Source organism: Poecile atricapillus, chromosome 1 (assembly GCF_030490865.1).
Source record: "Poecile atricapillus isolate bPoeAtr1 chromosome 1, bPoeAtr1.hap1, whole genome shotgun sequence".
Lineage (NCBI taxonomy): Eukaryota > Metazoa > Chordata > Aves > Passeriformes > Paridae > Poecile > Poecile atricapillus.
The window spans coordinates 56896701-57040879 of record NC_081249.1 but is presented as its reverse complement, the minus strand read 5'-3'; the positions used below and the strand labels follow the sequence as shown (position 1 = coordinate 57040879).

At 36.8% G+C, this 144179-nt stretch overlaps 1 long non-coding RNA gene across 1 annotated transcript; it reads right to left on the bottom strand.

Annotated features, from left to right (window-relative positions):
• Nucleotides 1-37330: 37330 nt before the first annotated feature.
• On the bottom strand, nt 37331-118505 carry LOC131574692 (uncharacterized). Its single transcript, XR_009276564.1, has 3 exons — nt 118429-118505; nt 73717-73791; nt 37331-37655 (listed from the first exon to the last, which is right to left on the bottom strand). It is a non-coding gene; the product is annotated as an uncharacterized LOC131574692 (long non-coding RNA).
• Between the last annotated feature and the right edge of the window lie 25674 nt (nt 118506-144179).

The window sequence follows — 144179 nt, the reverse complement described above, 5'->3', positions numbered from 1 at the left end:
TTGACAGAACACTTAATCCTTCTGATACTCAGTCATATTTTCCTCACATCAAAAAGGTTTGCTCTTGTATGAAGGTGCATCTACACTGATGCATCTTGACATGTTTGGCAGATATTAAGGAAGAATAACAAGAAAAATTCTAGTAATATTTAGGAGGATCACCCATGGCATTCCAAAGATTTTATTTTAGCACATTTACTGTAAGGCTTAAAATAGTTATATAAATTGATATATAAAAATAAATAGAAAATATATCAAATATAAAATTGTATAGATGTTGGAAAACAAGGTAGTTCAAATTTTTTAGGCAACATCTGGGGGGTTTATGTGGACTCCTAATTAGTACTGTCATTGAGTTCTTCACAGCATCATGTAAAACTCATATTGAAAACAAAGCTGTGCTGAGAACAGTCTGGCTATGTTAAAACATTGATTAATCATGTATGCAATCTAATTTTTCTTATGATATATATTGTTTGCAGCCTAGTAAATTATTCAATATGGTGTACAAATAAACCCCTTGAACTGTGCTGCACACAATTCTGCTGAGGTGACCCCAGGTGTACATGACAGTGACACTTTTAGTCTTTCACTCAGCATCTGTGTAGATGAATATAAATATTTTTGAGGCAGAAGGAAATAAACTAAGAAAAAAATAACACCACATACTCCCTGACAAGTCCTGACAAGGATGCTAGTTCTGAAATTGTATCTCATCATATGATTTAAAAGAACTTACAAACAGTAGCATGATTGTCAGATCCTTCTATTCTGTCTTAACCATCTAAGTGTGTTGTAAATATATATCTATAAATAGGAAAAAAAAAAAAAAGAAAAAAGAAAAACACCTTGTTTGGCATTTCTTTGGCCTAATAATGTGAATTAAGAAAATATGCACCACTCATCATATAGCAAATCTATGGAAGTCACTGCTTAAGAACCTAGAGTCAGTGGAAGAAAAGGAATAAGTTGGTACAGATAAAATATTGCACAGTTCTGCTGTTAGAAAGTAATTGCCCACAGAAAATTAACCTATGTTCAGCAATACTTCAAGTAGCTGTCACCAAGGAACACTGAATACAACAGCTGATGATTTGAATTTGATCCAGTATAACAAGATTAAAGGGCAAGTGAAAAGTACTCCAGTTATGTATGAACCATCAGCTGCACAAATATAAGATGGGAAACAACTGGCCAAATGGGGATGATCTGGGAATTATAGCAGATTGCTCTCTGAGCATGAGTCAACTGTGTCATGTTGTTACAAAGAAAGCAAATATCAGGCTGCCGTGTACAAGCAGAGCATCCTCTGCAGAACACAGCCGGTAATCCTTGTGCTTACTCAGCACTGCTCCAGCCCTAGCTGGCGTGCAGTGGCCAGCAATGTGCCCAGCAAGGTGGCGGCAGCACAACTGGAGAGGCGGCTGTAGCATCTGAGCTGTAGTCCAGATGTATAGAAAACAATTTGTAACAGTAAGAACAGTGAAACTTTAGGATGGATTTCTTAAAGATCTTGTAAACACTCTGAAAGCATTTAAGATCAAGCTGAAGAGGTATCAATCAGGAATTATATACTGGTAGCTAATCTTACTTTGGACTGAGGGACAGGTTGGGTGGTCACTCAGAGCTTCTTTTATCAATATTTGCTATGACTAATCACTCCCTTAATGCCACCTTTCTTATACAGGCGAAGAAAATGGGTATATAATATCTCATTAGATTTGCAGCTAGACAAAAAATATGATTCTTTCTTCACAAGAGATTTAGCAAGGGTCTTGAGTGTAAAAGCTTTTATTTTATTGTGAATGAAAGCAAGCTTTATTCTTCCTTTCATCTAAAAAAAGTATGCTTTCCAAAATAAGGTCCATCATGAGGCAAAATTTCTTTTTCTCAAGTTGATTTAGTTCATTTTATTTTTTGTTTGTATATTCGTTTTTGTTTATTGCAAATTATTTTATCTCTGAAGAACAGAAATCTACTCATAAGTCTCTGTTATGCCTCTTAGTGAACACCAAAAAAAGTTCACTTTCACAAAAGTTTTAGATATTTCCTTTGATTAATCACAAAAAAACCCTATGTAAGTACAATCTTATAAGAAGGATTAGCAGAACTGATGGAAGTGTTTATCTCCTTCATGCAATTTAGCAATCAAAGGAAGAAGGACAAAGATCAAGGTGGGCTTTCTGACCAACTCTTACTTATAATTTGTCAGCCAGGCTTTGTGTCTGTAGTTGCTAAAACAGTAAAGTAAAAGCTTTATGGTTGGGGTTATTTTTGTTTATTTTCAGAAATATTATATTATTATGTTATGTTATATTTATTATGTATGTTCTGTTTTGTGCAGATATTATCACTCATTCTTTGACATTTTTTGCTAATGTGAAGTACCTGCAAGAGAATTATTTTTCATTTTTAAGTACATTAAAAATACTGTGAAAGTCAATTTTAAATTAACAATTCCAAAATGAAACTCAAGGAAGCAGAATCTCAAGATCCCATTTACTTATACCACATTCCCAAGCCCGCTGCATGTGTTAGAAAGGTGCAAATATTAGTCAGAGAGAATCAAGACTTTAAATCAAAATTGGGTGTCTTTCTAGAAGATCTATTGTCCCTCAAGCAGAAGATATGAACTCGATGCATGAAGTATAGGTTCAGATTTTATGGGCTGCTACACAGGTGTTTGGAATAGATAATCATAATGGTTCTTTCCATCCATATACTATGTGAATCTGAATTCACTTTAAGCATATTGGGAGGCAAAGAATAACTCAGCGAAAACAAATAATCTAAAAAGCAGTAACTACTGCAATGAAAAAGACACCTCAAAAACAATACCAAGAAATTCCTCTTATCTTTTACTGTCTTTAAGAAATTAAAAAAATAAAAAGTGCCACTTTTAATTTTCCCTATTTTCAATTCAACTCATAATCAAACACAACAATAAAAATATAAAAGTAAAACTCTATGACTTTTAAAGGTGACTTCCTGTTTTATAGTCCATATGTTATTATTGGCATGTTGGCTGACTTGGTAGTATTTCTGAGATAAAATAAATGCAAGATGGAAATTAGAAATTATGCTTTCTGGATAAAGGATATAGACTCAATAATAAAAGAACAAGAAACAAATTTGCTGGTGGTACATTAATCGAGAAATAATTTAGCAGTTTTTTCATGCTGCGTTTGTTCTACTGTGCTAATGGTCATGGTAAAAATTTGCTGTAGTTATTAAAGTAGTAGATATAAGTACAGACCACACAGGGAGCAGAAATACAGAGTAAGAAGGGGCCATTAAAGTCACAATGAGAAATATGACCTTATCTTTTAACAACAGAGGTGTTAACACAGCAGACTGCCTTCTCACCAGATTGCTGTTAAAAGACTTCATTTAAAATACTCCTCTGTTGGCATGCTTGGGAATGCCGCCCTTTAGCAACATGAGAGTGTAGCATATAGAACTAGAAAAGCATTTAATGGCTATCCCTGAATTGTTGGATTTGAGAGTGTTTTTAAGGTAATGGTTACAGTTTTAGCTCCTTCTCTCCCTATCAGAAATGCCCCTTCTGTCCTATATTTCATGTAAAGAAAACTTGCAAGTCAAACAAGAGCATTGCTTACTTTAAAAAACCTTGGGTACTTATTGAAGCACCTGCCAGCAGCCTATGAATATTTTGTTTTAACCCCTGCAATTGTAAGCAAATATATCACACAATTTGATCCCAAATTTAAGAAACTACAACTTAAAAATATGTTTTTGCTCAGCTGCATTCTAATGATTCACACTTGAAATAGTGAAACATTCAGATATTAAGAACCTTCTTGTAATTCATGAACAGAACTTATTAATTGACAATATATATTCTATTATTTGTAGAAATTTATTCTTAGGTCAAATAAGTGAACTTTGATTTTTGAGTTGACTCAGCTGAAGCTTTTTCCAACAGAAAAGGCTGGAATGTTTCCAAATCCTTTCTCATATTATTAATCAGTCTGAACTAATACTTTTTGAATTTCACCAGAATTGTGTATACTCCTCCAGACAGCTACAACTAGTGCCTTATACTTGCAAGGATTGTACTTACTATGCAGGGAGGTATTTCAAGTTACTTTTCCCCATTTTCATTTTCCAACTGCTCAAATGCCCTCAAGATCTATTACTAAACCGATTTTTATGAGAATCAGTACATAACTGACTAGTTTTAGCAATTAATAGGAAAAAATTAGAAGGAAAATAAAGAGATCAAGTTGATTAAAAAATTCCCTTATAAAAGTGTTTAACACAAATGTTTCAGTTTCTTTGACATATATGACTGAAAGTAAAAATAAGGTATTCAGTTTCAGTTCTTGTACCTAATAGGTCACATATATATGTTAATTGCACTTAAAATTTTAAAGCATATTGCTTTGGTCTAATGTTTTGAAGGGTTACATCAGTGCTTCCGAAACAAAACATTTAAGTCTTTTGAATACATAAAATGCCTTGAAATATTGACTTCTATTCTCACGAGGAATTATGATTATTCAAAATGTAGGAATTTCTGAATTGATAGCATTTTCTGTTTTCTTGTCAACTCTATTAATACCTAAGTAATGATCTTTTTACTTGGCAAATTGTTTATCATGAGAGTATCTAAGTGTTTTCTAACTAAAATAGATAAACTGTATATGTAAGGTAATATGCATGCACTAATTCTATGTGTTTGAAAAAAGATAGCTGTTTTGTCTTAAATTGTAACTCATTAAGTGTGTGGTTCAATAACCTAGGCAGGGAAATACGGCTTAAAACGTGCTAACATTTCTGTAAGTGGCCTGTTAGTGACTAAGTAAACTTCTCCTGCCCAGCTCATTAAGTATTAATCATTTTCTTTGTAAGGTGCACCCAGGGTCTACCTTTGAGGAGTGAATTATAGGAAAAGGCTCTGGAATGGCTTTTCATCTAATTTTCACACTAGATTCCATGAGTATGGGATAGTGATAACAAATGTCTTGTTAAGGTCAAGCACTTTTTCAAGGCTGTTTTTTGGCACAATCACCAAGTTGGAAATCTCCAGTCTTATTAGTGTAGGAATAATTTTCCTCAAAACTGACAGAACTACTGTGACTCTACTGTTTCAGAGAGCTCATGCAGACAAATACTGTGACACAGCATAAACCACAATCTTCCTGAATTGTGGATGTCAAAGGCAGAACTTGACAAGTGTGGCAAGTATCCCATGTGCCAACAGGGCATGGTGGTGGTGGTGGCAGAAATTCTCCCACAGCCCTGCAAGCCAACCTGTAGTGGTGCTGAATAGAAAGCTGCCATATGGTTATCACTTGGTGTCTGTGTCACACAGAATTTCTGAACTGAGCAGAGGATTCAGTCTCATATATTCCCATGTAATTGGGTTTTAAGCAGGGCAAAAGATTTTAGTCCCGAGAGCTTTGAAAGTTACACCTTGGCATATTTCATCCGAGGAAGCCATCACATCTCAAATTCACTTATAGATGAGATATGTGTTCAAGAGAGTGAGGAATGGAAAGACAAAGGAAGATGACTCAATGGTCTTAGAGGTCTTTTCCAACTTAAATGAAACTGTGATTCTATGATTCTTGGTAAAACTGCTTTTTTACAAAACCTCCCTCCAAAGATCAAAGACCTTCATGGATTTTCTGTTATTTTCACTAACATTCAGAATGGATGATGCATCAAAATCATGTAGAGAAAACTTCATAATGCTGTTTCTGTGTTCTTTTTTGTTTTTCTCAAAGTCATATCCATCACATATGACATTTTGTGTCATTGCTTAGTTGCATGAAGGCAAATCAAAAATCCAGAATAGAAGCTTCTTGAAGCAATGATCAATCACCCAAGATGTTTGGGTTTGGTATTCAGATAAATGTGGACACACAGGATGGCTAAAATAGCATAAGAAATTATTTTCTTGCATTATTTCTGTGCTCTGTGCGTTTCATGCATGATAAAATTTGGATTTTTTCCAAACCATTTACCCAGACCTACTTTCTAACTGTGTACTTTTAATACCCCCAAAATGAGTTTTTCTCATCTTCTCATGGAGAAATTTGAAACTACAGTGGAAAAGTGGACAACATTGTAAGCAGACAATCCAGTAATAGCGGATGAAAAACATCACTGTGTAAAACTCCCATGATTAAGCTGTTGTTTACAAATAAATTGTACTCTCAAAGTATGTTTACATTTATGTTATATAGGAACAGCTAGCAGAAACATTCCTGGAACAATTAACTTCACACCTTGTTAACTGACAAAACAGAGCGTTTTACTATTCAATGATTTCAACAGTAGAATTTCTTTCCTGCTGTTTTGCTTTTTAGGCCTTTCTCTTTTTTTTCCTCCTGATGCCAAACCCAAACATCTTTCCTAATGCTAATATAATAATTTATTTTTAGCATTGAACTCATTGAACTGGGACTGGTTAAAGTCTTTAGTAAAACTCAGAAAACACCCCTGCTATTGGACAGCAAATGAGGCATTGTACACTACTATTTCTTTACTGAGAAATTCCCTTTCCCTTTGATTGGAGTACTGCTGTGGATTGCCCCCACAGCCATCTCCTCTCCAGACTGCATCAGCCCTGTCCCCTGCCTTCTCCTGGCAGGACAAGTGCTCCATCCTGTCCCATAGCAGTAACCCTCCACTGAACTGGCTACAATTTATCAACATCTTTCTCCTCAAACATGCAGGAAAAAAAAAAATCATCTACATAAAACACAGTGCCATATATCAAATATTGCATTTGTGTATAACAGTTCCTTTCTGTAAGACTGGTTTAGTTTATGAACAAGTATAAGCCCATATGGGCAAATAAATATTTCAAAAATGATATCTTATGGAAGAAGTAGACATTCCCAGCAGGTTTAACAAGACCTCCAGAAAGAACCCAAAGTCTAGTCCAGGAAATTAGTTGTATTGACCCTGAAATTGTTCTCCTGGGACATCAATCAAGGAAATGAAGGTACAACAGATCACTGTCCCCTCTTCCTCATAAAGAAGAGCTGGTGCAGCTAAAAATTGATGTCAAAATAATTTAACCTATTAACCTTGTTAACTTTCCAGCAAAAAATGTGCTCATTTTCTACAATCCTGTGCATTTCTGTTTTCATTGGAATTAAAAGATGTTCATAGGCAAGGCATAATGAATAAGAATTTGATTTTCAAAAGAAGGATTTTAACATAAAGGAAACTGTGATTCCTAAATAAAGACAAGATGATTTCAGTTAATAATGTAGTGAATAGACTGAGACACACTCTTACTGATGATAAATTAGTTTATTCCTGAAAAAAAACCCCAAACTTTATTTCCTTTTTTCCCCAGCAATCTATTTTATTAGGTCTCCAAAACAAATACCCTTTGTATTGGAATTCTTCTTAAATTGGAATCTGAATAGAAAGGGAGAAGAACAATCCCAGAAGTCTGCTACTGAAAAATACTTTTGCAAAAAATCCCTATAGAAAACCTGGCCTAAATAATAATTTTAAATATGTGAAATATTAGATATACAAGTTAAAAGTTTTCCTGATTTAACATTCAGAGTTATATACAATCAGTATAGTAATTATTATGAAAAATATGATTATTTAGTTTTTATTGAAAGTAATTTCACTCCCAAGGTTAATGCTTAATGAATAATTAATTTAAGAAGAAGAAAATGCACAAAAAAGTACAGTAAAATATCACTTATAAAACAGAATTCAGGAAAAGAGAAATACCAATGAAATTTTCACTGACTTGTCTCAAAAGGAAAGAATATTAGGGTAAAATAAAATGCATTTCAAGCATTGATGGATTAAAGCAAAGTTTTATCTCAGGTGTTAGGATTGATTTTTTTTGTTTGTTTTTGGTGCTGCAAAGCCTTCATTCTCCAACAACATGGACATATGCACACAGCCTCTCTACTTTTTCTTTGCAACATCCCTCAATCTCTTTTCCTTGGGCTTTTTGTAGTCAAACCTTTCATGGCCATCTTGGGAGAAAAACTTTCAAACAGTCCTAAGAGTTAGATTTTCTGAGTTTGTTTTCTTCTCCAACTCACAAGGCTATAATTGTTATGTCCCAGTACACCTTATTCCTGTCCATCATAATAAAAGATAAGCTGCCACCAAGTACTTCACACCTAGTAATAAGCAGGAGCAAAGTATCTGGCCTTGTACGAGCAGGGCAGTCATTTTCAGGAGAAATTAGGAGTTTGCTAATGAAAATGACATATTGAAGAGACAACTAAATATTGAGGATCATGAATTATTAATCTATTGAGAAAGCAGGCGGAATATGTGGTCAGGTGATCCAGAAATGCTGTGCATGAGGCCAAAATAAATAAAAAAAACATTTATTTCTACTGTGTGGTTACTTAGGTACTGAACATCCATGTTGAGGAGCACAGTATTTTTACCAGTCAAACGGATTTTTCCATGAGAAGACCCATCACAACAGAAAAGATGAATCATATACCAAATCTGACTTACTGTGTTGATCAAGATGTGAATGACATCTGTCATACCCTGGAGGTGGCTCTCCCTGCTGACTATACATGGAGCGTAGACAATTAGCTTAGGTACACACCTAACTTAAAATGAGTAATGTTGTTAAGATTATTTCCTTACAGTTAATTCCATTAAAATGTTTGCCAATAAAGATGTCACATGACCAGACCGAATTCTAAATAATGGGCAAATGTACTGAAACTGCAAGTCAACTTCATTCCGTACAAACTCATAGAGCACAAATACTTCTCTTAAGACGATTAACTTTACTATATTCTGTCTTTTAATTGCTCTTCAGCCAAGTTTTGATTTCAGAGTACCTAGATTTTTGAGAAACACTAGGGCTTAGGTTTTGCTGGTGCTGTGTCACCTGCATAATGCTGGCACTTTGGCTCTTGTTAGTCATTACCTCTCCCAACAGCTTTACAGAGTAGCTGAACAGAGATAGAGCTTTAGGGGGATAGTAAAGCTTTGGACTCAGAGATGAAAAGAAGAGCAGTATAGGTCAGTCCTTAAAGTCTGAATTTGGTAATAGAAGAAATAAAAGAAGGTAATTTCACCCATAGCTTAAGAGTGTTATCTTTGTAGGATGTATGAATGTGACTGCCTCAGATTCTGAGTGCCAGTTGACAACTCTCAATTTATTTGTAATGATGCCTTGCAGTATGTAAAGAAAGTTGTATTGAAAAGGGGTCACTAAAGCTCCACTAAAAATAATTTCCTGTCTTTAAAATGAATGGTTTATAAACATTTAGGTTAAATTCAATGAATATATTAGGAAATAATGAGAATAGGCTGATAAGGACTATTTTTCAATCTAGGAAGTGAAAAAACTAAAATTCTTCTTTAAAATATAAAAAAGGGAAAAAAACCCATGCAGTAGGTGATTGGTGAGAATAAGGAGGCAGTCTGTCTTGTTTTGTGCAAAAGTTCGAGGAGTCAGCTAAAAGGTTATACTGAAAGACAATGAGATACCAAGCATGTGTAGGTGAATGCAAATGTATTTTCTGGCATTAGAATAATAGGTGATCTGTATTCTATATTTTTTTCAGGTAGAGGACAAAGTTTGACAAATGCACTTGACCACTTGTCAGTGATGAGAAGAATATTCTTAGGACATATTGGGACTTAAACACCACTTGTTAAAAGATATAATAGTTTTATTTAAAATTTAACTGACAACACACTTATAGAAGTATGAGGTAGAAGGAGGAATCTACTTTTCTGTTTCTGTAGATGATCTTCTACATGTTTTCGGTGTTTCTCAATGGTTCTAGGTAGTATCAGAAAAATATAATACTAAATTTTATATTAATATTCTCTTGATGCATACAGAAGGTGCTATGTTCATTGTAAAGGCACTGATGAGGACTCCAATCAACTGAACAAGCCTGCTGTGCTGTGCAGTTGTGATTTGGGATATCCTGAATTCACATGTCTTACTGTCCCTATTTTACTACTGTCCCCACCCCTTAGAAATGTCCCTGCCTCTCTGCATTGCAATCTACCCCAAACTGTAGACATGTTCACTAGTGGCTTTCCCTCATTCTCCCAGGACTAAAAGCCATTGTCCTTCCCAGCATGTACAGATGGTGTGGGACTTTGTGAACAAAATAAAAAAAGGGTACAAGTCGAGAAAAGTACAATTAAGACACAGAAGATATCTTCTACTTTTTAGGAATAGTGATAAAGGGGGTAATCACAGTGGTCAAAAAAACCTGCAAAATAGAGGAGTACAGACTGCATATATAGTGGCAGCAGAATTGCAATACTTCCTACTACAAGCTGGCTGGAAGTAAGATGAGCTTTTATGAATGAAAACAAAATGAAGTAATATTTCAGGTACCTCTGTAGACTCCAGCTATATTGGACTCAGGAATTCCTCTAATTTCTTGGTTCATTGGTATAGTCCCAGTCCAGCTACATCTTAGTTTCATATTGGAGATTTATGAATCAAGCTTCCCATATTTAATGTCATCCACTTATTTCTGTAAAATAAAAAACTGGGCAAGTGGGTTGGTTGTGAGTCATTAAACACTTTCAAAGATCGCTGGGATGTCCAGTAAGTAAACCCAAAGGCCTGTCTAGAAGGTTGAGCTTCTAGAAAAGAAGAAACTCCATATGGTGTTGGACTAATTAGAACTGTCTTGACTCCCTACTCTTTCCACCATCTGTCTCCTGAATGCTTGATTATGCCTTAAGGAAACATTACCCTCTGGATCACTTGTTAGTCTTAAGCATAACAGGCTCCTTATATCTTTCTTTTGGCCATCTGGCACTCTTCCCTATTCTCTTTGCAGGGTCTAAAGACAAATTCATCAATCCTTACCTTTTTCTGCCCAAGTAAGCTGCCCCATTATGAGAAGGTTCTCATGGAGATCTGTTAATTGCATTTCTGCAGTTCTGAAATAGGACCCAGTAAAGATTGATTTAGAGAAAGTATTTCCCAGTAATACCTGGAGATTATGGAGAACACTGACCTAATACCTAGCAATTGCTCAAAAGCACAGCTTCCAGTCATGCAACTTTACTACTTTACCCTAAAGGCTGAGCCCAAACACTTTCAGGGAGCTGTCAGTCATACTGGTATACATGAATACAACTGATCTGAAACAATTCATTCTAATGTAGTGCAGGAAGACACAGGGAAGTATGTGGTATTTTGCTACATCATTGCCTTGTTTTCATACAGAAACAAGGTAAGGAAAATGTAGTGGATAGACAATGTATTCTAGGTGCCCACCAAAGCTTCTCTATCACTCCACAGATGGAGAAAGGAGAGAAAATACAATGAAGAGTTCATAAGTTGATATAAGGACTGGGAGAGATCACTCACAGGCAAAACAAGCTAAAATTAGAATTGAATTTATTACTTAGAAAATCAGAGCAAGATAATGAGAAGTAAAATAAAACTTTCAAAACACCTTCCCCCCCACCCCTCCCTGCTTCTCAGCTCCACATCTTACTCCAGAGGTGCAGGGAAGCACAGAATGGGGTTTTGGTCGGTTCATCACCCACTGTTTCTCCTGTTTTTCAGGGAGAGGAGTCGTTCCACTGCTGCACTGTGAGGTCCCTCCCACAGGAGACAGTTTGCCATGCACTTCTGCAGTGTGAGTCCATTCCACAGGCAACAGTCCTCCCCAAACTGCTGCAGCATGGATGACTCTTCTAAGGTGCAATACTTCAAGGACAGGCTGCTCCAGTGTGGGCTTCTCTCTCCTCAGGTCTCCCATGAGGTCACAGCCTCCTTCCAGGCATCCACCTTCTCTGGCATGGGGCCCCTCAATGGGCTGCAGGTGGATTTCCTCATCCCCATGGTTCTCCATGGGCTGCAGGGGCACAGCTGTCTCACCACGGTCTGCACCACGGTCTGCAGAGGAATCCTAGCACCAGCACTTGGAGCACCTCTTTCCCCTCGTTCTTCACCGACTTTGATGTCTGCAGGGTTGTTCCTTTCACAAGTTCTCACTCTGCTCTTCCCTGGACACAATTACAACTCTGCAGCAACTCTTTGTCTTTTCTTCCTTCTTAAATCTGTTATCACGGAAGCATTATCCCCATTTCTAAGTGGACCAGCCTTGGCTAGTGGCACATCCATCTTGGGAGCTGCCAGGGATTGGTTCTGCTGGACATGGAGGAAGCTTCTGGCAGCTTCTCACAGAAGCCATCCCTGTAGCTCACTACCAAAGCTTGTCCATGCAAATCTAAAACAGACACCAAAATGAAATTCACGGAAATCAGAAAGATAAAAAAGAGCGTGGGGAAATGGGGAATGAGGACTGAAAGACAAATAACCCAAAAAGGAAAATTAAATTGAAATTATAAAATGGCAAAAACCAACTTCTCTTTGGTCCTGAAGTTATGAAGAAATTTTTCTAAAACAACCTTTGCACAGAAAAGTGCAATCTTCTTGAGCATTTAAATTTCATGAAAGAGAAATTCTCTCCAAAAAACTTATAGTAGAGTTCTGTCAACAAGTTCTTATACTTCTCTAGAAAAGCTGGAATTAAAAAATGGTGATTTACAGCTAGAAATCTCCATACTTTTAAAAGTAGACGGCATAATCATAAACAAGGCAAACATCTAATTCCTTTATTAAACTATGGCTCTGAGTAACTTAGTTTTTGGATGAATGATTAATTTCCAATAAATTGACTACAAGCAGTATGGATAAACCAACAGCAACATCAAAATATTTCCCATTCTGTTTAGGAGGACAACAGATGAGATATCTCAATACAAAAGTTTTATTAAATGATACAGTTGTATGACAAATAGAAGCAGACTTTGAATGAACACATTGATTTCAGAATGAATATGGTACATGAAAAATTTAAATAAGAAATGGAAATGAAACATGGAAGAAAATGAAGATAACTGGATCATAAGACCAAAAGAATTGGATAGAACATGTAACTAGCAAGGCAGTTCCAGAAATAAAAAACTATCTATAATTTCTTACACATTAAGTCTACTGAACAGAAAATCCTTAAAATCTGAGATGAACTGAAGAACTACTGGTAATAACCAGAGGACTTGAATAGTAACAAATTCAGCCCAAAGAAATAGACTATTACTTGAGTGATTTACAAGTGTGCTCTGAATGAAAAGTATATAAAAGAAAAAGATTGAATAAAAAAAATCTGCTATTGGTATGGAGAGTGACTGCTTTGCAGCATAGACACACAGCATTTGAGAAAAACAAAGGCTTATGTGGGAAATGCATAGCACTTTTATGAAGTGACAGTCACAGAGCCATTATTACCAAATACTTTAAGCCATGAAACTATTTTAATGAATAAAAATGGTAGAGCCCTCAAAGCCCAGAAGTAAAAAATGTATATTCAATGCAAGAGAAAGCTAGTGAACAAGAGAGCAGAAATAAAACCAAATGCAAATAAATAGGCACATTTTCTTCCTCCCTCCCCCCCTTTTCTTTCCTTTTTTTTTTTTTTTTGAGTTAGCACATTTTAAGATAAATCACATAAACAGAAAAATAGACTAATAAGCACCTGTAGTTGTAAAAGCAAAGACAATCACACACTATGGCATACAATATCAGATTTTATCCACATGGTGTAAGAAGTTCAGTAGATGAGAAATACTTATCTGTGACTTCAAGAAAAGATAAAAGCACACAAGCAACTAAAAAAACCCCTAAACATCAACAACTATCAAAAAATACACAAATTTCCACCCCTTCCTCTCCCCCCTGCCCAACGACTCACAACAGTTTTTGAAGTGTTGGTTCAGGAAAATAATTGTCCTTTTCAAGGAGATGTTGAGCAAAAGGACAGTACTGTACACAGATAAAACCGCATCTCCTATATTACAAAACCATAGAATTCTGTATCCTGGTGTCTCACAGACAGAAAAAGTGCTACTACAATACAGGAAGAAAAAAAAAAACAAACAAGGCAAAGCAAAACAAAACAAAACAAAAGCAACAAGACACTATCAAAAAGGAAGCATATATATATATATATATGGATATATCTATACTACTGACTAGTAGTGGCAAGTACACCTATAGGCATTGATAATATATAGACAGACTGAAACATAAAACCCATCTGCATTTTCTTCCATGTATTTTAAATCAAAGCAATGTTTCCTTTTATAAATGTGACCTTTAAATATTTGGAAATTTTCAGGATCCAAAGTTATGGAAAATAATAGGTGAGATTTTTAGAAGATAATGGTTTGAGAGGTAGTTTTTGCAAAGGATTTTTTAAGTGGTATTCTGCTTTCCTAATGGATGTGTCAAAGTAAAAGTGATTCCATAAAAATATTTTAGCTCCTAAGTATTCATCAAAACTAAGAAACTATAAATTTTATTTGCTACCTAAAATTACTTGCCCTCAAACCTTTATTTTCCTAGTCCTGTCCTTAGAAAGTTCTTACAATTTAAGATGAATGGAAACTGACCTCTGACATACATCTGTTTTTAAACATGGCAAGTTTGGATGCTGGTGCTATTGATAGCAAAAAGGAACCTCTGAGAAAATTGACTGAACAAGGCAGCATTTCAAGAGAATAAAGTATACGAGACAGCATTTTAGAATTTTAGCTGAATGAGTCTACAAATATGTCCTCCCTCATTTTCACTCAGCAGGATAAACAAAAACTGTAGATCACTACCAGCTGCACATTCAGTCAGGCTAGTAACAACTTTAAAAAGCACAGAAAGCACAAATGTATTTCATATGCAGGTCAGAAATTTCCTAAGGTAGAGCTGTAAAATGTCTAGCAGCTTTAATTTGGAGATACATACTTTTCAAATTTATTTCTGAAGAGCTCATTTTTTAGTATACTTTTTTCAGAAGCCCAAGTTTTGACTTTGTTATTTGAAATCTGAAGATAAAACAGCAAGAAAAAAACAGAAAGATGGAGACTGAGATAACAAGATTAGGACTGAAAATAGTACTCAAATCTGTCAAAGACAAAAATCCCACATATTATTTGTCTAAACAATGACTTTACAGTGTGAAAAATAAACCCGCAAAAGCAGTGAACCCATCAGTCCCAGTGATGACTACAATTAAAATAAAACCCCGCTATACTTGTGAGATTTGTTCATAACATGGTTGTGACCGATATTGTGGTTTCCTGCAAGATAGTAGGGGTTGTTTTTCCACTACCTCTCTGGGTTCTGGAGTCTTCGAGCCCTCCCTTCCCCTCCCCTCCCATTTCTTCTATGTTTGTAGGGTTTCCTACCACTGTGTCCTTATCCTAGAGTGACTTTATGATACTGGTATCCCCAATCGTCTGGTTTATGTTATATATTAAGTTCTGCACCTTTAAGACTGGCTCTGAGAGCAAGAGAGGGGGAAGAAGAAGCCGCAGTTTGTGTTAAAGAAAAACATCACTCCCCCACATCTCGCTCCTGGACTGTGGTGTCTGCAGCACGGACAGACAGCGGGACAGAGCTTCTCTCTGGCTTTTAGTTAGTTTTAGCTAGCTGAGGCAGAGGAGTTCCCTGGGCTTTTGTTTTTTTCCAATTTTCTTGGATCTGTGCAAGCCTGCTCTGGACTGAACACCCAGCCAAACCCCGGGAGCTCACGCCTGTGGCCCACCGGGGCCTGGGCCTCGGCACTTTCCAGCGCTGGAGGGACTGATAAGAAACTGAGCGAGCTGAGCTACACCACATGAAAAGGACTTTTCTTCCGGGATTTTCCATCCCATCGAACAGCGAGAAGTTTTATTATTTAATATTATTCAATTTCTGTTAAAGAAACATCTTTTTTCCACTTGTCTCTAAGGAATTTTTTTTTCTTCTTTTTTTTTCTTTTTTTTTTTTTTTTTTTTCCCGGACCAGTGGGGGGGGGGAGGGGTCATTTGAATTTTTTTTTTCCTTCCCTGGGGAAACCCCCATTTAGTTTTTCTCCCAAATTTACCCTAAACTAAGACAGTCCTAAACAAAACATTCAAAAATACCTTTATTCTGTCAAAGTCTCATATCTCATCTTAAGCAGCTCACTAAATTCTCAAAACCTCGATGTGTAAACCAGGCTCATAATTTTTCTTTTCTGTCTAAAACTTTTCCTTTGCTACCACCCTCAGTCATCCAGAAACATAAGTCTTCTTTGATACTCTCTCTCTCCTTCCACTACAGCTTTCATATCATAACCAAACCCTTTTGCAACTTGCTCCACATTTTCAAAAATCCCTGCATACATCTACCCACTTATATATTTTTGGGTTGCTTCTGAAATCTGTCATTCAAAGTAACTCCTCCACATCAAGTTTAAGAAAATACATTTTGCAGGGTTCCTCTAACAATATCTGTAGTTTTTTTAAGTATAAATACATTGTATGTATACATATATATGTATATACATGCTCAGATTATTATATCAATAGAATAGAAACAGTAATGAAAGAAGAACCGACAATCTGTTTCACATGAAAATATCATATCTAAATCACCTAAAAGATCTATGAAACTCTATGTTGGTTGTAAATTTGACCATACATCTACATCTTTTACCTGATCAATCCACATAATCTTTGAGCTTAGGTTTTTCTTTATTCTTCCACTATCATTTATGTTTGTATTCACTCTAATATACCCTTCTAGTACAGGGACTAAATCTTTTCCATAAAACATCTAAAAATTTTCAGCTGTTACAGGAAAAGATATAGCTGAACTTGAATCTCTACTTGTCCAAAATTCTCTCTAGTAAAAAGAAAGTAGTATAACAGAAAAGAATAGCACATCTACTCTCAAGCTAGTTCTTAAGGCAAAGTAGAATGAAGACCCTGGAAAGTTCCATGGAGCTGAGATGATTCATTGTGAATTGTTTGTTCATTTCTAATCTGCAATTGTTGAACCTTTTTCCACAGCAACAGAAAATTTTTTTTTCCTATTTTCTAAACTGTCTGCAGACTCTTATATCAAAGCGGTTTTCTAAACTACAACTTCATGGCTTTTTATTTTTGTCAACATTCAGTTGCCTTCAATTTTCTTCAAAAAATCACCTACTGTAACAGAAATGCAGAAGACATCTCAAGTGAATCAGCTAAATCAAACAGCAATTGTATCTCTAAATCCAATTCATATGGGACCACTAGCTACAACTTCAGAAGCATTCAGAGGTAAACAGAAATTAAACATCACCAAACAGTATAATTATTAATTTGAAAAATCCTTTCAAATGGCTGAAATCCTCTCTTCCTCTTAGAAGACATGAAATTAATAATAACAGCTGGTTTGGATACAGCCCTGTTGATATTTGTATGATGTCCCATTATTGTGAATGGGGTCTGGCTTCCTGCCAGATCCTGATGTGGCTGCAAGCTGTTTCAAGTACCAGCTAGTATGGAAGCTGTCAATCAAAATATGCTTCCTTTATCACCACTGTGGTATTTTATGAAATATCAGAATGAGATGCCACACTTGCATCTGCTCCAGCCTGAGATGCTGTGTATCACCCAGGTGCAGAGCCAGATCCTTTCGAGTGCTGTGCCCATGGGTATGCTAACATCAGGACCATCCTTCAGAGGATAACTTTCCACTGGGTAATTTGGAATCTTATCAAAAGCCCATTGAAGTCAAAGGAAATATTCCCATTGATCTCGGAGGGCTTTGATCAGGCCCATGGTGAGCATATACTTTAGCAGTCTTTTAGTGCTCTTGCAACATGCACAGCCAAATGAATACACTTAATCTTTTCAGTAAAAATATGAAAGTCACTACAGTTCAGCTGACCGGAGTCAGAAGTCAGAAGGGGACTTAGCATGTCAAATTTGTGACCTCAAAGCCTTTTCTAGCTGCCAAAGTTCAGCCTTTAAACAATCAGGAATATTCAAAATTGCCTTTGCCTTGTTGCTTTTAAAGTCTGTCCATTCCCAAGTTTCTGATGGTGAGGGCCCCACAACATTTAAGTTATTGCTGTGGCATAAAGCTTTGATACAAAGCCATTTTCTAGTGACCAGTTTGCACCTAAAACTCACCGACCCTAACGAAATGGATGTTTTTTGCTGAACACAGAGGCATGTTTCAAGGTGTGCCCATACCATGGCTAACCCTCCCTCGAGCTTTTATGCATATGATCAGTGTGTTTCACATGTGAAAATCAGGAATGAAAACTTCTCTGTTCAAGAGTTTTTATGCGTGGGCCTTCCCACCGACACTGTTTCAAACCCAATTGTTTGACTAGAAAGGGATTTAAATATCACCCACTTTCCCTCAAAATGTTAATTTAATTTTAGTTATTGGATTAATGTGAAGAATGGGCATAGTCAGTCCTTTCCTGGCCATGGTTTAGAGAGGATATACTATTCATCTCCTGGGTATTCCAAGGTGGTTTCCCTCCAAGCAATGTTGTTCAATTGATGAAAGCCTCTGTCCCTCGAAAGTATTTCAGGGAACTTGTATCTCAGATGCTGATCTCTGTGAATCTCTTTTCAAATGGCGTGTGTGGGAAGTTATGGATTTGGCAGTAAGGTGTAAGGAAAATACTGCAGCAGATGTCACTGTTGTGGTTTTTTATTGTGTTTACCTTTGGACTTGCCTCAGCTCCTTCTCTTTTAAAGCTACACTCTTTGGGAAAGTTCCCTTGCATTGAAGTGCAACAAAGGTTAGAATTAGGTGACCCATTAAAAACCCAGAAGAGATGTACGGTCTCCTAACGAATGTGTTTAACATTGCTTTTATAACCAGGATTATTTCAGAATTGCACTGATATCAGACTTCTCTGAAAACAGAAGTGGGAATTCATGCCTCTAGCTGGAGTAGACTTTAATCTTTTTTTAATGAAGTGACCTAGTAAGGAAAATCTAAATGAATACTAGCGACTTGCTGGCAAGATACAATAGCACTGACTCTCCTACTGAAGTATTTTGCAAGGTAATACCCACAGGCTCAGCAATTTAGTGATATTGCTGGGGTATCTAATGTGGAAATAAACTCATATATTTATGCCTATGCTTCTGACAGGAAATTTTAAAATTATCTTTCAAGATTGCATCTCTATAACTAACTACTGACTACACACTTAGAAACTGAAAAATGTGTCCTGGCATTCAGAACAAGAGCCAGTGCTGTTGAACACAACTTCCAGACCCATGTCAGCAGCACATTATATTTGAATAATAATTAAGTATGTAGGAATGCATACACTAAGGTCAGTGTTACAGACTTGTCATAAATATAGAGAAAGCTCTGAGGCAAAGTAACTGGTGGGTATTTGTCTTATCAGAAGCAAAGCAATAATTTCCATAGCAGATCATTACTCACATAAGGTAGTTAATCACAGACACAGCTCCCTACAATTTTTGAATTTCTTCTAATAGACTTGTATTCAAACAGAGGTAGTTGAAACATTTCAAAAGTATCATAGTGACTTGAAAGAGACACTCCAGAAAGAGTTCTATTGCATTGGGCCTTTAAGTTTCCTAAAGTAATGAATGTGCATCACCCAGGGAGTGCTCAGACCCAGCCATGAAGCCTTACAGGGTAACTTTGACTACAACATAGTACTTGAAAATGTGTCTAGAGCTCTTAATTCACACTGCTGAGAAGGACTACTGTCCTGTAGTCTTTTACCTGTAAACTTATAGTTGTATCTCTGTGTAGTGAACTTCATAGAGCTCATTGTTTGGGTAGTAACACTCCAAAGATTTCTGACTAGTGAAAGTTTTGACAAGGGCTGAGTTTAGGAGGATTTTTATTTGTTTTCTGTTTTTTTTTTTAAAGACTATAGGTACAGGAAGAAAAAAAAGTCCTTAAAAGAATCCTGTGATTTGGTGAAAAAGTTTTAACACTATCTGTTAAGGTGGAAAAGAGCTTTCATTGGTTCTGCTTTCAAAGACTGTTGTCTACTTATTTATTTATTTATTTATTTATTTATTTATTTATTTATTTAGACCAGATATTTTGTCTCCAGTTTAATTCCTGTAAGGTTTAATTTTTGGGATTTGGTTTTAATTTGGGGTTTTACACCCAGATCAGCAGCTGTGACATTTTAGAGGCTTCTACACAAATTTGAACCATTAGAATATTTGGAAATCTGTGACAGAATCAGAAGTCTGGCATAAAGCAGTGGAGTACTATCTACTGGTTCTTTACCATGGAAACAGAGGGATAGACAGCTGTGTCAATGTTGCCATGGTGAATAAGGTGAGATTAGCTTGTGGCTGGCAAACAAGAACAGGCATGTTCCAGACTGGTAATGTTATACTCACTTACCTGAAGGAGTATGATTGTTTTATATGGAAAAGAATTGGTCCTTGTAGCAGTAGGAGCACATTTGTACAAAACCAGTCTCTCATTGTGCACCACTGGAAATTTCTGCAGATAAAATTTCCGAGTATTCCAGTGCCACAGACTGATCTTTGCAGTTCATGGGTTTGGGTCCAGGTGAGCTTTGAGGCTTTTGTCACTTTTTTTGGGGGGAGGGTGTGTATGGATGCTGTGGCAATAGAACCAATTTAACCAAGATGCACTGAATCTGATGTAGGAATTCACTATCCACTTTGCCATCAACATTTCATTTGCGATCCTTGTATTGAATTTGTAGTAAGAAATTGCATCTTTTCAGCTCTGGTGATCATTTAGAACAGAACCCCATCTTTTCCTGGTGCTGCTTCTGTAAAGAGAGTTACAAACAGTCAGGCATGCTTCCATAAAAATCCCTTTGTTCCAGCGCAGAAAACTTTATTCCATATAGATGGACTTCTGGCACTTTGCTACAGATGATGAGACATAGCAGTGTATTCATTAGTCACGGAATCTAACACAAAATCACAAAACAAAATAGAAATCATTTTATCCCCCAAGTGGTCAAAGAGTGTTAGACTGTGTTATTTATCTGTCTATCTGGGATTGTATCATTCTTTACTGCTGCAGCTCAGTGACTTTGTGAGAGGAGGATATTTGTCTTTAAAAGTTCTGGTAACGGATCGTATGTTGGAGTACAAGGGCATCCTAGGGGAGAGAGAATCAGTGTGGAGGATTTCTCTTTTCTTAAGGAAAAATGCTACATCTTATCTAGAAAACTGGCAGCTAATTCTGCTATCAAACATCTGCAACCATTTACAGCTTTACCTCTTTATTTCCTCATATTAATACATTCAATATCAATGAATAATAAGAAGACAATGAAGTACCACAATTAAATCCAGGGTTAAAGTGGCAGCAATGACATCTTCCCTTCACTGTAGGAAAGCAATTGAAAAAAGACACAGCTGTCAGCAGTCCTAAGGTTAAGTCACTGATTTGAATGCCTAAACTATGCATTTAGGTGCTTAATCTTAGAATGTTGTTCTATTCTATGTATTTAACAAACGTACATTTAATAAAGCATCTCTGACCTTTTGCAGTTTCAAGTTCTGAAAAAATTATTCTCATACATTAACACCTCTATCTAAAAAATATAGAAATTCTCCAACATTTTTAAGGTGATGAAAAATATGAATTATCTGAACAGTAGTTCTATGAATAATTGCACTGCATAAGTCCATTAAAATATAAAAATTATGTCCTTTTAAAGCTGAACATTGTGAAAGACCATGCAGTTTAATAATCTCTTGAACTAATATAATTTAGTCTGGGCATTGAATTTGTATTTTGAGCTGAGAAATATAGGTTTCTGAAAATCAACAGATCTACGAATGTGTATCAGGGTTCTTGAATGTTTTTCTTTTTTGTCACCACAGATGGTGCAGTTGATCTCACTGGAACTTTGATTTAAATATCTGCATTTGATACATTCAATATTGAATCCAGGCTCTCATTTGCGTCACATAAAAGTAAGACTATTTTTAATGATGGATATAAAGTTTCTTCTTAAATAAAAAGAGAAAATGAGAAACTAACCATTGCAAGTGGTAACAGCACTGGTAACAACTGATTAATCTATTTCCCCATACCAGAAAGGTCTCCATACTTTCTGATTTGCATCCAAGATTCAGACAGAAAATGATGAAATTTCATGTTAAATTGTATCAGACTAGCACTGAAAACAGAAGTTGACGTGTTACGATAAAAAAAAAAAACCAACAACAAAAAAATCTATATATATTTCAGAGCACTCAAAATTAGACATTTTACAAAAGTGATTTTTGCTGAGGGAAGTAAGTCTACAGTGCTAACACAAGATAATGTAAGCAGATGTATTAAAACTCTCTATGTTATCTAAATCTACTACATTCCTCTTTGGCTACCACCTTGGGGCACAGTTAGATTTGCTTTTTCTTGACTTTAATGTGATCTTAATGAATTAGTGCTTCCTCTCCTCCTCGTCTCATTTCTGCTCCAGAACTGAACTCAGGTCAGCCCCATGGCCATTTTTGCCAGCCTCACTGAGTGAGTGGTACACCACCAGTGATGAATGGTAAGCTATGAAGAAGGGTTTGAAAAAAAAACCTAGGCCAGTCTTGCCTCTAGGATGTCTGGAAATGAAGATCCTGGTGTTGATTTTCATCTCTGATAGGTTCGGGACATTACACTACTTTTTCCAGATTATGTTCTGAGTACATTACATATCTTCAGAGCACAGAAAACCTTTTGAAAACTTATTAATGATTCCAAATAAGTTCTGGGGAAAGAAATACCAATATGGGAAATTAAAGCCTTTTATTAAACATTAAAATAGAATTATTTCAACTACAAGCCTATGATGAGGTTAAAAATAGAAGCCTGAAACAAAAAGGGAACCATTACAGGCTTTTTTTAAAAAAACTGAATGAAGACAGAATTTCTTGCAAGTAATATGAAATGAATTAAACATTTCTGAACATTGTGGGGATTTTTATTTTAAATAGGTTATTATTCATGCAGCTTTTTTTTTGTTCTGTTGGTGTTATATCTGTCCACATACAGCCTTCAGCAATGTTAATGCTATACCTAAATAGCTTAGTACATGTCTTTAGGAGTTCATATGTCAAACTCCCTATAAAATCACAAGTAGCAATATTATGTCATTTGGCCTGCCCAGTGTTCAAAGATTTGGTGTCTGAATCCTTTGAAACCACTTCAGAGTGCCACTGAGGGCACAAACACTTTTGAGTATCCTGGACTTGGGTTAATAGCTGATTTTTTTCTTCAGTTCTTCCAGAAGTCTGTAGTGCACCTCCAAAATACTACAGATTTGGAGATCAACACTGGTGAAGTATTTCCCTTGATTGTCTTTGAGTTTTTCTGTAGAATACTATCTTTCCTCATGAGCTGAGCTTAGTCAGATGTCTACATACACTGTAGTATCTGCAGAGATTTTCACATCAATAGGTTAAGCTTTTGCTTTCCATCTGAGAAAAAATCTCACTTTAGAGAAGAGGTGTAAATCCACTTCTTTAAATTGCATGGGCTCTGGAGCTGACAAGCATGTCCATCGATATCCATGCCTTGAATGACATGTTGAATATCAATGTGGAGTATTTCAGACAGACAGAAGTCCTGCCCCTGAGAGACCCCTGTCGTGTTCCATACAACACCGCGATTTAGACACCCAGCACTTCAGTGTGCTCTGCCAAACTTGATCATCTGTGTCTGCAAAAGCACTTTCTGACTTAGTCACACAGACCACCAAGTTATCCTCACTTTTGTATTTATATTCCACCCTCACTAAACAAATTTATCATAGATATTCAGAAAGGCAGAGGAGGAATTCACTATCAAATGTCTTGCCTACAATTAAAATTTCATATATGAAACTACAGAAAAACATACACAATAACTGATTTACTAATGGCTGAAATACATTCCTCCTTCCCCTTTTCTAGTGAAATGTCAAGTTCTATGGTGTAAAACATGTAAGTTATGAAAATGGGTGCATAACATAGAAGTAGAAAGGTGAAAAGAGAATGAAAGTTAATACTTTAATAACAGCTTTATCTACATATTTTCCTTTTTTATCTCCATCTTTCTCAAGCAGCTCTGATGCTGTTTTTCACAATTTCTTGTGTATTTCACATTTTAAAACATCTGAATGAAAGAGATCTGTGGTTTGATGTCCCAATTGACTACAGTTTAATTCCACTTGATTCCTGGTATCAGTTTATATAGTGACATTTAACATACTCTCTAATCATTTGAAGCCTTGTACATGTGTACTTGCCAAGATGTTGACCCATTAATCCAAATATTGACTGCAAAAATAGTGACTTTATATGTTGTATTATCAACTGGAGACCTATATACCAGTAATTTTGAGCTTGGCTACAAGAAGGCAAAATTCAAACCTGAATATGTCACACCTTTAAGGATAACACAAACATTTTATCCTTAAAATTATGTACCAAATTTGACTTTCCAAAATCATAGAAGATGTTAAGTAAATAAATCTTCAATTTTCAAGGGAAATTATTTATTAATTATTGATGGAAGACTTGGACAGATCAATTTGCTGAAATTGTCTACAGTTCAAGGATAATTTCCATTTAAAGTCTGTTTACTTTAAAACTAAAACTGAGTCCTTGACGTCCTGCCCTGTAAGTCCCTGGAAATCTACCTTATTATTACAGGGCTGTTGCTTCCTGGTAAGGACGTTTCAGAGCTATGATGATTAGATGGGACTTGAGAAATCTAGGCTCAATTTTCAGCTATTCATATGTCTTCTCCGATATATGTAGGTCTTCATTTTCCCTATCTAACTTTAAAGTTAGAAGATTTTATCTGAATTTTCTATATAGATTCTCCTAATGGTTGACATATCCTGTCCTAATACTATAGGAATTGTCCTCTGGAAGTGCTTCTTTTCCTTTCTGTAGTAAAATGATTTATAAAGATTGATTTTATGAAAGCTTTAAATTTAGGAATATGAACACATTCCTCAAAATATATTATTTACTCAGGAAATCTTGGTTCTAACCTAGGCAAGACAACTAAACTTTTTGAATCTAAGACTATATGAGAAGGGTAAATATAGTATTTTTGTGAGCTGGTTTTCAATATATAAATGTTTTCCTTCTAGTTATGTCTAATTTTCTTATTTATCATTTATATTTATGCATATCATATATATGGGGGTTATTTGCATGTGTATTCCTTTTGTTTATAATATTTATATTACTGGTAATTGTTTGTATTAATTTTTGCTCAAAACCATCTGTCTGTCAGTATCCATCTGCCATCTCTAGAATCTTAGATTTCAAGATTTTGGATTTTTCATCTATTTCTTCCTGACCCATTACAAGTACTCTTGCACTTCCTACAGTGTCTAGGAATTCTAGTTCTGAAAGAGTGGTCCACTTAAAAAAATGGTCTACAATCAAAGAATAAAAAATAATACTTGCTCCAAAATGGTGGGATAACAAGTACAGATACACAGATGGCACAGTACAGGGAGGCAATGGGAAAGTTTGCCAGCATGATAGGTACTAAATTGCAATGATATTTTTCATGTTTTTGTAGGCAAAATAATAAAATAAAATAAAATAAAATAAAATAAAATAAAATAAAATAAAATAAAATAAAATAAAATAAAATAAAATAAAATAAAATAAAATAAAATAAAATAAAATAAAATAAAATAAAATAAAATAAAATAATAAAATAAAATAAAATAATAAAATAAAATAAAATAAAATAAAATAAAATAAAATAAAATAAAATAAAATAAAATAAAATAAAATAAAATAAAATAAAATAAAATAAAATAATAAAATAAAATAAATACTAATACTAATACTAATAATACTACTACTACTAATAATAATAATAATTAATAATACAGGAAACTCCTATCACTGAGAGGCATGTCTCAGGACAAGGAAAAGAACCAAAAAAGATGCTTACTCAATGATATAGTGAGCTGGCGAGTGAACTTCAGATAAATCATAGGAGTTACATTTTAGAAAATGGAAAAGGTCCTGGAAAGCTTCTAAAATTGAAACAAGTCACTTAATTTGTGTCATAAAGGAGGCTATGAAAATAACGCAGAGCTGAGCAGTAAGATTATCAAAGCAATGAGACAGGAAAATGGTATTTGCAGCAAAATTTCAAGTGGCTGTGAGTAGGGCAAGCCAACAGGGACTGCAGTCAGAGAGGTGGAAAGTACAGTCATAAGAGAGAAGCAAAGGTAATTTGAAATTCTTTGGACATTTAAATATGGTTTCATTACACAGAACAAACTGCATTTGCTGAAGTAGCAGACACGTGTAAACAGGTAAGATAAGCTTCTGGAAAATCTACATTATTGGTCAAATTTAAACATTATTAATAGAAGAAAACAATTAGGCAGCAAAAATCCTACTCTCTATGCAGGAGTTTGTTGCAGAAGTAAATAGTGAGATACACTGCCCATGCACATCCGTGGCAGCCTGATGACCATTCCTTGATTCTGATTATTTTATGGGCAAACCAGATGAAAGTGTCAGTCTGAATTTCTTAGGCTATTTTAACTGTCCCAGTGTCTTCGGTAATTCATAAGATTTTCCATTCCTGCCATGCATTATTTAAATTTGTGAGTCATTTTGAGTTAAAGACAGAAACTGAATAAGAGACTTGGTAAAAAATACAGCTTTACTGTACTTACCTGACATGTCTCCTCTTCCTTGCTACATTTATTTATGATAGAGAACATGTGAAAATTATTTCTGTAGGTCTTAGATTCACTTATTCATGGACCCTTTGTCTGCATTCAATTTCCTTCCTGAATAGCAGAATATGCAAAGGTCAGAGTTCAGAGATAGTTTACAATAATTACATGTAGAAATGTTCATTAACAAAAATGTAACAGCTACCCTCACTACATTCTAACTAGCATCTCATAATCCTAAAAATATTTTTTGCACTGAAATTTATATGGACTCCTAATTAAAAACATTGTCAAATCTGCTGTAAATGTATTGGACTGAGAAATAGATGTCGTTTTTTAGCTTTAGTACACAATAAATCAGAATCATATAGGTGTTTAAAAGCAGAGGACAAGGTTAAGGATTTGACTCTATTGACTCCATCCTCAGGAAAAGGAGAATCTGAGCTATGTCACGGAATCACGAAACTGGTGAAGTTGGAAGGGACTTCAAGATCATCCTTTCCATCTCCCTGATCAAGTAGGGCCACCTATACTTGGTTACACAGGACCATGTCCAGACAGATTTTGAATATTTCCAAGGATGAAGATTCTACATCATCCTTGGGCAACCCGGCCACTGCTCAGTCACCTTCACACTGAAAAAATGTTTTCTGATGTTTAGACTGAATCACCTGTTTTTCAGTTTGTGCCCATTTCCTTTGTTCCTGTCACTGGACACAACAGGAAACAACCTTCTTCTACTCTGGTTTCAGCCACATTTTTATGTTAGTAAAATCTTCAATGAGACCTCTCCTCTGCAGGCTGAACAGTTTTGGCTTTCTCAGCCTTTCCTTGTATGAGAGGTGTTCTAGTCCCTTAACCATTTTAACAACCCTTCTTTGGAGTCTCAACATGTCTCTTTTGTTCTGAGCAATACAAAGCTGGACAGAGAACTCCAGGTGTGGTTTTACCAAGTGCTGATTTTGGGGGACGGATTACATCCCTTGATCTGAAGGCATCATTCCTAATGCAGCCCAGGATACCAATATTCTTGTGAGTGTCAAAGACACCATTTTGGTTCATGGTGCCCAGCTTGATCCCTAGGTCCTTGCTTGCCAAGCTGCTTCCCAGTTGGATGGCCCTAGCTTGTACTGGTGTATGGAGTTCCCCTCCAGGTGCAGGACCTGGCACATCTCCTTGTTAAACTGATCGCTGGCAGGTAGCAATCCTGTCTAGTCACTAGCTTTCCATCCTTCCCCCTTTCCAAAATTTTCATTTACCTTGATGGTGGGGACAAACCCTGATTCCTGCTATTCTGCAGATGGCATGTGAAGATTTTCAAGCTGCTGAGTCTCTGTGACAATCTTTTTCCTTTTCTTCTTCTCTGATGCTCATTTCTGCTCTTAATTCCTCTACTTGCGGGAACAGCTCCTCCATAGTGGCAAGCCTTCCCCACAGGATAGACGAGCATCTCTTGTGGAATTCCTTCCATCCTTAAACTAGTAGTGCTGATTCTCCTGCCTGAGACTTACTTTGTGTTGAAGCCTCTACCCTTGCAGGGACAGCTGCTCTAACACCTACAGAGGAATGTGCCCTACAATGTTACCAACATGTGTGAGACTGATACAGCAACAGAATTTCATATGAGGTCCCCTTTCACGCCCCCTACTTTTATCCTTATGCTCAAACTGCAGCGTGTGTTGGCCTTCTCTGTTAGCTAATGTTAGCACATTAAATCTATATATTCCCAACCTCAGGTCAACAAAAGATACAACTGTTCCAAGCATAATTCAGAACATAATTTTATGTTCTTGAAACATTCAAAAAAACCTTGCTGCTTAGCTTTGCATAGGCCTCTTTCTGTTTCTTTTACTATTACTAGACCTTGTATAAGAAAAGAAGCTGTTCTTCATTACTCTGTGTCTTAAAGTCCAGTGAGAAGCTCGATTACTTTGACGCTTGGAACTAGTATAAGAGTGAGTTTTCACACCAATATATCATTAGCAGGAAATGTGTGAATCCCTTCATTTCAGACTTTTCTTAAGCCTATTTAAAGAAACCTCAAAGAAGTCTTGTCTCTTCCTAGTGAATCCTCAGTCTCTGCTGTGCCAAGTATTCAGTCACCTGGGTGACCACAGGTCCTGGTTTCCCCTGGTCCCTGAGCCCTTTGCTATACAAAAGGTCAGCAGTTCACAGGCTTTTGTTGATGCTGAGGACCGAAAAATAAAACAACACACTTTTGAGACAATATTAGTATAGGAGGTAATATAAAGGCTTGTCTTTATTGGAGACATCCAAGGGACAGATATGGAAAATGCCCTCCCCTACACGGGGTGAATACACTTTTACATGTTTATAAAATTAGTATAATTGACAAAAATCCCCAATTAGAGACATAAGTGTAATTTTCCTCAGTTCAACCCCTTTCTAAATCCTCCCCCCTCAGACAGGAACAAAACTTTGTTTATGAAAATGTGTCTTGAAGACTTGGTTTTAACCTTGTCTCCCAGGAAGAACCAAAATAGCATAGGGGCCTTGAAGCCCCAGCTTGGAGCCCCAGCTTGGAGCCTCTGCAGTGTGTTTTGTCTTTCTGCCTATCAGGGTAGGGAAAAGTACTGGGGCTAGAATATATTTATGAAGGAAATATAAAAGCAAAAATCATTCTGGCGTCATTGTCTCCAACCACCCAGAGCTCAACCTGCAGCTGGTTCAGTATCTGCACTGAAAGACCTTCTTGTCTTCAACACAGTTGCAATTGGTTCAGCTTCCACTTTTGCTTTACAAACTAATCTAACAAATCCTATGATTCACTAGAGAAAGAGATGGGCTACCCTCAAGACTTATGGTCATTCTCATGTGGGATTTACTATAGCACAAAACCTCACTAGTGCAGGAGATTAACTTAATTGCTGTCATGAAATGCCTTCATCACACCAGGGAAAGGTGTAGTAATAAAATTGATATCTTCCTCTTGAATGTATAATAATGGTTGTTACAGTATCTTATCTAATCCTTATCAAACCTGAACAAAACTCTTGGTCTTGTAATTTTATTTCTTGTTGTTTTACTGATAAGAATAGTATGAGATCTCCACTTTCCCTCAAGTGCAGAAACTGAATCAAGACAAAGTTAAAAACTAGACTTCGGCTGTGGTACATGGTGGGAGATGAAATTTAAGCCAACAGAGATTGAAATACTAATAGCTTGTAGGGAGAGATTATGTGATGAATGAGACAAACTCCTAATAATTTGTTGGTTTTTTTTTTTCTCCACTAAAGGGACACTTTGTAGCATGTGGATGCATAATAAAAGCATACGTATACTAATTTACATTAAAGAAAGTGTATATACTTTTGTGTATGTGCATGAATATGTATGCATGCTTGTTTATATTTCATATACATAAAAATAACATAATTATTTAAATGAATTCTTTGTATATTTACAAATTTGTGTCTTTAAATTTATGTTATAGGCTAATGTGTATTTTTATGATATATAATGTAAAAATATCATCATGTCTTTTGGATATGTATTTATATAATTTTTATTTATGTATAAAGTTTAGTTTGATAGCACTGATGAATTTGAGCATGGTCTTACTGGCCTATAGATTATGTAATGTAGAAACAGCAGAACTGCTCTTGAAAGGCTTATGATCTCAATATTCAAGGCAGGTAAAGAGAAATGGTAGCAAGCTAATAAGAATTTTTAAAGGAAAAAAAAAAAAAGTGAGAGTGTACAGTGTGTCCTTATTTACTTTTCACATGGTAACCTCACCGCCCTCTCTCCTTTGTCTTGCTGCCTTGCCAAGTCTGCTGCAGAGTCTTGATTTATGACAAGTTCTCTCCTGTTTTATTACTGGCCATGGAGAAACACTGCCTCTCTTTGAACACTGTGTGCTTTAAAAAAGTCAAAAATAAGCAACTTACTATATTTGCCCAACACAAAGTTCCCAGCACTTCCTACACTTTAAGAGTGGGAGAATGTCAATTGTGCCCCTTACAATACTCCTATATACAACTGCAGTTTCTTACACCTATGTGCTCAGTCACACAGGATTATTATTCTGCACAAATGAATGGTAAGCCTACAGATCACATGATTCCAGTGTGTTTTGCTATAAAATAGATTTATTAAATACAGACTATCCTCTTCTTTTCATTACTAGTCATTTAGCCTGTGAAGCAGTCCTTGAAAGGGAAGAGAAAACATATGACAACTAGTAATTTGCAAGAGCTGGATCTGCTTCAGTGAACAATAGCATTACCTGAGATAGTCTCGAGGTCCAATAGTGAGCTCATAGGTCAGACAATACCAGACCTTCTTCAAATAACAGAATGGCTTCTCTAAGGCACTTTGTATTTCTGCAAAAAATTCTGTGTGTCATCTTGCTCAAATAAGTACAGAGAAGGCAGGAAATACAGAGAAAGAGAAACCTGTGGAAAAATACAATGGAAGGAAATCATTTTAATCTCTCTGGACCTAACTAATTATGAAGAGAAAAAGACTGATGCTTCCATTTTAAGTAAATCATTAGTAATTTTCTGCACTAAGAGAAATAGCTGAGTTCACAGAGATCTTATAAAGATTTAAGATCATAAGTGACTAAGTGCAAAGTAAGACATAGTGGGAAATACTCCTAAAAGGCAAATGCAGTGACAAAAACTCCCTATTGCTTTTAATAGATAATAAATGGGACTAGTCTGAGTTAACTTTTCATGTGTACATTTCAGGGAAATGGCAAGGATTTTTTTCAGAAGACTTGGGTAGGGAGGGATATTAATGAGAACAATGATAGTTTAAATTATTCTGCAAGATATGACAGGGATATAATGAAATACTACAAAGAGTTATGACTTCACCATGCAGATATTGTGTGTACGTAACACAAAAGGTTAGGGGTCCTTTAAGGTTAAAATTAAGAAAAAATGAAGCAGAAAGATCTGACATGTGGCTCTTATAATGAAGATGCACCTGATATACCTTTAATGAATCTAGATTCCTTTATTAATACAGTAAGTACATTTAGTAGAAATACGATGATAAGAAATGCAGTCATTGTTAATACATTAATCCTAGAGAAAACGTAAACAGCACTAAATGGAAGTATATGTCTACCTACAAAGACAGGTGGATTGAAATCTAATTAATTTCTTTTATACTTCAAGCGTTTCTTGAAAATATCTGAAAGCTAACATGAGTACTTCTGAAAATTCTTCTAAAAATACTTATTGAAAATACATTTAAAATGTTAGCACTCTTTGTGCTACTTATAATATTTCTGTGGACTGTTTCTTGCAAGTTTTTTTCTCTTTAGTCAAGACATAGAAAAACTCTATATATTTTATGAACTTTGTCACCAGAGCACTAACTGTGTGTTTGCATGACAAAATGTTGTAACAATTTGCAGGTCAAATTTAATCACTGAGAAAAAAATCGTATTAAATATATTTCAATTCCTTAAAATATTTTGGGATGCCTGAAGAAGAAAAATAAAATTAAAAAAAGAAAAATTTGCCATATATGTTATGTGTAAGAATTTTTTTTTTTTTTTTTTTTTTGCATAGCTATGTTACTCAGCATGCAGATAAATGTCCCATCTCTCTAGCACAGAACATTTAACAAGTATTTCCGTGTCCAGATGGAAAGGACAGGATTTCAGGTTTATTTTCCACCTTGTTGCCTATAATTTTGTAGGCCCTGATTCAAACATGCACATAAATTTATCTTTAAACATCTGCCTTCATCACATTAAGAACATGTTTAAGTCTTCTCTCGAAAAGGGATGCCTCTCAGAAAAGAGATCTAGAGTGATACTTTTCTCTGCTTCTGACACTGAATTGAGTCAATGGGTATTTCAAACTGCAATTTAGAAAAAAAACTTTCTTATTTTCAAATTAGCTTGCTACATCTTTCTCTCTCTTTTTTTAAGGAATGAAAGGCATTCATGAGACTTGCAATTGTATGTCAATGTTTCTCTCTCTATTCTCCTTGTTTTCTGTTGTTCTAATGCTGTCTGATGTTCTCACACAGAGTTTGAATATTATTGATTCCCTTAAATTTTAAAACATGAAGTTGAGTTCAGTGATAACAGCTGATTTTCTTCCTCATGTTATATACTAATAATACCTCTGTTGCTTTTTTTTGCAATTCTTGGAGTCATCACACCTCCTCTTTTTGTAAGCAGCAAAAGTGGTGCTACTGTCAGACCAATTGTAATTGCTAAAGTGTTTAATAAAGTAGGAGTGCACAGGACTGTTCTAGTCTACCTAAACCAATGGCAGGACTGCAGCTTTGAATTACATTGAATAAATTCAGCACTAGAAGTCCAGCTATCTACAATCTCTAAAGAAGTCTTTGGTTCTAAGATTGACCTGATTTTAGAAGCACAAAATTTAGGCAAATTTTATACAGCATAAAATTTTAGAAACATTAAGAAGAATAAGAATAAAGGTCACATCAGTTAGTAAAGGGAAATATATGCAGTTTTAAATAAGGTGAAAAAAGAAGAACCTTGGGAGGTATCCATGAGCCTTACCTCTGTGATAGGGAAGTGCCACTAAATTGAAGATGCAGGTGTTTGACTGATGGACTGTTAGATGGGTAACAAAATGACTGGAGGGTCATGTCCAAAGAGTTATCATGAATGGCTCAGCATCCAAGTGGAGATCAGTAATGTATCTCTCAAAGGTCCTACTGGGACCAATACTGTTCCTGTCTTCATCAGCGACATGGACCTGGGATTGAGTGCACTCCCAGCAAGTCTGCAGATGATGGGAAGTTGAGTGGGGCAGCTGATCTGCGTGAGGGAGGGGGTGCCATCCAGGCAGGCCCCGACGTGATGGAGGAGTGGCTCCACGTAAATATCATGAGGTTCAACAGGCCAAGCAAAAGGTCAAAAGTCTTGCACCTGGGTTGAGACTGCCCTGTAACAGACTGGGGCATAAATGAATTTAGAGCATCCCTGTAAGGAAAAACTTGGAGATAATGGTGGGTGAAAAACTGAACATAAACTTTCCCTGTGGCCAGAAAGTGAACTATATTGCATGTTTCATAAAAAAAGGTGTGGTCAGCAGGTTGAGGGAGGTGATTCTCCCCTCTCTGCTCTACTGTTGTGAGAACCCACCTGCAGCAATGCATTGAGCTTGGGGGTTCCCAACAAAAGATATAGACATATTGGAGCAGAAGAGGATGATGAAAATGGTCAGAATGCTGTAGCATCTCTCCCATGAAAATAGGTTGAGACATTCAACCTAGAGAAAAGAAAGCTCTAGGGACACCCTGTTGTAGCCCTTCAATATGTAAAGGGGAACTCTAAGAAGGAGGAGGAGCTTCTATCAGAGCCTGTGACAAAAGAAGAGGCAGCATTTTTAAATGAAAGAAGGTAAGGTTAGACAAAAGAAAGCACAAATTTTTTGTGGTGTGGGTGGTGAAAAAGTACAACAGGTTGTCCAGAGAAGTTGTGGATGTCCCATGACTGCATGTGTTCAAGGTAAGATTAGGGTAGAGGAGGTTTTGTGTAATCTCACTGCTCTTTGTCACAGGCAGAGTGGGAGTTTCAGACAGTTTGTTAAAGGTGGCCTCCAATTGAGTCATGAGGTGCAGAAAGGATCCTCTTGTTTTGTAATGTCCTTTTCAGAGAGGAGCCTAGGTGTGGCTGGTTTGAATCTTAGCCCCAGACTTTGTCAGGGATTTATGGCTAAAGGAATATGCATATGTAATTGGACCTTTATACAACTTTGTCTCTCAGGATGAAGGATGGAAATATTCTTATATAAATGAAATTATTTATTTAAATTTATTAGAATAATGGTTAGAGAAAAATACCTTAATCAGAGTTATTTACTACATAGTATGGATATACTTACTTATACAGTGCACTATTTTGGAAGCAATATTGAAGCAATTATATTAAAGCAACTATATTGAAGCAATATTAAAGCTAGCAAAAGAATTATTGAGTAGAGATTGATGTTACTTACTTATACCAACCACCATAGTCAGATTTCTTTCTTTCAGCCTCAAGAAGTAACCTTGAGGGACTTCCTCATGCAAGGGACAGATCTTCACACACCTTAGGGAGGTACACTAGAAGTCCTCATTGTGCAAAAATGAGAGTGACCTTTTAGAGTATAAAGTGATTTACTGTCATATATATGTATTTTTTGGATTATGTGCTGTCAGGTTTATTCAACAAAATATGCTTTGTGCTAAAAAAAGTGTTAGCAGTTCTGCTCAGCACTTTTGACTCTTTATTAGGGTCCCATTCTTGCTGGTCCCAGCCTCATTCAGGGTCTCCTTGTCTTGCATATCCTCATGGTGGATCTGATAGTTTGGTCAAGCTGGTCTCAGCATTCTTTAGCACTAAATCAGAGCCTGCTTGCTCAATCTTATCACTGATCAGAAGACCCTTCTTGCTCCCCCCAAACAGGAGGCTCTCCTTACTCAAGCCACCATCGATAGCAGTGTTGGACACCTGCTGTATCCCCTCTTATGCAGAGTGCCATGCTACACTCTTGAACGAGTTGATTTAGTGCCAGATGTTCCTGTCCATGGCAGAGGAGTTGGACTAGCTGATTTCTAAGAAGTCAGACTCTTAGCAGTTCTATTCTTATTTCTGATCTTGAATGCGAGTCGAAAGCTAAATGTGTTACTCTGAACTAATCTCTTAATCCTTATTGACACAGAACAACTTGAATCTTGGCAGGACTAGCAATATCACAGGTTTTCAGAAGCTCTGCATGCATCAGTGCTAACCTTCAAGGTTCTAATTCCTCTTCTTTCGTACTCTTTAAGACATATTTCGTAGTGAAATGTCATCTGAAAATCATCTGCTAGATAGTAACTCACCTGTATGAAATCATAATGCATTAAAATAAAAGTAATCCAAGCCCTCTAACACTGTAAAATAGGTAAAACTCATGATAATTAACTACAGTGGTAGGGTAAGGATATGAACTTTGTTTCAGGATAGTCAGGATGAGCCTGATTAAATGATAAAGGGCCCACAGAAATGGAACTCTAATCCCCATTTTAAAAATCACACTTCAACACTTACTCACTTATTTACTTGCATTATCAATAATCTGCCTTAGTGTTTTATCACTCTTCTGCATTCCCTTTCAGATTGATTACTTTGAATTAAAATCTCACCAGGCATCATAATGCCTAATAGAGCAACATGCTCCACCAACAGAGAGTGAAGATGATGTCACTCCAAAGCCAGGCTCTCCACTACACAGTCTCTGCAGCTGGCAGTCTCAGACTGCTCAGGTGAGCTACAGATCTGCATGGAGCTTTCCTTCTAATTGAAGCATGACTTATAATATTTGAAGTCTTCTGATTTTCTGGAAAGTTTAGTCTGAGACTTGGCAGTGATCCAATATGACTTTCTAAAGTACAATGTGTGAAAATCAAATGATCACACTAAGATTACATTCCTAGGCTTCTTCAAACAGTGCTGATCCTGCACTAATGTTGACATATTTGCTATTTCTTAAGAGGTTTGGTTTTGAACGGTTCTTTTCCTTGCATAAGCTGGTAAAAATATCTATACCAGCCCCCCAAATGCTAGTTCTTTCAAAGGAGGGAATTGGATGGCTGCATTTTTTTTTTTTTTTTCTCCAGTAAACTGGATACACAAGTTTTTTCATGAGACCTGAGCAACAGGACTTCAGTTCTGCAAAAACACAGATCATTAAGACCTACCCAGAAAGTTTTTGCTCTTTACAACCCATTGTTTCTTGCACCTAGGAAGCACTATCGGGATTTATACTGTTTGAAAGAAATACAATTTGATGAAATATTTTGATGAAATAATTTGATCACTGATTGTGCATTACATATCATTTTATAAATCATTTAGGAATGGTTAGTAAACACTCAGAGGTTATGCATATGTACACATAATGAAATTCATCTTCTGCCATTTGCCTATTTTATATAAATACAAATTAATCCTTTAATTAATGCCCTTCACTGTTTTATTTGAACATCTTTTTGTATACTGAATAAAAACAGAAGGCTTCGTCAATTTGCTGAGATACTGATATTTCTGAGGTCAAAATCCTGGTAGACTAATGTATTTTAAGAGCCATTTGGTACTGGTTCATTAAAGAAAAAATAAAATTTCCACTTACAAAATGAATTTTGCAATTCAGAGCTATTTGTCTTTTGGATGATCTAATTAAAATTGCTCTTCATTTAAAACATTCTTAATAATTTCTTAACCACCCCAAGTGCAAAGTACCAATAAACATGACCACAGGCACCAAGTTTTTCTGATCAAAATCATCAGGTCAAATGCACCTGATAACATGCTGGCTTATGTCAGCAACTGAGTATGCAGTAACAGTTTAACTATTCATTTCTACAAAATCAGGCTTATGTGCATGGTCTGCTTCCTAAAACTGACCTGTAGAAATCCAGATGGGCTATCTTAGTCCACAACTAGGGATTTCTACAGTTTGAGTTTTAGGGAATCTTCTTTAAGCAAAGGGTATAATGTCAAATGTCAATTATCAACCTTTTTTTGATGTTTCAGGATTTATTTCATATCCTAGAGTTTACTTACTACAATTATCAACACATAAACTTTATTTTATTTGGCAATATTTTTTTTGCTTTAATTTCATCCAGAAGGTATAATTTAACCATTAATTCTGCATTTAAGAGATTTCTATTTGAATTTAAAGTAGATTTAAATCATAGTTAGAATAAAATTGGCAGAACAAATTCATGTCTAGCCAGGATGTTGTAAAGGAGTATTCTTTATTTTAGATCAGCCTATAATGAATTCATTCAAGCCATAATGATAAAAACCTAGCTAGTGGCAGCTAAAACAAATGTAAAACTTAGACTTTATTAAAATAGTGTAGCCTTAAAACAACGCATATTTGGATACAGGATTATGTTCATGTTCATATACAGATAAATACATATGCACTACAGAACTAAATATTTAACTGAATGGTATAAATTAATTTCCTCTGTATCTTTACTGCCTCATCTGTTCTTCTCCTGATGTCCCATCAAACCCAAGTTTTGCATTCCTAATCCTTAAATTGCTTCAAATGGATTCCTTTGTTGTTGTTCTTGTTGTTAAATCAAATTGCCATAAAAATGTTTCCTCCTTCTCCTTACAGATTTGGCATTTCTTCTCTGAAGCAATTGGGCTGGAGGCCAAAGCTGTAGAAGAATCAGTCCTGGATCAGTAACAAGTTTTTATATACAAACACACTGTGATTTTAAAGTTTATTACCACATTTCTCTACAGAGCTAGAAATGGGAGCTTGCTTTCTTGGAAATTATAGATTCCCATTTTCCCACTGGGGTGCCCAATCCCTCATCTAAATTCTGAAAAGACAAAGGAAAACAGATGTTTAAAGCCATTATGTCTTCTTTATGAACAAAAATGTGCTTCATGACATAATTTTCTTTAAAACAACATTTATCATTGTTTACCCCCGAAATGTGGACATTTGTCTTCAACACATAAATATTTTTATTCAAAATCTCATAGTGAAACCCCATAATATTCATGTTCTACAGCCTCTGTATCTTTATAGACTACAATGTCTTGTTAGATTTAGATACAATTTTCTCCTTTTGTTGATAGAATTGCAGATTTCAGAATAGTTTCTACTGTAACACAATCTGACTAGATATTTTTTTCCCACAAAACAGGAAACCAGAATAATACTGCTTAAATAAAGCTTCTATAAGGCATGAGTAGCAAATTTCATGGTGGGGAAAAAAGACAGATTTAGTTTTTTCATTGGAATATTTTGACTCTAGACGTGACACTTGGGACAGAATACTTTTTTTTTTTTTTTTTTTTTTTTTGGCAGAAAACTGAGCCTTTTTTTTATTGTTGTTTTGTAATAAATTTAAGTCAGAATTAATTCAGTATTCCAGTAGGGATGTCAGTGGTAACCCAGAAAGCATTTTAACCAGCCCTCATCATTAATCAGATCTTTTTGTTTTAACTGGAGATTTCAGTAGTGACCATGCCCTTGGGAAATGAGAGAGAACTTCAACTTTCATAAGCCTGACAAAGGACAGGTAAGTTTTCCAGAGTTCATTATGGTGTTTTATGGGTTTATGACATTTAAATTTTCATTTTATTTTGCTATGAAAAAGATTATTTTGTAAGGAAAACATATGTATGTTTATGTTGTTATAAAACAGACAGGATTTGCAGTATAGTTGACTTAATGTTGGTACAGAAAATAGACACTTGGTTTTTCATAACTTTCTCAGCCAAGCTATACTACTTTACAATACATTAACATAGTTTTTCATGTTCAATATCCTTGTGGGGGAGGCTGAATGAAAAGAAGGAAAAATTGCCCATTCTTAATAATATTAGCATTTAAGTCGTCCCACTAGACATTAAAATTTGCACCTCATTAAAGCAAAGATTGTGCTTGAAGGACAGATTACATGGAAGCAGGAACAGCAGAAGCAATGAACATGTTATTGAAGTAAATGGGGTAAGACGGCTGAATTTTGCTCTTTAGAGTCTGATTTTTGTAAAATGTTTCTTTGCATCTAACAAAGAAAGAAAAATCTTTAAAAGGGGAGCCTAAGTCCACATTAAAAGAACAGTATTTACATTTCTTTTTCAAGCATTGGTGGTTTTGAGTGATGGCTTCCAGAATGGTTTAATTAACAGAACATCAGTATTTTGATTAGTAGTTTGAGGGTTCTATCTTAGTTCAGAGATTAATAAAACAAAGAAGGTATAGTTGACATTTGACTAAAGCAACTTCAATTCCCTTTAGTAATTAATCTAAATGCTTTTATGGAGACTTCCTCTAAAAAACCTCACAGTAGTACCTTATATTTTCACATTTCCTTCACAGCTGTGGGTAGTTAACACCTGAAAGCCTGATCCTTTCTAGTGAGAGTTTTGACCATAAATCAAGCATAGGGGAAAATAGGTTACATCTGAGGGGGTTTTTAGTACATCTGATTTTCTTGACTAAGCTTAGACATCTGGGATGCCCTATGATATCCTAGACATTTGTGTGAAGCTATAAACCAGAATCAAACCTTGTCTTCATGTAGTGGCCTAAAATGCCAACCGAGAGTATTGTTGAGTTTTTATTAATGTCTGTTATTAACTCTCCACACTGGTAAGAATTTATGTTGATGCCTGAGGTAGGTGTGGACTGATAGTCAGATGAGTAGTGCTTATTTAAGGCAAAGTCTAAAATAATATGTGGACTTGCTGTGCATATCTGTGCCCATATAGGATTGTCTTCTCCTTCTTCCATTCATTTAGTAAATACAGACTTCACTCAAGTGATTTTGATGGCTAATACATCGTCCCTTTTATAAATTATGCATCAGTTCTTTCACTAAAATGGCCTGAGCTTTTGACTCCTTGCTAACTGTAGTATTAATTTATTTAGCTGCTGCGCCCTTGTTACAGGAAGGGAATAGGCAAGTGGAGAACCAGCTGGCATATTGTCTTCCTGTTCCAAACAGTCAGAGTACAGATAAATACTTAGCAGTTAATACTTCTAACCCTGAGATATGGTTCAAGGCCAAGTTTTCATGCACTAATTGTGCTGTTTCAGAAAAGCTTACCTCCTGGAAGCCATTTTCTGTTCACTGGAGTGGCTAAATAAACACAGTCTGTATGATTTGGCTCCCCAGACTAAATTATCTTTTTTGGATGCTTTGACTACTCGACCAATCCAGCTTTTTTAAAAGAAAATAAACATGACATTACGGACTGTGTTCAGGCTAAGAAAAGAGTACACTTTAGAATGCAATTCTCAGGAAATCAAAATTGAAAGCAGGCTTGGTCCAGTATAATTTTTTTATCTGGTGATGCCTATTTGAGAAAAACTTCTGTTTACAGACTCTCCTCTCAGCAGCACCACTGGAAGGGGTTTGATACTGGGAAAAAAGACACCAAAAGAAGAAATGGGTTTAATTTATTTTCACTGAGGGATTGCGTACTTTTTCAGGGTTTTTTCTGACCTCACAGTGAGTAGATAGAGAGGATCAATACAGATCTTCTAATCTGAAGAACTGGGAATATAAAAGTTTTCTTCAAGTCTTTATTTTTGACTAATCTCTTTTAGCTCATGTGCTTTATCAGGTTATTGTATTCTTATTATGACTATATAATAATGGTAAATTTGTGTTATATCAAGCAGAGTGCTCCTAGGAGGGCTTCCCTAGAAGTACTTCCTAATTCCCAGGATGGGCTGATATATGGCCAGACATTTATTCTGCCTTACAGATGACCATATTTAAGTTATCTAGCTATATTTCCACTAGGCAATAATGGGAGGCTGGTACTGGGCAAGGGATTTTTGCAGTGTGGATGAGTAGACCTTGAGGAAAATTCTACTTGCTGGTCTACTCTGTTTTTTTTTTTTCACATTGGAATTATTTCCCACTAGTTCAGAACCAGCCCTAAAAATACCATAAAGAATATTTGAGTAGCTCTTATATCCTTTGAATCTATGGTGCAGTTCAGTTTACAAAGGAGCATAGGAGCAGCCAATATAACAATTTGATACAAGATAGATACAAGTGCTCTGAAAATATGCTTACCCTTACTATATTATGTTTTTTCAATTGCATTTTAAATTACAAGCGTTCAAATCATCTTTCATTACAGTAAAATGATTCAATAAATTGATGTTACTTTAATTATATAGCACATATTTCACATGAAGAACATAATGCGTGGAACTCTCATGTTTTCTTTCATGATGTTTTTGGTAAACTAGAAATTAATTTAGAAGTTGTCAAATAAGAATGCATAAATTCTGAATTCATATGCTTTTATTCTGTAGAAAATTATGTCAGAACTTCATTTTAACTTTCTAGTATGTGACCCTTGGATAACTGAAAAAAAAACATTCCCTCTGGGCTGGAATTAATAATGGAAAAAATGTGAAAACAAGCATTTTCTTTGAAGACATTCAATATGATTAGAGCCAAGAAGTTATCTCACTTATTAGAACACATGACACATACTCAGATTCCCTCATTTCTAGAAATAAATATCCTGGTAAAGAAGACATCCAAGTCACCTGCATGGCTAAACTTAAGTGCTTCCTTTGCTTTTGCCTGAAATCATAGCCATGTTTAAATTTTGTGAGAGCAATGAACTCCCTTCTCAAGGCCTGAATTGAAGTGACTGAACTCCCTGTAGTTATATAAAATCTATCTGGTACTAACACAGATCAGACAACAGAAGAAAATGTATTATGAAAGGCATTCTTAGTGTACTATACTCATTGGCTTTATAGTGACTGATCTTGCTAAATCAATATTCACTACTGTGGGCAATCCTCTGCCATTTCTATGGCCATGTCTTTGGACCAAATCCTACCTTCATTTTTATATGTGTGGCAATGCAAGGACAACAGATCTACACACAAATGGACAAAAGAGGAATTTTATCCAGTAGGACCGAGTGAATGACTATTGTTTGACATCTTTTTAGCAGTGTTCTACTGATTACCTTTATGACGAAGAAGAAAAGAAAGAAGATTTTGGGCCACGGCCAGGACCAGGTTTTATTTCCTGTAGTAATTCCAATAGTTAATATTTTTATCAGACAGGAAATGGGGTAACAGAAGCAGCATTAAAGGCAGTTGCTGCACAGAATTTGCAAAGGAAAAAGAAACTCTAAATAGCAAATATAATGAAACTAACAAGAGCAAAAATTTAATCTTTCAAAGAAACCCTAGCTGCAATAATCAGAGTGAACTCAGTTTCCAAACAGACAGTCTCTGCAGGAAGAAAGAAATCTCCCAATAACAGTTTTATTTAAAGAAATTGTACAAGAAGGCAGGATTCCCATCCCGATGCTTCTAAAACATGTTGTTTGCTCCTCAGACTCAAAAAGAAAAGCAGCTTTATACCCCTTAATGAGTTGCAGGGTTACTATTGTATTTTTTTTTGTCCTTATTTCCATGTGGGAGAAGTTAATGTTATCCCTAAACTTCTGATCTGTGTATTTTCAAGTGTTTTGCTCATTGAGTCAATGGAAATCTTCAGCACACAAGAAATATGAGATTAGGCTCACTGGTTGGCTATTTTACTCCTCAACTCAGCCTATATCACTCTTTTAAACTTGGTTGGGCCACAAGTTAGTTTTTGAAAACGAATGGTTATTGGAAAATAAGATGCCTTCACAAGATATCATTGAGCACTTTGTTCTTTTAACACATTTTTAAATGGTTGTTGTATCTTTTTAGAATGATCTGCCTTGGAATTATGAGGGGAAACAATCCTTCCCCACAGCTGATAGTCATATAGGTGGCCCTTTCATGAATTTTTATTTGACATATTTTCCATTTTTCAATCATATTATTACTGTGTAAGGAAAAAGGCTTTTACAGCACAGAGAAAAGTTTCAATGACAAGTACAAAAGACTAACAAGAGGCAAAAATCCTTCATATAACAATCCAAAGAAAGCCCTCATAGCATAATGTCCACAGTGATGTCAGCTTCAAAACATGCTCCATTCTGATGAGAGGAAGAAGCCAATTAGACAAGTTATCCCAAAGCAATGTCAAAAGCCTACAAATTACAGTAGCTATAAAAGCCAATCCCAACAGACTTCTACAGACATGTAAATTAATGCCATTGAAAAGCAATGTAATCAGGTCTCATTTATCATAATAATATCTTCTGATATTATAATATCTGCTGAGACCTGATAGCAATCTATGTACATCATAGGCAGTTCATTTAAAGAGATAACAACTGCTACTCGAGCAGCTCTGAACACAGCTGTTTTAATTGCCCCAAAAGTAAGTAGGGAAACTGAAATTCAAAAAGTGACCTATTGCAGTATTTGCTTGGGCTAAACTAGAATCAACTGCACTCATTTCCAAGGTGTGTGGAATAGACTAAAGAGCAAGAAACTTTGCTTTTCCAAAATTACAACAGGTTTTAAATCTCTCCAGAATCTAACTTAATACAGGAAACACCTGAAAGCTCAGAGATATTGTGCTTCAAATATTTTTGAGACCAGAGGTAATAAATTAAAGATTACTCTCCTTCTCTATGCTAAAATCATTACTTCCGACTGCAATCAATGATAATGCTCTTTCTGTACCATTCAGGATAGATAAAGAAGTAATGGCTGAGATTTTTGGGTCTAATGATATTTATGATCTGGGGCTCTCTAAGGGTGAAGCAATATTATGTCATTCCAACACTATTTCAAAATAACTGTTGAAAGAAAAGCCTAAACTATCTGAATGAATTCAAAAAGACTGAGTTGTCACAATCTTTACTGTGTTTTTCTGCTAATTCCCTACTTCCCTGTGTATAAGTTTCAAAACAAACACTGTCTTACTGCAAGTGTCTGTCAGTGAAGAGAGGAGACCAAAGCAGAGGAGAAATAAGAATGACTCATTTTAACCAGTAGAATTTGCTTCCTTATTGGTAAACAAAGCAAAAGCAATTTCATCTTCCCCTTTAAAGAATTCAGTAACTATGTTTTCTTACCAAGCGGTTGGATCTTTACGTTTTTCTTCTGTGAAAATTGTTGGTAGCAAAGATATGTGGTTTAACTCTGAGGGATCTGTCAGATAAGCAATCACTGTAGTTTGTCCCTGTTTCTTACAAAGATTTCCACACAGCAACCATAGCTACCTGTGCCTAAGCCTCTGTTTGCTTAGTGGCATGTTAAACCAAACCCATTTCACTGATGACCAAGCACAAACACTGGATCAGAGAATGAAATGGTGTGCCAGGGCAGAGAGTAGCTAGGAGGACAAGTGGAGGCAATGCCAATGTTAGCAAACATGGATTTGCCAGAACCATTTTGAGAGCACTGGTCAAAATGATAAGCCATAAATTATTCCAAGCATATACATATATATGAATGTATGTATGTATGCATGCATGCATATGTATAGGCATATATGTGTATATATATGTATGCATATATATATATATGCATCTTAAGGTAAGATCTCATAATAGCTATGAGAGACAGAGAGGTGTTAACCATGTTTTATATAAACTTAAGAAATTGACAATTTGGTTTTTGAAACTTGTATTCTGCAAATACAGGAAATTAAAAATATCTGTAAATATTTCTTTTAGAGACAGTTAAGATATTTGGGATTCACCTTATGATGCTGCTTTAAAACAAACGTGTTTGAAACATCTTTTCCAAAACATTGTTTGGTCTGTTTCAATTCAGTGCCTGTTGGTGCAAGGTAAACCAAGGTCAAACTGGTGTTTTCAACTTTTCTTATTCCAAATCCAAACTTGCCTTGCAGATTTGATTTTGAAAATCTTATTTTACTCTGGTTTTCTCGGGATTATCTGATTGGAGCTTTAAGCCTTGGCACAAGTATGCTTTGAAAGCAGTGAAGAGACAGAACATATGCTTCCAAAAATACCTTAGGAAAAGACAGAACATGTTAAGAGGCCATAATTACTCAGAGCCAGAAATCTTTGCCTCTGGGGAAAATAGGCTTCCTGAATCTCATTCTGTGACAAATATTGACAAGCTCTGTGCCACACTGTGTTTTTCTGACATAATTTTGCCTAGAGAGTAGAACAGAGTAACACCAAATCAAGGGAAGACTGGATAATGTTGCCGTTCAGGAAGGAAAATCTTTCATTAAGGTCCTGATAAATGAGGGTAAAGTGCAATGTGCACCATCTCATAGATAGTTTAGTCAGCCTCTGTCAGTGCACCTGGTTCTCTCTTCCACCCCTCTTAATCATTTTTCATTAAAAAAAAAAGCAGAACCACTACAGATGCAAACTGTGTGCGATGAGCCTGGGACAAGGCTTCCTGTACCCTCCTCTTGGCCTGTCCCTCATCATCCTTGCACACTCTCTCCTGGCTCACATGCTTGGTTAGTCTCCTTGAAATGCAACCTGCTGGTCAGGGATCGTGTCTGGTGCATGCAGAGAGAAAGGAAACATAACACAGGGGGTGAGGAGGAGAGGGCAAAGGGCCATCAGCTGTGGGGAAGGGCATGATCTTGCTTATTGGTAAACAAACTGGGAGAACACACTGGGATCAGAAGACTTCTGAAAGAAACCCTCTTTTCCCATTGGAAGCTATGAATATTTGTCCCTTTATAATTCAAATATTTTAGCAGTGCTGGACAAAAGTTCTGCATTTCTGAAGACTCGTATTTTTAGGCTATATAAATTGGCTAGTGATGTTTTATTAATTGAACCAACTACCCCAAGACATAAAATGTAACTTCAGACAAGTCAATCTTTCTGAGTCTGTATTTCTTTGTTTGTTTTCTCTAGTCAGATTGCAAATTCTACATGTACCCATATGTACACATACCTGGGTACCTCAAATTTTTAGAGAGCAGTTCTTACTGACATTTCTACAAACTAGCCAAATAACTCCTGACAAGCTTAATCAAAGAATCAATCATAGAATCATATAATAGTCTGGGTTGGAAGGGACCTTTAAAGGTCATGTCATCCAGCCCTCCTGCAGTGAACATGGACAAATTCATGTTTCGTCTATTAAGCTGCCAAGAGGTCCAAGAATTGGAGATTTCTGGTTATATTTTACTTTAGTCATCAGAGATGGCCTTGGTTTTAGCTTCCCTGTTCACAGGTACAAGCATAATCTCATTCCATGTAAGTGAGGATCACCAAGTCAAAAAGACCTTTTTCACTTACCTGTAGATCTGGCAATATAAAACCTTGCTAAAATTTACTACCTCTATCAGTCTATATTTTTGGCATTGTGTCAGCTGTAAGTCACCTTGATATGGGTGAATTAAACAATTTTCTTTAATCTGGAACTTTGCATTTTGTTTGTTGGGGGCAATCTCTTGAGTTTTCATTAAAGCCCAACAGTTTTGATGGTTTTTTTTTTCCTCTAAGTATACTAAAATCTTATTCAGTAATAGTGTATTTATGCACCATATAAGATAAATTACTATTTCTTTATTAATAAAGAAATAAAAGCACATCTTACACAAGTTGGAAGAACTTCACTCTTGAGTCAGAGATATAAGTACTCAGTAAGGTGAGATACAAAATATCTTTAAATATTTTGTTATATTTGGCTGAAAATCCATCTGATACTGGTGCCTGCCTTAAGCTCAGAGATGCAATTTCTTCTATTTCTGTCTGATATGAAAATGACTGCATGTAGACTGAATTTTCTGGTGTTTATGTGTGTATATGCACTTGTGAGTAAGACAGAGACTGTCAGGGAAGAAATTTAATGTCATGGTGTTTATATGTATATATTTTTTTGTATAGGTGCTTTCAGATATACAGCACTAGCACAATTCTGATTCAAAATATGAGGAATATTGTCTCACATTGACAACTTTCCATTTTTCTCAATCTGTGCCTCCCTATATAAGACAGATGGTTTGATATTTTGTAGTGAGATAGTAAGCATTCCCTCGTCCCAAGCCAAATCTGCCATCGGCAAATTCATTCCTGCTGTAAATTATAACTCAGTTGTCAAATTAAGAATGTGACGTTATATGAGACCTTGTAGCACCAAGCAATAATTTACTCATCCCTATGATTTTATGCTACTAATTTTTGTTGTGTCCTTCAGACAGATGCCTTTCCCATGCTGTGAGGTTAAGAGACACCCTTCTGTCTGCTCCCATTTCTTCTTTGTCGCTAAGTTTATTTACTCCTCCCTGGATTTATCTGTTCTCTAGGAATGTTTTCTCAGCCCCACCAAGAATAACATCTTTCTGCCCTTGGACTTAAGAAGAACCACTGAATTTCTACTTTGCAAGAAACAGAAGAGAAATACATGATGATGATGGATACTAAGGTATCCAAATGGTTCTAATATACCATTCTTTACCTTTCAAACACTTTCTCTTTTTGGTATGCATAATAACAAGGAATGTCTCTTTTCTAACAACAGCTATTAAACTAAAAGAATATCACAAGAAGACACCATGTAAAGTAAAATGATAAATTCTGAGCAAATAAACTGCTCAACCAATCAGAAACTATTTTTGAGTGTTAAAGCTGGAATCTTCTCTGTCTTTAGTAATAGTACATAAGTATAAATGAAGCTTTACAAAATAGTAAAAACCTCTGATGAAATAATATTTTCTAAGACAACAAGACAAGAATTATTAGTTATGGTTCCTAATAAAAAGGTTTTAAGAATTGAATTATGGGATGTAAAATATACAATTAACAGCAGTATTTCTATTATGTGCTCTTCAGAAATTAAAATACCTCCCACGGATATCTCAATTTTTTATGCAGTGGGATGGGTCTAGCCAGGACTTACCAATACAAGAGACGTGTAAAAAGGGTACATGGTTCTCACACTCATACCCATCTAGCAACCAGCATTACCTGACAAGCAAATTTAAATGATTTTATTATAACAGAATACAAGAAAATCTAGTTGAAATTTTATTTCTTCTATGGTCTTTCATCCTTCATCATCTTTTCACCACAAAAATTCTATTCCCCTACCAAATGGTTGTTGTCAGAAGACAGCCCTGTCTTGTGAGGCTGTTCATATGAGTCCCATGCCCAAAAGGCAGTGTGGGTAAGGTGCACCAATGAATAGTTCTTTGTCCTACTGTGATAAACCCATACTCAAAAGACTGCACTCTCAAGCACCCATATGCTATAGCACATGGAATACTATTCCTCAGTTACATACTGTAAAATCTCCCCACTTACAAAGCATGATAGGCCCACACATTGCTTAAAATATTTTGAAATGATTACATATCTTAAGACTCATGAGAGCCTCAGGGAACTCCAACATGGAGCGTGATGTAGCCTGCACAGTCTGCACATGGCCAGCTTGCTCCAAAGTGGGCTAATGTCAGCCAATGTGAATAAACTGTTACCCTAAGAAAACTGCCTCCAAAGTCATAGGTCAATGCCTATCTTTCTTTTTTGGGTAACACAGACATAGCTCGTGTAGTGACACAGCTGTGTTGTAGAAGTGCTTCCTGTCCCACAACAAAGATCCAAATTAAGGGAAAGAGTCTTCCAATGCAAACAACCTCTCCCACAGCTTTCACTCTCAAATCGCTCCTGTTCCAAACATCATATCCTCATTCCCAGTCCAATCTCCTGTTTTTCCAATCCTTCTTCCCCAAACCAGTAAGTTTTCTTTGTTTTACCTCAGCACTAAATTTTAGCGCAGGTGTGGTGCTTCTTTTTCACTGTGCCAGATGAATCAAGACACATAAAACTAGGAAAAAACCCAAACATGGATGTAGCATGAGTTTTAGCACCTCAGGAGCTGAGGGAGAGGATGTCTGCTTCAGTCAGGAATGTCCAGGATGTCTGGATTCAGTAGGAAGATTGCTCTTTCTCTGTAGCCTTGACTTTTCACATTGTTTGGAAACATCTGTGACAGGCTTTGTTTTTGTGTGGAGCACAGTGCCTTCATAAGGTGAGTGTATGGTAGAGACAGTATTAGGAATACACTTGGTCTGGAGACGCCAGAATCAAAGGTGAGTCTGAGTGGTAACTGACCCCTGAAGCATCCACTTCTTTCCAGTGTTTTAACACTAAATGCTTAAATGAAACAAGAGATAAAGCAAGATCAAAAGCACAGGCACAGCACTGAGTGCAGTACTGCAATATTCTCCTCATAGGTGAAGTAGCAGGATGGCAATTACATGGTGACTGAGTTTTCAAAATCCTTTACATTCTTTCTTTGCTTTATTTTAGTTTTGGACTCAACAAAACTTCTGGTGATTTCATAGGACTTTCTGTTCATCCTCAATTTAACCCATTGATTTTCAAGGGAACTACAATAAATATGTTTATTTTTAATTAAATTAAAATCTCTGCTATGCAAATAGAAATGATTCTACCTTGAAAGTTATTTTTTTGTTGCTTTTATGACAACTAGGCAAATAAAATTTTGAAATAAACAAAGAAAATAAAGTTTTAAAAAAGAAAGGGGTAAAACCAACCAACTGGAAAACCAAGCCTGCACTCTCCACAAAAAAACAAAACAAAACCAAAGAAAAAACCAAAAAACCTACAAAAACAACAAAAAACCCAAAAACAAACAAAAAATCAACAAAGTAATAAAAATCACCACCAAAACAACCCAACACAACAGCAGTACAAGAGTACCAGCCAGCTGAGAACTCAAATTTCATTAAGAATCAAATAGAACTGGCATGTTGGAAGTTTTGGATCCTAAATATGCCTAAGTCTATTTAAGAAGAAAAATAAAATAAATAATAATAAATTTAATAATTCATCCAGCGATAGTCCTGGTGTACTTAATTCAAAGCAACATTTATCAGTTGTCTCTTATATAAAAGTGCTACATTTAGCTTGCAGTGATTCAAATGAAATATTTCTCTTTTTATTTGTAATATTAGAGTCACTCTTCTATTATTAGATAAGATAGACTTCTTTTTTAGTGAAATTAAATTAGAATTTTTTACTTTATGCCATTTGAAATAAATACTAAACAAAAACTTCTTGCCTGAAGTGTGTTTTTCACATTCTGGAAGACGGACAAAGGAAGGTGAATAGGCCTTAAATCCATGGGCATGAAAAGCAAACTGCGGTGTCAGAGATCTAAATCAGACCAGCACATGCAGTTTGGGGTCTGAATTAGACATGGATAATGCATGGAGTTTATTGAAACAGAATAGACAAAGCCAGGTAAGGTGAAGGATGGACAAAACTGACTACAGACTTTGAGTGTCCTCACTAAGCTTAAGCACACTCACAGGGTAGACTGGATGACCACTTAAAAGTTTTCTGTCTTCCCACTGACATCTGAGGAAGCCTAGATGACCTCAGACTCAACTTTACTTTTTAATAGCTAGGTAAGTAATATAAATTACATTTTATTTTAAGTAAATTGTCCGCATTACTTCTGCTTTCAAGAATGCAAACATTTAATCATGTTTGGAAGAGGAACTGCTTGTATTGACTTCAATAGGACATTTTAGAAGTTCAAATTTTATTTGCGTTCCAAAGTCAGGCGTGGAAAGAGCTACACATAAAAACACAGCATGGAAAGCATAATTTTGTTTTCCAACTTTCTTTTCATGTTGACAATAAGTAGCAGATGTCATGTGCTGATTATGATTTACAAAGGCTGGCAGAGCGAGTGTAGATTGAAGTTGTACAAAATGGACTCTATCCTGCCTCATTTTAGTGTATTATCTCCCATTACATGAAGTTATCTTTCTAAAGTAAATGCTGACATTGTCCATATGTGTAAAAGGATGTGTTGGAAGTCATTTTTCCATTTTCTGTTTGCCTTTTTGTAGGTGTTTCTAACTTCAGGGAAGCAACCTGCACCATCCACATTTGTTAGAGGAACATCAAACTGAACAGCCCTTGGCTTCTGAAGTACAAACTGTTTGGCTCTGGCTTTAGCAAAGAATATAAAATTGGATGTTGATTCCTAAGTAGCTCAAAAGTACTTATAACTGTGATAAGCTCTGCCACTTGTGCTGAAGTGTAATAATAAAGAGCAAACAAACCTAAAGACCTTGGTGTCTGCCGGAGGTAGATGCAATCCATCAAACATCTACTCCTGATAAGACTTTTCTGAAATACTGATGCATCCGTGATAACAAATGGAGATGTAATAGTTCCATTTTCCTCCAAGATAGAAAAGGCTACACTTTCCTCCCTCTTTTAAATGTCACAGCCTCGTGGCACATTATTTTCTCTGTGCATAGATGGTGTCCTGTCTCATTTGCTGCATCTAATCCTCTGAAAAGCTCATGTGATTTTCAGCTTTGTCCAAGCATTTTCTGAAAGTATCTAATTTTGTCTTGATGAAAATGTAATTTCTTAGTTCACTAACACAACCATTCACTTTAGCCATTCCTTCTCTAATTTCAAAAATTACGTCTTTTTCTGATCTCATTATTAGTACACTTGTCATTCAAAATGAGAGGAGGAGGGAAAGAATTGGAATTATGACTCCCTGATGAATTCCATCTGTGCTTATGGAAATCAGTAATGTGATGTTCGCTTTAAAGTGTCATCACAACAAAAATAGAAGCCAATTCAAGAGCAATAAAATACCCAAGTTTGGAAGATAAACTTCATGAAACTGAAGCATATATTTTTCTTATTATCAGCAAGTACTAAAGTTACAACTAAGAACCACAGGCACAACAAAAGCAAGGTAAAGAGGAAGGAAGTGCGGAAGTGCGGAAGGAAGTGCGGAAGGGAGGGGAGGGGAGGGGAGGGGAGGGGAGGGGAGGGGAGGGGAGGGGAGGGGAGGGGAGGGGAGGGGAGGGGAGGGGAGGGGAGGGGAGGGGAGGGGAGGGGAGGGGAGGGGAGGGGAGGGGAGGGGAGGGGAGGGGAGGGGAGGGGAGGGGAGGGGAGGGGAGGGGAGGGGAGGGGAGGGAGCTAAAAGAAGCAAACATGCTCCCAAATGCATCAGCAGACACATTCCTATTTGTTGTTTCTTTTGCACAACTGCATATGATTTTCACTGTCAGTTAAACCACTTTCAAATTATTACATGATTTATAGATCACGTCTCTGCCATGAAATAATATTTTTCATGGCATACAATGCAGCTAGCTCGCCAAACAATAAGAATTTACACCATAGTAAGTCATACCAAGACAGATAAATTTTAATTATGCTATTATTTATTTGCTATCAGATTTTTTTTTTTTTTTCTGACCAAGGGGAATTCAGAAAACCTATCTGTCTTTCCCACGTCTTCTGAATTGTGAAAACCTCAATCCATCTGCATAGAAGGTCTAAGTTCTTACCATGGTATTTGAAGACCAAAAGCAAAGTCTTACAATAACCAACCCATTTGATATCCTCCAGTGAGGAAAAAACTCTGTTTTCTACAGTAAATTAATTTCCTGAAATGAAAGGGATTTTTATTTTATTTCTAGCTTTCCTATGTTATGGTCTCACTCAAAGAGTCAAACATACATATATGCACATTAAAAAGTAGGCATTTAGCAACAAACAATGTAACACTTATGTCCAATGTGAATATGCCTACAGCCTTGATCATAGATTTTGTCTATACCATTTTCTCTTTGAATTGATATTTTCAAATCCTTAAATTTAAAAACTAACTTAAAGAAAACCCCAAAAATTGCTGGAGGTTCTGTTCTCAGTGCTGTGGGAATTGAGATCCAGCAAAGAAGAATAGTTGTTTTAATCTTCTACATAGGAAAAGTATCAAGTCAATGGTGATTCCAGCCTTCTGATAATGAATGTACAAGTACATGGAGATAATACCTGCAGCAAAGCAAGGTTGTGTGGAGCTGCAGAGATCCCTTCTGACCCCAGTTCAACAATAAATTCTAAGTAAATAATACTGTTGGCCACAGCTCTTTAGACACATACACCATAGAGTTTTATTGTCTAACCCTGGGAAAAAAATAGAGCTATTATCTAAATAGAAGTGGTTTATACTAAGCAGTGGAAGAAGCATAGCCAATTGCACAGTAACAATGAAAAATATCACTGCTATGAGGCTTATGGTAACATGTGACCTAAATTGCTATTATCTTCTAATTTAACATGTGTGACATCAGTCTCTATCTTTTGCTTTTGCCATGGTCCTATTCACTTTTGTGATGATGTACTATGGACCCATTTCTATATGAATTTTATTATGGAGAGACATATTAATCTGTAGGAAAGTCTATTTTAAAAATATGGATAATTAGGTTACAAGTAGAATGAAGATTTTATGAAGAGCTGTTTGCCTCTCCTTGACAATGTTGCTATGAAGATCTGTATTCAATGACCTCTGACCATTACCAGTTAGGACAGACAGTTGCATTATGTGTAAATATGGTTGAGCACAACTTTGTTAGGTTCCTGTAATGCAAAAGACTCACGAATACAAGCAATAGTGGTGGCTTCTGCCTTTGGAAGTTTGCTGCTGCCCAAGTCAAAATTAGCTTTCACCATCTCAAGACATATACTGCAAAAGTATATTTGCCTGGTGAATAAACCTGTCTGTGTTCACAGTTTGAAAACCAGGTTTTACAATTGAGGAAGCTTTTGGAAGAGGCAGATGGGGTCACAAAAAAGGAAACAAATATATGTTATATGTTGTATGTATTATATTTGTGTATATCCCTGTGCTACCAGTATATTATGACAATGAAGTTAAAAGAATGTTATGTAGTTGCTTGATTTTCTGCCTTACCTTCAGCACAGGCAGAGAAAATAGATGCAGTTTTGTTTACAGGCACCTACTTGAACTCCATGAGATTGCAGTCACTAAGCTTCTCCGGTTTTGGAATGACTTCTCTTTTTTGTTATGTAAATAACTGCAAGGTATATATATATCAAATAAGTTGCTTTTGCAATCTCTCAGGTACACCAAATACCGAGTGTATCTCTGCAAACTTCTGTTTTCTTACACTAATGAGAAAAGCCAGTGTGTTGTGTAACATATAAAATACCAATAAAAGCCTTATGCTGTTGGACTAGGGAATGAGCACTGCAGGGAGACTTAACTCGAACTGCCTTAATCTGTTGGTAATGTTTAAAAACAGTATTCTCTCCAATTTGACAGCCTAACCACAGGAGAGGAAAAAAAAGTTATTGCTCTTCCATACAGAAATCTTCATCTGGGAAAAAAAAAGCCAACAAGACACTGTTGTTTGTGAGCATGGTTCTTTTACTATATAGTAACTTTCTTCTGGTTAGAAGTCACTTCTTCAGAGAAAGAGAAAAACCCAGGCATCTGGATTGTCTCTCTGGCATAAAATCATAGAATTCTTCTATGAACCACTCATAGAATCTGAATGCTTCTATGAACCATTCACAGAATCATAGAATGGCATAAAATCATAGAAAGGCAAGGGAATAAAAAAGCCAGGCACAAATACAAAGACTTGAACCATTCCTTGTAAAATGATGAGCAAAGTACTTAAACCTGTACTTGACATTTAGCAGTGTTTGAGTGTCATTGATTGTAATTAGTGCATGTGCATATTTAACGAGCTCATATTTCAAAGATATTCCTAAATAAGAATATTTTCATCTAATGTTTGTTGCTACAGACCTAAAGACTGAAGCATATGAATGAAGCAAGGTTTTCAGAAAGAGATAATACCTGATACAACTGAGAAAATCTGTCTTTTGATAGAGAATTCTCGTGAGCTTTGGAAAAAACTCTGTAGTATTATCTGCTTTGTCTGACTGTATCAATTGTTTTTATAAGAGATATAATTTTCCTACAAACCATTCTGCAATGGGACTTCAGAGTTTCATTCTAATGTGAAAAGGGGCTCTGTACAAAAACATTCATACTCCAGAAATCTCTATTTCATGTGTACACAATCATTTCTACCAAGAGAATGTTTATCCTTCAAGAGCAAGTACATTTGGAGCTCCTATTTTTGTTTTTTCTCTGATATTGTTAAAAGAACACTGCACTTTGTAAAGATGAGGGTTTAACTGTGTACATTTTACTAAGGTTTTGGTGAGGTTCAACAGCAGTGTTAGTAGTTCTGAAGCTTCAAAGCATCAATGGCAGTGTAAGATGGGTTCTCCGCCCCCTTATACACTGAGTTAAATGGCTCATTGCATCTCCTTTATGACTGCAAGTCCCCTTTTGAGATTTTTTTATTTTATTTTTTTAAATCACATCCAGTAGGAGGTTGGTATTTTACACAGCTGGAGTAATCTGTGCTTTCTACACCTGAGATTTTCCTTCTCCCCTAACAAAACTATACTCACTAAATGTACAAAATTTCATAGAGAGTGAGCTCAAAAACCTCATGTATGATCTAGTGTTTGTCTAATGTTTCTAATTCCAGACATATGCTAGCAAATTAATGACAGAAAAACTTATCTAAAATTAAAATAATATTAATGTAATGAATATAAATCCAAATTTGGATAGTGTATAGTAGCACTCTAACTCCATCAGTCATAACTCAGAAAAGGAAATAGTGAATGATTTGCTGTTGCCACAGGAAACCAAAATCTCAACCAGCAATTAATTATAGGTATAGTAGTGACTGGCACAGAAAGCTAGGTTGTACATTTATTTTTTCCAATATTTTGTCAATTGGACTTTTTGTTTGCATAACCATGGGATGGCATGAAGCCAGTTCATTGTAAACTTGGACAGAATCCTTTGGTTGGGTTGTTTCCAGTTCTACAAAAGGTGAACTGAAGAATGTTCAGTTTCACAAAGCTGCACATATTTTGGTGTTGCAGACAAACTCAATGTTCTTAGCTAAAGCATGGTTCCGAGTCCCTGTACTGTGCCTGCACAGGTGAATAAGAGGGACAGAGAGCCATCACCATGCACAAAGGCAAGAGACTTGTACAACGTCGAGGCTCATGCTTCTCGTTGAATGCTCATTCTGGAGAGAAAGCTGGTTTCAGGGAAACACTGCAGAGCCTGGGAGGAAGTTGACAATTCAGTGGTGCAGCTAATTAGTGGTGTAATTCTTGGGTTTGTTTCACAGAATCATAGAATGATAGAACTGGATTAGAAAGGACCTTAAAGATAATCTGGTTCCATGCCTCCTGCCATGGAGGAGCCTTTAACACTTCTCTAGATGAGGCATCCACAATTTCTCTGGGTAACTGTCCTTACCACCCTGACAGTAAAAAAAAGATTCCTCACATTTAATCTAAACATACCATCTTTTAGTTTAAGATCAATCTCTCTTCTTCCATTACTACAGGCCCTTGTAAAAAGCCCCTGTTAGCTCTCCTGAAGCCCCATTAGGGACTGGAAGGTTGCTAGAGGTTCTCTCGTGAGCCTTCTTCAGGCTGGACAATTCCACCTCTCACAGGGAGAGGTGATCCAGCTCTCTGTATTGCATTTGCATGTCAAGGCTTAGGTAGAGAGTGGGATACAGGGGTGGTTTCTGTAAGAAGCTGCCAGAAGCTTCCCGTGTCTGACAAAGCCAAAGCCAACTGACTCCAGGATGGTTCCACTACTTGCCAAGGCTGAGCCAATTAGAAATTATACTAATGTCTCTGTGATAGAATATGTAAGAAGGAAAAAAATGTTATTGCACAGATGTAATTGTGTCCAGAGAAGAGCAGAGTGAGAATATGTGAGATGAGCAGCCCTACAGACTCAAAAGTCAGTGGTGAAGGAGGGGCAGAAGATGCTATAGCCATCTAAATATTGAATTGTATAGGCTGAATGGGATTTACAGGGTTTTCAGCCCAACCTCCTGGTCAAAACAAACCTGGTCAAAAATGTCTGGCTGAGTCTTCTGTATACTGCGGTGTGGAGATGGAAGGTTGTCTAAGCAGCCTGCCACATGCTGATACACATGGCAAAAAGAAAAAAAATAATAAATCAATTAAGTTTAATAAATATCAATTAAGTTTAATAAATAATGATTTCTTGTGTTCTGATGTGTGTCCATTGCCCCTTATCCTTCCACTATTCACCTCAGAGAAAAGTCAGGCTCCAGTTTCTTTACATTTGCTTCCAGTTGCCTGTGAAGAGAACAAGACCTGCCCTAAGTGGTCTCTTCTTAAGGCTGAACAGATTTAGCTCTCTCAGCTTCTCTTAATATCTTATGTGCTTTAGCCAGCTGACCTTGGAGTTCCTTCAGCAGAATTACACAGTATATGATGGCTTTTCTTCTGTTGGGAGTTCTAAAACTGGGCACAGTACTTCCAGATGTGTCTTCAGAATTGCTGAAAAGAGGGAAGGAATCTATTTCCTTTACAAAACTGGTGATCCCAACATGTGCTGTTGAGTGAGATCATTCCATCCAAAATGCAAATCAGAAATGGATCCTCAAACACATCTGAAAAACCAAACTTTGTTTCCCATCACAGTTTCTGGGCATGTTGAGAGAGACCACTATATTAGTTAGACTAGATCCATCTGTGGATGCAGTATTTACCACAGCACATCCTGGAGTATCTATAGGTCAACAACACTGGTTACAGAGCAGTACTGTCAGAAACTCAGCACAGTACCTGTTTGCATATTTTCATTTCACTGCAGTCATACAGCACTTCATGGATATTGAATGGGTTTCACCGACAGAAATTCCATGCATATGCTGTGCCCCTTGCAGAGCAGCATGGATCCCACAGAGCGCACATAGTATTGGAAACACACCTGCTTATACTGAGACTGCCCCACTATGAAACATTCTGATTCAAAATACAATGGAATCAGCAAGCCCAGGCTTGTGCTTTTTCAAGGGATGATTCAGTTGACACCTACAAATGATATTTAACTGTGTGGGAAAAGCCAAATATGTTCACAAGTACTTGCAGGACCAGCATAGCAAATAAAGGCTGATAGTGGAAACTTTGGGAATAAAGGCTCAGAATTATAGCAGAGGCATCAAGGGTACAAAACAACACCCAAATGGTCACTGAAAGACTTTTCAGCTTTGTGAACAGGTAGAATCAGTTTTAGAGAATAAAAAATAGGAGAAGGAGCCTGTACACAACAAAAGACAGTCTATACAAAGTAAAAATGCAAAGTAGGTAATGGCAAGATCGAAAAGACTGTCATAGGAATTCATGAGTAAGTATGATAAAAACAACACTGCTTATTTGCAGCTGGTCCTTCTCCCAAACGAAGAACAACTCAGCTCTTACAGTTGCTCTTCACTATATTTTGCTTCTGTGACTGAAAAATCTCACATGAAATGTTAGGCTTTATTTTGCCATTGCATTAAGCATGGTAGCATTTGAAAAAACAATTTGTGTTCACACTCTTTATCGTGTGTGCATGTGGTTATTTTTGCTCCAGCCTTCATGGAAAGGTGGCTGATACCTCAGCATGAGTCAAAGTCAGCTCCTGTGGCAAGTATCTGCACACACATGGTCTGCAACATACTGGAACATTCCACTGTGTGCCGCATGAAAGTGCACAGTAATAAGAAATGGTGATAATTAGAGTAGTGAGCTGGTGAAAAGACATCTGTCAATACAGCAACAACACTTTTGTTGATCTTATGTTCACAAGGAAGTCTGACCAGTCCGTTGCCACAAAGACATTTGGTATTGGTAAGCCACCTGTAAAATACACTTGGACAGGGGAAATGAAGAAAGAAGGAAAAGTGAGTTTAAATTTTTACTGAGGTGGTCTAACCTTGTTCCTTCAGAAAGCCTATGGAAAAAAAACGAACAGCTGGTACATTAAACCACCCTGCAAACAACAAACTTGGTTTCTAAAATGCAACTGAAGAAAAAATGGAGGTTCAAGAAAGTGATTAAAAATCCGAATGTCTTTAGATATAAGAAATTGGTCATTATTGGTTTTTTTTTAAACAGAGGGACCTCGATAGAGTGGCTGTTCTATATATTATATTTATATTTATATATATATTTATATATATGATAAAATACATGGAAGAGATCACTTCTTAACTGTGCTTGAGCACCTCCTGAAATTAAATCCTGAAAGTGAAGTGTCTGCATGTCTGGCTTGTTAGGTGCACAAAGAAAATACCAAACACACTGAAAAGCAAGCCCTGATCAAAGGACACTGGCCTTAAATGTCTCTGTTGAAAAAAAAGGGTCTTATTTAAACGAAATTTAGAGAAAAATCATAACCCAGGCTTTGATTTGCTTTTCCTTAGTGGAGGACCGCTTTCCTTTCTGACTGCAGGAGTTTAGGATAACCAGCTTCCCTTTCTTTTACACAAGTCATTGTGAAGACTACCTTAAATCTCCTTTTAGATACAGACATAAATCTATTAGACCACCTTTCTCAAAGGGTAAATGGTAAGAACTTAGATAACAGCTTTTTATTTGCAAATCTTCATTTTAAGTTGTTTTCAGATTTCTGAAATCTTTTTGTTTACTCAGAACATTCTTGCCTTCTGCCTCCCATTACTTTTAAACGGTAGTTGTCTGAAGCTTTCCTTAGTGCTTATTCATGACTGCACTGGCTTTCAACTTTCTCTTGATATTTAAATGGCTAAACTGTGAGTTTATAATGTATGATTTAGATTTAGAATTTTTCTTTCTTAAATTGAGAATAAAGATTAAAGGAGAGCACAGCTGCAGGAAGCATTGAAACCCTGACTACTTTGTCATTTTGAAATCACCCTCCAATTGCCACACATATATATATAATAAAATCTGATTCTATGCTGTCACATTTATTGTTCAACTGAATTTCTTACATAATTCTCATTACTGATGTCATTACTGAGTAGCAGAATCACAGTAATCTGTAACTAACATGATAAACTCTCTCAAGAACAATAAATAAAAATAATGATAACCATTCTGTAAGTAAGAAAGAAAAACTGATAGGAATAGCGGTAGCTAAAAATGAGCCATGAGGGGGGAGTGCTACGGGCTGGTATTCATATTTATTTTCTTTCATAAAGCTCCCACATGCATTAGGCACTTAAAGGTGAGAATGCTCAAGATATGTGAGATGCAAATAGATTGGCGGAGGGTAGGAATATTTACAGTGCCTTCCTCGCGTATTTTAATTTCCTTCTTCCCAACCTATCCTTACAGATAGGTAGATGTTATTACTGATTCTAGTTTGGAGAGCTCTGTGATGGAAGAGTCAGGATTACCCTCATTCGTTGTTAAGCAACAGTTGTTAAGCAACAGTACATAATAAAGCTGCTCTGCTGCAGAAGCGTGGTGTACCAGACATACTGTCTGTTATTAAATGGCTCCTTAATATTGGAATGAGCATCAGGCTTGATTTTATGTTCTGCTGGATTGATATAATACTAGTGAATTCATACATGTTATAGCATTGAACTACACTGACAGGCGATTGAAATACCAAAGTTATAGAATGGTAAAATATACTGGGTAAAAAAAAAAAGGCAAACAATGTCTTCATAGACATATAATTCCATGGTTTTTTGAAGGTTTTTAGTTTCTTCCCAAAATAAATTAATATTTCCCATTAGTCAGATTTTCTAAAACTCCAATTTTTTTTTAATATATTGTGTGACTCCTCCAAATCCAGTTTCTGGCTAGGAAACAAGGAAAAATCAAATTAATAATTTTGAAATACATATTTAATAAAAATGAATCTTATCCAAGCAGATGGAACATAGTATAGCATTTTTTAAGTGGTTTTTTTTTTTAGTCTCCAGCGTCTAGCCACTTTTCTCCCACTCTGGGAATTCTGGCTAATGATAGGCTATTACGGAGAAAATTCAGTAAACACTCTGTATTGATTCACACTGCATATAAATAAGCCATTTCAATCCATAAATCAACTTATTATAAATGATTTTGCATGTACCATGCAGGATATTTTAGAACAACCTACTTAATACTGTTTGGGTTGTTCAAGATTAAAATTAAAACAATAAACTTCACTCTGGATGTGTCGTCACTACCAAAGCCCTGGGTCATTTACTTTAACAATGCCAACTTTCTCTCACTATCCCATTCAACTGAATTAGGAAAGGAAGCACAACACAAGAGCGCACCTCATGGCATTCCATTATCTTGAAGGAGAGTACAATCAGCTTCCTGAAATTAAGCGCAGTCTTGCCCATCTCACTCTCCTACCTTTTTTTTTGTGGGAACTGTATCTGGAATGGGGAGAGGGAAATTTTGACATCTCAGAAAAACATCTTGAAATGGAGCCTTTAGAAAGGGAATAGTGTATGTGGGGAAAGACAAGTAAAAGGAGCTCAAGCAGTGCTTGACTCTGCCCCCTTTAGGTGTAGTGAGAATTTGATGTTGACGTTTGGGAATGAAAGTGGGTTTCAGCCCATTTTCTTCACTTTTCTGACTGAGAGAAGAAAAGAAGATAAGGACCCTTTGTCTCCAAGACTGTCCATGCAGTGACACTAATGTATACTGTCTTCTCACTTGCCAGTGCTCTGCAGTCTCCTCTGCAGCAGCTGTATATGAAGCCTGAAGTTGGAACTCTGAAAAGAATAACTAGCTCTGCATTTGTTATTTTTCTAATCAATTAGAGAAGGGGGTATATAGATTGCTAAATATCCTGTCAACTCAACATAGCTTTGAAAGAAAAAAACCTCCGTTTCCAAAAACATTTTCTGTTATAAATTGTTTCCATTAACAATAGCAGACTGTCCATCCTATAGTCATTCCCTCTGTCTCTCCCTGTAGATCCAGAAAGGAGTCCTTACTCAGCTGATATTTCATTCTTATTCATACAACACTTCTGCTGACTCTGAACTGATCAAGGGAGGAAACCTGAGTCAGGAATTGGCTGCAAATTAGGGAAGATGAGGCAGCTACTTCCTAGTTTAATGGCTAAAAGCACAACAATAAATCTCTATGTTTCCCTATTTAGAGAGCTAATCAGAACATTTACACAGCTGGTGCTAGCTTTGTGTGGTGGGTTGTTTCATTTGTTTATTTGCTTGTTTTGTTTTATTTTGCATTTAGCTGTAATGAAAAAGGTGCACATATGCATATTTGACTTAAATACTTCACAAAACGCTGGGGGTTGCAAATGGGCCTATCAAGAGCCTCTGTTGCATTAAACCTGTGGCATCTAGCAACAAACTTTAAAGTCAAACATTATTGTGGTGTTACAGTTCTCTGCCTTATTCTGGAGCTGGACATGAGAATGGCATAAGAGCTTGGTGAACAGGATCTCTTCACCAGCCAAAACCCTTTCAAGACAGAGGGACAGTACAACTGTCACACTGGATTAGGATCAAGGTCTGTCTAGTTCAGTGGTCAGAACCAAAAGGAGGTCAGCAACCAACAGATGTGAGAAAACATAGCCATGATATCCTTTTGGATATCAAATTGGCAGATAAACTGTTACAGGGTAAGAGAGTTTTAGGTCAGTTCTGATTCACACGAGGTTGTCTCTGTTACTTCAGCTCAGCTAAGGGTTTGAACAAGCAAATGGATATTTGCAAACACGTCAGCAATATCATGTGACAAGAAAAGGCAGACAGGGAAAAAAACAAAACCTACCCTACAAGCAAGAATTATTAATGCTGATGGGAAAAGTTAAAGAAAAAGCACTATCTGATTAAAAAAAAAAAAAATCAAACCAAATGCCAGTTTGTTTAAATGTCAACTAATTGTCTTATCAGTCAACCCAGATCTATATATTTTCTTTTAAACTGACATAATACAGTACACATTGTTAACAAAACAAACAAAAACCAGACAAACAAAACCCCCTCAAACCCAAATGAAAAAAACCACCACCCAAATTCATTTATGTGTGATTACTGGAGGTTCCGTTCAGCATTTTTTATCATCAGTGACTGCATCATACAACTTCACAGAATCTGTAGCTATGATAATAGAGATTCTTCTTCATTTTGCAGCTCTCCTGAGACCACTACTCCTCAATCTTCCTTCTACTTCTACAGTCCAGCAATAAAAACAACCTCAAGAAAGGTGGAAAAGACAGATCCTTCTCATAATTATGACAATTAGTTAAGCCACACACTTCTACTGTAGTATCTGTGAGATTGATCTGCCAAAAAGGATACACACACACAAACTCACACAGGCAATCTCAAGCACACAAATTAGCAATGCAGATAAATCTGTGCCATCAAGGTGAACTATCAGTGGAAGCTCTTACATGAAACTCTGAAAATGTCTCCTACTGTGCTAATCTCATTTATTCCACACGGTTTTTTCAACTCTAGAAATAATCATGCCAAAAAGACTGACTGGGATAGGACCAGGAATGACCTCATTAGCATTTAGTGCCATCACCGTGAAATGGAGAAGATAATCAGAAACAGAGTGAAGAAAGATAAAAGAAATGAAGTATAAAAAGAAAAAAAAAATATTTTTTTTTTAGTATTGTACTATTGGAGTTTGATGGATCCCTGTTGTCAAATGCATGTAATTTGTAAAGATCAATGGTTTTAGTTAAACTGCAGTCCATGGTTTCCCATCATCTAATTCATCTACACAGCATATGCTTTTTTCCTTTTTTAGAGAAAAGAGCATAAGGTCATTCTCAAGATTTTTTATTGATGTTTTTTTTTTTTTCCTGTACAGCTTAAATGAACTGTAAAACTCAAATACTTAATGGGTATTTTAGCCAATATTCTTTGTCTGCAAGGTGAAATATGCCTGATAATGATTGGAAAGATCTTGTTTCACTACTTCCCATAAAGAAGAAGCACTTATCAGGAGCTTCTATTGAAAGCACTGCATACTCCACCAAAACACTAATTACAAGTGATGCCATAGAGCTGCATGCATTTCTCCAATGCCTTCTCTCTTCTCACCTACACATAAAATACACACTCTCACACATCAGAGCTCACAACCTCTGTCCTTGCAGCTCTAAAGTACTTAGGCTATCACACAGTACCTCAGGGTCCCAGTGACTCTTCCTTCTCCCTTGCACCTTGTGCTGATGGACAGTTAAGTTTAGGATGCCCACCAACCTTAATTTTCCTAGTACTTCCCTTCTCCCAATCCCTGTTTATGACCAAGACCATTATCTATCTAACCACTGACTTTGAAGACTGCCATTAGCAGATCTTCTGCTCTTGCTGGTGAAGTACTTTCTTACCTCTGAGGGTCAAACAGTTACCAGTTTCAGATGGTTTGGATGAGGCACAAAGAGAACATATAGGTGATTTTAGAGGAACTAAGAATTCCAGGACAGCTTCAAATATAGTCACTTAATTCCCCTTGATAGTAGGATTGACCATGTGTTTTCACAGCCCAAAAGTGAGATTTTATTTTGTAATTCATTTCTATTTTAATAGAAAAAAAGTTGGGATAATAATGTATACCAATTTCTATCCTAATCATCAATGTCCAATGACTTACGAGTTTATTACACAGCAGCACTCATTCCTGTTATACTTTTCAAAGGACTTGAAATGTTTTGTCTTTCATTTTATGAATACATGAGACTTTTAAAAATATCTTACAGCATTTGAACAAAGTAGACTCTGAAATCAAGTATCATGTATCATGATTACACTTACATGTATAAAACATCCTTTTATACAACCTTGAAGAAGCAAAAGAAAACTATCAGCTGGCTGCTTTGTTAGTTAGAAGATATGAAATTTGCTTTTCCTTTCAATTTTAATCAAGAATGACAAAGTCTTTAGTGAATTCTTCTTACAAATGACGGTTTGGTGAGCCTTAGGGAACACCCCACTTTAGATGTGTTTTCATCCAATGAAAATTAATTGACCCATATTCCTAAGAAGCTCTTGCTTTACATTAGAATGCACATTCTCTGCAAAAACTAAATTTTGCATAATATGCCCCTTTTATCTTCATATCATACAGACATTTGCTTGGCTGAATCCTTAGTTTCTTTCACTTTCAGTGATTACTTTATTTCCAGCAAGTGCCGGATTCTGTTGAATCATTTTCTTTCTTGTAATTAAAAAAGAAAAAAAAAATAATTAAATTATTTATCTCTGAATGTTTAATTTCTATTGAAAACTGAATATGGCTTCTATGTATTTTCATCACATTTTTGGTCATGTAATTAATATTCTCCTGTGACCCTCTGGCAAACAGGAGTAATTCAAAGGGAACTACTTCTTAACTAGTGCCATCTTTGATCTTTGACTTTCAAGTTTCAATTTTTTCTTTACTTAGCTCTGTGGATTGATCTGGCTTTTACTTGTCAGAAATTACTATTGCAAATACGGATTCCAGGAATATCTGCATGCCAAGATTTGCAAAATTCTTCTACCTTCCTGTTTTAAGAGAGAAAGTACTTCCTTCATGCTATCTTTTCTGGTATAGTCCTTCTTTTTACATTTTATTTTAAACCACAATTTTCAGTACTTTCTTTAACAGATCTGCTCCCTTAGAGCATCATCTGCTACCAGTCGTTCTTCTTTTTCGAACTGACACAGCACAGCTAGAGTTAGTCTGTCTTCACACATTTCTACTAATTTGAAATATCATCATTTAACTCTCAGTACAATTGATTCTCCATTCCTCTTCAGAACATAGTTCAAATCCTGAGCTGATACTGGTGGAAAAAAAACTCACCTTATTGCTTTAGTTATCTCAACATTTTAATGCCTTTAATTTAAACTTAAGTAAAGCTTCATAATACATATGAAAAATATTATTTTTTAAAAAGCTTTGGATATATATATAAACAGGTCTTACTTCCAAGAAAAATAGTTTAAAAAAATTTGGAGTAGATCCAAAGTCTTGCACACTGACCATGACTCATCACATTAGAAAAATGCATTTAAAATTGACTTGCAATGGGTATATATTTTGCACTAATGCCGCAGAGCAGAACATCATAATGCACTACAACTTGCACCAGCTCCCTAGGGCTACAGCTTCAATAAATTGGCTGGTATCTACACAGTCAATATTTCTTAGTAAGTTCCTGAACAAAGGGATTAGTAAGACTTCTATCCAGCATACCCACAGTTGTGTTTTAATTCCACATCACTATTTGCAAGAGTAGCAGTTTTAGTCCTGGCGGATTGGCCAAATTCCGATTGAGGATTTGCATTTTGCATACCTATTTTGCCCCTGCAGTTCAATTTGATATGTTTTGGCTCATCACTTCCTGCCTTAATACGTTGTAGCCTGATGCCAAGTATTGTTAAACAGCTGCTGTACTTCCCCTGAGAGGATTTCAGTAATGTGTGACAAATTTTCTACAGATACGTCGAAATAAAAGGTGCTGCATTGGATGGTATACAATGTCTGAAGAACTCAAATGGGACTTTCATATCCCTGGTGCCTCTTTTTCCTGGCTTTCTAAGGAAGAAAAAAGGGAATTATCTACATATTGAGATAAGATGGATCTGAGGGACCTAGGTATCAAGGGAAATCCTTGCATAACATAGGAAAGAAAAAAATTATAGATTGTACCTACTGTAACGCAAAGAGCTAAAGAACTCTAAATAAATAAATAAATACCTGTAATGATTTCTTCCTTTCCATTCCCATAAATAAATTTGTTAAGTTGATTAATTTCATGTTTCCTATGGCTTACTAAGAATTATGACAGGTAGACAGAAACTGAGATCTAACTTCAGTTTTGTCCAAAGGTACAAAAATAATGCCTTATCTTTGAATATTTTGTTACTGCATCAAAAATATTTTGTTTCAACATCAATATGTAATTAACAGTCATTGTTATTATTTAATATCTTTAATTTTATTTACATATTCTCAGTGCAACTTCTCTCACTACATAGTAGAAGCAGCACAACTCAAAAACCAGTAGATAATGCAAATGTGATTGAAGTAGTAGTCAAATTAAACTAATGGCATATCCCCATTTCATGACACTCTTCTATTTCTTCCTTAGAGAGAGAAAACAGCGCATGCCGCTATCTAAAAAGGTGGACAAAATGACTACAAGATGTATCACCAGAGAAGAGCCATACATATGTTTTCAACAGTGCTTGTAAAATGTTATCTCATGAGTTTTAGTCTCTTAAATTTGAATATCTAAACAAGGATCTTGTAAGTCTTTGCAGGTTACATAGTGGAAGGTATTTATTTGAGCACGAACTTAAGGTGAAGCAAGAGTATCAGAAGAAAGGGAAAGCTCTTCATCTGCAGCTCATGACCACTTCTTTGTAGGACAGCAGCATAGATGTTGTCCTCAGAACTGTACATATACGCACCAATGAAGTCAGTGGAAATTAAGCCAGAGATTAATGCTGTAGGTATGCTCAACAGCTGCCTTAAGTATTGCCCCACAGTATTAGAAAGAAGGTTTTGCCTGCTGGTTTCATTACTGCTGAGGCAGGGATAAAATGACAAGCAATAGGTGTATCAGAGTGGCAAGGGCTTCAAACAGAGCTCTTTCTCTCCTAACTGGGCACTAACCTCTTCTGCCATCTTCTGACAGAAGGTTTGAGTAATCTTCTTTTTGTTCCCCAGGGCAACTTCCAGTCAGTCTGGTAGTAAGCATCTCTATATATCCTTTCTCTATCTTGCTTTTACAGTCACACATGCAACACTGCACATTTACATTGCAGAATGCAGCCATAAACTCTGCACGTCAGCAGACCTATTCAGGATTTAACAATCTGTCTGAGGAGAGAATATGCCCCATTATCAATATCCTGTTGACCACTGGCAGCCTCTTAATCAGAAATATAGAATAATGAGAAATATCTCTGTTATTTTTAAGCTAAAAAAAAACAAAAACAAAGACAGATTGATTGTATGTGATATACAAGCAGAAAATATTAGAAATTAATATTGAAGACAAAAGATAACAGGATTTAAGCCCTAAATTACTTTGAAAAATTAATGAATTAAAATGTTATGCACTTTAAAAACTTTTGGAAAAAATATGTTTAAGACTTTGTTAATTGGATGTCTTGAAAATACATTTATTTTCTACAAAGACAGACTTTACACTGTGCAAAATTAAACAATGGAAATGAGATCAAAAATGTCTTTGAATACATGGGATTATAAATCTTTATAAAATGCCCTTAACCTTGAAAATAATGCACGAAAAAAAAAATATTAGAACTGCATTAAAGATGTTTAAAATTATATAGGCAACATTTATTGAATCCTAGGGATTATTAGCGTTCTGGCTGTAAACAAAGTTTTCTGGCTAGATGTCGTGTGTGACAGAAATTCTGGTATGGTCATGGCAATTTCACCATCTCTGTTCTGTTTGTTCTCATCTAAGGCCATATGTTTATCAGTGTACACGTTTTATATTCACATCTGCTGCTGCCATCTCCCTTTTGTCCCTATTTCTCACCAAGCCACGAAAAGCATCACAAACAAGAACAAAGGACCTCCTGCTAATGCCGAGTCCAGGCCAGTAATAAGCTAACTCTGTTTGCTTTGTCTCCAATGCTGTTTCTGCCTTCCTGAGAGTTTCTGTGCACTTAAATTTTATACAAAGAAAGACCCATTAGTGTCTGCCTCTGTTAGAAAATTTCAGATTTAGAAATTTGAATAAGTCTTAGCTTTCCTAAGATCCCTTAGCTTTAATTGGTATTCCATAAGCCAACAAGGTGATTTTCTTATAAGGAGACAGTGAAGTAAAATAGTAGTGTTCCATAATGGACATGCATTTCTTTGATCCTAAAGTCTAGTGAACATTGAAACATCTCATTTTCATTTTCCTCTTTTCTGAGAGTGTAATTGGTATTAGACTGAGGGTACAGAAGAACATGTTATCCTGTAGAAAACCTTCATGGCAATAAACAATATTTTAAATTAGGAAGTTCTATTGATTAACCAAAGCAACATACTCCAATCCTCATGTAACAATTGAAATCTATTTTCCAAAATAATACATCTTCTCTGTGTCTACTTATAGGGAATGTCATGAGTCTTGAGGAAATGAAGGTTCATTGAAGGGCTCCTATTAATTCAGTCTGATTACCATTGCATCTTATAATCAGCCTCATATTTTAGTATGAATAACATGCAATTTCAGAGACTGTGAAACAGCATTTGGTTTGTACATCTTTATCAACATAAATCCAAGCTGCAAGTTACTTATTAAATAGTATAATTTGGTTTAAATGCATCTTATAAAATGTGAATTTCTCAATTCTGCATCCTAGCTAATTTGACTTTCAGACAAACTATCATTTGGAGAATTTGTAAATGCTGGTAACATGGAGGGACTCTTGTTGTGTTCTGAATCAGCTACCATAAATGGTCTGTGAACTACGAACAGTGGATGCTGCTGCTCCTATTCTCCATCTCTTCTTACACATATAACTAGAGTGCTTTAATGTACATCTTCTGTCGGATAATATGTTAAAACTACCGTGCATCTTTAAGAGGCTGTTAGACACTGATTTCCCATAGACTGCAATCAGCTCTTTGAAATTGTAGTGTTTGTGACAGAATAAACTCCATTAACTTGTTTTATTAGTACTGTACGCAGTCAGGAGAAGCAATGCTGCAGAACATGATGAAATGACTAGCAGTTTTCATCAGTGCACAGCAGAATGTTTTCTCCTTACACAGAATATATAATTATTGCTCACATAAACAGGTAGATTTATTTTTTCATCTTTCTAAGGTAATATTGGTAAATATAAGACTCTTATTCACAGGAGAAATAAAAAATAAATTAAGCTTTCCCCTACCCCCACTCTGTTCAATTTGTTACTATGCTGCTTCTGTAATTTTTGTCTATGTTTCAGAGAATGACCTACCAAATAAAAAAACAATTCTAATTCAATTGGTTACTATAATGACAGAACAGTTCAACAAAGCCAAAGGAGTCTGAGAAAGGAAAGATTTACTGACCAGCTGATTCCCAGAGGCACATTAGTCAAATTTTGACAGATTGTACACAAGGTAAGCTGCCAAACTGAGTAAATGAAAGCAGAACAAATCCAGAAGGAGAAAGTATAGCTTGCTTTATGTAAGTAAATATAAGTCAGCCATCACAGAATCCCTATATATTTCAGAAGCAGGTAGGTACTCTATACTGCAGATGGCACAGCTGCCAGTGCTTATGTGAAGAGAAAGGTATTATATTCCAGAATAGCTCTTACAGCATTGCATTAGCCAATTCAGAAATATAAACAACTTTTTCTCTTCTCCTTTGCCTCCATTTTCTGCTGGTTTTTTCTTTTCCCATTTAAGATGAAAGTCAGATTCTGAGCTGACTAGCTGCATGGGACTCCCAGTATAAACGTCAAGCATTTTAGCCTAACAAATTATAGGAAACACGAAGCTGAGCAATCACAAAGGAAATGATTGAAAGGAAGAGTCAGTACAGATGTAGAATAATGAGACGCAAGAAAAAAAAAATTGAAATAAAATCCAGACTATTTTTTGACAGCAAAATAATGAGTTTATAATTTGCAGATTGAATATAACTAAGTAGAAAAGTACTTTTCATAACAGTGATTTGTAGAGTCACCCTTCTGCTGGATAAGTATTCCTTTTGCATTAGAGTAATGTCTGTTCTTGCTATTATAGTTAAGGGACTGTCAGCCTTTTCGTTACATAAACATCTATATTCGGGAGCTTGTAATTTGTTTATAAAACTCCTCAGCATGCTAAAACTTGAAGTAAGATTTTAATTTAGAAGTAGTTTCTAGAATGTATTCTAAAAAGATACTAAAAATCTCAGATATAACAAAAATATCTCCCACAAACAAAAAAATTAAAATCCTAAAACCTAAACCAAACAAAAAACCAAAACAAAATACCCCAAAACCAAACCAAACAAGAAAAGCCCCAACAACAACAACAAAAAAAACAAACCCACAGAATCCCCCACAAGCATTATGCATAACCAGAAGGTACTTATTTGAAATTTGAGTAGATGTTTCAGGCTGTGGATCTATAATATGCAAATGCATATATTCATGCCAGTATTCTGAAGGTCAGAATGGAGCCTAAGTTAAACCCACAAAGGTCAGAAATTAAGTGTTATGGCTCAAACTCTATTCTAAAAGGACAAGAGCATCTATTTCAGTAGGCCCAATAATGTTCACAAGGTAAAGAGCCTCACTCACCAGGCATAAACTCTGAAAAGCATTTGAAAATTATGCTTTCAAAGCCAAACTGCTGAAAGAGAACCTCCTGATGCAAAATTATGTTTTTGTAATTCTGGTATCATGGAAAGAAGCACAACATATTTGATGTTGGGCTATGTTAGCATTTAATAATTATACCTCTGAGAAAATGAACCTCTAACTTGAAAAGACCAAAATATTTCAGGTGAACAAACTTGTCCTTTACACATGAATTTTTCTGCCTTCTTTTCATAACCAACGTCTTGTTTTGTCTTTGTCTGCAAAATATAAAAAAGTTGCCATCTACTTAAATTTTCCTTTAGCTCTTCAGAAGTGCATCAGTGCACTTTGCACCACTGCTAAACATCTCATTTTCCTCTTGCTGCTGTTGCCAAAACATGACCCCTCACTTGTTGCTACTATTTTGAATGCTCATAGTTCCATGACAAAATTTCCTTTTCATCATCTTCAATCCAACAGGGTCTTCAAATGTATTTTTTGAAACAGCATAAACCATACTGAGCATCTCTTTCAAATAACCCATTGCTGACAATTTTCCCAGTAATAGAGACAATTTAGAGAAGACTGACGCTGATATTGAATGCCTCAGGAGACACATAAATAACTTATTAGTAAGAAACACTAGGAGTCTTTAAAAAGGAAATAATGGTTTCTCCATCTAAAAGAGCTACCCCCCTCCCCCCCTTGAATGAAACCATAAATCTTTAAGTCTGAGCAAATTCCCAGAGGAATGACAGATCCAGGTGGAAACCTTTCTTTTTGAAAAGTCTGAATAGGAGCAAAAACAGATTAAAAATCAAGCTACTGGTACCTCCCACTAAAAGTCAGCATTGGTCCTTTTGCTGTACTTGATTTAAACCCTCTGACCGTGGTGCAATGGAGACTGCCTTATCTCCATTTGTGCTCATTACTGAGCAATTTAATATAAAGGATTGTACTGTGTATGTTTTCCTTTTCTCTTGTGGTTCTCTGGTCTCAAACGTGCTCTCAGGCCACACTTAAAGGATCTACAAGGATCATGTCTCTTGATTTTGCTACTGCTATTTTGCACTATTCTCTTCTGGACATCATTCCACTTTGTCCCTCCTGGAACAGCAGGATCAGTGGTATTGGCTTAGCTTGAAGGATTGTTACAAAAGAGGCTGACATACTATAAAGCACCCTGCCAAGAAAAATTCCTCTTCATCTCTGAGATCTTCCTGTGTAAATCTGGACATCATTCAGCTCCCAGGCAGCACCACATCCTTGATGACACCTATTTCAGTTCTACCAACCTTTCCACACAGATCTTCCCAGAGAAGGCAGAAGGTCTTGTGTTTTGCCAAGGGGTGAAAGCTCTTTCTCTGGCTTGTTCATCCTGCCTTTGGGCTGCCTCTTCTAAAAACTTTCCTGCACGGAATTTGACAGTCCCTAAGGTGACTGTTAAAGTTTTCTTTACCAGGTGCAGCAAAGGTGACCTGAGATGACAAGAAATGGAGAACTGCAGAATACTGTATGTTGGAATGGACATTTGTGGTTTTCTGATAATGTCAGGTTACTCAGGGCTACGTGCAGCTGAGTTTTGAGGGTCTGCAAGAGTGGAGATTCTTTAGACTCTCTGGGCATCCAGTTTCAGTCTCTGTCCTCATTGTGGAAAGCTTTTCCTTTACATTCAGGGAAACTCAGAAGCAAGTTTTGTCTGTTGTGCCTTTTTCTTTTGTTAGGCACTTCTGTGAAGAGTACAGCTGCTCTGCTGAAAGATCACCCTGCAACATTCCTATCTATATTCTACCATGAGAGCCTTGGAAAAAACAATTAGATCGCCACTCACTCTTCTACATGATGAACAAACAGCTCCCTCAGTTCCACATGAAATATATGCTTCAGCCCCTTAAACACTCCAATATTTTAGTTGTCCTCTGTTGGACTCACTGCAGTTTGTAATTTTTTTTCTTTTACTGAAAATACTGGTTTATGTATACTTGTACAATGTGGTTAAGTGTCTTGGATATCCTAACTCTGATTTGAGGAGTACAGTGCAGAGGTATCTGGGACACTGGAAGGCATTGGCCCTGGACCAGCTTTTTTTCTCTTGGATCATCTGTCTCACTATCTGTGGTACAAATCACATTTCAATCAGCAGCTAATAATGACTGCCATAAACAATGAGCAATAGAGAAGGTATTCACATTGTGAAAGGAATAAGGTGACTGCTTGCTGACCTCTGTGTGAAACATTTTAAGGCCAAATGTCAGATTACATGGTAGCTGACAGGACTGATAATTCCCTTAATAATACACACAGTGGAATGTTCCTGGTGACTTGTGTATGAGAAATATATTGAATTTCATCCAGTTTCCAGAAAGTGTCAGCAAACATATTTTGCTCAGTTTCTATTTCCCACATACCATACCCTGTTGCATTTACAGAATTAAAAAATACATTTATAATTAATCTTTTTAGCTAGTGTTTTGAGAAGCTCTACCAAAAAAATCACAGCTGTTTGCAGAGAAATTTTTTGCTTAATTCCCCATGTTAAAATTCACTAGCCATACTGAGGTTTTCATGCTATTAAATGGATGACTGAATGTTTTGCTATCACTAGCTGATGCCTTGATGATATGATGTTTCATTTCCTACGAAGTATACACAAGAATCTCTCAGCCACAGGTCCTGACTGACCACAGGTGTCACATGAATGCACAGACATAGTAACAGAGTTAATAGAGCTGAGTGTGTTTGCAGAGTAATTTCTGAAACTACATGGATGGAATAGAAGGATCTTGACTGATCTTTTTTCCGAAAGTCTATCTTTATTAAATGGTAAACCATTTCCTGTTGTAACAGCTGAAACTGAAAGATACTCTGTAGCCATTCTATAGACAGCACTACACTATGACCAATTCAGTGAAATTTAGAACTTAACTGTTCAAGCTAGTCACATGACACCTTGGCAACCAGCTCTTCTTGTAGAGAGGTACTTCAATTCAGCGGCCATCATCTGCAAGAGAAGAAATCATTCTCTTTAAAATTAAGGATTAAAATAAATAGAATAACACATAGTGTTCTAAATGAAACATTCAGCATTGGCACAGGCACTGTTATGTGGCCGATCGCCTCTAAATAAAAAACTAACTAGGTTTACTTTAAAGGCTTAAAATTGAGATGCTAAATTTCTACAGTGTTGAGAAAATGTCTTATATTCCTCAAATAAACTCAAATAAAATGTCAGTGCTAGCAGTTTCAGAAAGATTAGTTTTGATATGATCAAGAATATACAAGTACATGATCACTTCATCCACTGTTTGAGTTTAGTTCAAAAATGAATAATCAAATTGTGAAAAATAAAGAAAGAAGTATTTCAGAAGTACACTGTAAAACCAAGTTCCAGGTCAGTGGTAGAACTTAGGGGTCTGCCCATGGAAGTGGAGCTGGAACTAGATGATCCTTAAAGTCCCTTCCAACCCAATCCATTCTATGGTTCTATGATTCTAATTTAATTTGCTAAAAATGACTGAATGAAACCTTTGCAAAACTTTTAATATTACCCCATAATAATGGATGAACACAAATACGAAATCAGTGTAATGACCTCCAAAGCGTGGTTGGTTATGCTATTGTAAATATCTTTTGTTTACAGAGGTATTGATTACACTGCCAAAATAAATTGACTTGCATAAATACAATCTGGGAAACAAGAATTTAAATTTCTAGTCTAGATTTCAGCTGATGAATATGGATAAAAGCTCATTGATTGCATCTAATTCTCATCAGCTAAGGCTTTGACCCTCCATATTCACTGCAGTGAAGATATAATTTCCTATTCCAAAAAAACAACAACAAAAAAAAAGACCCTGCCACAGATTCCAACTGTTCCTTGTATGTTAAATCAAAATCAAGGTCAAATACACAACTTGAAATACATTCATAGTATTGCAGATAAAATCATGAAGACTAATTTGAAATTATGATTAATTTTAATTGATTTTTGATTCCACAGTTTCAGTCCACATCTACAAAACAGACAATGTTACTTAGTATAGTACTTCTGTGTCCAAGGAATTTACCCCCTATTAATCAAATACTTAAGATTGTTGTTCCTTTGTCTAGTGAATAATATCTTCTTCATTGACTAATCCAATTATATTCAATAGGCTGAAGTTAGCCACCTGAAATAAAAATGGAAGGAATGGACTCATTACTTGAGTCAACGATTTTGAGTCCTATGTAATACTAATGCAGCTTAATTGCAGACAAATACAGCTGTTGTTATTTGTTTGATGATGACTCATGCAGCTGTGAATAACAAAGTTTTTTTTTTACTAAACAACAATTTTGACCCACCATGGGTAGTAAAAATATCTAACCATTTTTATAGATATTTTGAACTATAGGTATGATAGGAATGTTTCTGAATTTGAAATATCCTAGTAAAAGCTTTTATTCATATATTCAGCTTAAAAATTTGGTAAAGCTTAGTCTGAAATAAGAAAATTAAATTCACCATATAGAGGCATGCCTCCTGTGACATTTGTAGCAAATACTACATTTCTTTATAGTTCAAAAGAAAACTCTTAAAGAAAAACTACCTCTTCATGCAGTTTGAAAACCTGGGTTTTTTCCTTTAAAGAAACTACCAGACTTCGTCTGGTCTGATTACGATTCAATGTGTTTCCTAGAAACAGTTAAATGGCATTTTTAATAAGGTCCAGAGGCAAATGTGGAGTTGGGCATTTTATGTAAATCTAAGGCATTATTAAGATATCTCAAATGTAATAAGGAGATAACTAATCCTGTTGCAGACACCTGAATTTTTATGGGATTGGTTGTTGAATGTTCAGTGCTCTCCTAACACCATGTCTAACTCTTTTCCCCCTATATTTGAAAGATACTTTTTGTATCCAAGTTCCCTATTATTCTCTTTTGTACCTAAGCCCTTCTGGCATCACTTAATTTGTTAGACATACTCAGAGTTTGCCTAACATAGCAACAGCATCGATCAGCTTCATCCAGGCAGTTTCATATAGCCAGGGAACATCAAGTCTTTCAGAGTAATGCTCAAAGATTGTACCACTTGTTTAATGCGTGAAAGACCGGCATTTCAACCCCCTTTAGCCAGAAACAGTTCAAACCTACTCTGCCAGCCTAGAATAAAGGACATAGTTGTTTGAAGAGATTGGATTGAAGTGGTGGAATGTCCTTGTTGCTTCTGCTGCCTCAAGAGACTACAAACTTTGTGTCAGGAATACTGCATGCACAGAAGTGGGGGGGAAATAAAAAAAAAAAAAAAAATGAAAAAACCCCGTATTTTGGCTTCCCCTCCACTAAGGACTGCACTGTGGGATAATTAGATAAAATATACAAAAAGTGTTAACGCAGTCAACAGTTTCCTCAATATCAAGCAGTTCTGACATCAAAGGAAAAGTGGTCTCTAGTTAACACTTTCTATTCAATAAATAATATATTTTCTTCTACATGATTCCACAGCATCAAGGCAGAGAGAAGAAGAACTGCCCTAGAATCTCGGGGCAGAATCATGCTCATACAGTGCATGAGAAACCCATGAATCATCCAAAGCTGTATGAAGGGGAGTGTGGCAGGAAAGGTAAGTGAAGTATCCTTCAGTTTTATGATGGTACAAAGTTCTAAATTGAGAATTTATCTCTACTGGAACACATGGGCACTCAGGAAAGATACAAACCAGTCAAAAAGCAACTGTGGGGAAGGGACGAAGGCTAGAATGAATGATAAAACAGCTAAAATCGCATGTTCTGTAGTGAAAGACTGAGCATGCTTAGAGAATATAATGGGAGACCTGATAATAGTTTTTAAATAGGAGAAAAGCCAAAAAATAAAAAAAAAAAAAGTTTCAATTAGAGCTAGGGAGATATAGGTTAGACTTTAGGAAAAAGATTTTGAAATGCCAGGACAGTTTCATAGTGAAACACACCACCTAGGAATCTGTAGGAAAATTTTCAATGAGCAGATCACACGAAAATTTTAGGTATAGCTAATCTCGCTTGTGAGGAAGGAAGGTGAACAAAATGACTTAATGATCTTCATTCCGGATCAGTTTATATAATTTTTATTAGAAGTGTTTCAATTTTGTTTGGGACTGAGTTAAAGATGACTGAGACTTTTTTCTAATAAATGAACAGAGGCCTTGGATTAGACTCAAATAGGAATATGACTGTATGCAAATCATGCAACCAATATTTGAAAAATTTTGCTATTTCTAGCACAGTGTTTTTGCTACTGGCGTTCATAGTTATAGAAAAAGTAAGAAGTTTAACTACTTTCTTTACTCTTTTATAAAATTTCCCTGTGCATTGAAGAGAAATATTCACACCTTTTCTAAAATATCCACAGTAGAGGTTAAAATTGTAGTAGAGGTTAATATTCACAACTATTTTCTGCACCAAACCTGCAGAGATGTTTAATTTTCTCTGTTGCTACCACCATCAAATAAAGCAAACAAATTATATTCATGAAAAGGCAAACAAAATAAATGAGTCAGGTAATTATAAAAAGAACACTGACCTATTAAAAATTGGTCTGATCTTCAAGAATTCCCAGCATAGCAGCAGTAATATTATTAAAAATAGTAGAATCATTAGAATTTGCATACATGAGTAAGAATGTACTTAATTACAAACTGCATTCTGTAAATTATTTAGAAGCTGTAAATCAAAGCAACAAAGAAGAAAGATTTAGGGATTAAGGGTTCTGAAGAATTTTCTAATGCAAATGTTCTTAAAAACAACAGATTTGAGAAGTTGTGAGATGTTTCCATGACAAAATTATTTAAAAGAACAAATAAAGTTCAGAAATACTAATTTCTGACATATAGGCATCTACTTTAGGTAGTGGAAAATTATCTCACCTTGATCAGAATGGAGTTTTACATGTAGAAGTAGATGTGTCTAAATACTGTGTCACTTGAAGGCAAAATACCATATGCAAATTAGGAACTCAACTAGCAAACTGCAGGTGTAATAAATTTCATGGATTGTGTAGTTTTCATGCAGATTTTTTTTTTCAGCTGCTGTCAGCACTGTGGTTTAAAGGCTTGTGCAAAGCAGTCCCTGCTCTGCTGTACTGAGTCAGCACCCCAGGAGTTCTGTCTCACTGCTAACCCAAACGGGCTGGGGGAGCTCCCTACCTCTCTGGAGCCCTGCACCGGGGCTGGGGGGCACAGAGCAGCTGGAAGAAGAACGAGTAAAGGCAGAAAGAAAAAGACCAGAGAAGATGTAAGGGTTTGAGAGGTGAGGAAAGGAAGGTGTCAGAGAAAGATGAAAGACGAGTCTCTGATTCAGCTGGACAACTTCGCTTCACTGCAGAGGAGATACTAAGCATTTTATATAGCATTCATTTACCATGTCCAAAACAAAGTACAGAGGATATCTGGAAAAAAATCTCAAAATCAGCACTTGAGAATGTAACTGGAAGGACAACTAAGAAACAGCTATTAAACAAAAAAACCAAAAAAAAAAAACCCAAAAAACAAAAAACCAAACACCCCACACAACACCACAAAACCAAAATCTATAAAATTTGTTTGTTTGTTTTAAGCAGGGAAAGGCAATTCCCTAGTGGAAGGAGAATCTATCAATTTTCTTAATAATCTGAAGGAACAAGAAAGTAATCTTTATTATTCATTGCTTCAATTTTTTTTCCTGGTGTTCAAGATTTTTGCAGGGCAGTCCATGAAGACTTTAAGCTTGAAGTGTATTTAAGTTCTTCATTGTCTAACTGCTGCACCCAAAAATGCCACATAGCATTGCTTGACCTCATAGACACTTACAGCTCACATCTATCCCTAAGACAACTGCCCAAATACTCACTCTGCTCAGATTGGACTGCTCAGATTAAAATGTGATTAATATCTTAGAGTAGAGGCTGTAGACATTTACTTAAAAATAAGTAAATGGAAAAAATTGCCTTTTGTTGCTGTGGAAAAGATGCGACAAATAATGAGATTGTTGTTATTTAGTAATGAATATTTTCACTATTTCTCAATACTGTTCTTTGATAAGTCTGTACACACACTACATTTCTGAAGGAAATTTCACAGCCTAGTACTATTATGTTTCTATTATTTATTATTGTTACCAGCGGTAAAACAAGATGTTCAGATTCCACTTTACTTGCAAAATTTTCAGACCTGATCTTACAAGACAGGTACACAGAACAATAACATTTCGGTGAAGCCAGGGAAAATATTCATGTAGCATTTTCACTGGGTTTTTTGGTTCTCTTGATATAGAGCATACACAGCCTCGAGGGTGCTCTTGATTGTTATCTCTGCAGCTGAGTGATTTTTGGAGGTCTTGCTGAATACAAGGGTCACAACCTAGAGTCCATTCTTATCTGTTTTAATAAAAAATGACAATGAACTGTGAAATTCTCCACTGTCCCCTCAAGCAAAATGAAGGTGAATGTCACTCCTGTCTGTACAGCCAAGTCTAATTGCAGTATTAGGGTCCAGAGCATGAAAATTCACTCCATCAAGGACTTTAACAAAGTCTGTGGAAGCACTGCAGTTCAGTTTGCACATCCCCAGGTTTACTAAGTTTTATCAAAACATCCAAGGAGTTTTTTGTTCTTTCAGTGTGGATTGCGCATACAGCTCGACTCCATAAGAGATCATTCAAACAGTGATTTATTTCTGCATAACAAAAGTTCTTTTTGTTCACCTCTCAGGAAAGCACAGACACCACACAGATTATCTGATATAGCGAAAGATGGGACTGAGTGCATCTTTAACAATTTTACAAGCAATAGAAATCTGGAAGAGTGGTTAACACAGCAGGCAGTTTTTCTGTCTTTCTGAGTGGTCTTTCAAAGATACCTTAATAGGCTGGAGGAACAGCAAGCAGGAACTTCATGAAATTTGACAAGGAGAAAAGACAAGTCATACTCCTGGGGAAGAATAACCTGACAGTGGAAGATACCTGAAAATAGTGTATAGATTTAGCTACCCACCCTTCCCATCATGTGACATTTGTGGTCAAATACCTTCTATATGACAGTTGCACTAATTCTTCATCAATCAGAAGTTCCTTCTTCATTCAGCTGAAGTGTATGATCAGTCCTTGAAATCAGTACCAGAATTATGAATATCCTCTTTTTGTAGGGAAGCCTGTATCTATTCATACTGAGTTTCTGCATGAGCTCTTAGGCACACTCCATCTTGAGTTGTTGCCTCTTCTAGTGGTGGTTAATGGGTGGCAAGGTTTCATCTCCATGATCGTCCCAGCTGAGAATCCCATGCTGCTGATCTAGTCTCAGCTAAAGCTCACATTGAGTAACAGCCTGCCATTAGTAAGGGCTTTGACTCACAGAGCCATTTGGGTTCAGAAATGCTTCAAACACTGAGGATAGTCTAAGATTGCATATGCTGTTTAAAAATCTAAAAGTAGAGATTAACCTCAGAAAAGCAAGCATGTAAGGACATGACTGTGAGTAGACAAGAAGGGGTTTAGTATTCACTTGGGAGCTAGAGTAAGGGGACAGAGAAAGCTGTAGAGCTCCAGATATCACTACAAAGCCTGGTTTCTTTCTTTTCTGTCCTGTATAGGTATAACTTCTCCTTCCCTGCTCTTCTGGTTCCAGGTCCTATATATCAGTAAGGCATGGCTGGCTTCAGCTGGAAGGGTGCATGAATCAAAGGGTTCAAAAACCTTTTTTCATCGTCTCTCTTCATACATATTAACACTCTTCTCATATATATGTGAACAGGACCTAATATGCAGGTCTTCTCTGGTGATCGAAAATCAAGGGAGGCACACTATAACCATAATGTATGTGTGTTTATTTGTTTATTAATAAAGCCATTAAAAATGTTCGAAATCTATGCAAGCAGATTAAGTCAGCTTTAATTAGGTGCAGTGAAAAATGTTTCATTATAAAAATGGACATGTTAAGAATGTGTTTCATGGGACATGAACAATAATATTTTCCTTTTGATATAAAAAGCTCAGGGTATGTGGAAAGAAAGAGAATTTTTCAGCTTGAGATAATAATTTTTACTTGAAACTTTTTTTTTTTTTCAAAAAATTCATTAATGTATTCAACATTATATTGACTGACTCAGTTCCAAACACTAAGAATGCTTTGCTTGTCCAGATCTTCACCTTCCTGTAAAGATGAAACCTCTAAAATAAAGAATTTAAATACAGGAATATTGGGGGGAAAGAATATACAGTTTCTCTCTAGCTCTGCTCAGTCTGAATTGCTAATCCAAGAGAGGAAAATTAAATCCAAAAAGCATTTTAAAAAAAATTAATTGAGCCTGTTGTTGAGCAGAAAGAAAATCAAGTACCAGCACATCGTTACTGGAGAAATTGTGTGCTACAAGCAAATGAAAACAGAGAAACCTTAATAAAGGTTCTTGAAAAATGGGCAACAAAGACTTTACACTTCTTCTGCCTGATGATTCTTTAATGGCTGCAATCCTGCAGGATCACAACCAGGAAATAGAAAAGACTGTCAGTCTTTTGTCGAACAATTACTGTGTAAGTGGTTAAAGAGATAAGATTATAGTAAGCGGGGACATTGTAATCCATTACTTATAAGACTAATTTGGTCCTTATTTTCTGGGAATTTGATTCCACAGCAAAAGAATAGCTTGCTTTTTTCCTGAAAATTTAAGAACCAGACAAACTAGCAAGCAAAACTTCACCATCCATTATGGTATGTATGAAGGTTCATTGGTGTCACACCCGTCTTCTCTTCTTGATATCATATTATTCCCTACATTTCTATTATGCTTATTAATAAACTTTGATACAACCTTGCAAAAATCCAGATACTTGGGGATGTTCAGATGGAACTCTTTTAAGCCTAGTGTCGAAGTAGTGATTAAATGTAAACGACAAATTTTGGAAAAGTATTTATCAAAGGGCTTTTGAAAATATGAGTTTCAATAAGAGAAGTAAAAGAATGCTTTTATTTGATAACTAATTTTTTTTTTTTTAAACATTTTAAACATTTGGATAAAAACCCCATTAAAGGGAAAGGAGGAGAGTCACTTTGCACAAAGTTCAGGTCAATAAGAAAGAACTTATGTGCCTAAATCCTGCAGCACTATTGAAAGAGAGGCTTTTCTGGCTCCTCCAGAGGCAATTGAGAGCAATAGAAAATTGATCCATTTTATTTAACTTTGGACTCGTGACACTGTCTTAAGTCCTTAGCTGGGATGAATTGCCTTTCAGACATGTTTTTCTCTCAATGAATGTGAAGAGAATCTAGTCAGACATGTCAGCTTTGGTCCTTCAGGTAAGGTGTCTGAGAGAAGGTGGGATTATTAGACCTGGAATGCATTAGTAATTTTATGAAGTGCTGTTAAAGAATAATGAGTGAGGTTGAGTGCTGGACCCAAACTGTTTTACCGTGAGCTGAGGTAGCACCCAGTACTTGGTCTGTTTTGGGCTGCTCCAACTAGCTGGAGTGGACCAGCATTAAAAGTGTGGATTACAAAGCAGCTGGTGCTAACTTGTCTCAGAGACAATGGTCACCTCCTGGCTCTGTTTAATTCAGTATAAGGACTAAAACTCAGTGTCTACGAGTTTAACTGCTGTCAGATTTGGAAGTAAACTTTTTTTAATTACCTCTGAATCTGTCTGTTCATCTTATTTGAAAGTCCAGGGAGCCAGAGAAAACTGAGAGAAGGTTTTCAATTTATTGTCTTATTTCAGTATCTGATGTTGGTAACTGGTAATACCTGATGGTCACATCAGATCTTGCAGATCTTGAAGGAATCTGAATATTAGATTTTATCTGAGATGTTACGTATGGTTTAACTGCTGTAGCATAAAGCACAATAGCAGATTTCAGACTGAAATCAAGGCAAGTGCTTGAGCATCTGTTTAAAGTCAGTTTAAATTTAGGGCAGGGATGTCCCCACAGCCGCAACAGCAACTTAAATGTACCTTAAATTTCAGTGCTCCATTTTATGCGAGCCATAGCTGAAACACATAGAATTCAGCAAATCGAAGAGACAAGAACAGAATGCAGAAATCCCTGGCCTGTGTCTTAGTCAAGGCTATGTATTTCCTGAGGTATGGTTTTGTGACAGGTGTAAAAGAGGCACATTATTTTCATTTACAAGAGGCTGTAATCAGAGGACACTACAAATAGCCAAATGTGGTATTTACACAGAGTGTTTCCATTTGTTGCAGTCACTGTCCAACTATCCTATCTGTATTTCATAATGGGAAAAAAAAAAAAAAAAGAGAGAGGAGAGGAGAGGAGAGGAGAGGAGAGGAGAGGAGAGGAGAGGAGAGGAGAGGAGAGGAGAGGAGAGGAGAGGAGAGGAGAGGAGAGGAGAGGAGAGGAGAGGAGAGGAGAGGAGAGGAGAGGAGAGGAGAGGAGAGGAGAGGAGAGGAGAGGAGAGGAGAGGAGAGGAGAGGAGAGGAGAGGAGAGGAGAGGAGAGGAGAGGAGAGGAGAGGAGAGGAGAGGAGAGGAGAGGAGAGGAGAGGAGAGGAGAGGAGAGGAGAGGAGAGGAGAGGAGAGGAGAGGAGAGGAGAGGAGAGGAGAGGAGAGGAGAGGAGAGGAGAGGAGAGGAGAGGAGAGGAGAGGAGAGGAGAGGAGAGGAGAGGAGAGGAGAGGAGAGGAGAGGAGAGGAGAGGAGAGGAGAGGAGAGGAGAGGAGAGGAGAGGAGAGGAGAGGAGAGGAGAGGAGAGGAGAGGAGAGGAGAGGAGAGGAAAGGAGAGGAAAGGAGAGGAAAGGAGAGGAAAGGAGAGGAAAGGAGAGGAAAGGAGAGGAAAGGAGAGGAAAGGAGAAAAGAAAAATAATACTATCAGATAGTCAGGTACAGAAGGGTTCTCATGTTCTGTTCAAAAATTGTAGAGTAGCTTCTACAGCCCAGAGGAAGGGAGCTGGGAACAGTAGGAAGTTTAGTGGTAACTGTGCAGTGTTCAGCAGGGGTTTCTTCCAGATGAAAGCATATGCGATGTAGGTAATATTTAATGTTGTTCTTATGTGTTTAAAACAGAAACTATCACCTGGGCATAGATCTTTTATTATCAGTCAAATTCTTTTGACAATTTTCAATTACATTTCTGTATTTTTATTATATGTTAATGGACTATATTAATTAAAGCAGGCTGCAGTGCACTAATAACGATTAATTCAGCCCTGGATGCCTTAAAGTGAGATTTTATGAGGGCTGAAATTCTCCACGGACCTCTAATTTACATTTACAACACAGGGAACTGTACTTCTGGACTCTTCTACTTGGCATTCTCCTCCAAGTCAACACAGTAGCGTGAGACCGGGATAGGAGAGGTGATGACAGACTAGGGTGAAGAATTACAATGTTCTGAAGTGTTAAGAGAGGCAGTAGCTTTCATTGGTCTCAGTGGATTAACACATGTAACCCCACCTGGTAATATATACAGTTTTTAGAAAGCAGAGCACAAAATCTAATAGAATGTGCAATCAGTTATTGGTGAAGAGCATTAGCTAGATAATAAACACACTCCAAATGTACCTACTCCCCCTGGGAAATAGCCTCTCTTCTTGTTAGTCCTTTTGTCATTCACGAGTAATACGTATTTAACAGAAATCTTGGAACAGGAAATGAAAAACTGAAGATGATAAATCTGTTCCACTTAGACAATAATCATATAACACTGTGGCCAGTTAGTTTAATTTATAGACACCATTCCCCCTGGAAATCTTAGGTAGAGAAATTAAAAAAAAAAAAAGGCAGGGGAGGGAGATGGGGAGTGAAAAGATAAAAATTGGTACAAGGCATTTCTTACCCACTGGAGCACTTAAATGGAAGAAAAATACTAATTAAGATTTCACTGCTTCAAAAGAGTATTTACAGTAGTTGGATGGGAGCTTTTCTAGGGTTCACCCTCAGTTCCTAGAAGCTGTGTGCTGAAGCCCGTATATGACTTGCTCATATTTAACCTGTCATGTCTTTCTCTCTCTCTATTGGCTTTTTTTGGTTTAATTTTTTATTTTTTTATTCCTTCTGAAGAAAAAAAGTCCTTTGGACACCTGTGGCCTCAAGAGATTACAAATCCATAAACATTTTTCTCTGTTGCAGCCTTCCAACCTGTGGCAATAATTATGATGTCTGACACGTATTTGTGTGACTCTTAAAATAGAATTAAAACTACCCTCCTTATCTGTGAACACAGCGCTTACATTCATACTGCTTGGATAATATTCTTCTCTTTGTACCAGGTACCATTACGTATCATGCTTAAACGTCCTTCAAATCCTCCAGTAATTATTAAGGTCTAAGCTCTGGTGTCGTTACAAAAATTTATTATATAGCTCAGAGTGAAGAATTCATTATTTGCTTTTAATGGCAAAGAACCTGGGTATGGAATATAATTATCAGTTGTCTAAGGATTTTTGTTCTTTTTTATGACTAATACTTATAAACAACTTAGACCAGTAGTAATGCCTAATTTTGTGTGAGATCTAGAAATGGATTACCTTAGAAAAGGTAAAAGGGAAGTATTTTGACCTGCGCTAACCTCTTAGCAATTTGTAACACCTCATAGGCATAAAGATTATAAAATATGCACTGAATTGATGTAGCCAAAATTAATTAGCCCACTTTAAAAAAAAAAATCAAACAAACAAGCATCAAAAAGACATAACACACAATCAAAAAATGCCAAACCAGTAACTGGTGAGATGCAAAATGTTTTTCCTCTCTTTTTTTGGAAAGAATATTTTTGTTAACAGCTTGTAAATCATGTTTTCAACCTGTTTGTGTCATCTTTGGAATGGTGATCCTAGATACCAACAAGCAAATAATGCTTATGCAAACCAGTCTGTCTACAAAAATTTCCACACATTTCTTTGATTTTGTATAATTGGCTAAAAATAAATTAGATTCAAGAACTGGATTCACAGGCAGTGATTTTTTCCAGGAGATCTAATGAAATTTGAATTATATATATAAAAAATGCGGTTATGGATTTGAGACTTAATATAAAAATAATACTTTTAATGTACTCTAGGTGTATCTAGGTATGTGATGACAGTCTTGCTCTCTTTCGAAGACTGTAACCCTATATTTTAAACAAAATTCGTCCACAACTGAAAGGTTCATATATCCTCATAAAATCCATGGACACTCCAGAAAAATTTGACAGCAAAAAAAAAAAAACTTTGCAGTTTCATTCAGTAAAGTATGGCATACTCTTGTGTGTGTCTTAAAGCTTCCCTGCTGAAATCAGTAAATAGTAAGGTCCAGACCTGGCTGAGAATATAAATCAAGTAATTTGTCATAAGTCTCTTAATTACTAGCCAATATAACAATTAAAGAGAAAGATTTATGGAAATGCAAAACTAGGTCTACACCATATAATTAGCATATACAGATATTTTATTTTGTCATTTCTGTAGTTTATGGGAAGCTTTATAGCCATATTTTATACTTTAGCTGGCTTCTTCTCAGCTTAATGGCAAAACTGCTTGATACTTACAAACCAGATGCCATTTTCTTAATTCAGGTCACCACAGAACTATTTAACAGCAAGTCTCAGATTTTACTCTTCCTCACAACTTTTTTTTTTTCTTTTTTTCTTTCTCCTTTGTATTTATTTGGTTTTCCCCCTTGAAAAAAGGCTTCTGCACTAGAAAAATAAAGCCTTTATGCTTTTCAAACACTTACTGAAAAAAAAAAATGCAATCTACTGATGTATAATATGGAAACAAAAGATATTACGGCTACTATAATTCACAAGCCAAACTTTCTGAACAAGGCGGATCCACAATAAAGTCAGGATGGCTTTAAGGTCAATGCACCAATTTGCACAACTGAAATTATACAGACATAAGGAAGCATTCCTTTTTTAACGATAAAATTGCTTGGGTAGAGTGAGATCTACTGAGAGATTTATGCAGAACCATATCTCTAGCAAGATGAAAAGAGCATGCTGTCCTCAGAATCAAAGCCAAGGAAAAAGAAGAAAAAATAAGCAGCAGAAAGGACAAAACACCCCATCACTCATGAAAATACTATGTCCTGAAAGGAATTTCCAGACCTTTCAGCAAGATCTGTAATACATAAATACATATATATTCTGAATGATAACCTTTTTTTTATTATTTAAATCAAGTCCTACTTTTTTATTTAAAAAAAAAAAATAAAAAGTCTACATTTAGTCTTCTCAAAGACACAGTGTGCCAGCACCCCATAACTGATAATCAAGCAATATATTACTCTAGAGATACAAATTCTTACTTCAAGCTTATTTTAATTGAGCACACTCATTTGGCATGGTAATTTGAGACCAAAAGTCCACAAAAGCTAGTACAGAACTTAACCAGAGACCTGGATAAAGCACTGGTTTTCACAGTGATGGGGCCGGAGATTACTTTTTGGAGAAAAGAGAAGCAGAAGAGCAAAGGAGTAAGATAAAACAGCACCTCACAAAAATATTCATAATATTTTGATGTGTTGATGTGTTTTACAGATCTATACTGCACCTTCCCTTGTATTTTATTTTCTAGTCCTTACTTTTTTTCCCCCTCCACCTGGTATTTTTGACAGTATATACAAGAAATGAATTTTTGAAAGAATGATCTTCCTTTATGCTTGCATTTTAGTGGTCACAATAAAATCTGCAAGGTGCTTGATGACATCTCTAAATTAGATGACTTGAGCTTCAAAATCTCTGATTTGCATCATCAGTGTACTTGGAAGCACAAAAAACGCAGGTACAAATTTAGAGAAGTGAAAAGACAGGACTCAGCTTTTTGCAAGAAATGTCAGAGAGAATAAATGTATAATTCCTTTTTATGTGACACACAACAGTACACAGTGCTGCCACATTTTAAAGTATTGTCCCCTGAAAATACATCTTCTCATAACCTCTGTGGGAAATAAACCACACAGAAACAGATAAGTTATGGAGAGAGTTTCCTGAACTAAAATCCTCTTTGCGTTATGTGCTTAAGTGTATAATTAACACTTTTGTCAAACAAGGCCTTTTTAGATCCTTGTTAGATGTTCCTGGGGTTTGTTTGGTTTGGTTTCCTGCAGATTATGTACATCAAAATTCATACCTGAATAAGGAGATAAATACAGTAATTAATAGGTGAAATTCAGCTTGTGGTTGCAGGTTGGCAGAACCCTTTCTGCACCAGTTAAACCCTAGGTTAGTGCAATGACAGAAGACACTAACATCATGTCTCTTTAGGACTTGTCACATGCCTGTTCAGAATGGCAAGGATGCCTATCTATCACAAGTATGCATGGAAAATGGCAATAGGTGTGATAATAAGATCAGTACTTCTTCAGACATAGGCACATCAAAAAGTAAACTGCTTTCCAGGCAGTTGCTGAGACCAGGAATTTTGGATGCTGCATTTAAACAGTGTGGTTGTCAGATAAGTGCATGATGCCATCTGAAAGAAAATCATTTGTAGAACCTGTGAGAGGAGTTTCTCCACACATGTAACTGGCATGTATACACAGACACGTGCATAACCAGTAATATACATATGCAAGCAGTATTTTAAATTTCTGAAGCCCCAAATCATGGCTGTGCATTCCAGCCCTGTCTGTGGAACTACTTACCTCTAACACTTCTGACAGAAGTGCCCTATTTTGGATTTCAGGTGATGATAGGAGTTTCAGTGTTTTTTAAAGACTCCTTCATACCAAACTTGATCTATAGTTTTCTACTGACTTCTAATATGGATTAATTGCCAGTCTACTCTTCATGGCATCAGGGGACTGTGGAGACAGTAAAATCACACATAAATCCCTGTGACCGGAAGGGAAAGGATGGAAGGAACAGAGTGCCATACTATCCTGAGAATAGCCAGAAGAGCTGAATTAGAATAAGGAAGGAGGATGGTAGTCATTGTTTCCCCTCTGAACCAAAGATTCAGCTACGTCTCCTTTTATTTAGGAACAATGACCCACTTAGTTTATATAGTGAAACCTGGAAGGTGCTGAGTGGCTCCAGATTTTTTTTCTTTTGTTTTGGCCACCAATTTAATCTTGCTTTCTGTTCCTACAGTTAAAATATTTTGTGCCTGACTTAATAAAAAAATTTAAAAAAAAAGAAAAAAAAAAAGAAAAAAAATTCATATGTGAAAACAAAAAGGCAAGAAATTTGCATTGATAGTATGTCTCCAATGACTAAAACTTCTCAGCATTGTAACAATCTGAACCAGCTGTCTGCAGATTATTAGCATATCCTTCTATACAGCTGTCTAGAAACAATTTGGCCATTTTAGAAAAAGCCATATTTACTCTGAAAATGTTCCTTTAAACAAGATTTTCCTAATATTGATCATGCTGGAGTGCTCAATAGAGCTTTTAACATAAGAGATATCAGTGGTCTTTCTATAACATTGAATTTTTACTTAGTCTTCTCATGTATGTCTATCTTGCCTGATGAGGACTTGTGCTGGTTATTCCCTGGACAGTGCAAAATCAGACATATATGTACACATGCAGTTTCATACCTCTGAGTATATTTCCTTGGTTCTCTCACAGCAAATACTATGATAGCAAATAGATATGGCTAAAAATACCATAGCTGTTAATAAGTACAACCTTCTGACACTAATATTTTGACTCTAACTGGATGTTAAATGACAAAAACCTGTTAAAATCTGAGAAATTGTTGTTATTTTTCCCTCTAGCAACTCAAAGTAAAATGGAGTGATGTTTACAGATTGAAAGAAGAGTATTATGACAACTTGGGACTATGACCTGAGATTGGAATGCATTCTTTTATATCCACATAGTAATTTTAATTCAGTTGAAGCTGCAAAAATAAAAAAAAATCAAAACATCTTGTTATTATTTCAATTTTTATGAGTGTCATTTCTTTCCAGTTTGGATTCGGGCTTGGCCTGGTATGAGACTTCTTTTTGTATGATCTACACTTCGGCAGAAAAGGCTTATGTCATGGTTTAGGAATGGTCCTCCCAAATTTAGTTCTCCCACTCAGACTCCTCAAACCACAGCAATGGAGCTTGCTCCCCTTCCCCACTCTTGTGCGCCCCTCCCCCATACCTGACCCCACTTGGATGGCCAGAGAGGAGAATTGGAGGCACAAAAAGACAGAGATCATGGGTTGAAATAAGAGCAATTTATCGGAAACAGCAATGAGATAAGAAAACACATAGCAATGGTATTAATAGCAAAAGTGTACAAAAGAGCAGGTGGTTTACATGCAAAATGCCCACCTAGCCCAATCCTGCCACAACATGACAGCAGGACATTTTTTTCTGGACTGGAATCCATATTCTTGTCAGAAGCCAGAGTCCCTTCCTCCCTCTCCTGACAATGGCTTAAGGTATATAAAATAATAGTTGGATCTTGGCCACAGCCCCTCCCATCTATTGCAAAATCTTAACCTTGTCCTTGGCCTAAATCAGGATGGTACTCTTTGAGGTAAACAAATGTACTATGTGCAGGGTTCAGTTCTGTGTGTTTAATGCTGGTAATTAGCTAGGGCTTAATGAAACATTAAGATGGTGAAAGGCCTTTTGCTCTTGCTGCATTAGCAGAAACATCTATCCAGGATGTTCTTTTCATAGATGCTATAGGAATGCCACAGGCCACCATGTCCTGCAACTGCCACAAATCTATAGTAATCAGGAGGGTATTGTATAAAACACATTATCAAAAAAACAAGTAAGCATTAATCATTAGAGGATCTCAAATGCTCAAATGATGGCAAGGTGGCAAGGTGCTCAATGTGGCAAGGAATGCTTAAGAATTTCAGTTTTGTGCGAAAATGTAGACAATTCCGTCATTTCCTCTGATTTGAAAATAACAGCTTTTTCTCTTGAAGAGATACCATTTCTGATGATGTCAAAATCCTAGTTTCCAAGGAACTCGCTGAGGCTCAAGTACTCTCTTGTCCCTAATGCTAGTCATTCTTGGGCACAATTAAGCTTCTCAGGCAGAGCACTTCGCACACTCAGTGCTAAGATTGCAAATGTAGTGCACATACAGAGCATAAGAGGACTTAATTCTGTAGCATTAAAATTTGTCACATCCCATGGGTATGAATTAACTTCTGAAAAAGGAGAAAGACATATTTTCTTTTCCTATTATTCTATCATCTTAGCCCCTTAAAGATGCTGTTGAAAGGAAAATTGAAAGCCTTCAGCAAAGATGAAGAAATGTATCCTTAAAATGCATCACGAAGAAAAGAATCCTTAACAATAACACAAATATTATACTACCAGATTTTTCTCAAGATGCAGGTGGGTGGAATGGGTCACTGTGCAATTTTGTGCATGCATACATATGTATATATATAAATGTGTATGTACATATACATATGTATATATGTGAATTTGTATATACGTGAATTTGAATATGAACAGCATAATTTTTTTGAATGGGAGCTGACATTGATGGAGATTAGTGAGATCTAGCTTTACAGACATATAAGCTTTAAAAGATTTTTTTAAATCTATATTATACTAAGCAATAGGCAAAGAAGATAATTCCTTCACTTTAAATAATATATTTCTACCTGTTTTACTTGGCTTGTACCATTGTCTTGTTAAAAGAATAGTGACATATCACCTAACTCCTGTTCTGCTGCTTCAGTCTAATGAGTCTGAGCAGATCTCATGAATTCAGAGGATAAATGAAGCTCTAAAATGAAGCTCTCAGTTCTTTTTTTTTACATTTGTAAGACTAAATTGAGTTCATGACCTTTCCCCTTCTAACCCCCAATGTAATTTAAACCCATTTATTCTCTTTCCTATATATATTTCCACTTGCAGTAGATTTTCTAGAAAATGGGATATTGTCCTGGGTTCTACACGATGACATGCATGTGTCTTCATATGGAGGCAGACACACAGCTTAAATGAACTTAATGAATGTTCATGGCTGAGATTTCCAAGTCATAGTCTGAGAAATCTTGGAAACTTTTATCTTCATACTAAAGTTCCACTTCTTAAAAATGTTCTTTCTCCCCCTCTTTTCCCCTTTGCCCTTCCATGTCCCTTCCTTTCTCACACTTCTCCTTCCTTTTATTTTTAATTTTATTTTCCTTTTTTAATTTTTAAAATTTCTTTCAGTCTTGCCAATGCAACCTTTATTTTGACTCTTTAATATTTGGAAATTGGCACTGGCAATTTCTTGCTATCACTCAACTGCAATGACTCTGTTAAGAGCAATGGTCAAGACTGATGGAGACAATAGTTGGAGCTTCTCAGCTAAGGTGCTACAGTATCAGGAAGCTTGAGGGATCAAAATAAAGGCTATCCAACCTAATGAGATAAAAGCCATTGCTACCTGTCAGGAAGCAAAGGGAAAATGTGTCTATCAGGGATCGTCTAGGTCTGTTTGCAAATCAGAGTCCCAGAGGTTGGACTAATTATGGTCTACTATAGTTAAGGTACAAGGCTAATCAGTGCTTCCAAAATGAAGGATGACAATACAGTATTCCCTAAAGACTGCTGTTGCAACTACATGATTATTCGTTACAGAGTGAAAGGATATGGGAACTATATTTGACTGTAAAAAGATGAGGATATGCTCTTCATTATGGGAGGTTTTTCTTACATATTTGCTATGTTAGAACACGTTCTATCATAGAATCATTAAAATTCATTGGTAGAAACCTCTAAGGTCATCAAGTTCCTCCATTACCCAGCACTGCCATGTTCACCACAAAACTGTGTTCTCAAGTGCCACACTCACACGTTTTGAGCACTTCTAGGGATGGTGGCTCCACCACTTCCATGGGCAGCCTGTTCCAATGTTTGACAACCTTTTCAATGAAAAAATGTTTCCTAGTATCCAATATAAACCTGCCCTGGTGCAGCTTGAGGCCATTTCCTCTCCTCCTGCCACTGGTTGCCTGGGAAAACAAACCAACCCTGGCCTGCTACACCCTCCTTTCAGGCAGTTTGAGAGAACAATAAGGACCACCCCTGAACCTCTTTTACCAAGGCTAAACACACCCAGGTCCTTCAGCTGCTCTTCATAAGAGTTATGGTCCAGACCCTCCACCAGCTTTGTCACCCTTCTCTAGACGTTCTCTAGCACCTCAGTGTTTTTGTTGCAGTGAGGGGCCCAAAACCCAACACAGGATTTGAGGTGTGGACTCACCAGTGCTGAGAGACTTCCACAGGACCACATTGGAGCCTTTCTTGATTTATTGCACAAGGAACTAGAATGCATTTTTCCGCTCACTGAGAATCTTTATCAGAGACCCAGGTCCTAATGTACCTGTTGACTCATACAGGAGTGTGTGACCTCACTGGACAGGGGGAAAGTGACAAAGCAGAGGTTCAAAGATGGCACAAGCAAATGCTTCTCTCTTCAATACAGGCCTTGGAAAACCCCATCTTCATCTAGAGGTGACTTGGAGGTTTTATATTAAAGACATCTTATTTTTATGAAGGAAAATTGTCTGGAATGCTAGCTATTTTCTGATTATATTCAAGTCCCATATAATGTTATTTTTCAAAAGACAAATATAAGCATGTAGCTGTAGTAAAAGAGAAAATCAAATGTTAGACCATCCAGCTATTTTGAGTTCCTATTCCATATGAAAGGCGTAAGCGATCCAAAAGAAAATGTGTGGAAACCAGAATGCCCAAATGAGATATCAGGAATTTCAGAGACATTGATTCCAGTAAATGTTTTTAAATGAACCTCTAATGAATGTCCAGTGAATTTTTAACTGTTTTGATTTTTTTTTTTCATGGTGAAAGAATATCAGAAGGTGGATGTCATGGTTTTAAAGCAGTAACTAAAAAATTAGAAAACTTACTTATTTCTTGCTGTGAGATATGGATTAGAACAAGAGCAAAACAGGCTTAAAACTTAAAAGGAATAAAGAAAGTTAACATAACTACAAGAATAAGAAAACCAGAATAAACTCCCCAGAAAACCCTTTTTCCCCCACTACTCAACCATTCTTTTGTTTACATGACAACATAGAGACAAAAAAACTTTAGTTTTAAAACAGTCCCAATTCTTGCTATAGTCTTTTCATCACTCTTTGTAGAGAAACAGAAGTCTTCTTCTGCTAATCTATGGAGTTGCTCACAAGAAAACTATTTCTGTTATAGCTTTCTATTTTCCTGATGCCAGCTGCCCAGAAATCTGTCATCAGTTCACTCCTCCCATTTCACATCACTCCGAGGTGTGTTATGAGTCTAATGAGTCTAGGGATGTAATTTTTAAGGATGAGTTATTCAAAAGCAAAAGTTCTCTTTTTCTGTCTCTCTGAGCCTCCCTGGAAACAGAAGTTTTCTCTTTGCTTCAAACAGCTCCAAATCTTCAACTATTACTTCTCCTCACTCTGTTCCAGCACCTCACTGTATCGCAATTACTCCATCTTTTGCTCAAAATCCACACTTTGAACACTCCATTCCTCACAATATACTCTGTCATGAATTAAAGGAGTTTTTTCAGAACACTATTGTCCATCTCCATAGCTTTAACAGAAAAATATTTCACCTTATGAAAGCATCTCCTTATGCTCTCTTCCCTGTCTAAAACTTAACTCTTTTCTTCACTGTCTTTGATGGTTTTATGATGTCTTCTTCATGTTGATTATCCCTCTCTCTCTCTCTTCCCCTCTCTCTGGGAAAAAGGAGTAATTTGTAAGTCTCATCCAGGTAGTAAAAGAGTTAAAGTCTTGGAAAAGCTGCAGATGTTCATGGGGTCAGGTTTCAGTTCAGTGGCAGAAACTACAAACCAAGCCAGGCCGGCCGGCTCCGTTTCTCTCCCCCCTCCCCGCCCTCTGCGGCCTTGTCCGGCCTGGAGGGGGCAGGGGGAGGAGGCCGAGACAGAGCCTTGTTACCTCTTCAGAAGCCGGAAACCAAAGGGAGCAAGAGAACTCTGACTTTACATCTTAAGGTGGGGTTCACAAGTTGATCTCACTTTTCAATGGTCAAAACCGCCGCCAGTTCTCAGAAATGACCGATAATTGGTCAGGAGAAAAGACTCCCATCAGCCTCCAGCAGCTTCAACTTCCTTAGCGCCCAAAGCTTTCTTAAAGGTAAAGTCACCACAAGACAGTGGAGAAAACATTATTTTTCAACTTTTGGGCATTCAATAACACTTTATGCAAAAACTCTATGAATTCTAGAGATATTTAAATCACCTTCAGGCATTAAAAGGAACTGGTCTTCCTGCTTCTGAATAAACAATCATGTCACAAAACCTTATGTAATTGCTCTAATATGTTACTCGTGTAAAGGAAGGCTTCTTATCCCCTTACTGCATATCCTCCACTACTAGATAAGATATTCCATAAATATTAGAAAGGATAGATTTCAATGTTTCTTAAAAGAAAAAGCAGGAAAAGAAAAAGAAAAAAGAAATTGCCATGCAGCCAAATCCTCAGGCAAGATACCCATGAGATCTGAAAATTTCCCTCCCTCCCCTGCTTACACTGCTTAATACTAGAAAATTTTTATATATATATATATTTTTTTTTTTTTTTTTTTTTTTTTTTGGTGAGGGCTAAGTATTCCCTTAGGGACTGTAAAAGCCCAATATCATGTTCTGGACTTTCATCCATGAGCCTTGGAAATTTAAAATCTTTGTGAGGTATCTACTGCATCAGCTGTTCTGCATCACAAGAGATATATCTGTCCAGCTGGAGCAGATGACTTCTGGAGGTCCCTTCCAAACTCAATCATTTTGTGACATGCAAACACCAACATGTGATTCTCTGAGAAACCCTCCAGACTGACATTCATATCACTGGTCCACCTTTCTATATTTTCTTCCCATCTCATTTTCTGTAGAACTAAGCTCTAAAAAGACAAAACTTGGCTGAATTTTAAATCTCTAACATTCCAGTTTAACAAAAATGTGATCAGATTATAAAAATCATCCTCTCATTTTCATTCTCTTGCAATGCAGTACCATGACTACCCCATCCTCAAAGAGAGCATCACTTCTAGTCCTGCCATATAAGGCAGAACAATGAGGAACTATGCATATCCATTACCCAGCTGATCTGTTGAATGTTTAAACTAATTATTAGCAATCTTAAGAGAGAGAGAGAAACCACACACCATGATTCCTCTTGTCTTCACAGGAATGAATTGGAGCAGACAGATTGAATCTACTGCCAAGGTTAAATCTTTTATTTTCAATGACACCAATTATTTTGAGCACAATTGCTTTAATTATCTCAAGCAGGCAATTAATAAGTTGAATTCAAAAAATCAGGCATCACTATGAAACTGTCCAGCATTCAAATCCTTTTTCCCTCAAAGATATAAACCACAAAACCTTTTAAAAAGTATGTTCAGCTTCCATTTTCACAACCAAAGAGCTCAAGGATTTCTCACTCTTTCTTTAACCATCATCCAATGTAGTGCCAAAGCAAACATGTTGACAAGAGAAGAATCTGAGTTCTTTTGCTCATAAGAAAAAAGTAGTATAAACCAGCATGCTTGGCAGCTCTTTGGATCTCTATTACTTAAGAGCTACCTCAATAAATGTTCCCTGAACTTGAAATATGCATGTTCAATGATTTCCTCAGTAAGAGCAGAACTTCTGTACATTTCAGTCACCAGATTTCTACACTGCATGCTAAAGAATTTACATAATAAGAAGTACAAGGAAAAAAAATAAGGCAAGAGGTGAAAGTTGGCTAAATGATGGTTGCTTGTGAATGAAACTTTCTTCTTATTTTTAGTGATCTGTTTGTAGTCAAATTTTGTGTTAATGAATGGAAGACAGTAGTGCTTAATTTCAACAGCAGAACACTAAACTGGGAAAAAGTGGGCCACCACCATGAAGATGAACACAGTTTTATGTATTAGCCTAAGATTAAAATAGTGAAAATATCTGTGATATTTCTACCTAATTGAGTAAAGTATCAGGAGCAAATAGAAAATCCTTCCTGACACATTAGGTGAGCTGCTGCATTCCTGTGACAGGAAATGAGGTTGCTTTTACATATTAACTTGCTTAACTACAAAGGTTTCAGATGTCATAAAACTATACTAGTCTTTTAAAGTTCAGCCTCTGTAACTACCTTGATAGCCTGAGGTAGAGGACTCCATAGGTTCGCTTTGTCTGGTTAAAGACTAAATTCTCTTTATTGGTTCTAATTTATTGGTATTAAGTTGCAATATCCAAAATAGTTTCAGCCAGGGTTAAATGTGAATTTGAAGCTTACTGCAAAGCCCAAAGGCAGTAGGAGTACCTTACTGCTCCACAGGGATCAGAGATTGTATCAACACCTTAAACTAGTGTCTGTACCTCAGAAGTCATTTGTTAGCACGACAGGGAGAGCAAGAGGATTTTACTGGGGTCTGGTGAGAAAAAAATAAGTACATTTGGCCCCATCCTTATCTCTCATCTCTGTCACTAACCTGCTAACTTTTGATAGGTCACTTCAGGCTCTCTGAACATGTTACTCTTCAGCCAATTAATTGTGTTGTTGTTGTTGTTTTTCCAGAAAGAAAAAATTGTAGTCAGTTTGGAACCAATATCTGCCTCCTGGTTCAAACATATTAGGACTCTGATAATTCAGAGGAAATACACCCCAAAGATTTTAAAACAAGAAATGGCAGTGCCATATTAAATATGGACATATTTCAAAATTAAAATGTCACTGTTCTTTCTGTGCTGTATCTTATGTGTCTCAGCCATACAGAACACTGACTTATAGCAGCATGTGGGGCAAAACGTGTAATCCTTTACAGTGCCCATCTCTTTGTGGCATTGGGACCTTGGAAGAACCACTTGTAAAAAATTACGGAAGGCTGTGCGTGAATAAATCCCATTTGTAGCAATTATTCTCGAGAACTGCGAACTTGCTTTACACTACTGTATAATTCAAAGGCAACAGGCAGCATAAACAAAGGTTTACCTGTCTTTCAAATTATGGCCTTTCCAGTGAAAGTGAATAAATTGTGTAGAAGTTAATCCATATTCTAACATGTGCATCTCCCTCACTTTTTATCATTTATTATACAACAAACATTTCCTTATTTTTTTTAATTTTTTTATTTATTTGTATTTGATAATTTTGTTTTGTTCTGAGCAAAGCTAAAACTCAGGGAACATAATTCATTGGACAGGCCAAGTCCAATATTAGATTATAGCTGTTTTACCTCACAGAGGTAAAACTTTTGGATCATAGAGCACCCCTAACTTATAGATGGGACTAAGATATTGAGTATAACTGGAGTCCCTCCCTTTCTAAGGCAGGAACCTTTTGTCCTTTCCTTCACCCTGCAGGTGATATGATATTCATCAGCTGACCAGTTTGGTTTCCCAGCTGTTGTCTTGAACACCTTTGCTATCCTAAAATCTGCATTTTTCCTTCAGATGGAGAAGCTGTCACCATAAATAAAGTCATTATGGAATCCCAAAAAATGTGTCTGTTAAAGATCTTGAAAATTCACCTAATCTATCCATCCGTTCCAATGTAGGAGGGAATATATCCACAGCATTCTTGACAGATTTGTAATATGATCCATCCTTAACACTTCTGTCAAAGGCCTTCATGGACAATATAAACTGCCACTGGTCTGTATTACCACCATTAGAATGCTCTTCCTAATACATATCATGCTTATTTTAAGTGCCTTTTCAAGTGAAAGATGATTATTTGCTGTATTGCTCATAGGCTTGCACTGTTCTTTGAACAACACACAGAACTATTACTTCTTTTCTATTCTGCAGAAGCCTTTGACAGAATTAAACACTAGCATCATGGACCCTGTAGGTCTCATCTTTTTGGAACTAAGATATTTATGGACCAGGCATAAAGCTCTACAGAGCCTAGCAGAGATATTTTGTTTCATTACTGAACATGGGAGAGCAACAGCTTCACTTTCAATGAGATTTTCTAGCCATTTCACAGCCACATGACAGAAGTCTTATTCAGACTCTATTCCTTACACAGCGTACGGAAACATTACAAAAAACAGCAAACACATGTTAATAGAGTAGTAGAAAGAGTAAAAAACACATCACCAACTCATTCTTCAGCAGGAACACTGGTAAGTTCATAGTAAATGGGTTTTTTTTTAAATTATTAGTCTGGCAAAGTTCTTCTTGAAGACAAAGAAAATTTGTTCCATTTTAAAAATAGTATCTAACTCTGCTATTCCTTCCATGGACTAAAATTGTCAGGAACAGTTCCTGAGCTTTGTTTTCTCTGTTTAACTGTGTGAGTACTTGTAGGATCATTATCTTGGATATAAGTTAAACTATTCTGACAGACAAATGTGTAATAAAGCACATGCTACTCGCTTGTTTTGCTATAGTGAATAATTTTCAAGAAAAATTCCATCATTTGTTTTAATGTGCAACTGTGTCATCTTCAATTTCTCATGCAGTTTTTACACTGCTGCCTTCAGTTGTCCTTTGAGATAATGACTAACATATATATGGGGAACACCGTAATGTAAAAATACCTCCTGAAAGCCTAAAAGGAACAACAGAAAAAAATCTAGCTAGAGGGCTTTGCAAGCCAGTATCTACCTATGAAAAGAATAAGCATAGGGGGCAGAGCCAGGTACCTGGAAGCCATGTAATTTCTTATGATGTAATCACATAGATCCTATTAGATGAAATTTATGATTCTCTGTACTTACTGCATCTTAGTTAATGTAGTTAAATTTGCACCATTCCCCTCAAACCAAACATCAACATCTGTTAATAATTCTTTTCTGGTTTTGGTATGTTTTGTTTTTTTTCTGGGAGTTTGGAAACAAGTAATGAGAAAGTAAGAGAGACTAGAAATCAAGAGGGCATATATCTTTGCCTCTGTGTTCATAGAGCAGGCAATTAAAGAACTGAAGTGTTTCATAAGACACAACACTTGAAGTGACACCTTGCATTAAAGCTGGCTACAGTAAGCCATCCATTATCTCAGGAGAAAATTGGAGGTTTTGCAGCACCATTTGATTTGGATATATATAATGTAACTATCAATCTCAACAATAATCAGATTTCTCAAGTGTACTCCCAACACTTACAATGACATCTTACCAAGATTTTTCTCAAAAGGCTTGAATAAGAATAAGCTATTGTTAACACTGTGGGTCTTGACAACTCAAAACCTCTGCTTTCTTGAATTGATTGTTCCTGTGAGAAGCAAAATCAGAAAGGCTGAATGGTTAAGCACGATTCCCTGCTTTCTGACTTGAGATACAACTGTTTGAGCATCTTTCACTTAACAAAAGAAGACTAAAGAAATATGTATTTTGTCTTTATTAGAATGTTGTCCATACTTTGCAAAACAGTTTTTCTGCCTCTCTCTCTCTCTTCTTTTTCAATTTTCAGAAATTGAAAAAGTTTCCATTTTTCAATTCTCCAGGTTTATAATCTAGAATTTATTCTTTATCACCAAATTTAGGACAAATTTAGTGCTCTCTCACTAAAATCATCTGTGCCAGACTATGTTTAACAGTATTGACCTGAATAAATGTATATACATGTATTAGGTTAGAATTTTATCTTCTTGTTCAAAGATATGCTGTGCACATATCTCACTACCATTTACCATTATCTTAGGGACAGTCTTAGCAGCAGTTAATTTGGAAAGTGCAATTGTCCTGACCATGATGAAATGACAAATTGTAGTCTACCAGCTATGATGACAAATTCATCTTTTTTTTTCAACCATGAATACGTATTCCACGTGTGATTTAAATAGCTTGAATTAGAAAAGCATATATTTGAAAACTACTCAATTTTATTCCCATATTTCTGCCTCTATCATTTGGTATTCCACATCTGCTCAATTTTCTATAGTTGGTCTGGGATTAAAGCAATGAACACTGATTTTTTTTAGTCAGTTTCTTGACAATACTGACCATACTGTCATGTTTTTTCTTACACTGGACAAATGTTCACTTGACGTGGACTATTCTCCAAATAACCCTAGTGAAGTCTCCAAAATACAGTTTCTTGCACTTTTCCAGTAAAATGATCTTTGTTTTCCATGAAATAAAATTTTCTCATAAAATTTAATAGCTTTTCAATTGAAAAAGAAAGTCTGGTGATGGTTGGGTATGCCCCTAGAGCAGCTTGAACATTTTACAACACTGAAAAAGGAGCTGGGGCATCGGAGCACTTGTCTTAGGTGCAGCAATGAACTGGACATTGGGTTAAGGTCTGCAGGGCCTTCCTGTAGTTTCAGCTTCTTCAATGTACTGCAGTGTTCTTGCTTTAGTTACTCTGTGAGACTGACTGGACGGAGTATCAGCAATCCCAGCACCTTGCTGTGCACATGCTCTGCCTGCAGATCATACTACATCAAGCACAGAAGTTGTCTCTGACATCCCAGCAGCACAACATCTATGCCTTTGCTATTTGTCAAGGATGTGAGTCCTTTATATTGTGTATAAAGTTGCAGCAATCTAATAAGTACAAGTATTTTTTATAGTTTTTTCCTTAGCCCCCATCAGCAAGTCATTCCTTCTGAATATGAGTATGCAAAGTCACAGCATCAGTTAATGTGTCAGCAGTGAATGCAACAGCATTGGAGAACCATCAATCCTGTACCTGCATTCTGCAAAGTAAATATAGTGCATGATTTATGATGTCTGATTCCCAATTCTTTCTCCTTCACTTCAGAGCCCCTGTGCCTGACTCTGCATGTCTAGCTTAATTCTAAATTTCTAACAGTCATGCTTCATTCTAAAGGTTGATAGGAGAATTTCTGTATTTAGGACAGAAACGTGAGGTTCAGGACTGTATGGTAAATCTACATTTTATCACAGTCTTAAGCTATGCTTGCTATTACCAGTCACAGCATCTTCTAAAAGGAGGCAAAACACAAACCCTGAAATCTCTTAATTTTTGACAACAGCAAATAATAATAATAATAATAATAAAAAAAATAAAGATATCTTAAAGAGTGGTGTGGTGTGGTTTGTTTTGTTTCTTCTTTTGGTGGGAGTTTTACTTGTGACCATAGACCAAGAATGCCTTAATAATACTATAACATATTTCATGTTGAATTTGAAAATTCTTTACCTTTTCAGCCCTTCACAAAATAAATATATTTACTGTAGTTATTAAACATCAATTCACTACTAAATTTGGAAGTATGTAGTCTTTTCTGACTGCTTCTAAGTAACAAAGAACATATCCAGTAAATGTGTGATAATACTGAGTTACCATTTCTTAATTTATTTTTTTTTATACTTGAAGTTTAGAAGTTGATCACACATAGCTGGACCTCCGCATTTCAGTCTGAATTATATTATGATGAAAAAAGGTGGTATTGTAGAAGAGGTATCAGTCTTCTGTTTTCTCCTGACTCTGCCTGAGTGTAATACCTGACAAGTGATAAAATGCAAATAAAAAACTGTTTTATAAAGAATGCATTTTACTGTGTGCTCTTTTATCTTTTTGATGGATTACAAGTTAATACAATTCTGTAATTCAAAGCTTTCTTCCTAGCACAATTAAAGCACCAGACTTCTCACTGGAATGATATTATTCTAGAGGCATTTCAGGGGCTTTTTTTTTTTTAATTAATATTCACAGAGATTGAACATTTTTCCTCCTAGAAAAGCATAAAAAATTCACCATCTAGCAGTAAAAGCAAGGAGTACTTGTTGCTTGTTTGTGACATGGATCCTGTTATCCATGTATCTCTGACGTGTGTGATTTTGATTCTGCTGGTGGCTGATGACATAAACCATGCACAGATCCTTTCACAACAGAAAGATTGGTGAGAAACACCCTTCAAGTCACTTAGGATGGTATTCATCTCACTTAACTGCAGACATCTACATCCAAGTTAATCCCTGTATACTCCCTTTATAGTCAATGGAGAGAAATAAGCAGTTTTAGGATGCAATTCATCTGTCCTATTCTAGATAGCTGCTTTAGAATAGAATTAATCACTCTTTCAGGCTGTCTTCTTTCCACCATTGACTATACAGGTAGTCCACACTGACTAGATCAGATATAAATGTCTGACTTGTAGACATTTATGTTTGATGAGGTAAATCTTGCCATCGTGGAGAATTCTGGTACACAAACTGAGGAAAACTGAGGTAAAATATCCCTATACTTCTGTGATAATAGTAAGTTTGGCTTTATTTCTCAGTCTTTCTCAGTCTGCTCTTCTGGAAATTGAAGTTCTGATTCAATGTGAGTATCCATACTAAATTATTGTCATGACTATATACCAGGTAATGTCATATATGCATTTCAATTCTTCTACACATAGGTTTCTAAGTGCAATTTCTCAGGTGGAAACCTCAGATGACAACCCAGAAAGGTTTTGCTAACAATGCCCCACCTCATCCAAAATGGGCACCTGGCCAACACTGGCAGGTTCTGGGCTGCTCCATCTGGCCATTCTGGTAGAGAAACTGAGATGGGAGAGCATTCAGTTCAGTAGGAACCTGAAGATTGCTATGTTTCCCCCACTTGTCAGTTCTCTGCTGACCAGGTGCTGGCAAAATGCTAGGACTTTAGGACGACAGTGTGCTGATAAGGCTATAAAAGCAAATCGAAGTTAATAGATTGTTCCTCTTGTTTTGAAATACGATCACATGCATCCATGACTCTGGTTTTGCATAAAAAGATGAAGGAGCTGTGTTTCTTAATTAAGTGGGGGGGAAAAAAAAGAGTTAGCCAATATCATTTGCATGAATAACATTCAACCATTTCAGTTGAAGTCCATTAATTATTGGTTGAGTGAGTCATAGATTGCTGTCACCCTTTGCATACAAGCAAGGAACTTAATGTTGTTCAGTAAAAAGCTTGGTCTTACACCATACAGCATTGGAACTTAGATGAGAAAAGTGAAGAGAGAAAGGGGCTTTTAAATTGCAAGGTGTATGTACTATTGTTAGCAAAGGCTCTGCTCAAGTGCTCTACATGCCACTGAATCTGCATAATACACAAGCAACAAACTCCAGCAAAAAAACTCAAATCCTGGATGAGCTGAATGGATACCTTCTGAAGGTATCTGTATGTGCTGCTACACATAATGAGATGTACCATGGTACCCTCTACCATCCTGCCCTGTTGTCTGCCCAGATCAGGTAGTCATGGAATATACCATAGCCTCTATTTTTTGGTGCAAATCTTGGGTTTTTTTCCTTCCTTGAAACCTGTACATGACTGAATGTAGAGTTTACAAGGAAAAGAAGCTTATGCTTACAGCACTTAGAGATGCAGCTTATTCTTTTCCTACTGATCCATTGCAGGATCTACTGATTCCAGTTGCATAAAATAAATGTCCAAAGTAAGCTAAATTAATCCAAATTTTGTAGGTTGCAACTGCAGTTAGAGGAGGTACCTCTGGTTTCAAATTCTTCTGATGGGGGCTAGAGACCCATCTTTTCTTTTTCTAAGTAAGAAACACTAAGTCTTGAACCTGGCAACATGCATCAGAAAAGTTCCACAGGTTCACAGTGTCATTCAGAGTGAAGCAGGCGCCAGCAATGGTCAGATTATAGGAAGAGTTGCTACCCCATAGCCTCTTAGACACTGCCAAGTTTTGATCAGGAAGAATTTTGCTATGAGTCCATTTTCACATTACCAACACTTTGCCTGCATGGAAGTTTTGTAAAATTTCTCTGTCATCCTACTGGCCATAAAAATGTCCTTCTTTTAAGAATGTGACACCTGGGCAGTCATACACTTAAGAGCATGGCAGCTTTGGAGTGAAGGCATTGAGTTTTCCATAATGTTCCGATTGGGAGAATCACAAAAAGGAGAGAAAAATTTGATTTAGTATCTGGCTTCCTTTTTTTTTTTTTTTTTTTGAGCAGATAGTCAGGAAGGGTTAGAGTCATTACATAGTCTATTACATACATAATCCATTTTTTTCATAGAAGGATTTAATGGTAGGCTGGAAAATCTTCACACAATGGTGTTCTAAGGCTGTGTAATTACAGGGTTACCCAAGGGGCCAGAATAGCTCCATTTTACCCCAAGAAAGACACAAAAATACATTTAAAAAAAAACTCAAAACATGTAATTGTTATTGCCTCAGAGACCTAAGTGGATTCATAGGTAAATCTATTTTATCCAGCACCATGAAAATAAATATTACTTATATTATTATGTTTTCATTAAGGCACACAATTAAGTTAGGCACAGAAATGAGCCAGATTCTTGATCTCACTCTTTGTGCTGCTTTAGTATCATAAATGGGCTATAAAGCCAATTTAACAAAGCAGATGAAGATCCTCTTGAGGAGAGGGAATATGAAATGGAAATATGCCCTTTCTTTTGCAAAACTGATTGGATTATAGCGGCATGGTTCAGAATGCTGCTGTGTTACAGTGAGCTCTCAGAGTATAATAGTCCTTCGGAATTAGACTCACAAAATTAGGTCTGGAATCAGCCCCAGGACTGCTATACAATAACTGGTCCTTTATGTCTTACCACCTGTGTCCAGTATATATGGGGGCAGCTGAGAAGCTGAACCAATGTATTTAACTACTATTTACACCACAGCATAATAAAAAAGCCAACAGTCAGCATGATACGAAAATCAGATGCTCCTTGGTTATGTCTGAGCTATGTGTAGACACCCAGTTTGGCTGTGCATCTCCCAGTAACATACAGATAAAATACTCATTTGGGAGACACATGTTTTTCCATTGCCAGGTTGTTTCTATTCCTTCACCAAGGCAGTCTTTATTGGTCTGAGTTCCTACGAAGAGTAATTTATTCTGCATCTGACTCAATCAGGCTTTTGATCTTTGTCTGACTGCAAGTATACAAGATGTGGGCAATTACAAGGGTTCGTAAAAATTTGCATTTGGGGAAAGAAATGCAGATTGTAACTGTTTCTAATGTTTTCAGCAGCTTATGTGACAAGCCCCTCAGGAAACAGTGTTTTGGATGCTAACTCTCTTGTTACCATATTAATTGCCTTTGTCATGACAGTTTTGGCATCTGAAAATGGCTGGGAACATGCTGAGCTCCTCAAGAGACCAATCAAGGGCAGGGGAAATTGGTTTATTGGTTCCCAAAGCAGCCTGTGCTAAAGGTGCTGCTATTCAAGCATAGTTTTGAGTCTCCTAGCTTGAATGAGGAGCCAAAGACACTTCAGGCTAAGGAAAACAGAGCTTTCATTTAGAACAGTGAAGAGGAAACTGAGAAGTTTATTTCTCTGCCAGCATGACTTCTGCAGTTAACTTTTGTGTGCAAATCTGTGTGCCACAGTGCAGAGGGTGGGACCAGGAATCAAGGTTGCTAGAATACAGTGAGGTCACAGGCTTCCCAGAGAGGGATCCTAAACATATTTTGTTTTAAATGAACTTAAACTAAGCTTGCTGAAGCATATGCTTTCAATCAAGATTTTCCCTGTGATCAAAGAATATGCTGTTACAGGGACATGCTGCAAACTGGAGCAAATGAACCAAGGAATAAATACCAGGGGATAAATAATTATGCATGTTATTTTAAGTGATGCTGGATTTCTAGCATAAGAACTAAAAGATGTTAATTTCTGGCTAATTTTTCTTTCTTTGAGAAGACTGGCAAGCAGCTGTTATGCTGTAGGTGGGAGACTGCAGGTGGTTGTCTGGTGAAGGGATAGGTCAGGTGGTGGGGCAGCAAGAAGACGAAGGGAAGGGAAGGGAAGGGAAGGGAAGGGAAGGGAAGGGAAGGGAAGGGAAGGGAAGGGAAGGGAAGGGAAGGGAAGGGAAGGGAAGGGAAGGGAAGGGAAGGGAAGGGAAGGGAAGGGAAGGGAAGGGAAGGGAAGGGAAGGGAAGGGAAGGGAAGGGAAGGGAAGGGAAGGGAAGGGAAGGGAAGGGAAGGGAAGGGAAGGGAAGGGAAGGGAAGGGAAGGGAAGGGAAGGGAAGGGAAGGGAAGGGAAGGGAAGGGAAGGGAAGGAGAGAAAAAGAAAGAAAGAAAGAAAGAAAGAAAGAAAGAAAGAAAGAAAGAAAGAAAGAAAGAAAGAAAGAAAGAAAGAAAGAAAGAAAGAAAGAAAGAAAGAAAGAAAGAAAGAAAGAAAGAAAGAAAGAAAGAAAGAAAGAAAGAAAGAAAGAAAGAAAGAAAGAAAGAAAGAAAGAAAGAAAGAAAGAAAGAAAGAAAGAAAGAAAGAAAGAAAAGAAGGAGAGAAAGAAAGAAAGAAAGAGAGAAAAGAAGGAGAGAAAGATCACATGTGCATTAAAAAAACCAAACGACGTGACACAAGGAAGAGTAAAAGCCCATGATTCCATTAATTACTGCAGTTTATGCCTAGAAAACTCAGATTCAGTAAAAAATTTGTGATGCAGCAGAATTATATGTATAATGTTAAATAAGGGAAGAACATTCTTTCAGCATGTACAGAAAACATAGAGAAAGTGTGCAGCCTGACCCTATTAACTTTCCCATGTCTCAAACAGAAGACATATTTTGCTGAGACCTGCAAAATAATTTTTGACACTTAGTGTTACTAGTGAAATGTTAATGTTGTAGGACCAGAATAATAAGGTTATTACAGACAGTTTCAGTGAAGAAAAAAAAAATAAAAAAGAAAAGGGAGATACCAAAAAAGGAGCAAATAAAGACAGCCTTGATCAATAGTTTGTTGTATACTTTGTTGTAGAAGGGGAAGAAACAGAAATAAGTGATCTTATTTGATTTTTCTCTTTGTTTATTTCTTCTTGTTACATAACTGCAAGCAATTTTTGGTCCTTAGGCATAGCTGGTGATTTCCATTTTACATTTTTTTTTTCCAATTTCCATTTTTGTTCTATTTCAATTCTACAGGTTGGGAAAAGGGTATTGAGAAGGCCATGTCCCTGTCCCCTTGCATTGCACCAGCCACTGCAGCAGGCTCTGCTGTGAGAATCTATATCCCCTGTAACAGTGGCTTGCTTATCTCCCCATGCAGCACTCACTCATGCTATAGCCCATGCATCTTTGCATGTGCACACCAGAGGTAACAGAATACATCTTCTATTCCTTGGAGCCCTTAACAGAAGCTGTAAGTGCTTCCGTAATGTGGACAAGTGTTAGAATAGCACAGAACTCCGCAGAAACATGATAGGGAGCACTTTGCCTCTGGAAAAATAATGCAATCTTTTAGTAAGCAACAAAATGATAACTTTTAAGAGCAAAACTTATCCCTATCAAGAAAACAAAAGGAATGAAGCAAGGACTTATCAAGACACTTCCTCTTCCCTTCTTCCTTTTATTTAAATGATGTATTTTTTCAGCAAAACAGAAGCTGTGAGTCAGGGAGAGGCATCAGGATCAGTAGGATATAAATGAGAGCACCAGGACATCATGACAGATTCTGAATGGCATTACATCTATTATTCATTACTTACTCACATTCAAGTATATAGTTAAGGAAAGAGATTTGACAGGCAAGACATGTACACAAATTACCCATCAGATGATATTATCTACTACTGAAGGAACATTTTCAAAGGCCCAAAATATGATAGAGAACATAATATCCCCTGCATGTGAAGCACATAATTGTCCAAAATGCATGCTCTGAGCTTAACAGCCCTTTTTATCTGCAAATTTCAAGAAATTATGAGAACTCACAGAATGCTGTATGATTTTCTAAGACAGAAAATAATTCTTCAGAAAGTGTTCTAGCAGTGGAGAAATTTGCCTGGTGGGAATGTCCAAGGATTTGTCAGGAGAACAGTTAAGGTATAAACCTAGGTCTAACTACTCATAGAATACAATTTTACCAAGACACCAGCGTTTCTGCAGATTTTTTTGTTCAAAGGGATCTCAGATTGCATCTTTCTTAGGTAGCTCAACTGATAAATTTCATTGCATTTTCTAACACTACTAGCAGAACATATTTTCCTTCTTTTTTCCAGCCAAAAAGTAAATTAAACAAGATATTTTGCCTTGAACAGACATTCTAGGATAAATATAAAATATTTGAAGTCCTTGTTGTTTGCTACAGCACACTGGAAAATAGTTTCTTACAGCTGTAGAGAAACTATTAGGAGAAACAGTTCTTTGTCATCTATGACTTGCCTTCTACTCCTGCTCAGTAAATAAATAGTTTGCTTCTTCCTCTACCAAAAAAGACTTTAAAAAGCTTCCAAATTTTTCTCCTGTATTTCTTTTTTGCCTGTCAGAGAGATCATTGCTGAGATGGGACTAAGTCTTCTTCCTCTCTAGCTTCTAGTTTCATTGCTACATAACCTATGGGAATTTGTACATAATATATAACAACGGTAATAAGTACAGAGAAAAATATTTATTTGTCTTCCCTTTTGGGGCTGACTCAACTACCTCCCTGCATTATTTAGGTGCACAGAACAATAATAATAATAACAATAATAAGCACTGGACAACAATCTGTCTAGTATCCAACTACATTTTCATGGACTCCCAGTTACTGATCTTCTGTTTTATGTACATTTATTTTATTTATTTCTATAACACAAATAATTTATTTTTTTCAATAGAACCAATAGTTATCAGAATCACCATCATCTTCTGATTTATCTTTTATATTTATTTAAATCATTTCCGTTATCATGAGGAAAAGAGGAGATATATTCTTTGACTAATTTAACTGGAAGAAATTACTCATTTTTAGTACTCCAGTACATGCTGAACCTAGTATGATTTTTAGTACTCCAGTACATGCTGAACCTAGTATGACAGAACTGAATGCATGAATCCATATCCAGATTTCAGAAGGAAGGCTGACCAGTCTATGAAAGGATTTATGATGTGTCTAGGGAGAAAGATGGACTTAAGAAGTAAAGAAATTAGCTTATTCATGTGAGACAGTGCCCAGTGTACCACTTGGTGTAGCTCACCGCAGAACCATGCATTCAAGCCATACTAATGGCACTTGAACAAGGATTTGTTGTGTAAAATGAGTTTATTCCAGGAATTGGTAAGGACAATAGAAACATTTCTTTTGTTCCACATTTAAAGTTCTCTCTAGGTCACACCTCACAGCAGGGACAGTAACCCTATACTGCCTGATTTCCCTCCCTTTTGGTTATCATAATAAGTATTCTAAGGAAATAACAAGAATATTTTGACCTTAAATAATTTAACAAAGTTGAGAAATATCAATGTCATATAATTAGGTCAAACACAAGAAATTTAAAAGCAGATTACAAACAAAACAACGGTTTCAAGCTGGAATAAGTATTTTATTCCCATAAAATTGACTTTTTAATCCCATTTATAATCTTCTATACACTTATAATAACAACAGTATAAAAATCTACAGAGAACAATATTTAGAAGTAATCAACCATTATTTTTGCATTTTCATATACTTAAAAATGTTTTAGCAAAACACATACCAGCCAAATGAAAATAAATACTACTTTGAAAATCACTGTGTGATTTTTAGGAATCCGGCATTGGGCTGGACTTGATGAATATGATGGTCCCTTCCAACTCTGTATATTCTATGACTCTAAGTTGCTATCACTGGCTATAATAGGTCAGATACTGCTATATATATCTATTTATATTTGGATCTAAACAACCATGTTTCTAAACCAGTTTTACTACTATTAAAGGTTTGCATGGGTTTAGTTCTTTAATGCTTACTAATCTTTTACACAGTCTTGAAAATTGACCTCAACAAAAACTATCAAAAAACACTAAAAAAATCATTTTACACAACCCATGAATTCCTCATTGTTTCCATGATTTAGAGTATCACTTGGATACAGAGTTTCTTCAAAGCTGAAACTTTTTGTTTAAAAATATCATACAAGAGGCTGAGGCTTTTTTGTGAAGGGATTGTGCTTCCAAGTATTTGTTAATGTAATATTGACTTGATATAGCTTGAAATAGCTGTGAACAGTTAGTCCTAAGGATATTCACACTGAGGGTGGACCCTGTCCTAGTTACACAATTTTCCAGATATTCTTATAAGAGAGAAATTTGATTTTTCACAGCAAACACAAGATATTCCCCAAATACTTCCGTAATATGAATACCTAAAATTAAATATCTTTACATCACCAGACACTTAACCCCCTTCATTTAAATATTATCAGTCACACATGAATCAAGATTTATTCCACAGAAACTCATGTTCCGACGTCTTCATATAGCAGCCTAGGAAATGTGTCCAAGGAAAGAACCCACTGCACCTAATGTTACCGTCTCGGAAGCTGAGTGAGCAGCACCATATGTAGTCAGTGAAGGAAATAAGTAGGCACTCCCAGAGGAAATTTCATGCTATCCTGAAATAGCTGTCCAAAACTTGTAGGATGAATCACTCTCCCTCGTTCACTATTTCTCAGCTTTAGACTATAGCCTTAATGACTACTTTAGTCTTGATGCCTAACTTTTAGACAAGGAAAATTAGATGACACACTGCCTTCACCATGAAGCAGAAGAATATTTTTCTAGGGGTTTCATTGAGAAATTGTGAGTCAAAGAGAGAGAGAATAGTCTCCAAATGAAAATATTTTAGAAATGTAGTGTTTTTACGCACCATGACTAGTAAAAAGTAGAAAGCCAGCATTATCTGAATCACATAACTAAAACAGGAAGGATCTGTGGCATTTGCTAGGTTTTATAAGTGTTAGTGGAAGTGCCTGAAGAAATTTCTCATGTGTTTTATAACCCACCGCAGAATACAGTATGAATAATACTTAGCAAAATCTGCCACAGATTTTCATTAGCACCAGCTCAGAGTATATCTGAAACACTACATTTATATTTAGAAAGTATACGTAAAAACTACACCCCACCCTCCTTCTTGTGTCCTAAAATCACATGCAGTGCATGATTTTAAATGTCTATAAAAAGGGTAAATCAGACACTACTTATGTGCTGTTTTCCAATTAGACTGGAGGAGGTCAGAAACATTAAAAGGCATTATAGAAGCAGCTTCAGCTATACCATCCATTCTGTGTGTCTGTGGAAGAAAACAATGTACCGTATCCAAGAGCACTTTGTCCCAAAGTGACTAATACTGTTGCTGCAGTGTATTTGGAGGAGATCATGTTAGGCATAGAGAATCAGGATCCTCAGGAAGAAGCACAGCAGAAATCAGAAAAGTATATTCTAACCACAGAGAAGAGACAGGGGAGATTAATAGGATAAAAGAGGTGAATTCTTTACTTAAGTCTCTGAAAAAGAGATAGGCACATAACATGTATGCAGTCTGCTAGGGGTTTACTCTGTTCATAAAAAAACTCTTCCAATGCAAAAAATATGTCATGAAAACCCCAGGAATTAAGGTAAATATTTCTAAGTTTTGAAATTCATTTTTCCTGTGTTCCACTGTCTCTTTGATTTACTGTGTTTTACCTTGAATTGCAACACAGCAGCAGCAGCAGCAGTAGTTAACTCAAAGGGAAAGGTTTCACAGAAGTAGACAACCACAGATTAGAGAAATATGGGTTGGCACAGACCTCTGGAGGTCATCTAGTCCAACGCCCCCTTCATAGCAGGACTGTTGCTGTAATAGCCAAGTGTGTCAGTGTTTGACTGGACTGGCCAAGTTTTGCATTACCACGAGGATGGTGATAGCACAGTTTTACTGAGCAATATTTCCTTGTGCTCCCCAACCCTTCCTAGGGTGATGCTTTCCCAAACTTTCAGCCTCCCAAGCCACGATTCATGTATGTTGTTTTACCATCATCAAAATCCACCCCACACCTTGCTCTTCTTTACGTCACTCCAGAATGAGACATCTTTTACAAGGGCTCCATGTAATCCCTGAGTGTTCCATCTGCCCTAGGACTCAGTAATCCTACCATTTGTGCAGCTGCTGTTGCCTTAAATAGAGACATCAGACTACTCCTGAATTATTTAGGAGATACAACAACAGAAAATTAATTTTCACAGTTTACAGCCGTTAACTCATGAGAAACTGATTTTATGACCTAATCTGGTTTGGAGGATAGGTACCATGACTGCATAATAGCAGACAAACTTCTAGACTTCCTCATGGCACTTATAAGCAAGAGTGTACACAAAATTCTTCTGTTGTGCCTTTAAAATATACTGCTGGCTCCCTTCATCACAAGCATGTCTTTGCCCTGTGGGCTTTTGTTTTATTGCTCATTTGTTTCCTTCTTAGTCTCCTCATTTGTTTTCCTGGCTGTAGATCTTATCCTACTCATTTGTCTAAGCAAAATTGTCCTTGACTGTTTCTCTTTCCTCACCCCTCACCTACTCCAATGAATTCCATTTACCATTACTCTATCCCTTTGGTCACTTTGCATCATGGCATCTGTGCAATATTGCAGTATTCATTAATAATTTCCCTGACTATTTTCATAATGGAAGAAGATGGTTAAAGAGTCTTTGAGGTGCAGTTTAAAAAAACACCTGTCTGCATTTTGATAAAATAATGAACAGATTTTCCTTGACTCTAAACAGTAGTTAATAAAAATTAAATGGAAGCAAGCGTCAGCAGTCACAAGTTGCTCTGAAATGTGTTTGTCTTTATATTGTAGTGAATTCTAGCATGTCTTTTATTAATGACGTTCAGTGTGTTCACTAACCTGATGACATAATAGTCCATGCAGTTATCACCACTGCATCTTGAAAACATTAAGTGCTAATTGTAATACCTAAATCAGAATCATAGCCCGTTCACCTATACAAATAAAACTTTTGGAGGTAAAAATGACTGAGATATTGTATTATATTGCTGTCCCTTTTGTCAAATACTTTTTTCCTCTCCAAGGTTTGTTGCACACTGTCCAGAAATAAAATGAGCACACAGATGATCTCCTGAGAAGTCTGCTAAATGAGATTGTCATAGCAGATCCAGTAACTCAGATGTAAGGTTAATGCACAGTCCTGACAATAGATCAAACAAACACCTGTGTGTCAGGAATTAGTGAGTCTGCATGTTCTCAAATTAATGCATCACAGAAGTCTTCAGTAAGACTACCATAGACCAAGAGGTGGCATTTGAAACTGATTAACGTTACACTTGGAAAACTCCTGATCTTTTTGTCACACTTTAACTCATTCAAGAAGGAGTATGACACACTGAGTGTGTAACCTGACTGGTTTTCAGCCTCATCTCAGTTATTTATTCTTACTCCTTTTGCTTTCCCCTTCCTTTCTCCATCCCAGCACTACACTTGGAGTTTCACACATGAGAAATGTTGGCAAATGGATGCATTGCCATTAATTCCCTGACTTGGGCACTAAGAAGACCAGAAAAAAAAGACATACAGCAGTGGGAATTTGTCTTGGTGCCTTTGAGTGATCCTAGCAAGAGTAACAAGCTGCCTCTTCTTTCAGGGAGGAGTTTTTTTATAAATCCATAACAGACTGACATATGACTATCACAGATGTCCTGTGGTCTCAGAACAATGCATTCCAGAAACCAGAAAACAAATAACCAAAAATTGTCTTGATTAAAGGCTATAATCTGCCTATTTTTTTCCTTAAGGTTTGTTTTTTTCCCTTGTGGGGAAGACTGTTATTACATTGAGACTTGTGTCCTTGTCTCTGACTATTTTCGTTTTGTGAAACGCTCAGTAACAATATGCCCTGCACTCTCCTTGTCTCTCCTTCTCAAGAACGCTTTCAGCCCTTGTAGTGTTGATCTAAACCAATACAATGGGTTATTTTATCCACTTTTGTATTGTAGATCCTGGACAGGTAGCATTCGGGTCTTTTAAGTTTCCTTGTGAAGTGAAACAGATAGCTTTCAGATGCCTTTTACTCACTGTCTGATTTACCTCCATGGAATGGGCACAAAGTCTCTCTTTCCTAAATGAAGTCAAGACAAACAGGAGCTGACAGCTTCCTTGCTTACGATTTCTGTGCTGAACTTTCTGACATGGCCAAGATTCCTCTCTGAGGAGCACGCTGCCTGCTGCTTTCCATATGTATTTCTGTCTCAGCCACAGACCAATCAGTACCTGTATCTATGAATCTGCAGGGAAAGCCTTTAGATTGTCAGGCCCTTCTTTGCAGTGGGTCATGTTTACATTGTTCCAACTATATTACACAAAAAGAAATGTAAGTACTGCTTGCATTTAGGGCTTGTCTATACATGGAAATACAGGGAAATAATTACTCCGTAATAACTTCGAAATGAATGACTAGCATATAAATGTTTATTTCAGACCTGAGGAAGAATTATACAATAAATAAAAAAAAAGATACTCTTTATATGTTCCCAGTAAGCTTTTGTAGAATGCCCATTCTAGTATACATTAATATATTCTAGTGGTTTTTGGATTGTGCACATAGAGGTAGATACCTCCCACATAGTAATGTTGTCTTACAACAATGTAATTGTTGTAAATTTTGCTATCACACACTAGTTGTCTTATTTTTTTTGGCTAAAACTATTGAAACAAGGCAAAATACCTTCACTAAATGATTCACATTTTAGAAGACAATGTTCTTGTCAGATTTGCACAAAAAGACCTGGGGCTACTGCTGACACCTGCTTGAAAAAGAGCCAAAAACTGTGCCCATGAAGCAAAGACATCCTGGGCTGCATTTGGAGGAGCATTGCCAGCAGGTTGAAGTAGTAATCTTTGCTCTCTCCTCAGTGCTGGTGAGGAAACACATGGGGTTCTGTGTCCAGCTTTTCACTCCTTGGTTAAAGACAGACATATTGGAAGTCCAGTAAATGGACACAAATATCATTAAAGGACTGGAGCCACTACCCTGTGAGAAAAGGCTGAGAGAGCTGGGATTGTCTAGACTGGTGAAGAGAAGGCCTGGGGTGACCTTTCCAGGGTATATAAATGCATGAGGAAAGGGTACAAAGACAGAGACACGCTCTTGTCAGTGGTACTCAGTAACAAGGCCAGGGCAAGATCTACAGACTGAAATATGGGAGGAGCTTTATGGACATCAGGAAACACTTTCTTCTTTTTCCTTCCTTGGAGATACTCAAAAATTGTCTCAACATAGTCCCAGGCAAGCTGCTCTAGGTAGCCCTACTTGAGCAGACATTGGACCAAATGACCACCAGAGATCCCTTTCGACTCCAACCATTCTCTCATTCTGTGATTCTGTTCCTAGAAGTGGCACACAGTGATGCACCAATCTGAAAATAATAAGGCCTTTGTAAATTTGCCTCTTTGGCTTTCAATTTTTATTTTTTTTATTTTAATATTAAAAATATTATATTGTCTTGGTTTGAAAGACAGGTGTCTGCTAGGGAAGGAAGGAGCCTCTCTTGGAATGAAAAAATGTAAACCCCCCTGCCTCCAAATTATTATAATTCTGGAATCAAGGGGCTCTCAGGCAAAGATCTGGGGATAGGAATAACAGGAATAATTTACTAGTATGTATAACAAGGCAAACAACAAACAATAACTACAGCATTAGCAACAAAACAGAAACAGGGTCCTCATGACAGCCTTCTCAGAAAAGATGGGAAAGGATGGAGAAGAGGCTTTGCCCCACAAACCCCCTTGGGTGGTCAGTCCCAGTTCTCCTGAAGGATTCTGAGGAACAGCCAGCTGGAACGGCAGGAATATGGTGAATTCCTTTCCCAAGCAACAACAGCTTTGTGTGTATGAAGCTCTGAAGCTGAAGAAACCAGGCAGCTCGCATCTGCCCCTGCCCTCCCTTTCACCTGCCCCCCTTCCCTCTAGGCCCAGCCAAACTCTTTGTCTTCTCAAGCACCCAGGAAATACCAGCAGTCAGGTTTCCCTGAAACTCATGGGGAAAATTCTATAGGTGAGAAGGAACAAAAGGAAGGACACCTAACCCCCAACAGATACTTAGATGCATGTGTCACCCTGAAAATTAAGCTTTCTGATAATGTTTTAATAGTTTTAATTACTTTCCCATGAAAGTCCTGTAAACCTAAGTTGTTTATCACATTCCTTCTAAGAAACGTCTTTTGATGGACGTTTCTCATGACCAGTGTGCTTGGGAAGGTTGTAACTTAATTATCCAATCCCTGGTCATTGCTGAGAATCTATAAATACTGGAGTCAGAGAACAAAAGACTGTTTTTTGTTCTGACACTGAGAGTGTTCATGTGAATCATTTTGTGTCGTTTAGCAACATGCACGTGCATTGTATTCCTCTATATGCCTCTGTACCTTCATTAATATCCATAACTCTCTATACGAGAAATAACAAAAAAGCAGAAATTACCTAAAAGATATGTTAAATATATGTGATAAATATTCTACAAAACACAAAAATTTCCACACATCCACTGTCTGACAAGAATCAAAATACACTTACAGTTCAATACAGGACAATCATCATTCAAACAGAAAAATGTGAGTATACATCAGTGGCCTTCATTTAAAAATAGTCATCAAAATATTTGTCATTTCAGATAAACTAACACAGAGGAAGTAGCACCTAAACAATAAAAATATGAATGGTACAAAACAGTAACATATGATGAAATAATTACTGGCTTGCAGTTTTTTAATATTCTGATGAAAGGAGATAATACATTCTAGGCTGTATTTTTTTTTTTTTTTTAAGACAAGCAATGATTATAGATGAAAGTGATTTTATATTGCATTTAAACTGTGAAAGGACTTACCTTTTGTGTATGTATGTGTATACACACACATATATATAATCTGTCTATGAACCCTTTGCTCATACAAATTCATTCTTTGTTCATTGTTTGCCACAATGAAATTATAGCCCTGATATAGAACTTGAATTACAACAGTAAAGAAGTAAAATGTAAAGAAGTAATCGTTTATTCTTTGAGCAAAGGCAGAGTAACTTATCAATAAAAAAAAAAATAAAAATATTTGTACATGGTAGAAACTCAATGGGAGTGAATGGGGGACTCACCATTATGGTGAGGTCTCAGCTACAGTGTAGCAACTATTGAAAAGCCCACCAAACAGGGCAAATTTACAAACAGGTAGATCTAATATGAAAACAACCATTAAAAATTAAGTAGTCTGTTGTGTGACTATAATATATTTCAGTCCAAGAACAAGGTCTTTATTTAACAGAGAAGCTTGTGCTATTTCTCTTTGTGTCCTAGAATACTACTTCTAGAAATAAAACCATGTGTAAAAATAATTCTGTCATAAAGACAGAAGAAAAACATATCTCAAAACTGCAATTACTGAAAAAGAGCTGCAGTCACTTTAAAAGGTTTAAAGGTAACTGTCTCCCTTTCATTCTTTTTACTTTTAATATCCCTGACTCAGAGGAACTTAACCAAGATCAGCTCAGAAGGACTAAGTGTTCCCTAAGAGCCTCTAGATTTATCTGATACAGTCACTTTCTAAATTCCGCAGCACAAATCTAAAACAATTTGGTCATCACAAGATAAATGCTTGTGGTGATAAGCTTTCATTAAGACATATCTAGAGACTATGAAATTAAATCTTTTTTTATTGTGTCTATGGACTTAATAGAGCGACCCATTGACTGAAGGTTGAGCTTCCCTTTCCCCATTTCAATGAATACTTTCTCTCATTCAGTTCTTCATCGTAAATGTTGATGAAGCATTCCCTCTGGGTTTCAGTCCTCCTACCTAAATTTGAGGGCTTTGCAGACATGTTGTTTAGGAAAGTGACAGTCTAAGCTTTCTTTAGAATCAAATGGGGAGAAACCAATGTCTCCAAAGAGATTTTCAATCTACATCAACACTTGGAAGTGCCTCCCCATCTCATATGTAGAGAATTTGAATCAGCTGCAATCCCATTTGGATGTCTCATGTAAGATCTTTAAACTAGGTTGACTGTATTGAAGTTTCCTTCTCCCAATTTTTTCCTTCTCCCAGATTTTTCCTTCTCCCATTTTTTTTCTTAGACATTTACCCAATGTTTACATTTTTCTTTATTATTTTCTTACCTAAAGAAAGCTGAAGTTCTGATCATATGTTCACTCATTTAGTCTCTTACAGCCACACACATTACAGTATGCCCAGCACGTTGGTAGAGTTTATGCTTAAGCAATATTTATACAATAGAAACCATGCCTGATTCAGTATACTATTAACAGTGAATAAATACTAATCTGGCCAACACTCTCAGCCAGTTAAGCAGCAATACATAGTAAAGTTTTAAAGTATTATAGGATTAATGATCTTGGACTGAAACCTAGACACCAATAGTTTTATTATAATACCAGCCTGTATTACAAACTGACTAGAGAGAGTAGTAATACTATGGAAAGCTTATGAAGTACCATGAATTTAAAATTAGTAGGAATTGAGAAATACCAGCTAGAGTACATGTAATACTGCAGTACAGAGCATTACTGTGAAAATATGGGTAATTTTCGAAAAAAATATTAAAAACCACAAAATTGCAGTCATCATATGCTTTGGACTAATAAAAATATTTAAATGTCTTACAAATATTTTCCTTTATTTTGAAGATCTTGCATTAAACCATTTATTACTAAAAAATAAGCCTATAGAAAAAGAGGAGAAATAAATGAATAAAAACATTGAGTTTTTGAGAACTACATCTTAAAAGTCCTATGTGGAATTAATTTCTGTTTGTTGGGGTTTAATGCTGCCTACTACCATAGTGTCTGATTTCTGTCCATGTAAAATCAATTGCAATAAAAAAATTGTAATGAACTTCAAAGATTAAAAAGGAGGGAAAAAATGAATAAAATTGTCCCTACCTTCTTTGGCAGGTTTTTTATTTTTTTAGGGCAACAGTTTGCCACAAAATTCTTTTATTCATAATTAGGTATTTCAATGTCAGTAATGGAAACATGATTCTATTCATGCTGTCCTGCAATGTGTTGTACAGGTTTTTAAAGATGAAAATAAACTGATTTCATGAAAGAAAAAGTCTAGGCACATAAAATTATGCTGGAGAGAAAGAGAAGAACAAGTTATACTTAAATTGAATGCACTGTGTCAGCTACAGAAGTTGTAACTGCTATATAAAGTAATCATAAGGTAAATCCCTCTAAAGTCATTATACTTGTTTATGTTTTATTTTATTTGTTCTATTATATCTCTTTAAAGAGACTGTATATCTGCACAGTATTGTTTTGAAAATAGTGGACCATCATGCAAGCACACAAATTAAAGCTTTGAGGTTACAGCTTTGAGCTCGCCTCTTCTGCTGTGATCCTACCACACAATTGCATCTAAGTCAGATACAGCTAAGTCAGATTCATCTCATCCAACTTCCATCACTTAATGTCACGATGATCAGCCAGTCTCCTGCTGCAAAAGAAAGAACCAGGCATCCTGAGAAAGATTCATTCTCTTATAAAACAGATGTTCTTATCGAGAGATATACCTGACCCCAAAAATTTATGGAAGAACTCTCAATTGATAATAAAAAGGCATCTACACAACCAACTTAATCTACATAGGTAGGTCATTTGTGAGACAAACCTCACCAGCCTAGAAAGATGTAGGTAATCAAAGATAAGGTTTATGGTTTTCTTTGAGATTTAGGCAATTCAGTTTCCTAAAAACTGCCATCTGAATTGTTACATACCTTTTCAATTTGTCTTGTCATGACCTTTACATTACCACCTTTCTGAAAAGCAGAATGGAAATAGTAGCACTTGCTCCCCACAGAAAGATCTCTATTGTGAAATATATTGTTTGTGAGAAGATCAATCTCCATGATAACGGGGACTACACAAGTATAAAAACTTCTGATTTTGTGCTTGAAAACTACATCCTACATTCTGAAAATCAGAATAACTACAGTAACAATAACTCTCCTAGTCTTTCTTAGAAGTAATTTTTGTAGTATAAATATGGGATCACTAATATTATCACAATTTAGTGGCATTACTGCAATAAGCAAATACTAAACATTGCTTTAGTTTATAAATGCAGAACTAAGAGCTTTTGTTATACAGCACATAAACATATATCATATAAAAAATGAGAAAAAAAAAAAGGTGGATGGAACAAAACTGGAGTGGTTTTAAAATCCTGAACAGTTTAAGACAGGTACATCAGTAACAATGTCATTAGAGTTTTCAGAATGCACCACAAGCCTGCAAAGCTTATAGTTTCACCACATGTTGCAGAGTTTATTATTTCAGGACTGAAATCTACAAACGTAATGAAATTGAACTGAATATACAAGGCTGGATATGTACCTTGAGGGCATTTCAAATATTCACATACTGAGAAACAGTAGAGAAGGAATATAAGGATAAAAAAAATTTAGCATATAGAAGTAAGCACCAGAAAACAGAAGGGAACAAGACAACAAGACAGGAGGAAATAAAATTGATAAAATAACAGGAGATTTGGGGGGTTTCTTTACGTCTTCTTTTCATGTTCTTTCATAATTTTGGTGGATTTTAGAAGCATACTTTTTTTTTTTTTTTTTTTTTTTTTTTTTAGCCAGAGAGAGATTATGTAAGCAACCATATAAGAGACTATATAATATTAAAATATCTCAGCAGTCCACAACTATAAATTCCTCTGCTGACCACTTTCTACCCCAGCCTACTTCAGTACATGAGATTTCCTTAAAAAGAGATTTAGCAATATATATATATAGCTTTGGGGGTTCAAATAATTGAATGGAAATACCTAGAAGTTTTCCAGCTACCTTCACTGTATCACAGTATCACAGTCTCCCAGTGCTGCTAAGATAACTATGCTTAGGGTCCTTTTTTGATAGAGCTTGGTGCCAGGTGCACCAGAACCTCCTGATGTAGATTCTCTCTGAGTAAAACTGTATACCACCCCTCAACAATGAATGGTTGTCTTGTACCTTAAAATGTGACTTGATGGCTTTTTTATGCCAAAGGATTATTTCAGTTGTGGCAAGTTTTCTTCAGTATAGAAAATCTCAGAATTATAAACGGGGAATTAATAAAAGGTTTGGGGGCTGAATCATCTTCTAGCTTATGTGTCTAGATCTAAAGTTCCACTTCCTCAGGTGAAATGAAACCTCAGTTAACCAAGGCTAGGGAGGTTTCCCCTAAGAACAGGCATCTCTGGTTTTCTTTGTGGTTTTCCTAAGATAAAGGAATTGGACAAAACTAATCTAATGCTTACTGTCATTGGTCAAAATTCCACTCTCATGCCATTACCTGTATCTTAGTCATGGCTAAATTTGACCATAAAGATGACTCCTAATCACTAGCAGCTGCTGATCACTGTGTTTTCCTGGTCTTGGAGGGTGACAGTGCTATGCAGGTGGAAATCAGGTTAGGGGTTAAATATCTTCTTCCCTGTTAAAATGTAACCAAAAGTTCTCTGAGGCACTTGAACAAAACAGCTTGCTCTCTTGTGAGTGAAGCAACATCATTCCAGTAAGGCCTTGCTTGCACTGCAAATCTACAACTTATTAAGAGCAGCTAATAGCTATGTTAAAAAGAAGGGAGCCGTGATAATCTGGAGGGCCAGTGGCTCTCAGCATACAGTGCCTCAAGCTTGATCAATCTGGTTCTGAGCCAGAGAAAGGATCAGAAGAGTTTCTGTTTTTCTCAGGAGTGGCATGTCCTGGGATTTATGGTTGTCTATAAGCTGCATGTTTCCAATAAGTAATAAAACTGCTTCAGGCTGCACTGCAGAGCTGCTGAATGTGGGTCACATTCTACCTACAAGTAATAGTTTGGCCACCCTACAAGTTAAATATTTATTTTGTAAAAGTCGGTTTCTCACTTTAGTTTCCAAGGGTTCTTTTGATGGTATTAAAGCCATAAGCAGAACTAAGCATCTGCAGAATTATAGCAAGTTTCTCTATAACATTTCAGTTGAATCTTATTCCTCCCTCAATAGATTAAAAGGTCTTTCATCTCTGCAGTTTTAAGTAGTATTTTCCACATTAGCAGGGGGACACCACATCTCTGCTACAGTTTGCTGACTGTTTTAATACTTTATAGTTTTGTAATTCTCTCCCCTAAGGCTGTCCAAGGGTAGGGCACAAGCCCTGTTCCAATGCCTGATATTAGTTGGTCAAGACAATGTGTTTATTCTTGACATTTTCCTTTTTCCATTCAGTTCATTGAAGATAAAGGGAGACTGTGCTGGAAGTGTCAGGGGACCTTGGGCTTTTAAGACAAGATATTTTTTGAAATTTTATTTAAGAAGTTTCTTCTAATATTAAGAACTATATGTCCTCAGAAAGGACAGTAATGAGAGATAATAGACTAACAGTAGTCGCAATATTTGCTGCCCTAACCACAGAGCCTGTTTCTTGTGGCTGACAATGCCTAGGATGAACTTGCCTTTTCAATATGTGTCATGTAGACACATTACACCTGTTTTACAATTGTATTGCTCAGGTTTGGCAATGCATAACTGAAGTTTGTTGGAGACAGATATGTATAACTTCAAGGTATCAAAAGACTGAATTATTTTGTTGTTTACCTGTGACTATACCATAGATATTGTCTAGATTTTTTTTTTCACCAAAGGAAAAAAAAAAACCTGTTAAAACTATTGGCCTATTTATGGACATTTTTCTTGAATAAACTAAGACTGCAATACTAAGGAAATGCTCATACTAAGTAATCTGTATTTAACATGATGAGGCAAGGCAGAAAGGCATATTATTTTCATTCTTCCCTGGGTCTCAAAGAGCATAGCAATTCTTTGGACTGGCTGTTTTACTTCACAGTGTAGAAATTTTGCTGAAGAGGAAGTTAGAAAAATGTTGCAGTCAGCAACCTCAGTATCTCGTCCAGGGAAGCAGCAGAATTCTGGGGACCAGCATGAAACACCAACGAGACGGGCTCCCGGCTCACGAAACCATTTATTCAGCATGGGAACAACCTCAGGTCCTGAACGGAGAGCCCCGAACAGAGGCACAGCTGGGGTTTTTGAGGGACAGAACCGAGGATTTACACCTTTTAGGGTGGAGTTCAGGGTCAGGGACCATCAGAAACACACCAAGGGAGAACCCCCCAGGGACTCAAACCCAATCAGAACTCCTGGGCCACCCTTCACAAGGGGTTTGGGGTGGGACTATGTAACTCTTTGTCTCCCTGAGGCCGCTGCCACATCTGCTCCTTTTTCATTATTTTTTTTTTTTTTCAATTTTTTAATTAGGAGCCTAAAATGTTTCCAAATATACACTTTAAAATCTCACCTCTTCCACAGAGTACTCACTTTGTTTTGTGGGACACCAAAAACTCAATCACAAAACACATTAGGCAAACAGAAAAAAAAACCAAACCAAAATTAAAAACAAACACTTAAATCTCGGACCACGCCGGGCAAATTAAACGGTGATGGTACTTAATGCAAACATAATGGTTTTTTAGTTCAGTCTCTTCCACTTCAGGATTCTCTCTTTGGAAGGGTGCAGCTCTTAGATCTCCTCTCACGAGGGGCAGAATTCTTCGATCTCCAGCTTCGGCTCCGGCTCCCATGTGGGCGCCGCCCTTTAGATGATCTCGGTGTTAACACTGGCTTTGGGACATCAGGTTACAGTTCCGATTTCCCCAGAGGAGGTGTTGCCCACGATGGAAAAGGCACAGCCCCCAGGGGTGGAGCACCGAACAAAGGGCTGAGACCGAAGCAGGAGTTACTGGGAGGTTCGGGAAGGGAAGGTTTGGGACCGGAAAAGAAGGAGCAAGGCGGGAAACAAGGGATCCCAGACCGCGTGGCCGGCGCCATCTTGGGAAGGAGGGGGGAGGCCGGGACGGACTTTCCCAGCCAGGGAACGGGAATATGGAAAGACAGGGGGTGAAGGAGGACACGGAACGGCGGGCAGACGGCAGCAGACCCGCAGCACTCTGGATGTTCTCCGTTCTTTGTCTGCCTTCAGGAAAACAGGGGATGGGATGGCAGAGAGACACCTGGGTGACGGGGAGTCGGCAGCAACCCCGAGCCACCGTGGCTTTTTTCACCCTTTGTCCTGCCCTTAGGAACAGAGGAAAGGGGAAGGTACAGGGAGGTATACACCAAGAAAAGGAACTTCATAGAAGACAAAAAACAGTCTGCTGGAAGAGCCATACCGTCCATAATCGTCCATAATGTTAATAGAATCGTCCATAATGTTGATATCGTCCATAATACATCTCGTTGGGTGATGTTAGGTGCTTGTCCCAGCGTCTGGTCTCGGCTCCCACAGCTCCGTAAGCCCTTTTCTTCCCCATGCCCGAGGCACTCTCAACCCAGTCTCCCTGCCAGGTACTCTTGAGTCCTCCTTTCCAAGGTGGGGGTCTCGCCGGCTCTCAAGCCATCAGCCGGGGACTTACGAGGTGTCCATGGAGCTGGGTCCTGCTGATCTCTTGCTTCACTGGATGCCCGCATTCTCTCACCATTTGTTGCAGTCAGCAACCTCAGGATCTCGTCCAGGGAAGCAGCAGGATTCTGGGGACCAGCATGAAACACCAACGAGACGGGCTCCCGGCTCACGAAACCATTTATTCAGCATAGGAACAAAGTCAGGTCCAGAACAGAGAGCCCCGAACAGAGGCACAGCAGGGGTTTTTGAGGGACAGAACCGAGGATTTACACCTTTTAGGGTGGAGTTCAGGGTCAGGGACCATCAGAAACACACCAAGGGAGAACCCCCCAGGGACTCAAACCCAATCAGAGCACCTGGGCCACCCTTCACAAGGGGTTTGGGGTGGGACAATGTAACTCTTTGTCTCCCTGAGGCCGCTGCCACAGAAAAATGCAGCATCTTTGTACAGATATTTCTAGGGGGCTGGATAAAAAATAAGTTAACTCTGGAATGGTATAGATGCAAAAAGAACAGTGGTGTGTCCTTATGTATGCAACTGGAAGGTAATTGCAGGCTTGATACCGTGTTAATGTGGTCCTATTGCATCAGCTTTGCATTAGCTTTGGCTAAGAGAGAGTGAATTTTCTTCATAATAGCTAATTTTTGAATTTGTGCTGAAAACAGTGTTGATAATACAGGAATGTTTTCATTACCGCTGAGCAAGGTTTACACAGCACCACTTTTCTGCCTCTCAGCCCCTGCCAGTGAGGAAGCTGGGAGTTGTGAGGGACACAGGCAAAATTGTTGTTCCCAACAGACCAAAGGGATATTTCATGCCATACACACACACACACACACACACACACACATATATATATATGCTGTCTTGCTCAACATATATACTGGGGGGTAGATTGGCAGTGTCCCCTGTGGCAGCTTTGTCTTAAAGAAATAAATGTAGGACTGACTTTTAATGCCAGAAGCAGGGATCCAATGCAATCAACCATATCTTTTAGTCACATGTGGAGGGATAAGGCACAATCACAGCACAAAGGAATATAATTCTGTGAACTGTTCTCTGTATCATCTCAGCTCTTTCTCCATTCATTATGAGTCCTTGTTAGCAGGACTCCATGGTCCAGAAAAATCTGTGTCCTCAAACTACTTCCTCCTACTTTGATCCTGTCAATAAATATGACTGTGAATGATCACTTAATGGAGATCCTTTTTCAGTTCAGAAAATGTCATCTAAGTCTGTCTGCTCTAGGGGTCTGATTATTTCCTTAGATCTTGTTTCATCCTGCCTCAAGCACCACTGTTTTATCTGCTTTGCAATGAATTCGATTCCCAGCTCAGTGAGCTTCTGCAACACCTGAGGATAGCTTTTGGTGTTTTTCATCATGGAAATGCACTCCCTGGACTGCATTATTATTCAGATCCTCAAGAAGGGCTGTCCTGCTGGTCTCAAGCCTTTGCTTTCTTGAAATTATTTTCTAAAGTCAACAGAGTAAGAAGCATGGTACTGAAAGATTTTACAGAAATCCTGCAATAATTACCCAAGTGGATGCTGGCATTGCATCTTTAGAGCATCCTGATTAGGAAATCTACCAAAAGATCATTTATATAATTAATCAATTCCATGTAAAGCTTGTATGGCCTAACAAAATAATTTACAGTGCATACACCTCGTTTTATACAACTTGGGAAATAAGAATAAATCATGATAATGTCAGATACTGTCTAGCCAGATACTATCTGAGGAATTACTCATTAATACTATCACCAGAAATTTACCCTCAAGAATGAAATTTCCAGTGAACTGCAACAGTTTTTGTTGACAGTACGGCTGTGTAAAAAGGATTTTTTTTTTGTCCTGGCAGTTGAAAGATTCACAACACCATATCTATAATAATGATTAATCACTTACTAGCTAAAGAATGTGACACTAAGTGTCCAAAAGAGTTTACTGTGTCATGGTCTGCTTGAAATCTAGTGCAGCACTAGAAACAAGATTATTAGATCAATCCTGTGCATGTATCTATCTGTCCAGCTGTATGCGTTACTTTAATATTTTTGTAAGCTGCATGTATGTATTAGACTTAGTTTCAGAAAATTGCCAGCCATGATTTCTGTTGATAGATTGATTCAGTGCTGTCTATGATCATACTCTGCCCCAGACTGATGAAAGATTAGACAATTTATTCTTAAATTATTAGCTCAGTGAAGGAAAGTTTTTAATGACAGTAACTGTGGTCTCTCTTTAGTCCTGGAGGTTTCTTTAAGTCACTTGTTTCACTGATTTAATCTCAGGATTTGGAAAGGCCAAGAAGTGGAGGAATAAATAGAAAATCTTAGGCCGTTTCCTAAGGGATATGTGTTATCATTATTGACCTTTGCTAGAAGAAGTAGCAGCTGGAGGTGGAGTTGCACACAGTGTTCCCTGGCATGCTTTTACTTCAATTACAAAGACACCTCTCCAGTTATCAGTGTTAGTACCTAGTAGAGCTTTGACTTTCATGTTTCTTTTTCAATACAGGTCAAACAATCAATGCAGAAATACTGTTCCTCCTCAAAACCTTCAGTTCTGTAGGGCAGCACTGTCACCACAATCATATCCTCTTTAATTTTCAAATCAGCTTTGGATTTGTTCCAGCATCCCCTTTAGTAAATTGATTTTTAAGGGTAAGTGGCTTATATTGTCTACATTTCTTCAGAAACTCTCTTGCTTTGGAAACTTCAAAAATTTTGAGAGAAGAGAGAAAAACTTCTCTGAATCCTTGCTGAAGTAGAGCATCATCTAAGATTTATTCTCTTGGTGATATTGAGTTTCTCTTGCTGGAATATTCTTACACATATACACACACATACACCTCCTTTCTTTGTAATTAAGTGTACTTTACAACTTCCTTCCTTGCAGGTTCTTGTTAGCAATTACACAAACTCTTTTAATTCTCATACTACTTTTTCAAACTACTTGTTTTCATCAGTGTCACTTACATCATCATCAACCTTTCATTTCTGTACTCGGCTAGTTACACTTTGATCCCTGAGTATATTTTATGAGTCTGCTTTCTCTGATGTTTTTTCTTTCTTCTGTATGAAAGATACCCCTTTGGAGCACCATTGTTCCTGTAATTTACTATTCTAACATACATCTCCTATTTTCTATCAGTTGTCATTTTCCTTTGTAGTTGCCATCCTGCTTTAAAAATTCAGCCTCTCTCCTAACCTTAACCTACTTTTTCATTGTAAAACTAAAATTTTACAAGTGGAAATATATACAGAGGATGACTGGTCTTCTTATTTGACTCAATATCAAATAATAAATACTAGTATTCTCTTCAAACTTAATAGCCAGCACTTTGAATATTTTCAGAGTATTGTAGAAAGACTGCACCACATGAATCCATGATATAATTCCTTAGAGTATGGCCCATTCATTAATTAGTCATCCTGGTTACTTGGTGCTATAAATAAGTACTGAAAGTTAAGGCAGCTTGCCTAAAGTAAAAAGCAGTGGATCAGTAGCAAAATTAGAAGGAAAAAAACAATAGTTCCTGGATGTGGGCCCAAACCCTAAATTCAATATGACATTTATCACTGAATAACATCAAACTAACTAAGAATCATAATATTAAGTGTTTTAAGGCTTTCATGGATTCATGGTTTGCTATCAGGAACTGGAGTTGAAAGTCTGTCTCAGCTGCAAATGATTCTCCTTTGTATTAGGATCCCTCTTTCATTAAGAATGAATGACTGCAACAAGCAAAAAAGACAGGTATTAATGCTATACTAATAATAACTAATATTATATTAATTAACATCATAACATTGCCTCATGGTATTTGAAAAAATGAACGTCAGGAGGGGAAATTATAAAAGCACAGGAAATTTCTGGAGCTCCAAGATGAAGTGGTTCCAGCCAACATCAATCTGTCCCCCAAACAACATGATCAGTATGTGTGATAGGGATTTTTCTTGGCAGTATTATTGAGCTTCTTCCTTTACAGAGTGATGCAGTCACTGGGACTCGTATTAGAACAGAAGTTTTGTCTTCCAGCAAGATCCAGGAACAAATATTTGAGACCGATGACCACCTTGCTTTGCTTTCTGCCAAAAAAAAAATCCATGATGATAATAGCAGCAGGGGGAAAACCACCCACTGCAGTGTGAAAAATGTTACTCCAAAATATTTCACCAAATCTTTCAGTGGTACTTTCCAGAGATAGGATGAGGACAAGGGGCACTCGTGGTTTCCTTTCCTGTAGCCCAGTCTAGTCTGATGCTATTCATAAGTCATTCTTTGAATGACTGCCAATGAATTTTAAATTCCTTTTGAACTAAAATCTTGACATTTAGTGTATTCATTCTTTATGAGATGCTGACAAAAAATCTCCCAATTGAATTTTGACTTTTCCATTGCAGGTTCCTAAAATGTCACTGGCCCATTTTAGTAGCTGCAATCATTGTTAAATCTTTGTCCTGTGGGGTAACCGTTAACAAGGGAGACTTTTTAAAAGACCTGTGTGGAATAAGGACACACCATCACAAAATTTCCAAGTTATATACATTTTTTGGCACCACATTTGCTACGTTTCTCATTTATAGAAATGAAAGTAATTTGAAGTTAAAAGTATCAAATTTTAGGCCTCAAAATTTATCTTTTGCTAATCCTTTCAGATACTCAAATTTAAATAAAAAATTATCCATCCCACACAGATGATGCAAGAATTCTTCTTTGCATTGCTGAGTATTAAACTATCAAATGTGTGATCTTGCACTGCATGTGGTATTTCTACAACATTTGAATAAAAGATGAAAAATTGTTATAACAACTATGATACAAAATTAAAATTGAGTGATGCTGAATGTTTAATCATGGTGTAATTTCTTTGTCCCAGAACGTCTTTATCACTATAAGGACAAATAAAAGCCTTGAAAAAGGCTCCTGGTTACTGGAGCTCACCAAGGCTAAGTAAAAGTGCAGATATGTTAATTCTGATAATCAGAGTAAGAACAGTTCTCTAATATATAAATTTTACAGAATCAAAGGATAACAGAACATTTGAAATTGGAAGACACTTTTGTAGATCATCTAGTTCAGCTTCTTTTGTCAAGGCAGGTAGAGCTGGAGTGTATTGCCCAGGGTCATTCCTGTCAGGTTTTGAATATCTGCAAGGCTGGAGATTTCACAATGTCATTGAAAAACTAAGTTCAAGTTTTCAACCATCTCCACAGTAAAACAGAGAATCACAGAACAGTTTAGGTTGGAAGGGACCTTAATAATCATGTGTTCCAATCCTCCTGCCATGGACATGCACTTTCCACTAGACTAGGTTGCTTAAAGCCCCATGCAACCTGGCCTTGAACACTTCCAGGGGTGGGACACCATCTCTGGGCATCCTGATCCAGACCCTCACCACCCTCACAGGAAGAATTTCCTCCGAATAGCTAATCTAAATCTACCCTCTACCCCCATCTCAGTATTGCGAAGAAAACTGCCTGGGACCCCAGGCTCTATGCCTTTCACCCTCACACCACAGTCACGCATTCACACTTGAGATTTGCTCCACATCACCCTAACAGCATCATTGGGGCCTGCCAGGACAAACAGCAAGAAGTGTCAGTCCAAGGGCTGGACAAGCTCTGTAACATTCCACATCCAAGCACCTGGCAAGCAGGAAGCCCTCCTGGGCAGCAAGCCAGGTGGGCAGGCAGTATCCTCTGTCCCCCACTGCTGTCACTCACCCCTTCCTCCTGCTGCTGCGGTGGGGCTCAGGCTCAGCCTGCTTGACATGCTAGACATGGATCCCAACCCCACACCAGCCACCAGGGCACAGACCCTGCTCCACAGCTGCACACCTTCAAGAGGAACATTTCATAATGGTCCTCTAAATGAGAAGAATGAGATAGACTATGTGCAACACAAAATCCAGTGGGGAATAAAACCCAACAAAACAAACAAACAAACAAACAAAACCAAACAAAAACCCAAATAAACAAAAAAAAAAAAAAAAAAGAAAAAAGAAAAAAAAACCAAAAAAACCAAAAAAACAACAACTAGGGAATGTAAGTAAAAAGAATGTAATATTGACATGCTGGCTTGTGTGCACATAGATATTTCCTGGCATAGATACACTGTACTAATTATTCTGCCATAGTTCTATCAATCTTAGCTCCCATGTGGACATTCTGTAAGCCAAAACTGTTATTTTGTCCCAGAATAATTACACTAGAATAATTATTCCAAATAAAATTACTATTATTTTGAAGCAAAATGTCCATACTGATCTTAAAACAATACAGTTATAGCAGCATAGATTATAAACATGCCAGGAAATATCCATTTGACGACAAGCCCTCCAGTGGTAGAAAATTTGCAATGAGTTGCAACAATTTAAGACTTTATTTTCTTTCTGGTTTTGTTATTTGTTGTTTGGTTGATTTATTTGGTTGGTTTTTTTTTGTTTCCTTGCTTGTTTGTTTTTAAGGTTTTGAATTTTTACTTTATTTGTTTGGTTAATTGGTTGATTCTGTTGGTTTTTAGTTGTTTGCTGGGATTTTTTAATGTTTCTGGGTTTCTTTGTTTTTTTAACAAAAAGGTAATTCTATAGTTCATGAAAATGACACCCTAGTGTCACTGGGATAATTTTCTACTATTGTCGGTGTCCTGAAACTCTGTTAATTTGGAATTAATTTCCCATGTTCTTTGGAGTGGTTATGAACTGCATGATCTGCAGAATCATGCAAAATTTCAGAGCTCAACAAACAATAAATGACAGAAAACAATAATGCAGCTTATTCTGTGACAGCCTTTGGGATCAAAGTCCATGAGAGATGTCATGGCTATTACTCTGAAAGGGTTTTCCTCCACATTACATGTCCTTATTCCTTCTTCCATTGCCCTGCCTCTATTGTCTCCTTCTTCTATTGTCCTCTTGTCTATGGTTTCTTCCTTCTTTCAGCCAATTTCAGTGTGAATCATTTTCCTTGTGTACTGCAGGAAAAGTAAACAGCCACTTTAAAGTTCTAGGCTTCTTAAAAGGAGTGACCTAAGAGGAGAGGGCAGCGAGTTCACATTATGATTGCAGATGGTTTTTTTGTTCTGAAATAAAGTAAAAAAATGTTTGAAGAACCTCAGTCCTCAGAAAAGTATTTTACTGGTGTTATTTGACAGTTCAGTTCATAACACACCATTTGGTATACTTTTAGTACCTACATTGATATATGTCAATAAAATGTGCATGGCTTTTTCTTGTCACTTCAACTGACCTGAAAGAGGTCATTGTCTCCACAAATACCTTATAAAGGCAACCTTTTAAATATTCTAGAGTTCTTTGATACCGTCAACTTTTCTTGATACAGGCACATTTGAAACTTGTTCAAGGGTAATAAGCACGGGTACCTCTTTTGTTCTTTCAAGTATACCTCTAGGTTTTACACAGTGTATTTTTCTTGTTGATAGAGAGAGTACTCTATTCTGGGGATTAAAGACAGAACACACTCTCTGGTTTTTAAAAGTTCTTTGCTGATATAAGCATTTAGTAGCAGAGCTAGCAGCTTGATTCTTCAGAAAAAAAATTCACGCAAACTTGCTCTTTGCAGGGGGTATCTGTCACTCAGTGCAGTGAGAGCAGCAACAGCTTATTCTGATCTCATCATTAGCAATGAAACCAGTAACCTAGTTCTGCAAATTAACACACTGAAAAAAGCAGTCTGAGGAGCCAAGTGGTGGAATGATTTCCTTGAGTTTCATAGAGAACATGTTAAGCTTCCTAATATTGGTTCAGTGCAGCATTTATGTATTATAACAGACATCCCAGAAAAAAGAGATCCCACTAAAATGTCTGACTGAGTGACAAAAGAAGATAAATGTCTGATACATCTGATAATACCATAGAGCAAAAATCAAGTAAACAGGAGATATATAATATTTTTAAATATGCAGCCAATTGTACATGTAACTTTAAAAACTCTTTGGATTCATATCAAAAACAAAAGAAAATAGCAAAATATATTAAAATATATATTGGAAATTACCAAGACATGCAATTGTTATTTTAACAAAGGACAATAATCTCTAATTTTTCTCCTTGCAGTTCATACCTATCCCAGATGAAACTAATTAAGAAACAGTATTTGAGAATGGCAATTCTGTAGAAGAGTTCTAAAGCCAATGTAAATTTCTGTAAAAATCATTATGTCATATAAAAATAATGTCTACTGATTTTCATATGTTTTAAAAAGACTTCATTCCCAAAAGACAGAGTTCTGATATTCTGGATCCTAATGAAGATGCATCCTACCCAGCTTTGCTTGTTGAAAAGTCAGATTCCTAGTCTAAGACAAATATTTAGGTTTTTTTATATAGCCAATGGAGAAAGACTGGATTCTCAAAGTACATTTCTTTCTCTGTGTTTTTCCAGCTGAACGTGACTGAGAGAGCCTAACCAACTATTTAGGGCTGGGCATCCAACTGCTAGATATCCAGGTCATGCTTGAGAAGCGTCCTTATCTAAGGCTTCTAAGATACTTACTTTTGGTTCTGAGAATTTATAACACTTTTGTTGATCTCCCTCAAATATTATGTGATCTTTCTGCAGACCAATTGGCAGTGTTACATAGGCTTATAGTTTTCATGGATAACATAAAGCTGCTCAATCTTTTGCTTACAAGCACTAGGCAGTGGATTTTCTGTCAATATGTAGCACTTATAAAGCAGACAAGCAAAACAATCAACAACAGACTCTTACTCTCTCTTCTCCCTCTCCTTCTCAATTAACACTAGGGTCAAGCTCAACAGTTCAAACAAAAAGAATTATAATTTTTTCCTTTAAAGAGAAGTAGTAATTTCAGAAGAAAGATATATTATTGATTTGCTTGAGTTTTCCTAAATAAATAGTTTGTTATTTGCAGGCTGCTTCAGCATACATAAATAATAATCTGTTTGGACTAAGCATTTTCTGAAAACATCCCTGCTCTGCAATAAGTTCTTGAGAAAATTTTAATCCCAGGCCCATTTTTGTGGAATACGAAGATGCAAAAACTCCAGATGGGACATTGCAAGAGACTGAGGAAAGGTATCCTGACTCAGAACTTTATTCCACATTTTGTTTGCATTCAATCTATGTTCTCTGATGTGATTTATAGCAACATAATATTTGGATGAGCAAATCTACTCATATCAAGAGCAATGCAGAAAACTAATTGAATTGAAACATTTTATTAAATCACTTTGAATAATTTAAAGATGATGATGGTGATGATGCCATGATATTTTTGCTGCTCCAAAAAGAAAAAAAACAAAAACACAAGATTCCTTTACAAATACACTCTTTTTTGTTTAGATACAATATTTTAAGAAACTGGATACTTGGTTGAGTATGAAAAGAAACACCAACTTTTTAATACATTATTAGGCACTAGATAGTTCCTGTAATCTGAAAATCCACCTTACTTTTTTGTCTATTTTCCATCAATATATATGATCATTTCAATCTTTTTCTCACAAGGTTATTCACTGCTTTATTGTCTTTAAAATATCAGCTACTAAATTCAGAACAATGACCTTAAGCTTTAAGTTCAGATTTTGTTTCAGTTTTAAGTGTGCAGTGATGCCCGCTTATACTTAGTAACTCAGTTTCCGCTACTCTTGTGCATGATCCTACTGTGTAGTCAGTTTTATGCAAGGTTTTGTTGGACATTCTCTTTTCTGAGGAAACTAAGATTAGTTCCCTTCCTTATATCAGTCCTATAGTCTGTGATTTCAGGCCCCTTCTGCCCTCCTACAAAATTTGCCCAAATGATCCAGAGTCTGTCCAATCTTTCAAGTGAAAAAGGAAAAGAAAAAATTCCTATGCTCACAACCTAGAAAATTCTTGAATTTTTTCTTATTTTCAAAACACTTTTTGTAAAAAATAGGCAATGTTTCATCTATTTTTCAGGGACATGCCGACATTATCAAATCTCCTGTATAATATTACCCCTATAAGACAGAGACCCCAGTGGATATATGTATGAGTGGGGTTGCTCCTATTAAGGAACACTTCCCCTTTATGAACTCCATGAGATTCCCATCAGTCCACATCTCCAGCCTGCTGAAGTCCCTCTGAATGTCAGGACAACCCTCTTGTAATTTAGCCACTCCTCCCAGTTTTGGGTTATCAGTAAACTTACTGGAGACTAGAGGCTTCACCATCCTCCAGCTCATTAATGACGATTTTGAGCAGGACTGGACTCAGGATGGATCCCTGGGGTATACTGATAATTACTGGCCTTCACTAGCCTCTGTTCACCAATCATCATTCTTCAGGCCTTGACATTCATCTAGTTTTCAGTCGATCTTACAGTCTACTCATCCAGCCCATACTTCAGTGGCTTTTCTATGATGATGTTAATTTGTGTTCTGATGGAACTACGTATGTAGCTTCAAACTCCACCAGCTAGTTTACCATCTTCTGTTTTCATAACAAAACAACAGACTTTCTAGCTCAATGCTCAGTTGCTCAGCTGAGCAATGTAAAACTTGCAATCTGATTCCTGTTTTCAGGAGCATTTGCTTATTGACATTAAATAGACATTGGATAAAAAGTTTCAGATTGGTTTTAAATTTGCTAGGTAGAGCAAAGCAAATCTAATTCAAGTTCAGTGGACTATTCATGCTTCATCAAAATAATACCACAATGCTACTTTTCACTTGAAGAAATTATATCTTTTCCTGATGCTGCACTGCACTGGAGCTCCATCTAGCTCTGTGGTGTTCTTTTGCACTCCGGCGCAGGCGAGCACCAAGAGTGGGGGAATCACTGAGGAGTAGGCTTTTCCCACAGCGAAACCTCCAGAGACTTGGGCCGCCCCAAGCTCTGTGGTGCACGGCATCAGGGATGGAGGTAACGAAGAAGAGGAGTCTCTTTGGAGTAGAGTTCCCAGCAATGGTTTATTAGGACGGGGAAACGAGGGACCCCCACTGGAAAGGGTCAGGTCTGGGAGAGCCCCAAGCACTGCTGTGCAGGGGATTAAGTACAGCCCAAATCTCCAGGGGAGGGTACAAACAGTGGGCCAATAGGGAATCCCGAGGGGGGGAGTAAGGGGAGGGGATCACAATTTCATGGCCAATAGGGATACAGAGACGGACAGAGCAAGATACATTAACCAGTGGGGCCTCGAGGGACAAATGATTGACAGGGAAGGCTCTGGAAGTTAGAGTGGGGTTTACAATGATGGACAAGGGAGTAGGGGCAGGGCTGGGGTGACAGGCAAGGAACTTTCAAGAAGGAAGGGATGGGTTTGCTTTGATGGATAGGATGTGGGAGGGATAAAAGCAGGTAGAAACCAATACATTCAACCCAGGGAGAAAAAGGAACATACCAACAAACAATTCAAACTTATCAACTTTGACAAAATAAAATAAACACACTGCAACATTTTCCTCGAAACACATGCCTGCTAGAGTAATTTGGTTCTAGCCCACATTGTATCAGGCAAAACTGACATATAATCTGGTTAATATACAATCAAGTATTTTTAACTCCAGAACCCATTCAGATGCATAATAAAACTTCTTGCAATACAGCATTATAGTACATTTACATTTAGCAAAATCACTTTTGTTACACAACTTAAAAGTGTAAATGTTTGAGCAAGAAATAACATCTGAAACTTTTATATCAGCTTTATGAAAAAAACTTTGATCATAGCAGTCCTTTTTTAAGATTTCCATACTTAAAAGTAGTAACACATAAGAAAATTTATGTAAATGACAAGAAGGCACTGGTGAGGCCACACCTTCAGTTGTGTATCCAGTTCAGGTTTCATGCCCCTCACTTCAAGAAAGACATTGAGGTGCTGGAGTATATCCAGAGAACAAAAATGAAGCTGGAAAAGGGTCTAGAGAGTGTCTTGGTTTATGAGGCAAGATTCTGGTACCAGGGGGTCTGCAGGTATAGTTTCCAGGAAAAGCTGCCAGAAGCTTCTCCCATGTCTGGCAGAACCAGTGTCAGACTCCTTCAAGATGGACCCACTGCTGGCGAAGGCCAAGCCAGTCAGAGATTACAGCAATGCTTCTGTGACAACATTTTTGAGAAGGTATTGCCCAGAAGGAATTGCAACAGAGTAGTAAGAAGTCAAAATATGTGAAAGAAAAAGCCCAGCAGACACTCAGCTCAGTGGAGAGGGACGGAAAGGAGCTGCTCCAGGTGCTGGACCAGATATTCCCCTGCAGCCCATGGTGTGGCAGATGTTCCCATGCAGCCCATGGAGGTCCACAGGGATGCAGAGTTTTTCCTACAACCTCTGGAGGAGCCCTGCACCAGAGCAGGTGGATGCCCAAGAGATGGCTCTGGCACCAAAAAAAATCTATGCAGTTTTCCAGCAGGACCTATGGACCCATGGAGACAAGAGCCCATGCAAGAGCAGTTTTCCTGGTAGGATTGCAACCCCCTGGGAGGGACTCCGGCTGGAGCAGTTCATGGACAACTGTAGCCTGTGGGAGAGACTTCTACTGGAGAAGTTAATTGAGAACTGTCTCCTGTGGGAGAGATTCTACACTGGTTCTTTCCTACAGGAGAGTTCTCCTTCCCTGAGGAGGAAGCAACAACAAAAAAAACATGCAGTGAACAGAAGTTAACCCCCACTCCCTGTCTCCCTGCAGTTATGTAGGAGAGGAGGTAAAGAATTGAGAATAAAGACTGGGAAGGAGGGAAAGGTGGGTAGAAGATGTTTTTAAGTTCTCTTTTTCTTCTCATTAACCTACTCTGATTTTGATTGGCAATGAATTCAGTTGATTTCCCCAAGACCAGACAAGTCAAGTCTGTTTTGTCCTTGACAGCAATTGGTGATTTCTCTGTGCCCTTATCTCAACCCGTGAGCCTTCTGCTACAATTTCTTTCTCATGTCCAGTTGCAGAGGAGAGTAATAGAGAGACTTTGGTGAGCATCTAACATCCAGTCTAGGTCAAACCACCACAGTAAGTTGTATGAAAAGTGGTTGAAGGAGCTGAGGTTGTTTAGCCTGAAGAAAAGAAGGCTCAGGGGAGACCCTTTCCCTCTCTACAGCTGCCTGAAAGGAGGTTGTAGCCAGGTGGGCGTCAGCCTCTTTTCGAAGGCAACAAACAAGAGGATGAGAGGAAATGGCCTCACACTGTGGCAGGGGAGGTTCAGGCTGGACATCAGGAGGAATTCCTTCAGTGAAAGGGTGATTAATATTGTAATGGGCTGTGTTGGGAAATGGTGGATTCACAATCCCTAGAAGTGTTAAAGAACTGACTGGAGGTGACACTGCTACAATTTAGTTGACATGGTGATGTTCAGTCAAAGTCCTAGCTTGATGATCTTGGAGGCCTTTTCCAGTCTTAATGAATCTATGCCTCTATGAAGACAGAAACCTGCATGTTGAATATTAGAATTTGGAGCCACTACAAAAGTAATTGGCTGAATATTAGAAAATAATAGAAAACTAGATTACATCACATGAATTCTGTATTTTCTAATGAAATTAAATTTTTATATCTCATCAGTTTCTAACTTTTCAGATAGTTGAATTTCATATTCAATTTAATTTTACACTGTGGTTATACGTTATTAAAAAAAACATTAAGCCAGATTTCTGAACATGACACACTGAAAACCAGGGAAAAGACCAGCAGAGTTACTGTGGACTCCCAGAATAATGGTCCCCAAAGTACATTTAAAAATAGTCATGACCAAATGAAAGACTCTTGATCCAGCCACCTCCGTTCTGCTTTTTTGACTTCACACTATTTACTGTCCACATTGTTACTGCATCTTCACAGCTATCACACAGCTAAAAGTAGTAACTTCTTCAGTTAGGTGGACCGTTTCTGTTATCTGCTGATAGGATTCTTTACACCAGGTTTCTCAGACATGAGTGATTCTACTTTCCCTGTGTTTTCTGTAAATTAAAAATGCTGAGCTACAAGAAAGAGTATGTAAGTGAAGAGAGAGGTCATATTAAGCTGTTAAATGAAAAAGTAAAAGTAAAAGAAACTGTTTTTAATAAAAGTTTTTAAATTTAATTTAAAAAAAAAACAACAACAATGGATTTAGGATAATCTGGTAAGCTATACTGTGTAACACCTTATACAAAAATTTGAAAATTTGACTTCCAATGAGCATACATAAATCAATCAGCCTAGGTGCTTTTGAAATTCAAAGTTCTTCATATTTCTTTACTCTGGATATCAAAATAGATCAGGAAAATTATGCCATAAATTTTAATTTGGTGACTATAGTATGATCAGCAGAAATGTCAATGTAAAAGCTTTATACATCTAAAATTAAACAAATGAGACGTGGTTAACTGTCCAGCTGTGCAAGTCTCTTAATTTAAAGAGATGAGATTAAAATCCATTTGCTCTTAAATTGTTTTTAAAAGTGATTTCTGATTTGTTGGGGAAAAAAATTACTTTAAATTCTCAGGCTGTTATTACGTATCAACGTCTCTAGAAAGATTCTTGGTGAATCTCATCCCATGTCTCATACTTGGGCTGTAAGGACTTTAAGACCGAGCTGTTTTTTGCTCTGTACTTAACTTGGGACAGAGCAATATGTGCTCGTGTACCTTCTGACAGCATTGTAACTGATACAGAATAGGAAAAAATCTAATTGGTGGGGGAAGAAATGTACAATTTTAACATTCGAGGAAGACAAGATGAATTTTCCTGTAATGAGGGAGCATGAATGTGAGCATGGCACCTACTTTTAAAACACTCTGTGCTGAGCAAATTATTTCCTTATCACTTATTCCAGTTATTGATAATTGAGTCCTCCCTATCCATGACTGCATGTAGCTCAAGTCTTCACCATATGCCCATGGTCCTCATAGTGTTCAAGAGTAAAGCTTTCCTAATCAAGCAAAATCATACCATATAACAGATTTTTTTGTCCTCTAGGGCCTCTCTCTGCAGTAACAACACTAAAAAAGTGCTCAATCCTGTTGAGCACATGATTGAATAGATGCATGCGACTATTCAGCTTGCTGGAAGAGGTGGGGGCAAAATACAAAAAATGGAGGGGTTTTGAGCACGGGCTTTAATCTGTCAAGTTTAACATCTGCCTGCTACAAAGACTGCCAGGACAGGATATTCTGTACCACATGTATGTGGGCACTCACTAGATAAAAGTGCACAGTGAAATTAATTGTCAGTTAACAATTTAAAACAGGAGGTAGATGTTCATATCCTCAGAATATTCTGCAAAGCAGGGAGCACACGTGTGAAGGAAGCTTACATTTAAGGATTTCTGTTACTACTACTGCAAGAGAGTTTCGTTAAACTTCTGAAAGCAGTAGCATTGGAAGACAGCCTCTACTTAAAAGCCTCATAAGGAGATGTGACATTCAGGACAGAAACTGAGATATTTTTATCTTGACAAAGGTAGATGTTTGAAAAAAAGCACATTAGTTTTCAGAAAAAAAATCGCTGGATTTCTGAACAAGTATCCTGCTGAGATCCAGTATAAAAACTTCTAATCAAAGGAAATAATTTGAATGTCTCAAAAAAAGACTGGTCACATAAAGACCTGGTTTCTGAACTAGTTTTGCTGGTAGAAGCTGAGATGACTGCACAGTGAAAGTAAAGAAATATGAGAATCATGAGAGAGAACCTCCAGTAAAGAAAGAAGAGTTTTTACTATCTGCTCAAAGACACCAAACTGTAGTACTAGGCTTTAAATCTTCCCTGGAGTTTTTCAAACACCTAGGCCATTTAGGTGTAGGAGTTTGTTTAGCCCTAATCCATGGCTAAAGGTGTATATTGCAAAGCTGTTACATATTTAACTAGTTTGCTGTGCAATTCTTGTAATAGAACTGAAAGAAAGGTTCATTTTATTGAGTATCAGTCAAGCTTGTAGGCAAATGACTTTAGGAGATTAAATTAGCCATCTATGCTTTCTCTGAAGTAAATAGGCAGAGATAGACCACTCCAGGAGGCAATTTATTCTTTCTAAAGTTAGTTGTCTAAGGCTGTTTGGATGAATCACTTTTTGACAGTATTTCTGTCTATTTCAGAGGGCATCTAGTTAGCTTCACATAACTATTAAATGTTTAGGAAAAAAGAAACTTTACTAGTCTTTATACACAGCTGCTTTGAACTGAATAAGCATATGCACTTGTTCTGAGTTTTAGAGTTCTAATACTCTATTAAATGTTGTTGACCCGTAACTGAAAACAACCTCTGTGGTTCTGGAGGTGTATTCAAAGTTCTAATAAAAACCAAAGTGAATAGAAAGGCCACCAAAAAAACATGAAAACAAAGCTAAAACCAAATCAAACCAAACCAGAAAAAACAATCCAAAATTTTAACTTGAAGCTGAAGGAAGAACTGAAAAAGAAGATGAAAGAAAAAAGAAAGGGTCCTCCGTAAGCAACAAAAAAAATGTTTTAGTGAACTTGATGAGAAGTAATAAAGACTATGTGTCCATATTAATTTACATGTAATAATGTCCTCTTTCTACTATCAACACCAAATGTTCAATTTCATGGAAAAATAGCACTGTTCTTTTTTATAATTGTTAATGTTTTTGAAACAGGAAAAATACATGAAAAGGAGTATTGGTTTATTTCCTATGATGACTCATTAAGTTATAAAATTACAGTTGATTTTGTAGATTTTAAAATAAAATCTGTGGTTTTGCAGAGGACCAGTTGATCAGTTCAGAAAAGCTATATTCATGTACTGGAGGAAATGCTTTGTCTGGACCAGTCTGTGGTGTTGCCTGTTGAAATACGTCTGTGGCAATCAGATATTATGTGTGATTATGTATTCACCTTTCCTATGTTACTCTACATTATTGGGTTTATTTTCAATTGTCTGCATATATCTTCACCCCAATCTGTTTTTGTCAGTCTCTTTGCACGTACAAAGACTTTAGATTTTCCAGATACTGGTGCTCCTGTTAGAATGTGAATTTCTACCCATAAACACTGAGCTATTCATCAACAGAAACTTTTCAAAAGCAGATGTTTCTGTTAGAGGAATTCCCCTCTCTGACACCCTCTTTAACACTGTCTTCAGAGATTGGAGCAGAAAATGACCTTAAATCTTTCCTCTTTTGAAGCTACACTCACTTTGATGTTACACTGAAAGATAAGAGAAAGGGCTGGTACCTCCACAATATAAAATGGTGTGAGGTTGTGTGCAGGCAAATAGGTTAGGAGGAATATTTGACTGGATGACTGTGGGTAGCATACAGAGCCTTTGCTGATGTGAGCTATTGGTTATAAGTCATGCTTACATGGATCCCAGTCCAAACCTATGCATTACCCATGTGATCCCTGCCAGTCCAAGACTTAAACTTAGTCAAATGACCCTTGACAGAGCTACAGTAAATATAACTCTGCAAAATCTGGCCATGTCCCTCATTCCAACCCTTTCAGGCTATGGATGTTTCAGATCTAAACCTCACAGGAACGGAGCAGGGAGAGATGCAAAAGAGTATGAAAGCCACCAGTTAGTGAGGGAAATCAGTGATCTGATTCATAAACTGGTTCATAAGCTTGGTTGTTTTCTAGTCCATAGAACAATGGAATCATAAAATGGTTTGAGTTGACAGGGGCTTCAAAGATCATTCAATTTCTGTCCCCCTGATGGGGGAGCAGGGACACCTTCCAGTACACCAGTTTTACTGAAACCAAATCAAATAACCCCAACCCATGAACTCTTTGCCAGATAAACTAACACCACTGAGAAACTAGTGCTGGTGAGTACATCCAGCTAACCAAGTCTATTAAATGAAGTTATGGTACTTCTGATTCACTGGCCAGTAAATCCAAAATGCTAGCTGCCCAAGCTGGCTCCACATCCATACAATGCATTAATCCTAAACATGTGATCTCTGACACCTAACACGTGGATGATAGGGACAAAGCCAAACCCCTGTATTCCTCCCATACATAAAATAGTACTCACACATTGGTCCCCAGAGTCTGGAATCTAAATCTTAATTGTAATCTCACCAGTCCTTGTCAGATTTGAATCTATTCTCATCCTGCTGCTTCTTCTGTCCCTCATTACAATCTGATAGTCCACAGTGGTTTCCTTTTCAGCTATTTTCCTGTCAGACCCTCCTAAAAAGCAAGTCTCCAGTCCAAACCAATCCAAGCATGGACAACGAGCCTCATTATCAGAATTTTCTTGGTAAAAATTTAACTTTCAGTACTTTGTTGGTCTGTCCCTTCCACCAATCTCAGCAGTAAGAGCTGTAACACAGTGATCTCGTTTAACTCCTGTCCTAAATCAGTCACTCTGTCCTAAATTTACATCAGTCTTAAATATTCTCTGGTATGGGTAATGAAACATTCACTCAGCAGAAGGCTTCAAAGCAATTTAAAATTTTATTTGCACTTTTCATAAAACTAAGAATGTCAATTTATAGACACAAATGGTCACAAATCTGTAATAGGGATTTACTGTAAAAGGATGCATTTTTTCAGAGTACAATAATTGCTTCACCCAAATACCGCTTCATATCAACACATAACATACTGTGGACAATACTATGAAGTGAACCATTTCATATCAACACATAACATAATGGGAAATGAACAGGGTGCAGCAATCTCATTGACGTAATCTTCTGTGAAGAACTTCAAGTGATCTTTCCACAAGTAATTTGAGGAAACCCGGGAAACTAGGAAAAGCAGAACTCATTCTAATAGAAGAAATACTCTCCTTAGTTTACAAATGAAATTAGTGTACTCTGCTAAGTTTGATCGACACTTTTATCTCGACAAAGATTGATTATCAATTAAACATTGCATAAGCCAAAAAAATGATACTTGAAGTTTATCCAGATGACTTTAATAGAAACAACAATCTCCGATATAAACACTGCTTGGAAAAAGAATATTGCTCAAATACTTCAGAAGCTACAGGAAGTTTTAATGATATCTTGACAAAGCAGAAAATCACAGTAGATAGTATTGAAACTTAAGGTGACCTTGTAAATAGCTGATATAAAACATTTTATTAAACTATTGTTTCCTGACATTCCACTTTTTCCACCATTTGCTGTCAGGTTATATCCAGTGAAATAAAACTATATGAATAGCCATCCTTCAAATACTAAGTTCCATTGTTTTTTCTGCCTCCCAGGGCATGAAATAGCTGCTCACCACCTGCTGCTCACAGGCTGGTTTGTCAGGTTGCAAGTCAGAATTGATACACACTGATTTTTTTAGTGCCCCAAACTATATTATATCTCTGTAGTGCTTAGGATAGCTCCTGTTGCCCTGTGCTGATCTACAAACATCCCCAGAACTAAATAAAACATAAACCAAAAATAATTCTAGACTAGACTATCTTTGTATTTGAATTCTACCATATGTCATACAAGGACTTTGAATGAAAATTGTATATTTCAAGCAAGTAACAGAACAGGCAAGGGCAAATTCATTAAGCATCTGCAGCTGAAATTATTTTGGGTTCATTTATTCAATGTTTTTCATGAAATAATTGTATGT